This window comes from Oncorhynchus kisutch, linkage group LG8 (assembly GCF_002021735.2).
Source record: "Oncorhynchus kisutch isolate 150728-3 linkage group LG8, Okis_V2, whole genome shotgun sequence".
NCBI lineage: Eukaryota > Metazoa > Chordata > Actinopteri > Salmoniformes > Salmonidae > Oncorhynchus > Oncorhynchus kisutch.
In genome coordinates, this window is record NC_034181.2 from 19,070,612 (window position 1) to 19,213,934 (window position 143,323).

Here is a 143,323-nt window from a genome sequence, read left to right on the forward strand (position 1 = left end):
TGCATAGGCCTTTGGGTAAAGGAAATCGTGTCTTTGACTTACAAACATTGTTGTGCAAATCTCTTTACCCACTATCAACACCAGCATCTCTGCAATCCTCCAACATGCCATTGACCTTCTGATTTAGTCTCTGTATTCTAAAATCATTCTCAGCAAACAAACGAGGTAGAATTACAACGCTCCCCATGCCAAATTATTTTCCTTTGTCATTTTTTATTAGCCTACAAATTGCCAGGACAGTAGTCTAACTAGAAAACTAGAGATGGATTTCCACTCAACAATTTCATGTGAGAAAAATCATGTAGAAAATGTGGCTGATGGTTAGCCTCATATACATTATCTACTCATAGAATTTTTAATTGAGAACATATCAATATCCAAATGATTTGTGAGTTTAGATTCTCTGCTTCAGATGTACAATGACAAGGGGAACATTGATTGCACATGCCCATCAGGCAAATTATGCCATCATATTATAGGCCGATGGCTGCATTGGGGATGCATGCCATTATGATATAATGCAAAATGGGTTCATATGGCTGATAACCTGAGACAAAGTGACAATCAAATAAAATCAATTGGAGAGCCCACAACTGGAAAGAAATGCTGTTCATTTGAGAAAGCAACACAGAAATAGACAAATTAGAGACAGATCCGCTTCACACCTTTTTATTGCAGAATTGTGATATGTGATGAATGAACATTAACATTAGTTCATCTTGAATAATGTTTAAGGTAACAATTAAAATAAGTTTAAACTCTTCACTTCAATTAATCAACATTAAAATAATCAAAATATAACTTCAAAATCTACAAATAATCTAAATTGTTTGTAAATGTTGGACATCTTAGTACAGTGGGGCAAAAAAGTATTTAGTCAGCCACCAATTGTGCAAGTTCTCCCACTTAAAAAGATGAGAGGCCTGTAATTTTCATCATAGGTACAATTCAACTATGACAGACAAAATGAGAAAAAAAATTCCAGAAAAATCACATTGTAGGAATTTTAATTTATTTATTTGCAAACTATGGTGGAAAATAAGTATTTGGTCAATAACAAAAGTTTATCTCAATACTTTGTTATATACCCTTTGTTGGCAATGACTCCAAGCTTGGTATAGTGCTGCAGGGACGGGTGTCCTTCTGGAAGGTTCTTCCATCACCTCCCTGACCACGGCCCCTCATCATCTCCCTGACCAAGATTCTTCTCCCCCGATTGCTCAGTTTGGCTGGGCGGCCAGCTCCAGGAAGAGTCTTGGTGGTTCCGAACTTCTTCCATTTAAGAATGATGGAGGCCACTGTGTTATTGGTGAACTTAAACTCTGCAGAAATTTTTCGGTAGCCTTCCCCAGATTTGTGCCCTGACACAATCCTGTCTTGGAGCTCTAAGGACATTTCCTTTGACCTCATGCTTGTTTTTTTCTCTGACATGCACTGTCAACTGTTGGACGTTATAGAGACAGGTGTGTGCCTTTCCAATCAATTGAATTTACCATAGGTAGACTCCAGTCAAGATTTAGAAACATCTCAAGGATGATCAACGGAAACAGGATGCACCCGAGCTCCATTTCGAGTTTCATAGCAAAGGGTCTAAAATTTTATGTAAATAAAAAGTGTTTTTCTTTTTAATACATTTGTAAAAATGTTTATTTATTATTTATTATTTGTAATTAAGGGGTATTGTCTGTAGATTGATGAGGAAAAAAATATGTTTAATCAATTTTAGAATAAGGCTGTAACCTAAAAAAAAATGGAAAAAGTGAAGGGGTCTGAATACTTTCCAAATATACTGTATGAAAAGTTGGTTAGCTACCATAGCTAGCTAGCTAGCTAGCTAGCAAGCAGCTCATTAGCCTACAGTGGCCTGCTGTAGCTAGCTAGCTAATAATACATCGTTGTTTAACATTTTTAACACATGTATTTACTTAATTACTTGAATAGGTTCACACCTACGCCCACGAAGCAGACAATCTTTTGGAGTTTTATTTTATTTATTTTTTTATTTCACCTTTATTTAACCAGGTAGGCTAGTTGAGAACAAGTTCTCATTTGCAACTGCGACCTGGCCAAGATAAAGCATAGCAGTGTGAGCATACAACAAAGAGTTACACATGGAGTAAACAATTAACAAGTCAATAACACAGTAGAAAACAAAGGGGGGGTCTATATACAATGTGTGCAAAAGGCATGAGGAGGTAGGCAAATAATTACAATTTTGCAGATTAACACTGGAGTGATAAATGATCAGATGGTCATGTACAGGTAGAGATATTGGTGTGCAGAAGAGCAGAAAAGTAAATAAATAAAAACAGTATGGGGATGAGGTAGGTGAAAAGGGTGGGCTATTTACCAATAGACTATGTACAGCTGCAGCGATCGGTTAGCTGCTCAGATAGCTGATGTTTGAAGTTGGTGAGGGAGATAAGTCTCCAACTTCAGCGATTTTTGCAATTCGTTCCAGTTACAGGCAGCAGAGTACTGGAACGAAAGGCGGCCAAATGAGGTGTTGGCTTTAGGGATGATCAGTGAGATACACCTGCTGGAGCGCGTGCTACGGATGGGTGTTGCCATCGTGACCAGTGAGCTGAGATAAGGCGGAGCTTTACCTAGCATGGACTTGTAGATGACCTGGAGCCAGTGGGTCTGGCGACGAATATGTAGCGAGGGCCAGCCGACTAGAGCATACAAGTCGCAGTGGTGGGTGGTATAAGGTGCTTTAGTGACAAAACGGATGGCACTGTGATAGACTGCATCCAGTTTGCTGAGTAGAGTGTTGGAAGCCATTTTGTAGATGACATCGCCGAAGTCGAGGATCGGTAGGATAGTCAGTTTTACTAGGGTAAGCTTGGCGGCGTGAGTGAAGGAGGCTTTGTTGCGGAATAGAAAGCCGACTCTTGATTTGATTTTCGATTGGAGATGTTTGATATGAGTCTGGAAGGAGAGTTTGCAGTCTAGCCAGACACCTAGGTACTTATAGACGTCCACATATTCTAGGTCGGAACCATCCAGGGTGGTGATGCTAGTCGGGCATGCAGGTGCAGGCAGCGACCAGTTGAAAAGCATGCATTTGGTTTTACTAGCGTTTAAGAGCAGTTGGAGGCCACGGAAGGAGTGTTTTATGGCATTGAAGCTTGTTTGGAGGTTAGATAGCACAGTGTCCAAAGAGTAAAGAGCTGTCAAGTGGAAGCACCGCTTCTGGTCGAAACGTACCATAAGGACACATCTGCGCCCTCATTTATAACCATTGCATACATTTCTCACAACATTTCTGCATGCACTATTTGTGAAAATTCTGCTCACATACAAAAATATTGAGATGTACCCTGGTATTGCACAATCCTCACACTGCCTAATGACCCTCTCCTGTCCCAGCGGTAAGTACACTGTGGGCTACACTGGGAGCAGTGACATCCAAGCAATAAAACCTCAAACGTGTGTGGTAACCTTTTAAACAATGGCCAAAATGCTGCCAGACCCCTGGTTGAGTGGTGCGTACCCAGTCATGTAATCCCTGCCTTTTGCTGACATATGCCAGAGAAATAGCCTCCACAATACAGTGGGAGAGAATTACAGACTCCATCAGTTCAAAGGGGGCCTACACAGCCCATCCAAAACCAAAGTCAAATCCCAAGTTGGCGCAATAGGTTTTGAAACTGGTCTGAGATGACACACATTTTAGGAAGGTGGCACCATCAATTCCCACATGAAATAGCTGCCATATACACCTTCAGAGTGGAGAATGAACAGCCCAGCTTGAAAATCCCCTGTAGGAACATTCAAATGTCAACGGAGAGCTCTGAAAAGGAACAATTCCTCCATTTTGGCACCAAAGCTCGAAAGCCTGCCACTTATACCCATACGACCCTCTCATGGATGGTTCCCTTGTAGACTGTATTATAGCAATAACGTTCAGAGGTAAATCCCTTGCCATCAGATTGGACCTTTCAGGGGCCAAGCTCACAGACTCAAAATCTCCGGCCATGGGTGCCAGACCTAAAAGGCTATGAGCTCTACGAAACCAAGGTAATTTGGGCCAACGGGGAGCCACAGAAATCAACGACAAGCCCTTCCGATGCACCCTCAAGCGTGGCCTGAATCAGGTTCACAGGGGGAAACGCGTAAATGAAGATCCGAGGCCATTGGTGTGCAAGAGCAGCCGTTACCTATGTCGGCGCTTGAAAACTTCCCTCATCCTCTGAATTGAATGAAATCAGATGGAATTGAACACAACCCTGGTTTAAAATTATATCACTCAAAAGGCACAGTCTTCTAGGTACCATCTCTGTATATCCCATCATATTTGAACAGTGTACTGTGAGAAGTGTCCTTACTGCGGTGTTGTGGCTTTGTTATGGTGTGGGAAGGGTCCTTACTGAGGTGGTGTGGCTGTGCTATGGTGTGTTTTGTGCAGTGTTGCCAACTAATTTTCAGAGGAAGTTGCTAGAGGCAGATCGATTTGTTGCTAAAAGTTGCTAAATGACTTTGTGATGTCATTGCGTGATGACATCATTACGTAAAACTGTGTCATTACTTAGAATACACAATAACGTTACTCAAAATCTACTGGCCATCTCGGCGAAAAATTGGATTTTACATTTGTTCAGTGCAAAGCGAAATTCTGGAAGATGCTGATCCCACCCTGTGTACTGATCCCCCACGAATGAAGCAATCATCCCCTTCAGGGTTCGGTTTACCCTCTCAGTCAGGTTGGTCTGAGGATGGTAGGCTGTGGTCAGCTTGGCAATTTACACCCCAGTAGGTACAGAGCTCTTTGTATATTCCTGATATGAACTGCGGACCTCGGTCAGAGAGGATTTGGTCTGGAATTCCGAATCTGGTAAAGACCTCCCTTCGCAGAATTAGAGCAATTGCTGATGCAGTGGCTTTTCGGAGGGGAAACAACTCTACCCAGTGTGTAGTCCGCTACCACCAATAAAAATTCATTCCGGGTCCCCCGGCTGGGAGGAAAATTCAAATTTAATTTGGATGGTTCACCACGGTCTGCTGCATTTTTCTGGCAGGTTTGCCAATGTCTGGTTTGTATTTCTGGCAGACTTCACACTGCTGTACAAACCTCTGGGTATCAACCCACATGCCTGGCCAGTAAACCACCTCTTGTAGTCTTCAATAAGTTTTAAAACCTCCAAGATGGCCAGTCATGGGATTGGCATGATAAACTTGGATTATCTGGTCACTCAATGTAGAGGGAATGAAGACGCAGTAATGGGTGCTATGTATTCCATCTCCTCTTGGAGTTTTTCGATACACTTTATCCTGAATTATGCTGAACTTATCATTGAAGTGACTCTTCGAGTCATCTTCAGACAGACTCTTGTGGATTGCCATGATGGCAGCATCCTTCTGCTGTGCTCTCCATACACTCTCATCAACCAGAGGAAAGGAATCATCCAGACATTTAGTGGTAGTATAAGTGCTGCACAAGGGAGGACAAACATTGGCAGTCTCTGTAATCTGAGAAAGGGCATCTGGTACAACATTCAGTTTTCCTTTGCGATACTCAATGATGAAGTCAAACTTCTGCAGTCTGATAGACCAGTGAATAAGACGGCTGTTGGTCTTGCCTGATGCCAGAACCCACTGCAGAGCAGCGTGGTCTGTGACAACGGTGAAGATCTTCGCCTCCAAGTAGTAGCTCCATTTCTCCAAAGCCCAGACCACAGCGAGGCACTCCCTTTCAGTTGTTGAATAATTCCTCTCGGCTGAATTAATGGTGCGACTTGCATAAGCAAGAACTTTTTCTGTTCCAAGTCCTGTTTGCTGAGCCTAGACTGCTCCAAGTCCTGTTTGCTGAGCCTAGACTGCTCCAAGTCCTGTTTGACGTGTATCCGTGTACACAATGAAATGAGTATTCAGGTTAGGATGTCCAAGCACTGGAAGAGTAATAAGACTGTTTTTGAGTGCTTCAAATGCACTTTGGCATGCAGGGGTCTGTTGGAATTTCACACCTTTCTTCTTAAGGTGCTTGAGGGGTTCGGCGACCTTTGAAAAGTCAGGCACAAACCTTTGGTACCATCCAGCCATACCCAGAAACCGCTGAACAGCCTTGAGGGATGTGGGAATTGGGAATTCCTGCACGGCTAAAACTTTGGCTGGATCTGCATGGATACCTTCAGCATTAACCACATGACCAAGGAACTTGAGTTCTGGCAAACAGAAGCGACACTTCTTCAAGTTCAAGGTCAAACCTGCAGCCTTTAGTCTGTCGAAGACAGACTGTATGTCTTGCAGATGATCCGCGACAGAGGAGGAGTAGATTATGATGTCATCCAGATACACAAGACAATTTATACCGCTCAGATCTCCCAGGACAGTCTCCATCAACCATTGGAAGGTTAATGGAGCATTCTTCAAACCAAAAGGCATGACTTTGAAGGAGTACAAACCAGCAGGTGTGACAAAGGCAGTCTTGTCCTGACTAGCAGGATCCATTGCCACCTGCCAATAGCCACTGTTCAGATCCAGCTTACTAAAGATGGATGCTCCTGCCAGAGATTCCAGTATGTCATTTATGTTTGGTAGAGGGTAGGCATCGCTTTCTGTTATGGCATTCGGCTTCCTGTAGTCCACACAGAATCGATATCCACCAGCTTTCTTTGGAATCAGGACAGCCGGAGAAGCCCATCCAGAAAAGGAAGGTTCCATAATTCCATTCTCCAACATGCTTGAGCCGTTCATTGAGAATTGCCAGTTTGGCGGGGGGGCAGCCTGTAGGGACGCTGCTTAATGGGGGACATCATGCTGGGTAAAGATTTTGTGTTTGAAGACGGTTGTACGGCTGAGTGTAAGAGTACAGACCTTACTGTTCATGTCCAACATCTGGGAGAGCTGCCACCTTTCATCATCCGACAGACATGCCTGTTCCACTGCTTGTTTGATGTAGAAATCAGCATCAGGTTTGCTTTTGCTCTCGGATAGAAGGGGGGTACAGCAGTAATCAGGGTGATTGTTGGGTTCTCAGACTTCTGGTGGAACATGTTTTTGTCTTTGTCTCTTTATATTTTCTCTGTCTCTGACTTGACCTTGTCCGGACTCTGCATAATGTAGCAGGCTCCAGCCTGAAATCAGTGCATTACCAGGTTGAAATGGATGAGGCTGGGAATAGTCAGAGTGCAGCCGATAGGATGGTTTGGACATAGAGATGGTCAGTCCACTGAAGAACAGGAAGTCTAGGCCAAGGACTACAGCAAATGCAAGGCTTGAATCTGCAAGAATAGCCACAGGAAGGTTAATAGTCTCACCATGCAGTTTTATAATTATACTAATCCAGCCCAAGGGGGTGGGAGGTTCTCCATTGGCCAAGTACAATGGTCCCTCCTCCCATGTTCATAGCTCCTCATGAGGTAATGCCATGTTCTGCCACAGGGCCTCTTGCATCAGGGTGTAAGATGCCCCTGTGTCGATTATGGCCTTCCCTCTCCAGATGCTAACAGTCAGAGGAACCAATAGTTGTTGCGGAATAGAAATAAGACCGCTAGTTGTGCTGTATAAAGGCTTCATGGTGGGCATTAAAGCTGACCCAATTGTATGCAAGCCACCACGCCTGCCTAGTCTTTCAGTCTTCTGTCCTTTGACCTTTTCCTGAATCCTGATGCTGGACATAGAGCGGGCAGGAATCTGGAGGATGTTGGACCTCCAACACATCACTGGACTTTTGTCTTGGATCTTGGGTAAAAAAAGCCTGTGGCAGAGGTAAAACCTGAGGGAGTTGCAGAAGATTTGTCCAGAAGGGAAAAGCACTGCATTACCTCCTGGTGCAGCTCTTCCATTTGAAGGTCTGTGGCCTTCTGTGCTTTTCCCATCTCATTAACGGTGTCCTTTTGCGTGTGTTCAATCAAAAATCGTAGTTCCCCTGTGAGAGAGTTATTCATGTCCTCCATAACTTCCTTCAGATAAGAACACACTCCCTTCACAACAGAGGCTGACTCCTCTGCTCTCTGTTTTTGTTGATGATGGTTAGTTTCCATTTGTGTTTTGAACCGGTGTAGTTTTCTTTGAATATCCTGCTTCGGAGAATCTTGTAAATATTTTTGTCTCTGAACAATTTGTTGTTGGTTTTCCTCCATTTGACAGGGAAGGTAATCCAACCTGCGCTGCACATCTGTCTGATGAGCCTCCACACATTCACTGAGTTTGCTAATGGCATTCTCCTGCATTGTCAAACTATGATTGGTGTGTGTCCATTGATGTTCCAGTTGTCCAGACACCTCTCCCAGTCTCTCTGGACAGGGTAACCGGAAGGGTTTTAGGGGAGGGTAATGATGGAGATGTTATAGGTGAGCCGGAAGCCTGGGGATTAGGGTCAGTGCTATCCAACTCCATTAGTCCATCGAGTCCTTCAACAATGAAAGAATCCCGAACATGATTACCATCAGGTGTGTCCACATTGGCACAGTATGGGGTTCCAACAAAATACATGATTCAACCTTGTGTGGATGGTGTCATGGGTGTTTCTCTTCATGTCCCTGTTTGGGTGCCAATTCTGTAGCGGTATTTATTTGAGATGGGTAAAGAAAGATTTTGTTCGGGCGCCAGGCAGGTATCAACCATGCCGAAAGGAAAAGAGTAGAATAGAGAGAGTACCACTACCAGACCCACACACATCAGCAGAAGAGACTGCCTAGAGTGTAGCCTGTTTACCAGATAGCCAGAGGAGAGAAAAGAGAACACAAACCCTATAAAACCCACATCACAGCACAGGGGAAACCCCAACAAGAATACCTCATACAATAATAATAATAATAATAATAATAATAATAATGGCAGAGCAATTGAACAGAAACTTCATACAAGAAAGAACCCAGTCATTAACAGAGGATTTGCAGTCATTTGTATTATCTTCCAGTGGAGAAGTACAGAGGGTATGAATGTGGGGGGTGTTCTTAGACACAAAGGCCTTAAAAATGTCCACAATCTTCTCGGCCACATGTCATTAGTACACCCACCTCAATACAGTTCAAATAACAATACACAACTTACAAGCAACCTCACATTTCACTAAAATGTCCACCAAAATACTTCTGGCAGGGAAATAATAGTTCAGCTCTAATGAACTTCAATGGGAAGTGCATTTGAAAAAATAGAAAGGGAAGAGAGAGAGAGAGAGAGAGAACAAGAGAGATCTTAGCTGTGGTCTTCAGGCATGCCGGTGTACTGTCTGACCATCCGATGGCTTGTTGGTTTGTATGTCAAAGCTTCGCAAAGCTACTAATCTATGCAATCCATAACCAGCGCGGTCCCAAACAATAACAACTACGACCTATAACTGTCACACTGATGATTGAGTTAAATACTTTATAAACTACACACGCTGAAAATAAACCAAACTTCTGCAGCATAGCACACACAATCAACTGTCGCGCCAACCAAGAGCTCCTCTCCAAAGATCTGAAAAAGCTGTCTTTATTTCCTCCTTCCTTACTGCTGATGCGCTCTTAAAGTGGCAGCGCACGGTGAAGGCTCCGTGCAGGATTTCGCCACAAACTGGTTTTTAGGTCCAGAGTTGAATTTGAGGGCCGTTAACATGTTGTGTTTGTTAACACCTTCAGGGGAAAGTAGAGGCAAAGTTCCACCTGGTAACATCAGAGGAGGCGGAGAGAAACCCAGTTGGCCAAGCCTGCAAGGAGCCAGAACCCCTAGAGAAACCGAAGTATGATCCTAACCCTAATCTAATCTAATCTAACCTAATCTAACCACTCACCTGGGTTGTGTCCCAAATGGCACCTCATTCCCCTATATAGTGCAATAATTTTGACCAGAGTCCTAAAAAGTAGTGCACTATATAGTGAATAGGTTGCCATTTGAGGCAGCCCTGCTATGCTTCTGAGGTTATACACTCAATGGACCGTTTATTAGGTACACCACCCTGTTCACGAAAATGGATCGCTCCTACAGACAGTGGCTGTGGCTTGTTATATAAAGCAGGAAGACCTGCATCGAGGCATTCAGTTACTGTCCGATTTAATGTTAGAATGGGCAAAATTAGTGAGTGTGGTAGAATTGTCGGTGCCAATGCTAGTTAGCATTAGCTCACGAAACTCCTAACTTCTTTCATACTGGACAGTATCCCTTTAAAAAAAAGCCTGTGTGTCCATGTAAACTCATGGTTCAACCCTATACACGTCAGCAATCAAGTGAAAGGTTCTGAATACTTTACGAATGCACCGTATGTGGTAATAGACGGACCCACCAGATTCATCGTCACTTGCTCAAATGGCACCCCTATAATGGGCAGAGGAACCAAAGGGTTTCTATAATGTGCCCTGTGCAAAGCTGTCATCAATACAAAGGGTGGCTACTTAGAATCTAAAATATATTTTGATTTGTTGAACACTTTTTTTGGTTACTATTATTTAAACATTTTGTTGTATTCACTATTATTCTGCAATGTAGAAAATAGTCAAATTAAAGAAAAAACGTTGAATGAGTAAGTGTCCAAACTTGTGACTGGTAGTTTACTATATCATATAATGCTATATGCATTAAAAAAAATACAACTTACTGTTGTACTGTACTCCTTTGGCAAAGCGTCTCTGTAAACTATGATTCATGGACTGCATACCAGCGGGGATGTTCTTGTCCCTCGGCTGGCCTGGTTCAGAACCAACTAGCTTCTTCAGAGCTGAAAACATCTCGACAGGAAGCTGATTTTACTAACCCTCAGTCAGAAATGTGTGAAATACAGTAATGTTTGACAGAACCCCCAAAATGATGGAAATTGTGTAATATTGGATGATGATCTAATCAACACAAGTAGGCCTAAGCTATCAATCCAAATTGTCAAAGTAGCACTGCATTACTGTGGTACACAGAAGTAGCACTACACCCCATCTGGAAGATGTAACGTTATTGCCAGGTGGCTAGGCTTGCATATTTCAAGTTCGTTAGGACCAGATTTTTCTACTAAAACGATTCCCGCAAATCTCTCAAGGGCAGACAATAACGTTAGCTTGATCAGCCGTTTCTTCTCTCATGTTGTCTTAGGTTACCATCACCTGCCAGAAAGAAACCACAGAAACAATTTTAACTACTTATTAATGTATAATTTCCCCCAGTAGCCTACTTAGCTAGCTAGCTAACGTGAACTAGCTTATTGGGGAGAACCAGGAAAACTGCTTCTTGAAAATTATGATTTTTCAACTGAGCTAAATACTAGTTAATAAACACCAGCATATTTCTAAACGATTGTCAGTAACGTTAATATCAGCATAGCTAACAATTCTTCGTGGGCATCGTCAGCTGAGACGTTGTAACAGTTAGCTAGCTAGCCGGCAAACAGTCTGGGGATAGCTAACAAATTAGCTCGCAAGCTAGTGATGCTGATCTACAGTAACTTAGCTAGCTATCAGATATTCCCTCTGTTCATATTCGCTATTTCATCGACGTTTTTGCAATTGCACCTGATATGGTCACACTCACCTGTACATCTGCTGCCATTACTAACAGTAAATACTAGCTGGCTAGTTTATATTGACGATGTGGCTGGCTAACGCTAGTTAGCATCACGATAAGGTACCGTTAACCAATGTTACTGCTAGCTAGCAAGGTAAATTGGCAGTGCTGATGTCCTAAAAAATACCCACCGGCAATCAAAGTATTCTTCAATGTAACGTTAGCAAACGTGACATGGTTATTTCAAAATCCAGCTCTTGATAAATGTGAAAGACGCTAACGTTACACATTCCTTAGCACTGAACAGCTTGCTCCCTGAGGTGGAATCATTAGTCAAAATAATTTCGTTTTGTAACTAAAAAGAGAGTTTTCTATTGGACAAATTCGTTTACTTCTGTTTAAGAAACGTTTGGCAACAGAATCGGCCAGTGGTTGCTCAGTGGGTTGTACCAGAGAGGAAGAGGAAGAGAGGCCCAACTCGGTGGGAAATCTATCTTCCTCCAGCAGGTGGCGTTTTTCGTTGTTTCACCCACCAAGCAATGAGGTCAACGAGAGTGTTGAAATTGGTCAACAAAAAAAATGAATTACTTATTTTTACGTGAGGTTAATTTGATTGAATAGAATTTTCGTAATGCTTAAGTACGAGTCTTCTGATATAGTGAACAAAAATATAAACGCAACGTGTAAAGTGTTGGTCCAATGTTTCATGAACTGAAATAAAATAAAAGAGGCCAAACATTTTTCATATGCACAAAAAGCTTATTTATTTCAAAGCAGACCATGTGTATGCTGGTGTGCTGATGTCAACCTTGTGAACAGAGGTGGCGGTGGGGTTATGGTATGGGCAGGCATAAGCTATGGACAAAAATGGCATTTTATCGATGGCAATTTGAATGCACAGAGATACCATGACAAGATCCTGAGGCCCATTGTTGAGTCATTCATCCACCGCTATCACCTCATGTTTCAGCATGATAATGCATGGCGCAAAGATCTGTACACAATTCCTGGAAGCTGAAAATGTTCCAGTTCTTCCATGGCCTGCATACTCACCAGACATGTCACCCATAGAGCATGTTTGGCATGCACTGGATAGATGTGTACAGCAGCGTGTTCCAGTTCACACCAATATCCAGCAACGTTTCACAGCCATTGAAGAGGAGTGGGATAACATTCCACAGGCCACAATCAACAGCCTGATCAACTCTATGGAAAGGAGATGTGTTGCACTGCATGAGGCAAATGGTGGTCACATCAGATACTGATTTTTTCTGATCCACACCCTACTTTTAAGGTATCTGTGACCAACAGATGCATATCTGTATTCCCACTCATGTGAAACCCATAGATTAGGGCCAGATTAATTTAATTCAATTGACTGATTTCATATTTTTTTTATTTTACCTTTATTTAGCCTTTATTTAACTAGGCAAGTCAGTTAAGAACAAATTCTTATTTTCAATGACGGCCTAGGAACAGTGGGTTAACTGCCTGTTCAGAGGCAGAACGACAGATTTGTACCTTGTCAGCTCAGGGGTTTGAACTTGCAACCTTCCGGTTACTAGTCCAACGCTCTAACCACTAGGCTACCCTGCCGCCCCAATATATGATATATGATGTTGAGTTAGTTTTTTTCATTTTTTGGTTCAGTATGAGTAGGATACGTGACATCCCGCAACTTTGAGAAAAAACTCTTTATATCAGAGTTGTCTTGAGATGGCTATGCATTGTCATTGTCTACCAACCCAAAGAAAGGACTTTGTGGACAACTCCCATTGTTAGGGTGGAGAGACATGCATCTTGTCAGTATATCCATAATCTTTGGTTGTACCCAATGGTTTACAATATTGGTTGTACCACGGGTACTTGCTCCCTCAAGCTAGCTTGTATTTTTTTTTTACTCCCCCCAGCGCCGGGATCATCAACTAGATTTAGCCAATTTTTTTCTTGAGCAGATGGTCGGGGGCCAGAACAGAATTACAAATAATTTGTAGACCGAAAAGAGTTCCAAACAGATATAATTTCAAACCTTGCTTACATTTGTATATGATCACGTGTCTCTTTAATATGCGTGGGAATACTTGGGAACCAGTGACGGTCAGTGACGTTTATGATGAGGGAGAATTTCATTTTTTCATGAGCATGGCCTTATTTCTATTACAGCATATTTGATGACTCTCATTCCTATTCCATTCACCTAGTTCAATGTAACAGCGATAGGCTTAGGCTACAACATGATACTCAAAATGTCCCTATATGCATCATGAGGTTGCTACAACCTAGCCTATGAATGAAAGTTTACAACTTAAGTGCACACAGGTCGAGCGACAAATTTGTAATCAAGTTGACCGCCTTGCACACTCTTGCCTGCATCTAGCTGATATAGGGTGTAATCATTAGTCCAACAGTTGCGAACAAGACAAATATTGGACAAATTCAGGTAACTTTATCCACGTTTTGTTCCGTTTGCTTCCGTTTAAGAAACGTTTTTCAACAGAATCTGCAGAATGAGTACACCCCTGATCATGCGTAAACAGAGTTTCCATTTCATAGCAGCCATGTTGTATTCCTTCTCTTCCCTTCCTTTGTGGACTTCAATGCACAACACATCAGCTTTGTGTGACCAGGCTGAAAAACCTTTCCAAGCCAAACCACTACACACAGCTTATATCGTTGTCACCATATTAGCTAAAGTAACGTCATATTCAGCATAGCTAATAGAACTAACGCGTTAGGTAACCCATCATGCAGTAAGGTTAGTGTACAGTCAGTAAGCAGTTACACCAGCGGGCTCTGGTGGCAATAAATGAGCAATACCAAAAGCTTACCTTTTCTTTGAAGAGTTCCAGTGTTGTGTTGGAAAGTCATAGCCATCTAGCTAAAATAACATCCCTCTGTTTGAGCAGGGTGTTTCAGTAGGCTAAACTAGCTAGCTGCATTTGCTTGCCAAGTAAGTGAAAGTGAACAAAAATGACAATATCTTTCTCTATTTCTCTCTTGCATCTCCTTCATTTTGGAAGAAATTAATTTGTTCAAAACTGTTCAACTATTGTATTTCTCTCTCTTTGAGTCAACTACTCACCACATTTTATACACTGCGTGCTAGCTAGAAGTAGCTTATGCTTTCAGTACTAGATTCATTCTCTGAAAAAAAAGAATGGGGTGGACAACATGTCAGTTCATGCTGCAAGAGCCCTGATAGGTTGGAGGACGTCCTCCGGAAGCTGTCATAATTACTGTGTAAGTCTATGGAAGGGGGTGAGAACCATGAGCCTCCTAGGTTTTGTATTGAAGTCAACGTACCCAGAGGAGGACGGAAGCTAGCTGTCCTCCGGCTACACCATGGTGCTACCTTACAGAGTGCTGTTGAGGCTACTGTAGACCTTCATTGCAAAATAGCATGTTTTAATCAGTTATTTGATGACGTGATTATATTTAGTATACTTTTATCTAAAAAATATAACTTATATAACCACTGAGCTATATATTGTAGTGAACGGCGGGTCAGGGAAATGAATTTGGGTCTCTAGCATGAAAGGCAAAACCCTACTCATCACGCCAATAGGATTAACCCACATGGTGGGAATTGTAATGTGGCTCATATAGCGAGGATCACTACACTGCCCTCTCCGAACGGGAAGGCACATCCCCACACTTCAACTAACCTAAGCCCCCTCACACATCCGAGCCATGAGTTCCGATGGCCTCACACATGCCATCCCACTTTTGACACCAATCTAGCCCCGACCGGGACTCAAACCCGGGTCCAGAAACTTTAAAGCCAACTCATTAACCGGTACACCAAGAGGTCAAAACCTCTTGACAAGGTTGCTAGGTGTTGGGTTAATGTTGCTACAATATTAACGCTTGTGACAGGGTAGGAAGGAACCAATGTTTCAGTCAGTGTTTCCCAAGGGCCCTAATCAATGCTGTTTAAGCTTATTTCGAAGAGAGCAATGTAACTGTTTTGAGAAATATTTGTTTGGGCTGTGGCCAACTGTGTCAAGAAGATATGATGGTTTATTTATAGCAGTTTCTATTTAAGTTTGACAGTATTTAACAGTGCCATATTTTCCTAATGGAGGGTTTCGTTTTTAATTTTATTTGGATTAGAAACAACATAATATAAATCAAATTAATTCATTAAAATCAATCCCATATTCTATGTTCTTACAATTTTTTTCAGATTTAAAAAACAGATACAAATATACCTTATGGAACAACAGCAACTGTGAAGAGACACACAGGCACAGAAACACGCTTACATGCATGATAAGACCCGCACTCTCCACACATGTACAGATGGATTTTGTATTTTAGATACACTGGAAGGAATTCAGACCCCTTCCTTTTCCACATTTTGTTATGTTACAGCCTTATTCTAAAATTGATTAAATAAATACAATTCTCATCAATCTACACACTACCACATAATGACAAAGCAAAAACAGGTTTTTAGATTATATACATAAGTATTCAGACCCTTTGCTATGAGCTCAGGTGCATCTTGTTTCCAATGATCATCCTTGAGATGTTTCTACAACTTGATTGGAGTCCACCTGTGGTAAATTACATTGATTTGACATGATTTGGAAAGGCAGACACCTGTCTATATAAGGTCCCACAGTTGAGAGTGCATGTCAGAGCAAAAATCAAGGCATGAGGTTTAAGGAATTGTCCATAGAGCTCCGAGACAGGATTGTGTCAAGGCACAGATCTGGGGAACAGTACCAAAAAATGTATTCAGCTTTGAAGGTCCCCAAGAACACAGTGGCCTCCATTATTCTTAAAAATAAGAAGTTTGGAACCACCAAGACTCTTCCTGGCAAACTGAGCAAGAACCTGATGGTCACTTTGACAGAGCTCCAGAGATCCTCTGTGGAGATGGGAGAACCTTTCAGAAGGACAACCATCTCTGCAGCATTCCACCAGTCAGACCTTTATGGTGGAGTGGCCACCATAAAGGTCTGAACACCTCTGGAGAGACCTGAAAATAGCTGTGCAGCATTACTCCCCATCCAACCTGACAGAGCTTGAGAGGATCTGCAGAGAAGAATGGGAGAAACTCCCCAAATATAGGTGTTCCAAGCTTGTAGCGTCATACACAAGAAGACTTCAGGCTGTAATTGCTGCCATAGGTGCTTCAACAAATCCTGAGTAAAGGGTCCGAATACTTATGTCAATTACAAATGCTTTGTCATTATGGGGTATTGTGTGTAGATTGATGAGAAAAAAAACAATTGAATCCCTTTTAGAATAAGACTGTAATGTAACAAAATGTGGAAAAAGTGAAAGGTTCAAATATATCTCACCCCCTTCCATAGACTTACACAGTAATTATGACAGCTTCCGGAGGACGTCCTCCAACCTATCAGGGCTCTTGCAGCATGAACTGACATGTTGTCCACCCCATTCTTTTTTTTCAGAGAATGAATCTAGTACTGAAAGCATAAGCTACTTCTAGCTAGCACGCAGTGTATAAAATGTGGTGAGTAGTTGACTCAAAGAGAGAGAAATACAATAGTTGAACAGTTTTGAACAAATTAATTTCTTCCAAAATGAAGGAGATGCAAGAGAGAAATAGAGAAAGATATTGTCATTTTTGTTCACTTTCACTTACTTGGCAAGCAAATGCAGCTAGCTAGTTTAGCCTACTGAAACACCCTGCTCAAACAGAGGGATGTTATTTTAGCTAGATGGCTATGACTTTCCAACACAACACTGGAACTCTTCAAAGAAAAGGTAAGCTTTTGGTATTGCTCATTTATTGCCACCAGAGCCCGCTGGTGTAACTGCTTACTGACTGTACACTAACCTTACTGCATGATGGGTTACCTAACGCGTTAGTTCTATTAGCTATGCTGAATATGACGTTACTTTAGCTAATATGGTGACAACGATATAAGCTGTGTGTAGTGGTTTGGCTTGGAAAGGTTTTTCAGCCTGGTCACACAAAGCTGATGTGTTGTGCATTGAAGTCCACAAAGGAAGGGAAGAGAAGGAATACAACATGGCTGCTATGAAATGGAAACTCTGTTTATGCATGATCAGGGGTGTACTCATTCTGCAGATTCTGTTGAAAAACGTTTCTTAAACGGAAGCAAACGGAACATAACGTGGATAAAGTTACCTGAATTTGTCCAATATTTGTCTTGTTCGCAACTGTTGGACTAATGATTACACCCTATATCAGCTAGATGCAGGCAAGAGTGTGCAAGGCGTTCAACTTGATTACAAATTTGTCGCTCGACCTGTGTGCACTTAAGTTGTAAACTTTCATTCATAGGCTAGGTTGTAGCAACCTCATGATGCATATAGGGACATTTTGAGTATCATGTCGTAGCCTAAGCCTATCGCTGTTACATTGAACTAGGTGAATGGAATAGGAATGAGAGTCATCAAATATGCTGTAATAGAAATAAGTGGTTAGAGCGTTGGACTAGTAACCGGAAGGTTGCAAGTTCAAACCCCTGAGCTGACAAGGTACAAATCTGTCGTTCTGCCTCTGAACAGGCAGTTAACCCACTGTTCCTAGGCCGTCATTGAAAATAAGAATTTGTTCTTAACTGACTTGCCTAGTTAAATAAAGGCTAAATAAAGGTAAAATAAAAAAAATATGAAATCAGTCAATTGAATTAAATTAATCTGGCCCTAATCTATGGGTTTCACATGAGTGGGAATACAGATATGCATCTGTTGGTCACAGATACCTTAAAAGTAGGGTGTGGATCAGAAAAAATCAGTATCTGATGTGACCACCATTTGCCTCATGCAGTGCAACACATCTCCTTTCCATAGAGTTGATCAGGCTGTTGATTGTGGCCTGTGGAATGTTATCCCACTCCTCTTCAATGGCTGTGAAACGTTGCTGGATATTGGTGTGAACTGGAACACGCTGCTGTACACATCTATCCAGTGCATGCCAAACATGCTCTATGGGTGACATGTCTGGTGAGTATGCAGGCCATGGAAGAACTGGAACATTTTCAGCTTCCAGGAATTGTGTACAGATCTTTGCGCCATGCATTATCATGCTGAAACATGAGGTGATAGCGGTGGATGAATGACTCAACAATGGGCCTCAGGATCTTGTCATGGTATCTCTGTGCATTCAAATTGCCATCGATAAAATGCCATTTTTGTCCATAGCTTATGCCTGCCCATACCATAACCCCACCGCCACCTCTGTTCACAAGGTTGACATCAGCACACCAGCATACACATGGTCTGCTTTGAAATAAATAAGCTTTTTGTGCATATGAAAAATGTTTGGCCTCTTTTATTTTATTTCAGTTCATGAAACATTGGACCAACACTTTACACGTTGCGTTTATATTTTTGTTCACTATATCAGAAGACTCGTACTTAAGCATTACGAAAATTCTATTCAATCAAATTAACCTCACGTAAAAATAAGTAATTCATTTTTTTTGTTGACCAATTTCAACACTCTCGTTGACCTCATTGCTTGGTGGGTGAAACAACGAAAAACGCCACCTGCTGGAGGAAGATAGATTTCCCACCGAGTTGGGCCTCTCTTCCTCTTCCTCTCTGGTACAACCCACTGAGCAACCACTGGCCGATTCTGTTGCCAAACGTTTCTTAAACAGAAGTAAACGAATTTGTCCAATAGAAAACTCTCTTTTTAGTTACAAAACGAAATTATTTTGACTAATGATTCCACCTCAGGGAGCAAGCTGTTCAGTGCTAAGGAATGTGTAACGTTAGCGTCTTTCACATTTATCAAGAGCTGGATTTTGAAATAACCATGTCACGTTTGCTAACGTTACATTGAAGAATACTTTGATTGCCGGTGGGTATTTTTTAGGACATCAGCACTGCCAATTTACCTTGCTAGCTAGCAGTAACATTGGTTAACGGTACCTTATCGTGATGCTAACTAGCGTTAGCCAGCCACATCGTCAATATAAACTAGCCAGCTAGTATTTACTGTTAGTAATGGCAGCAGATGTACAGGTGAGTGTGACCATATCAGGTGCAATTGCAAAAACGTCGATGAAATAGCGAATATGAACAGAGGGAATATCTGATAGCTAGCTAAGTTACTGTAGATCAGCATCACTAGCTTGCGAGCTAATTTGTTAGCTATCCCCAGACTGTTTGCCGGCTAGCTAGCTAACTGTTACAACGTCTCAGCTGACGATGCCCACGAAGAATTGTTAGCAATGCTGATATTAACGTTACTGACAATCGTTTAGAAATATGCTGGTGTTTATTAACTAGTATTTAGCTCAGTTGAAAAATCATAATTTTCAAGAAGCAGTTTTCCTGGTTCTCCCCAATAAGCTAGTTCACGTTAGCTAGCTAGCTAAGTAGGCTACTGGGGGAAATTATACATTAATAAGTAGTTAAAATTGTTTCTGTGGTTTCTTTCTGGCAGGTGATGGTAACCTGAGACAACATGAGAGAAGAAACGGCTGATCAAGCTAACGTTATTGTCTGCCCTTGAGAGATTTGCGGGAATCGTTTTAGTAGAAAAATCTGGTCCTAACGAACTTGAAATATGCAAGCCTAGCCACCTGGCAATAACGTTACATCTTCCAGATGGGGTGTAGTGCTACTTCTGTGTACCACAGTAATGCAGTGCTACTTTGACAATTTGGATTGATAGCTTAGGCCTACTTGTGTTGATTAGATCATCATCCAATATTACACAATTTCCATCATTTTGGGGGTTCTGTCAAACATTACTGTATTTCACACATTTCTGACTGAGGGTTAGTAAAATCAGCTTCCTGTCGAGATGTTTTCAGCTCTGAAGAAGCTAGTTGGTTCTGAACCAGGCCAGCCGAGGGACAAGAACATCCCCGCTGGTATGCAGTCCATGAATCATAGTTTACAGAGACGCTTTGCCAAAGGAGTACAGTACAACAGTAAGTTGTATTTTTTTTTATGCATATAGCATTATATGATATAGTAAACTACCAGTCACAAGTTTGGACACCTACTCATTCAACGTTTTTTCTTTAATTTTACTATTTTCTACATTGCAGAATAATAGTGAATACAACAAAATGTTTAAATAATAGTAACCAAAAAAAGTGTTCAACAAATCAAAATATATATTTTAGATTCTAAGTAGCCACCCTTTGTCTTGATGACAGCTTTGCACATTCTTGGCAATTTCTCAACTAGCTTCATGAGGAAGGCTTTTCCAACAGTCTTGAAGGAGTTCCCACATATGCTGAGCACTTGTTCACTGCTTTTCCTTCACTCTGTGGTCCAACTCATCCCAAACTATCTCAATTAGGTTGAGGTCAGGGGATTGTGGAGACCAGGCCATCTGATGCACTTCATCACTCTCCTTGGTCAAATAGCCCTTGAGGTGTGTTTTGGGTCATTGTCTTGTTGATAAACAAATGATAGTCCCACTAAGCACAAACCAGATGGGATGGCATATCGCTGCAGAATGCTGTGGTAGCCATGCTGGTTAAGTCTGCCTTGAATTCTAAATAAATTACAGACCGTGTCACCAGCAAAGCACCATCACACCTCCATGCTTCACGGTGGGAACTACACATGCGGAGATCATCCGTTTACCTACTCTGCGTCTCACAAAGACACGGTGGTTGGGACCAAAAATCTCAAATTTGGACTCATCAGACCAAAGGACAAATTTCCACCAGTCTAATGTCCATTGCTCATGTTTCTTGGCCCAAGCAATGCTCTTCTTCGTTTGCAGAAATTCGACCATGAATGCCTGAGTCTCCTCTGAACAGTTGATGTTGAGATGTGTCTGTTACTTGAACTCTGTGAAGCATTTATTTGGGCTGCAACCAGCAGTTAACTCTAATAAACTTATCCTCTGCAGCAGCGGTAACTCTGGGTCTTCCTTTCCTGTGGCGGTCCTCATTAGAGCCAGTTTCATCATAGCGCTTGATGGTTTTTCATACTACACTTGAAGAAACTTTCAAAGTTCATGACATTTTCCAGATTGACTGACCTTCATGTCTGAAAGTAATGATGGACTGTCATTTTGCTTTGCTTATTTGACCTGTTCTTGCCATAATATGGACTTGGTCTTTTACCAAATAGGGCTATCGGCTGTATACCACTCCTACCTTGTCACAACACAACAAATTGGGTCAAACACATTAAGAAGGAAAGAAATTCCATAAATTAACTTTTGAGAAGGCACCCCTGTTAATTGAAATGCATTCTAGGTGACTACCTCAAGAAGCTGGTTGAGAGAATGCCAAGCGTGTGCAAAGCGGTCATCATGGAAAATGGTGGCTACTTTGAAGAATCTCATATAAAAATAAAAAAAATAGCACTGTTTTGGTTGTTACATGATTCCATATGTGTTATGTATTATTTCATAGTTTTGATGTCTTCGCTATTATTCTACAATGTAAAAATCAAGAAAAAACGTTGAATGAGTAGGTGTGTCAACTTTTGACTGGTACTGTAGGTTACTGTACATATATTAAGAGGTAGGCTAGTCATTCTTTGTTTTATTATTTCTCCCAAGTGAAAATAGTTATCCGTGGAGACAGAAATACTGGAAAGAGCACTCTATGGCATCGACTGCAAGGAAAGAAATTCACGGATGACTACGTCCCCACTCAAGAGATCCAGGCAACCAGCATCCATTGGAACTACAAAAGTAAGAGAACTGGGATTCTACACTTTACTTCACACCTTGATCAACGCTTTTAGTCCTATATTTTTTTTATTCACTCCAGGGTAAAACCTATCTCTAATCCTGCCAACAATATATACTTCTGAAGTTTACTTTTCCTACTTCTGCAACTGTAATTCACAGTTGAACATGGCACATATAAAGGTAAATAATATCCAGTTAAGCCTACTATGTTTGAGAAATAGTATTGCGTAGTTAGCTAGATCAGTAGCTTTGCCTACAAGTGTTTTGTGGCGTTAGTGGGGTAGTGAAAACAATCTCTAGTGTACATCCAGACCACAGTAGGCCTATTCCCTCAAACAATTTCCCTCCTCAGACCGTGTGATTAATAAAGAGGCCCATGGGTAATGATGCAATTCCACCTGTAGTACAGAAACAACTTTTTCCAGCTTGCCTTTCCCAGCTATCATATGTGCGCACAGAGCCTTGGGATACATAGTAGTTTGTGCTTTAGTATGTGAGGCTTTGTCAGTTGAGGCTTGTGATGACTGTTTCTCTGTATCTCAGCCACTGATGACGTGGTCAAGGTGGAGGTGTGGGACGTGGTGGATAAAGGTGAGTGTGATGACTTTGTTGGGTGAATGTATGTGACTCATGAGTCAATCAGTTGATAGCTACTGTTTCTACTGATGTATTAGTGTCCATGTATTATCCCATTGTCCATCCATACTTTTACTATTTTTTTGTTCAGAAATGTTTATACATAAATCTTGTTTCTGTGTAATTTTTTTCTCCTCGCAATATTAATGTTGTTTTTCTTGCTCCTCTTTTGCACTTGCCTCAGGCCAAAAATACCCTCTCCCTGAGGGTGTAGGTGAGAGTCACTGTGTGCACTGATGTAGGATCTTAATTTGATCTCCCTGTTGCAGGAGAACTTTCCTGCAATGCAAAAACATGTAGTGTGTTTAAGGATTAAAAATGCTTCTGAAGATTGTAATTTCCACTTTTTTTCCCCCTAATGTAAAATCCATCATACCCTGCAAAAATGTCCATCAATTATAATCCACATACAATTCACATTTGCTGTTGCTGCAGGATTATTTTCCTGCTGTAGCAAACTGGCTCAAATTAAGATCCTACATCTGTTGTTCCTAGAAATGAGTTGCTTATGTGCACTGGGTTTGTCCCTCTTGTGAAGGTTGGTCGTTACTTAGTTTGCAGTGTGGCTGAAATAAAAAGATTGCTCATTGCTTGCAAGAAAATGACTGTTTGACTACTTTGTATGCTATAACCTGGAGCTACTGTCTCTTTTTAAAAGAAGAGAATTGAGTATGTGTTTGCCAATAAGAACATAAGAGCTTTTCTGCTTCTGGCAATCCTGTATTTGTTGCACTTGGCAGACGGTAAAGCTAGAAATAAAGGAATTCACATTTTTGTTTTAAAATAATGCCATGTTTAATCATACTGTATGTATATGGTTCATAGAAATAGAATCACTAGAACTGGCATAGCCCCTCTGACTGTATTACAGACTCATTGATTTGAATGAGGATGCCCGTTTGAGGGATTTTATTTCTATGACATGGCTTTCTCGCGTTGTAATGCTTGACAGCATTAGTTCAATGTAATGTCCAGTTTAATGTTCTGAATTGCAGCTTCTTGACATTCTGCTTTCTCACAGGCCGAGGTAAAAAACGAGGGGACACTTTGAAAGTGGAGAATGAACCCCAAGAGGTGACTATCACGTTTAAGATTCCTCTATTTGGCTTATCTAAAGAGTCCCACTGGGGAGCTTTTTGTATAGTAGTGGTAAACAAAGGTCACATTCTCATAAGACTCATTTATTTTCAATTATCTAAATAATAACAATTGATTTGTTATAGTCTGACGAGGTGGCCTTGGATGCAGAGTTCCTTGACGTTTACAAGAACTGCAACGGTGTGATCATGATGTTTGACATCACCAAGCAATGGTCAGTCTGTGTTGTGCATTATAGAACAGTCCAGTACATTAGTTACAAGGTTTACATTAAATGGCAGATATTCAAGTAGAATTTAGGAGACCATAGGCCCCTGGTGAAAAGTAGTGCACAACATAGGCAATAGGGGGACATTTGGGATGGAGCCATGGTTCAATTAATAAATCAATGAACTCTAATGGAACATGCATGGGGGATTAAGTCTCAGTAAGCCGGTGTGTGGCCATGAACCACTTAGCCCACAGTCGCTGGCAGGCATCTGACTCAGCTTAGCTTCAAAGTCAGAACAGCGTGAAACGGATTACCATTGTATTTACTTTGAACTTGGCCAAGTATGGGGAGACACACATTTGTAATTATTCACATAGGGAGAAACAATAGCTATAAGTTTGTTTTATTATTATTTTTATGTCGTTGCAGGACGTTCAACTACATCCTGAGAGAACTACCCAAAGTACCCACTCATGTTCCTGTGTGTGTCCTAGGCAACCACAGGGACATGGGTGACCACCGTGTCATCCTACCTGATGACATCCGCCAGGTTATTGCTAATCTCAATAGGTAGTTAACTGAACTCCCTGTTTTAGTCTTATTTGGGTTGCAAATAATTTTTTGCTGGTTTTCCTGAAATCAGGAGGGAATAAGAACAAAATCCTGGATCCCCCAACCAAGATTTTTGGAACACTTGGGAAATTGGGGAATGTTGCCTACATTTTGCAACAATTACAAGTAGTCATAAGCTGTGTCTATATACTTGACTGATGGTTTCTTGCAGACCCATGGGTTCCTCCTATATTCACTACGCTGAAGCCTCTATGAAGAATGGATTTGGCTTGAAATATTTACACCGATTTTTCAACATCCCTTTCCTGCAACTGCAGGTTAGTTCTAGCATTGACTACATTGGTTATGACCATAGGTATATATTTCATAATACATCTTGTGAATTTCATGGAGGTCATGAAATCACATCAGTAATACAGCAGGCACAGACTAAGTACTACCCACTCCCTGTGAAAGGGTTTCTGAGAGTGCTTGTGAAAGGAGTATTAGTGCTCTGGTTCATGGTCAGTCATTCCAAGCCTCTGTTGATCTTTACAGAGGGAGACTCTGTTGCGGCAGCTCGAGACCAACCAGTTAGACATGGACGCCACTCTGGAGGAGCTCTGCGTGCAGCAGGAGACTGAGGATCAAAACTATGAAATGTAATATGATATTTTCACTCTGTATCAGTTTGTTTGGCGTGTTCAGTGATATTTATACTTGATCAGTTTTTGGCATGTACACTGATTATCACAATGTGTATTTGCTTTGATAGCAGTGTATTTGTGTTGTTCTTTAACACTTATAGCAAATGTTTTAATGTTTCTTTCCTTGATGCAGCACTGATTTGCCAATAATAACAACACAGCACCCATTGTTTTGCAGTTTCTTGGAGAATACGGAGACCCGCAATAAAGGCTATGGTTCACCTTGTCCAGCCAACGGTCAGAGCCCTTGCTCGGGCTCCCAATCCCCCATCGTCCCTCCAAGTGGGGCCTCCACTGGCAGCTCTAGCCCTGGGACCCCTCAGCAGCCACCCATCGCTGCCCAGGTTCCTAACCTCCAGTCTCTCTCACCTTCTCCCTCTCCTCCACCTCCTGCCTTGCCAGCCGGGATGGTTTCCCCCACCACTGAGCCTCAGTCCCCCACTCTGACGCAGGCTCGGAGTCCTGATCATCTTGGACCGTCACCATCCCCCCCTGCCCAGGCACCGCCTCCTCAGAAACGTGGCCTCATCTCACGTCTCTTTGGCTCCGCCCCTGCCCCAGAAGTCCCTGCAGTCATGCCAGGTAAGTAGTCGCTGCATCAGTATTTGACTATTTCCATAACAAACACACACTGCACTGACGAATGGACAGAAGCACTGAGTGGCCACGGAATGCTAGCGATCACCTGTATGGTGTGGGAATTTAACATGTAGAATCATCTGGAAATTAACAGAAAATGACAGACAATGTTCTGTTCAATGGCAATAGGATGGCCAAACACTGCTTTTAACTGTTTGTTGTCACAGTGTGTTTTGTCCAATATTGTATCCAAAAAGCTTAGGAAAGGACTAAGCTATGCATGTAAAACCTGTGTGTACAGACCAGGAAGTAGTCACAGGAAATCTTTGTGAATGATTGATTGGATTTTTGTGAAGTATTTGTAAGGACCATTGCACTGCTTGGCACTAGAATCTCATCTGAGGGGATTAATAAAAAACTGAATTAAGGAAAACTGCATGCTAGAACCTTCCATGTGGTAACCGCCAGATTCTTTTTGACAGTTGTATAGAACAACACTTTGTATTGAGGGAGGTAACATTGATCTTTTAGCCCAATACAGTTTAGCAGGTTTTAAGCATTCTGTTTGCTCTAGATTCTCCCCTCATTTGTGCTGGGTTGTTTTCATGTATTGCTGGTAAAAACATGGATTCTGAGGTGAGTTATCACTGTACCAATATCAGTGTAAGTCTGTGGTGTTAAAGGATAAAATTATCAATCCCTAATGGCACCCTATTCCCTATATAGGTCAAAAGTAGTGGACTAAATAGGGGATAGGATGCCATTTACGCATCAAGGCTCTTTTGATCACTGTTTTGTCTCTGTCTGCAGAGCCAGAGCCTTCCCCTGTGTGTCCTGCTAAAGTTCCGAGTGTGGATGACTTTGTGCCAGACGAGGGTCTGGATAAAAGTTTCCTGGAGGACAGCCTCCCCTCTAAAGTCAAGGTCCCCCAGCCAGCACCTGCACTGGACAGTGACAGGTAAGCAGTAGCAGAGTTCTTACTTTCACAGATGCGAATGTGTCCCTGGCCATAGAAATAATAATAAATAGAATGGGCTTGGAACTTCTAACCTTGGCAATTTGACTGGTAAACTCGTGGGTACACTCGCAACGTCCTCCTGGTATTGTGATGTAATAATTTCCATGGTAATGTAGAATGTTCATTCAAATGATGCTTCCTGATATGGCTCATGCAATGGAATGTATTTTGATGTAATGTCATTTAAGTTGATTCATCAAATCACAGCACAGATTGATCGTTACACTTCCTGCTTTTACTTCCTGCTTTTACTTCCTGCTTTTACTTCCTGCTTTGCTCCTAAGGCACACTCGCGATGGCCGCCAGGTCACCCTTATGCCAACATTGACTTGAATGGACACTACCTTTCTATTTATTCTTATTTATATGTCCCTAGATGCATCTTAAATAGGTCTCTGGCGAAAATGCGTGCACTATATAGGGAATAAGGTGCCATTTTGTATGTAGGGCCTGTCTATATTTGGATGGGACGTTAAATGGGTGTCCTGACTCTCTGAGGTCATTAAAGATCCCATGGCACTTATCGTAAGAGTAGGGGTGTTAACCCCGGTGTCATGGCTAAATTCCCAAACTGGCCCTCAAACCATCATGGCCACCTAATCATCCCCAGTTTATAGTTGGCTCATTCATCCCCCTCCTCTCCCCTGTAACTATTCCTCAGGTCGTTGCTGTAAATGACAATGTCAGTCAACTTACCTGGTAAAATAACAGTAAAATAAAAAAATTGCCACTAGTTATTTCCTTCCCTACTGGATAGAAAATGTATACTGTAAGTTAACAGTACACAGTACCATCTGGGAGAAGCCATCTGTGGTGAGAGTTTTCAGATGGCTCTATTTACTCAACGCTTCCTTTGAAGGAGGAAGATTTAAGGATTTAAGAATCACCAACAATGTTTTAGTTGGAGATGAGAGAACACTGGAATGCCTCTACCATTCTGCTCTGTCTAAAATACATATATTTAAAAAGGTGAAAATAAAAACGTTAGATGCTCTGTTGTGTGTCCCCAGTGAGGGAGAAGACAGAGGGAACCCTATGGTGGCGGGTTATCAGGATGAACTAGACCCAGATGACAAAGAGCTGCCCCAGCCCAGCACCCTGGGCCTTCTCACCAGTAAAGACTTCACCATGTCCAGCGATGAGGAGGAAGCACCACCAGCAGCACCCGCTGCCGTGCAGGATGACCACCTTGACCGTGAATCAGAGCTGAAAAAGTAAGCCCCAAATAAATGTCCAGCATATCCGTTAATGTAGTCTCCTTTCTGTTTTACGCCCCGCTTATATCGTTCATATTTGTTAATGTAGTCTCCTTTCTGTTTTACGCCCCGCTTATATCGTTCATATTTGTTAATGTAGTCTCATTTCTGTTTTACACCCCTCTTATATCGTTCATATCCGTTAATGTAGTCTCATTTCTGTTTTACGCCCCTCTTATATCGTTCATATCCATTAATGTAGTCTCATTTCTGTTTTACACCCCTCTTATATCGTTCATATTTGTTAATGTAGTCTCATTTCTGTTTTACACCCCTCTTATATCGTTCATATCCGTTAATGTAGTCTCATTTCTGTTTTACGCCCCTCTTATATCGTTCATATCCATTAATGTAGTCTCATTTCTGTTTTACACCCCTCTTATATCGTTCATATTTGTTAATGTAGTCTCATTTCTGTTTTACACCCCTCTTATATCGTTCATATTTGTTAATGTAGTCTCATTTCTGTTTTACGCCCCTCTTATATCATTCATATTTGTTAATGTAGTGTAATTTATAGTAATAATCAGTGTTTGTAAGTGGTATTTTTGTTTTCCATTTTAGACTGGGCACTGAGTCCATAATGCCCCATGCCATGGAGCCTCAAGCTCCGGAGCCTTTGACTCCTGCTTCCCAGCTCCTGGAGAACACTGTCCTCTTGGAGGCAGAGCCAATCTCCCTCACCATGATCCCTGCAGTAGCCCTGGAGCAGCCAGGCCCCCAGCCAGGCCCACCCAGAGCAAAGAAGGGGGGAAGCCCTGGGGTGGAGGGTTCAGACTCTGACCCAGAGGCCCCTGTTGCTGAACAGATGCTTTCCTTCATCATGGATGATCCTGATTTTGAGTCTGAGCAGGAGGTGGTCATCCAGAAGATAACTAAGGTAGCTATGGCAAAAGGATGTTATTTAGGGTTGTAAGTTACAATTCATCATGGTTAGATTGAGTAGTTGTCAACCTATAGAAATGACTTTCCTGGTAAAATATGTAGTGCTGCATTTGTGAAATATTGATTTTATACATTTGGGTGTAATACACATTTTCAATAAATGATTTGATTGTTATTTTATGTTAGGATACATGGTTAAAATCTATATGTGATAGTCTGAACTTGTGGGATATCATTATTTCCCTCTGCATCCATCCACAGGAGGTTTTCCCAGTCAGGGATGAAGTACTGTCTGATCTGGAGCTGTCAGATGATGACATCCTTCCAGCCGTTCTGATCCCTGAACCTCTGAAGGCCACGCCAGTTCTGAAGCCCTCCTTTAAGAGCAAGAATGAGACAGACCTGTTTGGCTTGGACTTCACTGAGGAGGCCCCCAGAGCCAAGGACAGCAGTGAGGACCTAGAAGGCAAGTCCACTGCCACAAATGTATCGAGAACAGGGTCGTATTCATCAGTGCATACTGTATTAAAATGGTTTGCAACGTAAAAAGAAAAAAAGTGTCTTATTGGACAAGAGTTAAGGTAGTTCTACCCTGTTTCAGTCCATTTTCTTCCATTTGTTATCTAATGAATATGACCCAGTACCATAGAATAATAACGTAGCACATGACCGAGAACAGTACCAAAGTGTATCACATTATGAAACAAAATTGCTTTGTATTTATTGCTCAAATTATACAAATTGCTTTTCAGAGAAGGAAAGCAAACACTCCTCAAAGGAAAAGAAGAAAAAGAAGAAGAAAAACAAAGAGGTAAGGGAGTGGATGTCTTTTCAGATGGTTATCTTGTCAAGTGAAGTGGCGAGTGTTTACTGTATACAGCATAGTAGGCATACATTTGGAGAAGGAAAAATATCTGACATTCTGTGAAATTATTCTGCCTTTTTTCTTAGGAGGAGGAGAAGAGCAGCAAGAAGAAGCATAGAAAGGACAAGAAAAAAGAGAAAGATGAGACAGGAACAGGAGATGACAAAGAGAAGAAAAAGAAGAAATCTCGGACCAAGAAAACCGGGGATGTGGATGACTTGGAGGATTTCTTGGCCGGAGGGGAGGGGTCAGAAAATCGAGAGGGTGGAGACTATGAAGAACTCTAGAACCCAAGTACTCCTTTTTTGGAACTTGACTCTGAAGAGCTGCAGAACCCAACTTGTCATTTGAAACCTTTTGGTTCCTAGAACCAGATTCATTTGTGCACAAGCAGCATCGCAAGCCATAACCATTGTCATGCTCACCCATTCCCAGGTAAAAACCTAGACTCTGGTGGCTGTGTGTTGCATTGATATTATTTCCCATGAGCACTACTGATGACATCACCCTCTTGACCTTTGGATGAGATGAGAAACAGGAAGGAGACTTACACCCACTATATGATCACTACTGGGTAAGATCAAGGAGCCACTAAGGAAAGATTTTACTTTTTTATTTTCTGAACATTTAACCTAACATTTGTATTTGCTTACGGTTTTTCCTTTTAACTTTTTAAAAGATGCCAACCTAAAGTGAACCACTCCAAAAGGGCTAGGCAGGGCTAACATGTTTTTGTCTGAATGTCCTCTATTTCCTATAAGAATTGCTTGACTGATTGGCAGTGTAGATATTACATCGTGGAGCCTTTTCAAGGTAGATGGTCATATTTCACATATTGAAGATTGCCCTCTTATTTTGATCCACTGGTTGTGTTTCTCTGACTCAGTGATGTAATGGTTGTTGGAAGTTGTGCTGCTTTAATCTAGCCTAAAGAACTGCTATCTCTGTTTATATGATAATGCACTCCCCCAAAATGGAACAGGTTCCCCAATGTACCATTTTACAGCTAAACTGACCGTAGTTTTATTTTGTCTACATCCCAAAAGACACCATGCACCCTTTTCCCTATATAGGGTGGTATTTTTCACTAGGGCCCATAGGGCTCTGATCAAAAGTAATGCACTATATAGGGAATAGGGTGCCATTTAGGATGCAGACTTCGTGCCTCAGTACACATTTTCAGTGTGTTTTCCTTATTTGCCTTAAAAGGAAGTTGCATACAAACACCAACCATGTGTTAAGTGCTCTTACTGTAAGTCAATTGAACTGCATCCGAACTGACAGGAAGTAGCATCAGACAGATGTCCGGTGCCTTCGATAGGTGAACTGTAACTGTATTCTACTCCAACGTATCATATGTGTACTTTGAATTAGAGCCAGTACCACAACCTCGGCAGCCCAACACACAATATATGGAAATGTTTGCTTTTATTCAGAGCTGCTGCTTGGACCTTGGATTGGAATCATGTTTTATATTGTAAAGACAATAACAATTTATGAATAATTGAAGTAATAAACTGCTTACACAAATAAGGCAAAACAAACAATTAATTGTTACTTCATAAATGTTCTGCATTTCAAAACTCCTATTATTTTAACTAAGCATTACTGTCTCGTTTTGAAGTTCATTTGAAATATTATTTTTTGCAATGGCTGTTTTTCTTGGAGATATTTCAAAGGCAGCCTACTAACATTGAATGCAGCTTTTTATCGCCTGAAACATGTCGACAACAGTAGTGCTTCATTAATACTACTCTCAAAGTTATTTACCTTCACCAATTTTTTATTATGAGGAAATACAAAGGGGATTGTTTCATACTAAGATTACAACCAGGTCATATGTATGTCACCTGGTTTGTCTGAAATACAAAGGGTTCTATTGGCTACTCCAAATGTGTAGATCTCCCATGTGTTAGTGTGCTACATCAGGTTGAATAGTTGCATCACAAAAAGTAACGAGTAATTCCAATCTGTTTACCTTGCGAAGACCACCATGCTATTCTGTAATGACAGACACCCATCAATTTAATTAAGAGCAGCATGCATTCATATGCATATCAGACAAGGAAATAAATGCAAGTGTTATTCAGGAATGACATACATTTTATTTCCACAATGTTACAATGTATGTTTTTTAAACTTTTAGATGTTAATTTTGTCAGTTTACAGTGCACTCTTACTGGTCTGATATCAAAATGAAATGTAAAATGTATGTTTTAAAATCTGAAACAATGCATTGATCTTGAATACTGTGTGATCTTCTTCCTTGTTTAGTTGTCATTGGGTTGTTCATAGCAAAATGCTAAAAGCACAGTTCCAATTGAAGCATGAGACTTATGTTGTGCAATAACAAAATAATGTATTGAAAGGAACAATTTGTATATTTTATTTTCATCCCATGAAATGTTTCCATATTCTCACTGGATGTGAACCTGTGTTTGGTTTGTCTAATAAATGCAAACTTATTTCTTCATCGAAATAAGTTTCATTTTTACTGCTTTGAAAATAATGAACGCTTATTGCGAACAACAACAAAACAAATATAATCAGCACTTAGCTCTTGTTACCACCAGGGAGCAGAGTAACTTTTCTTAACATTTAGTTTATCAGATGAAAGTGAAGTACAGGATAGGCTATGTGTATATTACAATTAAATACAATGGCTTTAGATTCGAATAAGTTACAAGTTTGTAACTGTAAAAAGCAGTAATGCATGTCTTGTTTTGCAGATTTTGTAGAATTTAAACGACCCCCCCCCCCCCCCCCATTCTGGGAAAAATATGATTTGTCACCCCCCCCAATATATCACTTTAAACATAACTATGTAATCACACTAATATGCAATGAAAGCACTTGTGCTGATTATAATAGCTCATAATAGCTCGTTTTTAAATTTCAAAAGATTGCGACCCTGCCCTTTGCCTCAATGGTTTCATCCACTGCCCCCCACCCCTCAGCAGTGGCACATGATGCAGGTACTGTCCATGTGTGGGAATCTGACAGTCTGTCCTTGGTGGCTGACCTCCAGTAAGTAGCTCAAACAAAGGATATGTTAAGAGATTTCTTTACTTCTACCACGCAATACAATAAAACACAACCGTCATCAGTCTTCATTTTCGCTGCATTGAATTACAGGTCACTCTTTATGTTAGCTAGCTACAGTAACATTAACCAGTCTTTTCAACTGTTTGAATTCGAGTCAATGAAGCAAGCAATGCAATGTAGTGTGCCTTAGCTGGCAAGGTGACAGAGTGTTAGTGTCTAGTTACCGTCTGAAAGGCACTCAATGCACGTAACTAACGTGAGGTTAATCCAGTCAAACACACCATAGCGATTTTGTTTTATGTTGGCAGGGTTCACACACACACAATAGCTGCATTTTCAGAGCTAGCGAGCAAACCGATGGAACAAACTAAAGCAAACATTAGCTAGCAAGCACCTATTCCATGTATGTGGCGTCGTCAAAGATGGAATCTTTGCTATCGTCAGTTTATTCCAAGATCAGCATGCAGCTGTAGTGCTTCGAAGTCCCTGTGATAAGGTTAGCGATAAACTGAACAGAACTACACTCTTCTACCATTGTCTTAAATATATTTAATGGTCTCGTTGCAAAAGCTAAATTGTCGCTAGGGGACTTCGAAGCACCTGTGTGGCGATCTTGGAGTAAACTGACGATAGCAAAGATTGTAGCAAACACCACAGAAACATAATTGGTGCTCGCTAGCTCTGCAAATTCATCTATTGTGGTAAGCCAGCCAGTATAAAAAGAAAACAAACTATATTAAAATTACAAAAGGTTGCAGTTTACGTTGTTTAAATTAACTCATACAGCTGTCAACCCTTGTCACTGCAATCCGTTTCACATTTGCCAGCTGACTAGCTAGCAACCTGGTAGATCGAAACCCATTATAGAATGATAGAAGCTCATCTCCTACTGTAAATAACCTGCACACTGTATGTATATGTGTGTGTAGTCAGCCAGGTAGAAAAATGGCAGAAAAAAGACAGACATCAAAGCATTTTTCAGTACACCAAAACACAAAGTAAGAACCACAGTAGTCTATTATCTCAAAGACTAGTTGTGTTCATAAGAAAGAAATGAAATGCTAATTGAAATGTTTCATAATGATGTCATTAGGCAGAGCTGGCAACAGATGGCACACAGACAGCAGAGCTGTTCTCTCTTTTTCTCTCGGTTCTCTCTTTTTTAGACTTGTAAAATAGGGACATCATTGGACGATGCCATGGATACCCCAACTCTCAACTTAAACTAGTGACTGAACCTATATTTGTGTTAAGGCAATCGTATTGCCGTTGTGATTGTGTAGTTTTGGGTACCGGTAGTTAGGAGTATGGCAAACACCTTATTTATTTTCTAGGAGACAGACTGCGAGTAAGTGAGGGTAGTGAAAGGGAAAGAGCAAGGGAGAGAGACTTCAGATGACAGTGTCACATCCACGGCAGGACCAGGTGTCAACCTTGTTGCCAGCAGCACCAGTATAGGGGACAGTGACACAGCATTGTCCAGTTACCTCAGTGATGGCACAAAACCATATCAGCCACACCCACAATTTATAGAACCGCAAACTCTTGCCAACAGTGTGTTGACGTTTCAAGAGAGATGGTTTTGCCATTTCCTCTGGCCACATCATAATCCATCAATAAAAGGAGTGTTGTGTTTTCACTGTAGCCAAGGGTTTTCAAGCCAGCCATCTTTTGGCCAAAGAGCGGATGCTGCCTTCATTAGTGCAGGATTTAGGAACTGGAGAAGAGCCAGAAGAGCCAAATTCACAGCACATCAAAACCTCCAAACCCACCACCACTTTGTAACTGTAACAGTACACCAGATAAATCCAGTGCCCAGTTATCCAGCGCGTGGGGTAAACAGCAGGAAGACACAAGGCATTGCTTGATGAAAATTATTAGTTTGGTGCGGCATGTAGCAAGACGGGGACAAGCCTTTAGAGGCCACACGGATGACGGTTGGAATTTATACCAGATTTTGAAACTTCGGGCAGAAGAGGATGATCCCATTTTACTGAAGTGGTTAACAGCGTACCACAATGTACACAGGTCCCAAAGCACAGAATGAAATTCTGAACATCATGGCCAATATAGTCATTCGAGGCATTGCAACTGAGATTAGGTCTCTTCCGATTGTACAATTTTCAGTAATTGTTGATGGTACTCAAGATGTCTGGTGCTAAACAGGAGAGTGTCTGCCTGCATTATGTTTACCATGACCGTGTCCCTCACAATTAGTTTATTGGGCTATACAGGGTGTCGGAGACAACAGGCGAGGGCAATGCGAAATTGCAACTGATGTGTTGTTGAGGCTCAATTTGCCCATGTCTGGCTTACGTGGGCAGAGTTATGATGGTGCCTCAAACATGGCAGGCAAATAGACAAGTGCACAGGCAATTGTGAAGAGGCGGCAGCCATTAGCCCTCTATGTGCATTGTGGAGCACACTGTGTAAATCTGATTACACAAGCTGGCTGCTCAGCCTCCCCACTGATCCGGGATTCCCTTTCTTGTGTCCATCAGTTAGGTGTCCTCTATCAATCAAATGTATTCATAAAGCCGTTTTTACATCAGCCGATGTCACAGTCATGAAAGTTTAAGAGCATGTTTGAATCAATTGCCACGTCCAAAGATACACATCTGACTACCCTGAAACCCCTATGTCCAACAAGGTGGACTGTGCGGAATGCTGCTATTAGAGCTGTGCTAGGGCAGTATGAGCGGGTACTAAGCAGCCTAGAGGAGATGGCAAAAACTGCATCCAAGACAGCTTCAACTGCCAGTGGCTTATTTGAGAACTTCAGCAAAGGCAAGACTGTTGGGCCTCACACTTGCCTCTGCTGTTCTTGGAGAGCTTGAATGCCTAAACATTTCACTGCAGAAGGAAACTCCGACTGTCTCTGGTATGCAGGCTGCAGTCGACTGTGTGTGGTCACCTCTTAGGGGCAAGAGAAAAGACGAAAGCTTCCTTGCACTGTATGAGAAAGCAACAACATTGATTGACTCCATTGAATTCATTGAGACACACTCAAGACGATTTGCTGGCAAAGCAGTGGATCAATTTGGGCAGAAGTGTTGGATTGCGTGAAGGTTCAGTTTGGCGACCGTTTTGACCAGGACAGTCTAAACGTCCTGCAAAAGTTGGAAAGAGCGCTTCTCACGGGGGAGTTGGATGAGCCTCTATATCAGTACCCTGAGCTAAACATAGATTATCTTTCAGTGCAGTTGCTTCTCTTTTGCAACAAATACCCCTGTAGCAGCAGTGGAGAGGCAGCAGAGGATCTCAGGAGGTTTCCAGTGGAGGTGCGGGGGTTGTTTGACCAAGTTGAGGTGCTGATCAGAATTTTGTTTGTAGTGCCAGTGTTTTCATGTGAGGCTGAGAGGAGTTTCAGTGCACTCCGCAGGTTGGAGACTTGGCTATGGGCTAGCATGGGCCAAGAGAGACTGAACAGCGTAGTTGTCTGTAATGTACATAAAGACAGGCTGGACAGTCTCAAGAGGGAAAATATCTGCAAGCAATTTGTTGGATCCATTGAAACCCGCAAACATATGTTTGGTTCTTTTGTTCAGTAGTGGGTATAGCAGTGGATCTCAACCTTTTTTGGGTACAGGAACGCCTTCATATTTTGAGGCAAGGTTTTGAGTGGTCCTCAGGGACCCCTGCCCCTTCTATATTATATGTAAAGTTACTGGAAACGTTCATAACACTTTTTATTTCACGGACCCCTTGCAAATACACCAGGGACCCGTAGGGGTCCACGGACCCCTGTTTGAGAACCCCTGGTGTATAGTAAGATAAACTCAGCAAAAAAAGAAACTTTTTCAGGACCCTGTCTTTCAAAGATAATTCGAAAAAATCCAATTAACTTCAGATCTTCATTGTGAAGGGTTTAAACACTGTTTCCCATGCTTGTTCAATGAACCATAAACAATTAATGAACATGCACCTGTGGAACACTCTTTAAGACACTAACAGCTTACAGACGGTAGGCAATTAAGGTCACAGTTATGAAAATTTAGGACACTAAAGAGGCCTATCTACTGACTCTGAAAAACACTCAAACACTAAAAAAAAAGATGTCCTGGGTCCCTAGTCATCTGCGTGAGGACTACAAGGTTATCAGGATGAACTAGACCACGCTGATATATATATATATATACAGTGCCTTGCGAAAGTATTCGGCCCCCTTGAACTTTGCAAACTTTTGCCACATTTCAGGCTTCAAACATAAAGATATAAAACTGTATTTTTTTGTGAAGAATCAACAACAAGTGGGACACAATCATGAAGTGGAACGACATTTATTGGATTTTTCAAACTTTTTTAACAAATCAAAAACTGAAAAATTGGGCGTGCAAAATTATTCAGCCCCCTTGAGTTAATACTTTGTAGCGCCACCTTTTGCTGCGATTACAGCTGTAAGTCGCTTGGGGTATGTCTCTATCAGTTTTGCACATCGAGAGACTGAGGGCAACTACTACTTCAAGGTCTCAGAGCAAGTGACGTCACCGATTGAAACGCTATTTAGCGCGCACCACCGCTAACTAAGCTAGCCGTTTCACATCCGTTACACTCACCCCCCTTTTGACCTCCTCCTTTTTCCGCAGCAACCAGTGATCCGGGTCAACAGCATCAATGTAACAGTATAACTTTAGACCGTCCCCTCGCCCATTCCTGGGCGCGAACCAGGGACCCTCTGCACACATCAACAACTGACACCCACGAAGCATCGTTACCCATCGCTCCACAAAAGCCGTGGCCCTTGCAGAGCAAGGGGAACTACTACTTCAAGGTCTCAGAGCAAGTGACGTCACCGATTGAAACGCTATTTAGCGCGCACCACCTAAGCTAGCCGTTTCACATCCGTTACATATATATATATATATATCTGAAGGGGTCCGTAGCCATGAAGTGCTTTGAAAGGTTAGTAATGGCTCACATTAACACCATTATCCCAGAAACCATAGACCCACTCCAATTTGCATACCACCCAAACAGATCCACAGATGATGCAATCTCTATTGCACACCACACTAACCTTTCCCACCTGGACAAAAGGAACACTTATGGGAGAATGCTATTCGTTGACTACAGCTCAGCATTCAACACCATAGTACCCTCAAAGCTCATCACTAAGCTAAGGATCCTGGGACTAAACACCTCTGCAACTAGATCCTGGACTTCCTGACGGGCCGCCCTCGGGTGGTGAGGGTAGGTAGCAACACATCTTCCACGCTGATCCTCAACACTCGAGCTCCACAGGGGGGCGTGCTCAGTCCCCTCCTGTCCTACCTGTTCACCCATGACTGCATGGCCAGGCACAACTCCAAAACCATCATTAAGTTTGCAGACGACACAACAGTGGTAGGCCTGATCACAGACAACGATGAGACAGCCTATAGGGAGGAGGTCAAAGACCTGGCCGTGTGGTGCCAGAATAACAACCTATCCCTCAATTTAGCCAAGGCTAAGGAGATGATTGTGGACTACAGGAAAAGGAGGACTGAGCACGCCCCCATTCTCATCGACGGGGCTGTAGTGGAGCAGGTTGAGAGCTTCAAGTTCTTCAGTGTCTACATCAACAACAAACTAACATGATCCAAACACACCAAGACAGTCGTGAAGAGGGCACGACAAAGCCTATTCCCCCTCAGGAAAAAGATTTGGCATGGGTCCTGAGATCCTCAAAAGGTTCTACAGCTGCAACATCGAGAGCCTGGTATGGCAATTGCTCGGCCTCTGACCGCAAGGCACTACAGAGGGTAGTGCATACGACCCAGTACATCACTGGGGCTAAGCTGCCTGCCATCCAGGACCTCCATCCAGGACCTCTCTTGGCCCATTTGAGTGATCTTATTTTGATGAATTGTATTTCTGAAGAACATAGGAAGATTGCAGTGAGCCTCAATAGAATCCGAACAACAGAAGTTTTGTGTTTTGAACTTCGGAGTAGATCAACCGTCAAAGGAGTCATCTCAAAGGTGACAACTGATGTTCAGGTTGAATACCTGAAGAGAATTTCTGGTGTGGTTGGTGCACAGCGTCTGACCCGATGGGTGAATGGAGAAAAATAAATACAAGTCTGTCGGTCCTGTTGTTTTTTGATAAAGGGCAAATACCTATGCATGTGAAGCTTGGTTATATAAGATAGGCTGTAAGAGCTTTTGCCCCCAAAGCATTGCAGTGTAAGAATTGTAAAGGATTTGGCCATGTTTCATGTGTGTGCAGACAGACCAACTATACTGAAGAATGGTGTGTAGAAGGACGCCGGTGTTGCAATTGTGATGAGAGTCATGATCCCGAGTTCCTGGAGTGCCCTGTAAAGGTGAAGGAGGTTGAGGTGGCAAAATTTAGAGCGTTCAATTGAATATCCTATGCGGAGGCAATTAAAATATTTGAGAAAACAAAAGATGCTAGGGAAGATATGGTAGTGGACGCACCTTAGCCAGTAATAAATGTTTGCTGCCAGTCAAAAGATACCCTGCTTGTTGAAAAGGTGGATTATGTGTCGTTCATTGCCACAGTTATAAACTGTACGACACAAGTCTCAAAGAAGTCTACGAAACTGGACATTATTGTGGCTGCAGCAGAAACGTTTTTGGGTCTTAAAGATTTTGCAATGGGTACTGGCACCACAAGAACCGCCCTCCCAGGTTCCCCTTAGTTTATATTTTATGTATTTTTTTTAGTAGTTTGGTAGTATTTGTATTTATTTTGTTGTTTTTTTGTTGCATTTTGGGGAATCCTGTTTCCATTCCGCACAGTAGGTGGCAGGATGCCCCATTAACTTGTGCGATCGCCAATATACTGAAGAAGAAGAAAGGTCTGCTATTAAGCTTTTTCTTGTGCTTTTATTTTGAGATTTGCTATGTGCAGTTATGTCAATGTGCATTTCTGAGGAGCGTCTGTGCGAGCTGGTGAGAATAGGAGAACATTTAAAACCCTTCCATACGGTTGTATTGATTGGGGCAAGTATGCAAAAACAACAGATGGAGGGAGATAGCACGAAATTTGAACACCGATATTAATATCAAAGAAACATGGAGAAGGATTCCGGACCCGATATTAATATCAAAGAAACATGGAGAAGGATTCCGGACCCATTATTAATATCAAAGAAACATGGAGAAGGATTCCGGACCCATTATTAATATCAAAGAAACATGGAGAAGGATTCCGGACCCATTATTAATATCAAAGAAACATGGAGAAGGATTCCGGACCCATTATTAATATCAAAGAAACATGGAGAAGGATTCCGGACCCGATATTAATATCAAAGAGACATGAAGAAGGATTCCGGACCCGTTCGCAATCTGAAAAGGGTGAAGGAGACGAGGAGTGGGGCTGCCGCTCGTGTGTGTCCCGCCGATTGTCTGACAACTGGATTAGCTTCGTGTTCACGTAAAAACATCGTCAGACATCAATATGCCAGACGGTATATTCTCGTCATGATATCTTATGTTTAGCCAACCTAGTTAGAACATGAGGAATCAGCTCTTTTCTGGATGGAAGAAATTGTTATAGAGCCTGTGTTGTCAAATCATAATGAATAGCAGGGTTAGTTCAAACATCTGAAAACAGACAGTGTGATAATTAGATTGAGATGTTTATTAAATCAGTTATTTTGGGTAAACATTTTATCTCATAGGAGCCCATGGAGATGTTTTAAGATTGTGTGAATTGTATTCTAATGTATTCACAATCTGCTTGTAGGTTTGGGAGGGGCTGGTGTTTTGGACAAAGCAGAGCCCTGAGGGCCTATCTACAAGTGGTTCATCGCCTCTTGATTCTTCACCTCCCGGCCCCTTTCCCCAATGCCCTTCTCACCAACACCCAACGTACTGTCCAGGCGCACCCTTGCTCTCTGCCCTGCAACTCATCAACCTCCGCTCCATCTTCCTGACCCAGCTCCAATGGCCAACTGAGGAAGACAGCCGAGGTTCCTTTGGACACTGACATTATGTAGCAGGTGGATGACTTAAAGAAACGGCAACAGGAGTTACAGAAACGGCAGCAGTGTCCAGCAATGGCCATCTTCGATGTCATGGTACCATGGATGGTATTTATTCCAGCTGATCAATGTCTCCCGTTTGTCAGGGACGTGATGATGTACTTTCACAGGGCCATCAATCAGTACAGTGTCCGCCCCATCCGCTCTCGAGTGATACAGAGCCCTCCGTCTCACTCCAAAAACGTGTGCTGTGTGCTTTTTTTCTTATTCACACGTAAGGGTGGTGGGTAATTTACAGTTTTTTTTGCATGATTTTTTATATTGACTGAGGAAATAATTATTGTTACTGGTGTTTACTTTGTTCTCTTATTTCCCCTTTCACCACACTTTTACCCTGTGTTTTACTTATCACTCTTTTCCTCTTGAGATAGTAAATAAATATCTAAAAGGTCTGCAACTGTATTTGCACTTGTGGCAGAAAATATTACTGTTTTGAATCAATCACTCAGTAAACTTGTACCACTTTGTAGATTAGGTTAATGTCTTGGGGGGGTCTGTCCTTATTGTCTACAGTTGGACACTCAATCTCACCCATGTACTATAGCAGCAAGGTCTCCACTGAAAGGCCAGATTTGTAAAGTGTGAATAAGAAGAACAGAAAAACCATTTTGTGTAGCTCAACATGACAGACATCAACCAGAATAAGAGAATGTATGTAAACATGTTTTCCAATCCACACTCCCAACATTTACATGTTTTTTGGTCCAGGAAGCTGTCTTCACTCTCCTGGACACAGGTCCATGGAGGTTATGGAGTGGTCAACAAACATGGGGTGGATGTACTGTGTTGATGACTGTGTTGTCAATGTCTAGTGTCTGTGGTGCAGGTAATTGTGGAGGGCCATGCAGGCCTTCACAATGGTCTCAGCTTTCTATAGGATCCTTGCGTCTTGTAGCAAGGATCCCAAAGCAGTTCTCTGAAATTCTTCTGGTTCTTCAGTGGCAGTAGCTGTAGATCTTAGTGTCATCAAGGCCAGAAGACCCTTTGAATAAAATAAGCATTTCCATTAGTATTGAACAGGAATATGAAGGCTATCAATGTACTGTAACAACTGTGTAGCATATGCTTTGGACATAGGCCCTTATTCTCTTACTAAGATGCTTGATAACTTTTATGCATATCATTACAATGTTTATATTGGTATAATTTTCAGAAATGTATATAGTCACATGTATTTAATGTTTATTACCTGGATATGGTTGCATCAGGTTTACCCTCAGAGGGAATGCCTTGCATCCCACAAAGACATAAGGGCTTGGTGTTTGGGTCCCCAGCCATCACTCTGGAATTGGTAGCAGCAGCTGGCCTGCAATGAGTGGGGAGCCAAAATTGCTAGACTGACATGTAACTAGCTAGCTACTAGTATTTGTAAACAGACATGTTGTCTTTAGCTACAGTAAAAAGGAGTGCCTCTGCCCCTCTAGCTAGTTAAACCTTTCTGGCTCCCCAAGCCCCCAGTGGATATACACTACACAAGGCGGACTTCCTCTCTGCGTGAAAAGAGTCCGTTGCCCCCAAAAATCCCACTCCACCCATGTGCACGCACGTAGATCAACGGAGTGGAGCTTCGAGCAGCCTTATATATATGCGGATTGAGACGCAGCCCATGCAAAAAAACATCGCTAGCTTACACTAACAGATTTTGATGAGGATTATTGTATTATGTTACTTAGATTGACACACAGGTGCGTCAACAGACTCTAGGCATAGACCTATCAAGACATCAGTTCAAGAAAAGTTATTTTGAATTTCCCGTCTTAAATATCAAAACCAAATCAAATGTGTCACATGTGCCAAATACAACAGGTGTAGGAAGACCTTACCATGAAATGCTTACTTACAAGCCCTTAACCCTTAACCAACGATGCAGTTCAAGAAATAGAGTTAAGAAAATATTTACAAAATAAACTAAAGTAAAAAATGTAAGAAAAAGTAACACAATAAAATAACAATAACGAGGCTATATAAAGGCGGTACCGGTACCGAGTCAATGTGCGGTGGTACAGGTTAGTCGGGGTAAATTTGTACATGTAGGTAGGGGTAAAGTGACTATGCATAGATAATAAACAGGGAGTAGCAGCAGTGTAAATACAAAGGGAGGGGGGGGGGGGGGGGGATGTCAATGTAAATTGTCCTGTTGGCTATTTGATTAAATGTTCAGCAGTCTTGTGGGTTGGGTGTAGAATCTGTTAGCATGTGAATGGCAGTAGAATTAAACTTGTTACGCATCCCAAATTGTTTCATAAAGTATATTTAATTGTTTATTTGAGTCATCTTTAACTTTTCTATTTTGAAAACAGCTGACGGTGTTTTGTAACATTGTAACAAACACTTAAATAAAGTTTTGAATATCAGTTCAGTCAAAACAATATTCACTCTGTAAAACAATTTTTTTGTTGCTATGCCTTCATTTACCTTTGGTTATTGAAATATATCCTTGGTCAGATCAAAAACAGCAAATGTTCAAAACAAATACACAAAAAAGTCTCAAGCACTTTTTTAAAGCTTATCTGGACCTTACCTCCAAGCCAGAACAACACTGTAGTCAGTAGAATCATTTATGTTGTTGAATGTTGAATGTTCAAAATATGAGGTAAAACTGAGCAGAAGGTGGTTTTGTCAGAGTATGTCAGTGTCTGAGAGGGGCATGTCAGAAAATGGCCAACCAAATATATCGAGCCTAATAGAGAGAGAGCTTGTTTTCTTCTTCTTGTTTTTGTATAGTTGGGTTGATTTAATCACATTGAATCATATAATTAAAAGTTGTGAATGTTTAATAGGCAAATATAGGATAGCTTAGTACACATTTAGAAATGTGAATGGGGAAGCTGTGTTGATATCTGTGAAAATAAAAAACAGCTAATGACTCAAATATGCGAACGATAAATGCTAATGAATTTCCAATATTTGGTTTAATCAATGTTTCTTATGGCTTGTACCTGGGCCTTTTATTTTTCGATGGCGCGAACGTGTCATCTAGCTAGACAGTTTTGCTCACTGCCATTGGCTGTTGGCGTATCCAATGAAAAAGAGTGTTGGTGTCTTCCTTATAGCCTCCCATGCGTGTGAGTGTTAGCAAAGCAACACAATGGTAAATTTACTGAACATTTGTTTAGCTTTTAATAATCTCATATTTGCTTAAAACATCAGAATATTTCTGACTCCAGTGTAGAAATGAAACAAATATTTTGATGTCGGACTCTGTTTAAACGTTGCTGATCCAGGTTACCATGCTGGCTAGCTTCTTAGCGTTGGCTAGCTTCTTAGCGTTAGCTAGCTAGCTAGTTTGCTAGCCAAACACAGCCAAGTGGACATTTTGGACTATTGTGTATTTAAGATTTTATTAGACTGATCTTGGTTGGTTTTATTTATTTTACATGAGTTTAATGGATAGCCACTATGTTGATTTATGCCTGGTGTTTTAATTTAATTTGTTTAACTTTAATCCATGATACTGTTTTATGCATGAATGATATAGCCAGCGTTCAACTGTACATGGTGTGTTTTTGTCTGATTGTAGCTTCGCCGAGAGACGAGACTGAGACGGGAGTATCTGTATAGGAAGGCCCAGGAGGACAGAGTGCGGACGATTGAGGAGAAGAAGCAGAAGCTGAAATCTGCTCTTGATGGTGAGGATTGCATGTAATTCAGAAGATTGGGTGAATGATGAACAATCTGAAATGTTTTGATACATTTTAGGATGGCAATAGGCATGGCCTTGAAAACAAGTGACATTTTGGGTAACGTTAGTTAGTTCCGAGACTTTGACCCTTCTTTTTTTTCGCAGACAATCGTCTCATCCCTACGGAGGTTCGCAGAGAAGCAGTACAGTTACAGAAATTGCTGGAGTATGACGATGAGGGAGCGGAAGGTTTGTTCCATAGAAATAGAATGACATTCTCCATATAATTCTGTTTTTTCCACACATCAGGTTCTGCATCTGCACATGCACTGTAAATATTATATCGCTCATGACAACAAGCAAACCAGTATCTGACTGGGACCTTCTCTGTGTGTGCAGGTGTCAGCTCTCACATGGATGATGAGTATAAATGGGCTGGAGTGGAGGATCCAAAGGTCATGGTCACAACGTCAAGAGACCCCAGCTCTCGACTCAAGATGTTTGTCAAAGTCTGTACCCATTATGTCTCAAGATATTGGCCCTATCTCAATTTGTCTTTCCTTGCATCCTCTTTACTCGCCTCCTTCTAAAAAGGCTTTGGAGAAGATAGGAGGCAAGGAGATAGGATTAAGGAATCGTAGAAAGGTTAATTGAGAGATGCCTTCTTGTTAAATATCTGTCCTCTGCCAAATCTCTAACACAAAGTATGTTTACAGTAATGACATCTCCTCAATTGTGCCTGATGTAACTTTTGCTGTTGACAGGAGGTGAAGTTGATCTTTCCAGGGGCTCAGCGTATGAACAGGGGAGGTCATGAGATCAATGCTCTGGTACAAGCCTGTAAAGCCAACAATGTTACAGACCTGGTCATTGTTCATGAAACCAGAGGACAGCCAGGTAAGCCCATCCATAACCAACACCAAATCCTCTCAATGAAGTATCATAGCCCTGCACTATTATTTCTCTTGGTTTAATAATATTAGGTGTTTGTTTAATGAGAACAGAGGTTGTAATTATCCAGTCTGTTTGTGCTATATCGTGCTATTTTCTTGTCACTCCTTGACATGTTTGGCTTCACAAGAACAGCAATAGTGTAGGCAAGAGTGCACAAATGGATCTGGGTAGACTATAATGACTATTTCCAAGTATAAAAACACTGCATTGAGGTAACCTTAAAATAACTACTTTTATATTGCCTGTGGTATTAATAGATGGCCTGGTGGTGTGCCACCTACCTTTTGGACCAACTGCATACTTCACCCTTTACAATGTGGTAATGAGACATGATGTGCCGGACATTGAAACCATGTCTGAGGCCTACCCCCACCTCATCTTTCACAACTTCTCCTCACGACTTGGCCAGAGGGTGAGGCTTGACACGTAACAATTCCTAATAAATGTTTAGACTTATTATTTGAGTAATGTATGCAAATGTTTGACACTGACTAAGTAAATCTCAATCAGGTTTCCAATATCCTCAAGTATTTGTTCCCAGTGCCTAAAGAGGACAGTAGACGAGTTATCACATTTGCCAACCAGGAGGATTTTATATCTTTCAGGTGAGTAGAGGGATGCTTTGGATGAGCTATTTGGGAAAATGTACTCAGACTTATTCACTTAAAGTAAGGACCTGTTTTCATTGCAGACATCACACTTATAAGAAAACAGACCACAAGAACGTTGAGTTGTCAGAAGTTGGGCCCAGATTTGAAATGAAATGTAAGTGCAATGTTTTCCCTTTCTCATCATTAGCAACATCAAAGGAGTATTTGTTTTTTTACAAGGTGGAATTTTGTATTAATTGTGTTACCCTTTCTTGCACTGCAGCCCATAAACCATTTGTGTATCTTCCTCTTGTGTGTGTTGATGATGTACACACATCATTATAATTGTTATATTAAACACTAGTGCTTTAACAACTGGTTTTCCGTCTGTAGTGTACATGATCAAGCTTGGTACCCTGGAGAATGAGGCTACCGCGGACGTTGAATGGCGCCACCACTCGTACACACACACTGCCAAAAAGAGGAAGTTTCTCAGCGTGGAGTAGCCTCAACCAGTATGCCCCTTTCATGGACCGCTCATGGCAAAAGCAGCCCAACCACATAGTTGCATAATGCTGTGTTAAGTTTTACACATCATTCCTCGGATATGTATTTCATGTTAATATGGTGTTAAACTGCATGTTTCTTTGTCATGCCTAGTAGGCATGTCTGTTTTCTTTAGTCAACTTTTCTTAAATGTATAATAGCCATGGTAAACCTTCCAGAGAATGAAAAAGATAACAGCATTTCAATATTTTTTAAATAGTTGATATTTAATACAATGAGTTCTGTCAACAAAATGATTGACAATAATAACCACAAGAAATGTTCACTGGTACACAAGTTTATAGAAAGACACACATTTGGGCTCCTGAGTGGCGCAGCGGTCTAAGACACTGCATCTCAGTGCAAAAGGGGTCACTGCAGTCTCTGGTTCAAATCCAGGCTGCATCACATCCAGCTGTGATTGGGAGTCCCATTGGGTGGTGCACAATTGGCGCAGCATGGTAAATAAGCATTTGTTCTTAACTGACTTACCTAGTTAAATAAAAAATAAATATGTACTGTATCTGAGCTAGTGACTTGCGAAGAGATGATCAACATGTGAAAATAAAAGCAGTCCCAGTTTTTAATCTTGTTTTTACTTGCTCATATGATACAAACCACTTTACTGCAAAACAAATCAGGATCATACATGCTGTACATTTGCTTTATCACAGAATGAGGCCCAACCACCATTTATTGCATGTAGCTATTTAAAATTAATAGTTATGGATGTGCCATTTAATATGGTAGATTCAGATGTAACAATGTTCCGCCCGGATATTTAATAGGTCAACTGAATCATATCCACGTCGTTTGTCTGTAGTTTACTGTAACATAAGTTTGTAGAATGTTAACTTTTTTTTATCATGTTTACTTGTAACACCCGCCCCATTGTTATATTATGTTATCCAATGAGCGAGTGTACATGTGAGAATTGACCAATAGGGAGCGCGCATCACGGAGGTGTTCCGCTTTCCAAGAGATTCTACTTCTGATGAAGAGCATTCAAGATGGCTCCTTCAGGTAAGACTATTCCAAAACCAAATTTGCGGTTAGTTGTTTATGAATGACTCGTTTTGCAATGGTACTGAATTGCCGATTATGAATTAAGCAGTTGCTTATGTTATTACGTAAATTAGAGTGAAAGAAGCTTTTCGCTACTTGATAGTATCAGACAGCAAAAGTAGCAACCTAACGCGCTAGCTAGCTAATCCCTTTCCGCCTCATGAAAGCACTCGAACGTGAAAAAAACACCTGACAGGAATTAAGAAACTATTTATAACAGCCTCGTCGACGCGGTATTGTCATTCCGTCAAAATAATATAAACGAATTGCAAGCCTCAGTGGTAGTTATGCTGCGAGAAATATGGCTTCCAAAATGTGGAAATGTCATATTGCTAAACAGTCATATCATTACTATATGCTAAGCTAGGATAGCTACGTAATTACCTTGCCAACGACTTTAGTTATAACATTTGTAGCTTTACAAAGCCAACAAGGCTCCTACGGTACTTGACAGCAATAATGCAATTTCGCGTGCACATTAACGTTAAATGTCTAGCTGTGAGTCAAAGTGCAGCGAGACATGCTGTAGTAATGAACGTTAACTAGCAATGTCTAGGCTACGTAAAGTTGCCTATGAAGTTAGCTAGCTGGTTAGTAAGTTTAACTAGTTAGTGTCAAAGTAGTAGTCATCCATGATAAATAACATTTGTTCGAGCCATTGACAACCTACACCAACTCAGCTGTTTGGTACAAGCAACCCTTTTTAGACTGTTTTTACTGTGATAAGCTATTTTTGGAGTTGTAAAAATGAGGCCTCTTCTGTTTTATTTAGCAGTTCTTTACCTAGTTTACACAATGTTGTATAATCCTTGCAGGTTGCAACATACTTAGTCAATCTATGTTCATAATTGTGGGCACATTTGTCTCACTCGTTTGATTGAATTCAGGTGGATCGTAGCTAATTCGTAGCACTGTCTGTTCCAGGTAAGGGCTCACTCCCCCGGATCCCCAGTGCATGAAGTTCGCCTGCGGTTGAAGCATCTCAGTGCTGCCTCCCCTGCTCCTCCTGCCTTTCATCATGTCCTCCAACTCCTCCTCTTGCTCCTCCTCTGGTGAGACCAGTCCAGAGGATGTGCCCCGAGGTGGCGGCACCATCCGTGTCTACCTCCCCAATAAACAGAGGACTGTGGTAAGACTTTCACAATAATCTTTTGGGCATTTATATTACACGAAAAATTGAATTATTTTCAACACTAATGATTCACGACTGCAACAATGACTAACTCCTAGCAGACAGTTGGTGTTGTCCCAGCTGGTGCCTAAGGCCCAGTTCCAATCTATTTCTTATCATGTTTCTCAAACATGAGAAAACGCATGATTTACCATAGAGATCCAAATAATTCACTGTGAATATGTAACTCACACAATTTCATAACTGTAAATGAAGTTGGTGCTGTATTTTATTATGTGAAAGTAGTTCTCTTTCTCTGACACTTGCACACCCTACTTGAAATTGCTAAACTACATGAAACTCCCTACTGTTTGTGTCTGCAGGTGAATGTTCGCCCTGGCCAGACTGTTTATGACAGTTTGGATAAAGCCCTTAAAGTGAGGGGCCTGAGCCAGGACTGTTGCGCAGTGTTTAGACTCCTAGAGGGGTACGTGTCTGCCCTAGCCCATTTTAATATCTTGTTTTGCACCATCTCCATTTTTAAGCATCTTTCTTGTCTGATCTGGCAAGGTGTGTGTACAGTTCAATAAGTAAAAGGTTCATAGCAGTGTCTGTTTACGAAATAATCTGTAAGTGGTTCATTGTTGATGCGTCTTAACCCCAAGATACATTTCTGGCTACATTTCTTTCATGGTAATACAGTTTTCTAATTTAGATTTTTTCTTCTTTGATATCATTGGTCTTTTTTTAATCTGACCCCCCTCCCGCTCTCCCCCACAGTCGCAAGAGACTAACTGATTGGAACACTGACATCACCCCGCTGGTAGGAGAAGAGCTGCTTGTAGATGTGTTGGATGATGTCCCTCTCGCCATGCATAACTTTGTAAGTAGCTCTTGTAAATGTTTCACCTTTGCATTTGTGTATTGTAAGGCAACACTTATTTTTCCAGAAGTGGTTAACACCACCACCTTCTGCACACATGTACAGACTGTGTGGGTTAGTATAGCAGACTTACCACTACTTTGTCACAACTCTCACCTCTCTCTTCAACTGAAATGTCTGACAAATATACTTTCACATTATTTTTATTGCAGGTACGGAAAACCTTCTTCAAGTTGGCCTATTGTGACTTCTGCCACAAGTTTCTGTTCAACGGCTTCAGATGTCAGACATGTGGCTACAAGTTTCACCAGCACTGCAGCAGCAAAGTTCCCACTGTGTGTGTGGACATGGACACTATGACAAAACGGTGAGTCTGTCGAGGACAGGGTTCTAAATTAGCATTTTTCATTGGTAGCACTAGTTTTCCCACAACAAATCTAGGAGTGCCAGAAGATATTTTTTTATATTAGCTTTCTATATCATGTAAAAGCACAACCTAGTGAGATACATTACATAGACAATTCTACCCTGTCTCTTTAAGCACATCAAGTTTGTGAGTGACGACATGCAAGAGATAACTCATTCATTCATTGCTATGATCAGTAGTGGTCTAAAGAAGCTGACCTTTTTCCTTTATTTTTGTGCCCCCAAATGTTTTGATGTACTGGTAAAGTAACCAGTTTGTTAGCTAATGGGGTAACCTGACTGAACAAGGTGTAAACAAATGCCCATGAGTGGTTTGGGAACGACTCGTGATAGTTTTTAGGCCCTGTTCATAAACCAACTTTTTGGTCCACCAACCACTGTGGCAGTTATATGAAAATAACTACCAGTCAATACATTTATTCGCCATAACAACACTAGAAACAAACGTTGTGGATTTCCCCTTTTTTTCCCCCTTCTGGTTTTCATGCTTAAAAATCTCACTCTTTTATATCAAACAACATTTGGATAACAATGATTAAACCACATCAGCAGACCACAATAAAATATTTTGGCAGGTATAGTTGCCCTTTAATTTCAATTACGCACCTCAAGAGACTGGTGTTTGGCTGGCGGTATTTCTGTACTGCATGTACAAAAGACCACCCGATTCATACAAATCATGATATAATATCATTCCCCAAGTTTTTTGGGGAAGCCTTGAAAAATAAGTTTTGCCCGACACAGTGGTAGATGCAGGCATTCACATGCCATGACTTCTTCAGAAAGTTGCAAGAATTATAAATCACTGAAGCGGTCTTTATTATTCTTTACATGTAGGCTTTGGATTAAACAAATTAATCTGTGCTTGCTTTTTTCTCTAGGGGACTTGGAAACATCTGCACAGTGAACCCGATCATTACAGCAATTCTCTGGATGTTTACTTTTATTACATGTTTTGTCTCACTGGTGCTCCCAAAATAATATGTAATGTCACACAGCAAAATATCTAGGAGCATATCATCATTTAGGCTTAGCCATTTTTTTTTTTAACCTTTATTTAAAACTAGGCAAGTCAGTTAAGAACAAATTCTTATTTTCAATGACGGTCCTAGCGGCAGGACGACAGATTTGTACCTTGTCAGCCCGGGGATTTGAACTTGCAACCTTTCGGTTACTAGTCCAACGCTCTACCCACTAGGCTACCCTGCCGCCCCATATGCATCCAAAGGGTTGTACTTTAGAGCCCTGGTCGAAGACATGGAGACGGAACGGGGATACTGTTCTAGATTGTATGAGTCAATAGTGTGGTAACATTTACACGGGTTGCTTCCTTGTGGGGCTATAGAGCATTTCATCCCTTTGGGCTAAACTGTTTAGGATAGATGGCTGTCCCCCTCTGTTTACGCTGCTGAATTTATCTCCCAGGGACGACTTGGCCTACAGGTCATGATTAATTATTGTGAAGATCTAGATTAGACTACATTTCTTGCACAGACACCCCCCCCCCCCTGCCTTTTTAAAACATTTTATTTTTACATAGAGCACATACATGCTTAATACAAATTGAGGGTACATTATGTTTAGGGGTAATTTAGAGTGGTTCACATGCGGGGGTACCAATGCGGGGGTACACTAAAGATAAAAGGCAATGCTAGCTATTTTGTCTTGGCATTTGAAAGGCCCAAACTGTCCTTTAATAAACGTTCCAGATTTCTTGATATCCTAATAAGAAACCATGTTGATATAGCGATGACCCAAGAAACACACCTGCTCCAAAAGCACTCGCATAAAATAGAGCACCATTTGTACAAAAGGCTGCTTTTTCATTAGCCAAATCAAAATGAGTATATTGTCACGGCTGAATTTCTGTAGTCCCACCCACCCCGCCCTTCAAAAAGACCGAACAAAATAAAAAGTTGGTCACAAACTAAAAGAATCAAATCCCATAATGTTCTCCATGCATTTTGTTGTGCAATGTCACCAATATCACTTCATATTTGTTTTACTGTTAGCATTGTGTGACTGGAACAGCTCTTTACCCTCTGCTTACCCTCTGTGTGTGTACTGTACCTTATTTCCAGGTTCACACCTAATCCCTGCACAGATGAGTACCCTCAGATATCCATACTGTTGCCAGACAACTCCATATCCCAGAGCGACATAGCCTTAACCCCAGATTCTTCTGGGTAAGTGGATCTGAACCATAGTCACATGCGTCCCAAAGGACACCCTATTCCCTATATCAGGGATGGGCAACTTTGATGGGGTTGGGGGCCACAAAAAAATCTGAACTCATGAGAGGCCGCAGTAACTCGTGGCTCTGCATACCCATACCCACACATGCAGTCAGAGCTGGCCCTAGCCTTTTGGGGGCCCTAAGTGACATTCTGTTGGGAGGGTCCCCCGCACCTTACAAGCAAAACATGTTTTGCGGCCCCCCTCTTGACAGCAGATAATTATTTTTAGAGTTAATTTCCTGCAATTCATGGGACGGAGTGAAGATTTAGACATTTTATAACACATTTCATGCATTCTACTCATTTTGCCCTAGGGTGTAGAGAAATGTTTGCAGTTTTGAATATGTCTGAGTGAGGGGGACTAACAAAATGAAATAATTTGACCATAGTTACTAAAAATTTAGATGGCTGGTTAAATTACATAGCCTAATTGAGTGACTGACATAACAAGAGAAACTGATGATGAAATGCCACATTTTGAAATTGTACCTTAGGTTTCTGGTCAGAAGTAGTGCACTACTTATCCCATAGGACTCTGGTCAGAAGTAGTGCACTTTAAAGGGAATAGTGTGCCATTTAGGATGCAGTCACAGAAACCATATGGTATTGGTGCCCCCTCAAATGGATAACCGTAACTCTTCAGAAATGAACCAAACCTGTTCTGTTGTGCCCCTTTGTCTTGTAGGCATGGACTTCTGTCCCCGACCTCTGCCTTCCTGTTTCCCCAGCCAGTTGGAGATGGACCATCCCTACAGAGGCATCGGTCCACCTCCACCCCCAACGTCCACATGGTCAGCACTGTGGGCCCTGCCGGAGTCAGCATCATAGAGGTGAGACAGTCACTCCTACAACACAGGGTTTACAAAACAAATTCATTAGTCTATTTGTTACAGTGAACCATGGAAATGTGTCTTCTGCTTATTTCTCAACCCCTACAATAGCATACATCACACACAGTGGCCATCAATGTGTCTGTGAATGTTTCATTAATATTAGACAATGTGTTTGTCCTTTTTAGGAGGCGTTAAAAATACAAAACAATACAATGGGTGAGATTTCAAATCTGATTTCTTTATCCTTACTCATGTCTTTGAGATTATTTTGCACTTGCTCATTTGTTTCATAATCTGCTCATTTGAATACTGTTATTTACAGGTCCTGAACCCTCATCCAAACCCTCCACCAGCCCCCCCTCCCTGGACTCCCCTGGCAGGAGACCCCCTAAATCCCCCTCAGAGCACAAAGAGCGCAAGCCCTCTTCATCTGACGACAAAAAGAAAGTGGTAAGTAAAGTTTAGATTTGCCAGCGCTACTATAACCCTTCTATGGAATCAGGATCTCATCTGGGTGAAAAAAGGTTCTGGCATCATTTGTTGCAGTCTTTTTGGGAGATGCCGTCATTATCTTTTCTTTTTTTAGAAAGTGGTATTTTTCCGAGACTGAACCCTTGGTGCTCCTTGTTAATTAGTGATGGGGATGTTGTTGAAAATGGTGTTAAGTAAAAGTGTGTTTCAGCACCGTGGCGGTTATAGAGACTCAAGTTACTACTGGGAGGTCCACTCTCGAGAAGTCACCATGCAGAAAAGGATAGGTGCAGGGTCCTTTGGGACTGTTTTCAAGGGAAAGTGGCATGGAGATGTGGCCATCAAGATCCTCAAAGTGACAGAGCCAACACCTGAGCAGCTGCAGGCTTTTAAAAATGAAATGCAAGTCCTAAGGTGAGTATTGTACCTCACATTGACAAATGAATTAATGTTTTTTTTTGGGGGGGGGTCTTGATATAATGTACATTACTTGATGATGGTGCTGTATTGCAATTTATGTAGCTGTTTTTACTGAAACTGACCTACCATGAGTTAACATGAGTATTGTTGTTAAAACTGTGGAACATGCAGTTTGGGTGAGATATTGATAGCAGTGTGTGTTGTGACTGATATTGGTGTGTCGCCCCCCCCCCCCCCCCCCCCCCGCAGAAAGACACGCCACGTCAACATTCTGCTGTTTATGGGCTTTATGACTAAGCCTAACTTTGCCATCATCACACAGTGGTGTGAGGGCAGCAGCCTGTACCGTCATCTGCATGTCTCCGAGACCAAGTTTGAAACCATGCGCCGCATCGACGTTGCCAGGCAGACAGCACAGGGCATGGAGTAAGCTATTTCACTTTAAACACTGTTATTAAAGTGGCAATCCATTTTTATTTTAAATTCATGATATACAGTTGAAGTTGGAAGTTTACATACACCTTAGCCAAATACATTTCAACTCAGTTTTTCACAATTCCTGATATTTAATCCTAGTACAAATTCCCTGTCTTAGGTCAGTTAGGATCACCAGTTTATTTTAAGAATGTGAAATGTCAGAATAATAGTAGAGAATGATTTCTTTCTTTCATCACATTCCCAGTGGGTCAGTAGTTTACATACAATCTGTATTTGGTAGCTTTGCCTTAAACAATTTAAACTTGGGTCAAACGTTTCGGGTAGCCTTCCACAAGCTTCCCACAATAAGTTGGGTACATTTTGGCCCATTCCTCCTGACAGAGCTGGTGTAACTGAGTCAGGCTTGTAGGCCTCCTTGCTCACACGCTTTTTCAGTTCTGTCACGAATCTTCTACAGGATTGTGGTCAGGGCTTTGTGATGGACACTCCAATACCTTGACTTTGCCCTCCTTAAGCCATTTTTGCCACAACTTTGGAAGTATGCTTGGGGTCATTTTCCATTTGGAAGACCCATTTGCGACCAAGCTTTAACTTCCTGACTGATGTCATGAGATGTTGCTTCAATATATCCACATCATTTTCCTTCCTCATGATGCAATCTATTTTGTGAAGTGCACCACTCCCTCCTGCAGCAAAGCACCCTCACAACATGATGCTGCCACCCACGTGCTTCACGGTTGGGATGGTGTTCTTCGGCTTGCAAGCCTCCCCCTTTTCCCTGCATAAGTAACTGGTTATTATGGCCAAACAGTTCTATTCTTGTTTCATCAGACCAGAGGACATTTCTCCAAAAAGTATGATCTTTGTCCCCATGTGCAGTTGCAAACCGTAGTCTGGCATTTTTATGGCGGTTTTGGAGCAGTGGCTTTTTCCTTGCTGAGCGTCCTTTCAGGTTATGCTGATATTGGACTCATTTTACTGTGGCTATAGATACATTTGTACCTGTTTCCTCCAGCATCTTCACAAGGTCCTTTGCTGTTGTTCTGGGATTGATTTTCACTTTTCGCACCAAAATACGGTCATCTCTAGGAGACAGAACGCATCTCCTTCCTGAGCGGTATGACGGCTGTGTGGTCCCATGGTGTTTATACTTGCGTACTATTGTTTGTACAGATGAACATGGTACCTTCAGGCATTTGGAAATTGCTCCCAAGGATGAACCAGACTTGTGGAGGTCTACAATTTTTTTCTTCTGAGGTCTTTGCTGATTTCTTTTGATTTTTCTCATGATGTCAAGCAAAGAGGCACTGAGTTTGAAGGTAGGCCTTGAAATACATCCGCAGATACACCTCCAATTGACTCAAATTTTCCAAGCTGTTTAAAGGCACAGTCAACTTAGTGTTTGTAAACTTCTGACCCACTGGAATTGTGATAAAGTGAATAATAAGTTAAATAATCTGTAAACAATTGTTGGAAAATGTACTTTTGTATTTACTTTATGTATACATTTAGAAATAACACAGGCTTTTTATTTTTTTCAGTTATCTTCATGCCAAGAATATAATTCATCGAGACCTGAAATCAAACAGTATCCTTTCTTGAGCTGGGCTTTTACTTCTGAAGATTAATTTGCACTGAACAAAAATATAAATGCAACATGTAAAGGGTCCCATGTTTCATGAGCTGAAATAAGAGCCCAGAAATGTCCCATACGCACAAAAAGCTTATTTCTCTCAAATTTTGTACATAAATTTGTTTACATCCCTGTTAGTGAGCATTTTTACTTTGCCAAGATAATCCATCCACCTAACAGGTGTGGCATATCAAGCTGATTATACAGGTGCACCATGTGCTGGGGACAATTAAAAGGACACTGTAACACTTGTCACACTTCACAATGACAGAGGTCTCATATTTTGAGGGAGCGTGCAATTGGCATGCTGACTGCAGTAATGTCCACCACAGCTGTTGCCAGAGAATTTACTTTTAATTTCTCTACCACAACATCGTTTTAGAGAATTTGCCGGGACGTCCAACCCACAACTGCAGACCATGTGTGGGCGAACGGTTTGCTGTTGTGAACAGAGTGCCCCATGGTGGGGTTAGGGTTACGAACACAATTGTATTTTATCGATGGAAATTTGAATGCACAGAGATACCGTGACACGATCCTGACACCTATTGTCATGCCATTCATCCACCGCCATCACCTCATGTTTCAGCATGATAATGCACAGCCCCATGTCACATGGAAGCTGAAAATGTCCCAGTTCTTCCATGGCATACTTGCCTGACATGTCACACATTGAGCATGTTTGGGATGCTCTGGATCTGTGTGACAGCGTGTTCCAGTTCCTGCAAATATCCAGGAACTTTGCACAGCCATTGAATGGGACAACATTCCAAAGGCCGCAATCAACAGCCTGATCAACTCTATGCAAAGGAGATGTTGCATTAGTCAAATGGTGGTCACACCAGATACTGACTGGTTTTCTGATCCACGCCCCTATTTTAAAAACTTTTTTTTTTAAGGTATTTGTGACCAACAGATGCATATCTGTATTCCCAGTCATGTGAAAACCATAGATTAGGGACTAATGAATTTATTTGATTTTACTGATTTCCTTATTTGATCTGTAACTCATAACAATTTAAAAGATTTTACTATGTTGCGTTTTATAATTTGAATCAGTGTAGATTATATGGATAGGGAGGACCTGATCTTAGATCAGCAGTCCTACTCTAAGACTCTTTATGAATACAGTCCATGAGTTTGGATTTGTGGTGTGCTTAACACTGTCTGGTGAGGATCTGTCAGTTCTAGTGTAGGCCTATGTGGTTGGTTAGAAGCCAATGATCAATGACGACAGGCATTTTTGAGCACCCTGTTTATTTGTGTTTTTTGTCTATGTTCAGTGCTGTGTTCACCACTGATATTAATATTTTTATGGACTGTCAATATGTGTTCAGTTGTGAAATCTTTGCATCATGAGTTTAGTGCTTATATTGCTTGGTGTGAGACTTTTTTTTATTTTTTTACTTCAAACTCTGTCAGTATCTTGTCTTCCTCTTTTTAAATACGAAGTAGCCTTTCAAAACACATTATTTCTGGCAAGTCAAACATTCATGGAGATTAATTAGAACAAATGTATCAACTTATCAAATGTTTGTCAGAGAAAGATGCCCACCACCAGTATCACTTGAGGCCAAAGCTTGTGTCCAAATCTAGATCACTTTTGTAGAATGCTATCAATTTCAAGTCTATTTAGTCATTTTGAAGGTTGTATTAAAATCATCAGTGTGATTTTTCTTTTCCAAATGTATATACCTACCTACCTGCTGCCATGTTCCTGAGCTCTGTTGTCTCAGACATCTTCCTCCATGAGGGCTGGACTGTGAAGATCGGGGACTTTGGGCTGGCCACAGTGAAGTCTCGATGGAGTGGCTCCGAGCAGGTAGAACAGCCTAGCGGTTCCATTCTGTGGATGGTAAGTTCCTTGCACCCCTGGGTTGCATTAATTTACAGCACAGTGTCTCATTGAACAAGTTCAGGCAGTCAGTTTCAGGCCTTTTTTCTTCCATTTGGTGTCTAGGAACACATCCTAGATATGACTGGCTGATAGTGGGGGTAGCTGTCAAACTACATTTAGCAATGTGATTTGTAATGTCTGAGTTTTCCTAGAGAGTTTAGAGGGGTTGTATTTTTCATGCGTGATTAATCTTTCAGTATAAGACCGCAGTTGTAACATCTTAAACAGGGTGTCTGCGGGTCCTTAAAGTATTTGTCTTAAGGCCTTTAAATCAGATTAATTTAATTAAGTCTTACAATGTCTTCAATTCAGTTTTCAAAGGTCTTAAAAAATACAATGCCGATAAGCACACAGTTTCTGTTATATTGTGCAGCTGCTTAATTGTTGCCACCACGGTTATATTTATTTATATATATATATTTTTTTTTTTACAAATAATCATTCTTGAGGCACACTTTCAAGATGTTACAGAGCTTATCTATCTGCATGTGCATGTGCAAGTCGAGCTGTTGCAGAGAGAGAAAAGTGGTCTTCACAATTTAAGACAACAGTAACTAGAGCTGGGACAATTAACTGAGAATTAGACACCGACATTGCCCTCTTACCGAAGCAATTTTGATTATGTCTATAATTTCGGTGATTAGGCTGAACATCGTTCCTGCAGATTTTTTGGGGTTCTAAAACAAATTTTTGTTCAACCGTAATGTGCATTAACCAGGGTTCCTACGGTCATGAAAATCCTAGAAAAGTAATGACATCTTGAAATTGTGTTTTCCAGGCCTGAAAAAGGTTTGGAAAATTATAACATCCTAAAAGTTTTGGAAAGGTAATGGAAATTAATTTTAATATATTTAGGCACAATTTAAAGATTTTGTCAGTCAAATAAAAAAAATCTACATATCCACCAGGATCGGAATGACACTTCAGCTCGTTTGTTTGCTCGCATCACCTGCATGTGTGCAAGATGAGTGGGCAGTTGCTCAAGGAGTCAGTCAGACGTTTCAGCAGCAGGTGGGCCTAGCCTATAAAATATGATGGAGAACAAACTAGTAACCAAAACATGTCTTTTACCTTCTAGTTAACTGTTTAGATATTATTAGCATGTATTAATATTTTTGTCGTGACCCCAAAAACGTACCAATGACACTCGCGAACAAGGCCATACAAAGTGGATTTACCTTTTTTAACAATTCATTTAACAAGTATTATTATGAATGGGGGAGTGCCTTGCACAACAGCAGGAGATGGTACATGGGATCAAAGAGCAGCCTCCCAGTGTCAATACCATATTATGCATACTTTTTGGGAAATTTGGTTAGAAGTAATGGAAAAGCAATTCCATTCCATCTGTGAATGTGTATGAATCTGGATGAACCTGCTTCCTGCAATGAAAGTCACTGTCCTGTCTCTTTCGCTGCCTCTCCCTCTCCCCTTTGCACATGAAGTGAAGGGAGAGATGCTTTCTGATAAGTACAAGCATACTGACAGTTGGGCAACATTTTCAAAATGTATTTGTGGGAAAGACTGTTTTTAAAACTACTCTTAAGAGGACAGTCTCAGCTTTATGTTAGTATAACAGTTAGGGTTGTTGCTATAATCGGAGGTATTGTGGCAAGTACACACAACATGACACGAACTGAATTTCCAGGACTTGTGAATACAATTTGTATTTCTCTGTGTGCAGTTTGAGGAAAGTTGCTAACTAGCGTTGGCGCAATTACTATAAGTCTATGGGTATCTAATCGTCTCAAACCAATCAGAGTATCAAAGCCAATGCGAATTTTCAAACTGCCGCTTTACCCACGTGTGTTCCGGCTCTGGCCCAACCCATCGGTTCCTGGTCCAGTCAGACAGCCCGAATGTGTTCGCATTCGGTGAAGAGTCAGGGATGTACTCCAATCCAGAATCATTGCAGAGGAGAAACTGGGTAGCCAGGCAAATGGAAAAAGTCTTAGTCTTAAATTAATCTTCATGGAACAGATCAAATAAAATGTTTGCTTGAATCAGCTGTCGAATGATATGTGTGCATTTTCTGTTTTTAGGCTCCTGAGGTGATCCGGATGCAGGACACCAACCCTTATACGTTTCAGTCAGACGTGTATGGCTACGGGGTGGTTCTGTTTGAGCTGATGTCAGGGACTCTGCCTTATTCCCAGATCAACAACAGAGACCAGGTGAAATGATTATAATGGCAATGAAATTGTTATAATTTTATAATAAAACATAAATATAAAATGAGACTACCGAGAGGAGGATGGGAACGGTTTACCTCTTAATACAGATCTGAAGGGTGCAGCTGACATGTATGCTATTTAAGATAATTCGCATTCAAACTTCTCGTACATAAGAACTGATACTGTTGTATATTCTATTCCCAACAAGAGACATACATTTACCAACCTGTCTTTCCTCTCAGATACTCTTTATGGTTGGGCGAGGCTATTTGTCTCCAGACCTCAGTTTGCTGTCCAGTAGCTCACCCAAATCATTGAAGAGGCTCATCATTGACTGCCTGAAGTTCAAACGTGATGAGAGGCCCCTCTTTCCACAGGTGAGAGAGCACTGCCAAAGCATTTAAAGTCATCAACAGGGTTTTTTCCTCTTTACATACAGTTCTCTTTTTTGTTTTATCCATCTCCGCCTCCTTGGTTCGAATGTGAGTATCTTTCCAATTCTACAATGTTTACTTTGTTTCTCCTCAGATCATGTTAGGCATTGAGCAGGTCCAGGACCTGTTACCAAAAATCGAGCGGAGTGCCTCAGAGCCCTCCCTCCACAGGGCTGTGCATGCAGAGGAACTGAACCCACTCCTGTTCAACACCACTCGGCTGATGCCCATTTGAGCCCTGACCTGCCAGGCCCCCAGTCCCAGAAGCCGTCTGTCTGTCCCTCTGTCTGAGCGAGTAAGAAGAAAAGAGACCATCACTGATGCAACAGATGGCTGCATTATTCCCATAAGAGAGAGTGCACTGACAGCTGCCCATCCCAACACCCCAGAGGCTACGTACCAAATGGCACCCTATTCCCTACATGGTGCACTACTTTTTACCCGATCCCTATGGGACACTATAAGACTGCCATTTGGGACACAACCCAGCGTTCCCCTTCCTCTGGCACTGGTTGGGGCTCCTCCCACAGACACCACCACCAACACATATAACCCCTCGTCATGCAGACACTCCCCATCACAACTCCCTGAGCCCTCACTCTCCCTACTCCACTTCAAAACACACAGCTTCCCTCCTTTCCTCCTGCTCACAGGCCTACACAAACTGGAACTGCAGAACACACGCTAGCCTGGCCATGTCAGACCCCCTACATTCCTATACTGTAACTGTACATGTGTGGCTATGGATTTCTCAAGGCTGCTTTTTATTGGGGGGGGGGGGGGGGGGGGGGAGAGACACCGAACTTTTTTTGTTTGTTGTATCATCTTGAAGTCGGCGTTCTGAGATTAAGTGCAAGCGATGGAAGAAGTGCTTGCAAAACAACAGCAAACTGAGAAGTGAATTTCACTTGGGTTTTATGACCATATTTTAAGTTATTGGTCCTTCCGGTCCGGTAACGGTTTTGGTAAATTAGTGTTGTCAATGCGTTGTTAGAATATGAAGATTAATAAGTTGTATTGCTGCTATACAACATGGATCGATATGCCACTAAGACCAGCAGTTTGGAAGCCGTGAACTGCAGTGTCATATGGGTACAGCAACATTTTGGAATGCACAGAAGGGTCGTATTCATTAGTGCACACCATGACATAGTGCTTTGCCATCGGGAAAAAAAAACAAAAAAAGTCATTCTTATTGGACAAGGTAAGGTAGTCCCTCCATCTTTCAGTCTGTTTTCTTCTGTTTGGTGCCTAATGAATACGAACCAGACATGTTCAATCCTGTGCATTTTTTTCATTAAATACATGTAGGTTAGTTCAGCCCAGAGAGCTTCTGTATGACCATGAAACCTGTAGTCTTAACAGATGAGTAAAGAGTATTCTCAATGATTTACATGCTTACCGTCTGCTTGACTCTCCAATGCACCATGGGGCAGCACTTGTGCTAGCTTTGACTAATCTAGTTAAAACAAGCTGCCTTACTTGTACAGATTTCTTGCTCATTGTAACACTACGGTTATGGCTGTGGTTGAAGTGAAAAGTAGTCTCTTCCGTGGATGTTTTTGGTTTAGTTTAAAATGTGCTAGTCATTATCAATCATGTGACCTCTAGTTTGACGTCTGATTCCTACTTTGAATTTAACTTTTGTTTTTGGAACAGTTAAAAACAAATACAAGCCATATTTTTGAGTAGCTTAAACACTTTGGAAAATAGTTGCTGTTAAATCAATAATTTATCCTGTTCCTCCTTCCTATTGCTGTTGATTGCGGGCTGCTACTTCAATTGAGCGTTGTAACTAGTGAAAGGTGGTTGGTTGCTTACTTGGTTTGCATTAGCAGTGGTTAGCCTATTAGTTTCCAGCTTCTTTCAGTGAATGTGCATTGATTGTTATTTTGAGAGGCTTTTTCAATTGATGCTAAGTAGATGGCTCCATGGTGCAATGGGGTGGGGATGGCAGTTATTTTCAGTTATTTGGCTGAATACTGGTTACAAAAGAGGCAGATTTGAATCATCATTGTAAACTTTTTTTATTTTAACTAACCGTAACTGTGATCTTAACCCATAAAGGGGTCTGTTGTTTTTGGTGTTATGTATGCTCGCAATGGACAGTACAGGGGCGTGATTTCTTGATGCTGTATTTGACGTGATCAATTTAAACAAGTGCAGATTCTATCATGGGTCGATGGTTACTCAACAAACATAACTGACAGCTTTTATAAAAAACAGATGATATACAGGTTTTTAACCTAGATTCTTTAGAGGGGCTGGGCACCCTATTTTGTTTCCTCATTCCATTGAGGTTGGTGGTTATGATTGGGTTGTATGAATAGGTTTGGCTTGGGGATTTTGGTAGAAAAGGGTTGGAAAAGATTTCTCATCTTATTTATTGATGTTATTGTCATTACATAAAGCAGTGTAATGGATCTGCTGTCATGGACCTTTTGGTGGATTCAATATTTACTGAGTGATAAGATCACTCTTTACAGCATTTAAATCATGGATGGTTTGGGTTCTCTCTAACTTAACGAAATGTCCTTTCTAGTCATGGTACTGTCTCAAACTATTCTAATTGAGCTTCAGATTTCTGATACTCTGTGTCATGCAGGTGTATTTATTTGGCTTTTGATTACAACATTTTCTTTTGCAACTGTTACTTGGCCGCAGTGAGGAATTTACTGGGGTGGAATAATGTTGTATACACCCACTATACTGCATATACAGTGTCCTCTTGGGCCACTGGGCTACATTGTCATACCCAGAAATCCCGGTTGGCATATTCCCAGAATGAGCAGGAAATCCGGAATCCTCTAACTAGGATTTCTGGAAAACTCAAAAACTTTTGGTAAATTAGAATTTTGCAACCATACCCTCTGATTAGACCAGTAAACATGGAATGTGTCATTAAAATGGCATGTACTGTTATTATTGCAATATGCAGCAATAGAAAGAAAAAAACACGGAACACAGTTTAAGGCGTTGTACATCAAACATTACTTTTGTCTTATGATATGTAGGTCATAAGTAATTGAATAGCCCAAAGGCTGAATGAAACATATCTTTCCAAATGAAATCCCTTTTTATAGACATTTATTTCTTATTTTCCTGTGTGTTTAGAGATGTCCATAATGCAGGAATAGTCTAGCATCTTACGTTTGGTGGCATTGCTTTACCATAATGTAAGTCGGTCGGTTTCTGCTGAATTAATTAGTAAACATGTTTGTCACTGAGGGACTCTGGCGAGCTCTTTTATTTTTTTATTTTTTTTCCTGACTTCCCCATTAGTTTATTCTGTTTTATGTTTGCAGAAAGGAGGACAAAAGTGCCACATTTACTGGAATCTTGTACAAACGAAATAAAGAAATTGACCTCCCCTGAAATGGACTGTTCTAAAGGCATGACATCACATTGAAGATACCATTTACTGTGCTTCAGACACATGGTAATTACAGGGGCGCATGGCAGAGAAACCGGACTGTCATATTTGACCAGAAAATATCATTAACGCACTCGGTAGTTTTTCATATCTCTAGGTGAATTTAAATAATTGTGTGTGTATAGTTTGAGGTATCAGGGGTGTTCAGTTTGCAATAAATGGTATATTCTGCTGTGTACAGTAAAACATTTTAAATGACAAAATTGTACTTGTTTCTTTTTTGTGATGGTTTCAAAAAAGAACAATTATTTTAAAATTTAAAGGAGATCTTAGGTTTGTCTTAAAATATTGATGCAGGATTTTATTCTTTAAATAAAACTGTGGAATACTTATTGAATTCTTAAATGTCTGTTTTTATTCTTTACTTAAAAGGCCCAGTGCTTGCCAAACATCTCATTCCAAAATTATAGGCATTAATATGGAGTTGGTCCCCCTTTGCTGCAAAAACACCCTCCTCTCTTCTGGAAAGGCTTTTCACTAGATGTTGGAACATTGCTGCGGGGACTTACTCCCATTCAGCCAAAGATTTCCCTAAGGGGCCTAGCCAGAACCATGAAAAACAGTCTCAGACCATTTTTCCTTCTCCACCAAACTTTACAGTTGGCACTATGCATTGGGGCAGGTGGCGTTCTCCTGGCATTCGCCAAAACTAGATTTGTCCGTCGGACTGCCAAATGAAGTGTGATTCATCACTCCAGAGTCCAATGTTGGCGAGCTTTACACCACTCCAGCTGACGCTTCGCAGTGCGCATGATGAGCTTAGGCTTGTGTCTGGCTGCTATGCCATGGAAACCTATTTTATGATGCTCCCGACTAACATTTATTATGCTGATGTTGCTTCCAGAGGCAGTTTGGAACTCTTAATGAGTGTCTACACCCATTCTGTACACCCATTCTGTACACAATGGCTTCGTGGCCATTGTTGCTCTTAAATGTTTCCACATTAACAGCACTTACAGTTGACCGAGGCAGCTCGAGTAGGGCAGACATTTGACGAACTGACTTGTTGGAAGGGTGGCATCCTATGACAGTGCCACGTTGAAAGTCACAGCTCTTCAGTAAGGCCATTCTACTGCCAGTGTTTGGCTACATAGATTGCATGGCTGTGTGCTTGATTTTATACACCTGCCAGCAATGGGTGTGGCTGAAATGGCCAAATCCACAAATTTAGGGGTGTCAACATTTTCTATAAACAGTTTATTCGGGAAGTATTCAGACCCTTTCACTTCTTCCAAATTTTGTTTACGTTACAGCCTTATTCTAAAATTAAGTACATGTTTTTCCTCGTCAATCTACACACAATATCCCATAATGACAAGGCAAAAACAGTTTTTTAGAATGTTTGCAAATGTATTAAAATAAAAAATAGACAATACACAAGTATTCAGACCCATTGCTATGAGACTCAAAATTGAGCTCAGGTGCGTCCTGTTTCCATTGATCATCCTTGATGTTTCTAGAAGTTGGAGTCCACGTGGTAATTTCAATTGATTGGACATGATTTGGAAAGGCACACACCTGTCTATATAAGGTCCCACAGTTGACAGTGAATGTCAGAGCAAAAAAAGTAAACCATGAGGTAGGAGTTGTCTGTAGAGCGCCGTGACAGAATTGGGTCAAGGCACAGGTCTGGGGAAGGGTACCAAAACATTTCTGCAGCATTGAAGGTCCCCCAAGAACACAGTGGCCTCCATCATTCTTAAATGGAAGAAGTTTGGAACCACAAAGACTCTTGCTTTGGCCGCCCGGCCAAACTGAGAAATCGGGGGAGAAAGATCTAGGTCAGGGAGGTGACCAAGAACCCAATGGTTACTCTGACAGAGCTCCAGAGTTGCTCTGTGGAGATGGGAGAATCTTCCAGAAGGACAACCATCTCTTCAGCACTCCACCAATCAAATCAGGCTTTTATGGTAGAGTGGCCAGATGGAAGCCACTCCTTTGTAAAACGCACATGACAGCCCTCTTGGAGTTTGCCAAAAGGCACCTAAAGGATTCTCCGACCATTTGAAACAAGGTTTTCTGTTCTGATGAAACCAAGATTGAACTCTTTGGTCTGAATGCCAAGCATCACGTCTGGAGGACACCTGGCACCATCCTTATGGTGAAGCATGTTGGTGGCAGCAGCATGCTGTGGGGATGTTTTTCAGCAGCATGGACTGGCAGACGAGTCAGGATCGTGGGATGATGAACGGTGCAAAGTACATAGAGATCCTTGATGATAACCTGCTCCAGAGCGCTCAGGACCTCCGACTGGGGCGAAGGTTCACCTTCCAACAGGACAACGACTCTAAGTACACAGCAAAGACAATGCAGGAGTGGCTTCGGGACAAGTCTCTGAATGTCCTTGAGTGGCCCAGCCAGAGAGCCTGCTCCCCATCTAACCTGACAGAGCTTGAGAGGATCTGCAGAGAATAATGGGAGAAACTCCCCAAATACAGGTGTGCCAAGATTGTAGCGTCATACCCAAGAAGACTCAAAGCGGTACTTTTTTGCCAAAGGTGCTTGAACTAAGTACTGAGTAAAGGGTCTGAATACCTATGTAAATGGTTTATTTCAGTTTTTTTATTTTGCTATTTTATCATTCTAGAATAAGTCTGTGGAAAAAGTCAAGGGGTCTGAATACTTTCTGAATATAGTGAATTTCTGTATCGTGTATTTCCACAATGGGTTTGGAATAATATTGTGAAAATTATGATACTGCCCTTTTAGTGTAAGAACTGTTTGAAAATAATGCCTGATATTTCCGCATGTTGGTGGGATGGAGTTTTATGCCTGCCTGTTGACCGGTCTCTTAATTAATTACATTAGTTAATAAACCAATAAGAAAGAGTTCCAAACCTCTCTGCCAATAACAGGTAGTTTTCATTTTTTTTCTCCAAAATTCTTGATTGAGATATTGCTATGTGCTAAGAAGCTTGTTTCTTATGAAAAAAATATCACAGTAAGGTTGTGATATATTACACAAATTATTTGATATTGAGATAAAAACATCTGCATTGGACCTTTAATGCATAGGCTACCTTCAAGTTTATTTGCAAATTTACCTGCAAGATGTTGCATATGGTTCTCTCACCTCAAGTTAAATATATCCCACCCCAGGATTGAGAAAAAATGTAAAGTGTTGGTCCCATGTTAATGTGATGAAATAAAAAATCCCTGAAATGTTCCATACGCACTAAAGCTTATTTTGCTAAAATGTGCACAAATTTGTTTACATTCTTGTTAGAGTATTTGTCCTTAGCCAAGATAATCCATCCACCTAACAGGTGTGGCATATCAAGAAGCTGATAAAACAGCACGATCATTACACAGGTACACCTTGTGCTCGGGACAATAAAAGGCCACTCTGAAATGTGCAGTTTTGTCACACAACACAATGCCACAGATGTCTCAAGTTTTGAGGGAGCATGTAACTGTCATGCTGACTGCAGGAATGTCCACCAGAGTTGTTGCCTGATAATTGAATGTTCATTTCTGTACCATAAGCTGCATCCACAGAAGAGTATTTCTGTATGTAATAAGGCCCTTTTGAGTGGAAAAAATAATTCTGATTGGCTGGGCCTGGCTCCCCAGTGGGTGGGCCTATGCTCTCCAAGGCCCACCCATGGCTGCACCCCTGCCCGTCATGTGAAATCCATAGATTAGAGACTAATGAATTTCTTTCAATTGACTTATTTCCTAATATAAACTGTAACTCAGTAAAAACTTAATTGTTACATTTATATTTTTGTTCCGTATATTAAGGTGGTGTGAAAAACTTTACCATCCTTTATTTCCTTGTTACAAACACAAACAACCCAGCCCAAAAAATGTGGTTGCGTTTTCACTCAGAGAGGACTTTTAACAAAGGCTCCTTTTATCCGACTTCACCGCCCTCGTTGTTATATTGTGAAACCACCAGCTACATCAGATAAGCTAAAAATAGTGGTTATATGAACACTCACAAAGCAGGTTGAAAGTTAGTGACAGGAAACCATGTGATGTTGAGAAGCAGCTGTCACAAATAACATAAGTAACTACACAGTCAGTCACTGCGTAGTTACAAAGATCGAAAAGTAATTTCAGTCAGGTTCATTGTGGGGTTAAAATTAAATAACAGCTCAATGTTTATTGAATTATTTGGGTTGTTTACAAAATGTGTCAGTACAGTCACAGTATCAATAGTATTATATAGCATTCAAAAGTGCAGGTAGGTAGCCTAGCTGTTAAGAAGACAAAAAGGACACTGGTTCGAACCCACAAACTGACTAGGTGAAAACTCTGTCGATGTGCTCTTGAGCAAATTGCTCCTGTAAGTCACTCTGGATAAGAGTGTCTGCTAAATGACTAAAATGTCAAAAGTGCCTGCCTTTTAGCATGTAATGAAATGAAACATCATAGAGAGCATGAACCGAGAGGGGATTATTTTACAAAAAACAAACATAAAAATAAACACTGTTTTTATCATTTGTAGCTGAGTCCAGACTGGCTTATGTGGCAAAACAGAGTCACGGAAAAACACATGCCCAGGACCTACCAACATAGAAACAAATGGATGTGTTAGCCTACATGGTGTTCTGGTGGAGTTTTCATTTCCATCTAATACATGTTTAAAAACTCATGCAACAGCCTCCCAAATGGCCATACATAGTGCATGGGCTTATCTGGTCAAAATGAGTGCACACTGCATTATATAGGGAATCGGGTGCCATTTGGGACACAATACATGTATCTTAGAAGCTATACATGATGATTGATACATATAGTTGACAGGTTATCGTGGTCAGGAATAAGACATGTTTGTCATGTGAATGTGGATAAACCCATCACTGACCCCCTGTATTAACAAGTATGGGAAGATGACCATACCTCAATAATGCAGAGCACAATCACAGCAACTCCAGTGGCTAGGAAGTTCCCCTCAAACCAGGCCTTCAATTTATTGTAACAACCCTGAGATGAAGAAGAGAAAACATTGCTGAGTGACAGCTATATTTTTTTTACGTACAGTACCAGTCAAAAGTTTGGACACACCTACTCATTACAGGGTTTTTCTTTATTTTTACTATTTTCTACATTGTAGAATAATAGTGAAGACATCAGAACTATTAAATAACACATATGGAATCATGTAGCCACCCTTTGCCTTGAGGACAGCTTTGCACACGCTTGGCATTCCCTCAACTAGCTTCATGAGTTAGTCACCTGGAATGCTTTTCCAACAGGAGTTCCCACATATGCTAAGCATTTGTTGGGTGCTTTTCCTTCACTCTGCGGTCCAATTCATCCCAAACCACCTCAATTGGGTTGAGGTCATCTGATGCAGCACTCCATCACTCTCCTTCTGACAGCTGATGCTTAAAGTTAGAGAGGCAGATATAAGACTCCACCTTCAGAGATTTTTGCAATTCGTTCCAGTCATTGGCAGCAGAGAACTGGAAGGAAAGGTGGCCAAAGGAAGTGTTGGCTTTGGGGATGACCAGTGAGATATACCTGCTGGAGCGCGTGCTACGGGTGGGTGTTGCTATGGTGACCAGTGAGCTGAGATAAGGTGGGGCTTTACCTAGCAAAGTCTTATAGATGACCTGGAGCCAGTGGGATTTGCGACGGATATGTAGTGAGGGACAGCCAATGAGAGCATAGAGGTCGCAGTGGTGGGTAGTATATGGGGCTTTGGTGATAAAATGAATGACACTGTGATAGACTCATCCAATTTTCTGAGTAGAGTGTTGGGGGCTATTTTGTAAATGACATTGCCGAAGTCAAGGATCTGTTGGATAGTCCGTTTTACAAGGGTATGTTTGGCAGCATGAGTGAAGGAGGCTTGGTTGCGAAATAGGAAGCCGATTCTAGATTTCATTTTGGATTGGAGATGCTTAATGTGAGTCTGGAAGGAGGGTTTACAGTCTAACCTGACACCTAGGTATTTGTAGTTGTCTACATATTCTAGGTCAGAACCATCCAGAGTAGTGATGCTAGTCGGGCGGGAGCGTGTGGGCAGCAATCAGTTGAAGAGCATGCATTTAGTTTTACTAGCATTTAAAAGCAGGAACGGAAGGAGTGTTGTATAGCATTGAAGCTCGTTTGGAGGTTTGTTAGCACAGTGTCCAAAGAAGGGCCAGATGTATACAGAATGGTGTCGTCTGTGTAGAGGTGGATCAGAGAATCACCAGCAGCAAGAGCAACATCATTGAAATATACAGAGAAAATAGTCAGCCCGAGAATTGAGCTCTGTGACACCCCCATAGAGACTGCCAGAGGTCCGGACAACAGGCCCTCTGATTTGACACACTGAACTCTATCTGAGAAGTAGTTGGTGAACCAGGCGAGGCAGTCATTTGAGAAGCTAAGGCTATTGAGTATGCCGATAAGAATGCAGTGATTGACAGAGTCGAAAGCCTTGGCCAGGTCAATGAAGACGGCTGCACAGTACTGTCTTTTATCGATGGCGGTTATGATATCGTTTAGGACCTTGAGCATGACTGAGGTGCACCCGTGACCAGCTCGGAAACCATATTGCATAGTGGAGAAGGTACGGTGGGATTCGAAATGGTCGTTAATTAACTTGGCTTTCAAAGATTTTAGAAAGTCAGGGTAGGATGGACATAGGTCTATAACAGTTTAGGTCTAAGGTGTCTCCCCCTTTGAAGAGGGGAAGACCATTATGTGGTACCATTCCATTTCAATTCCAGTCAACTCAGAAAGTAAACCAAATTCTAATTCCAATTCAAAATGTTCACCATTGAAAAGCATTGAAGAGAATTGTAAATGGAATTTCAGTGTACTTCCTGAATTGACCCCAAGCCTGGCAGCATATCACTTTCCAGTATACCGGCTGATTGATGTGACATTGGGTCTTGGAGCAGCAGGACGCAGGCACTTTATCCTTCCAGTCACTTGAGTTATGGACCCCACAGCAATGGAACTACATGTATGTAATAGAATAAACATGACAAAGCAGTGTTATCCACACATGAAACAACATCACATTTCCACTCACTTTTGTTCACATGCCTGGGAGGGCTAAAGAGGGAGTATACATGTTTCATTGTAAAGTCTCAGTGTCTCCGTATAAGACCTGGTCATATAGTACATAGGGTACCATTTGGGACGCACACTAAATGTTTCTTAAATATTTCACAGCACATGCTCACCATGGTCTGAATGATGTCCCAGTCGCCCTTGCTCATTGTTGAATTCCCACCTTTAGCTGATTCCCTGGACTTCTCCAGACTGTCTGTGAGATCCCTCTGTAGGAAGCTGTCAATCTAAGCACACACATTAATTACTTGGCAGTATAAACATCTCATAAAACACTACCTGATTATCTCCTGTCATCTTTGAGCTTTCCTCACAACAATGGCCCTCTATCAATCCCTGACGTTCCTCATGTAAATTAGTAATGTATTAAAGTTCTCTTCTTCACTTCAATTTCTGTCACCCCTCTCAAACCTCCTCCCAACATCCCAGTGCCCACATCCCAGTGCCCACATCCCAGTGCCCACATCCCAGTGCCCTTCTGCTATATCTTACCTTGCTCTCATATAAAAGCAGTAGAAAGGCTGCAGTCAGCTCCACCAACATCAGAATGAACAGCAGGATGAAAAACTGAAAATCAGGAAAGTACAAGTGTTTGTAAGTTATTTTAATTTAAGCAAAGACAGTGAATGATCCCCACCTGGGCAAAAACAGGTTGAATCAATGTTATTTCCACTTCATTTCAACCCAAAAATTCAATGTGATGACATTGAATCAATGTGGAAAACTGATTGGATTTGAAAAAATTAATCAACATCAGGGAATTTTGTCTTTTTTTCACCCAACTTTGAACTTAAATCCAACGACAGGGTGACATGGTTGGATGATTTCATGTTGAATTCATGTTAGACAACTCAACCAAATGTAAATCAAAATGTCATTTTTCAGTTGTACATTTTTCATTCCCCGTGTTTGGGGCCGTTATTATTGTGAGCACCCTGTGGTGCGTTGGTGCAATTAAAGAGCACAGCATTGCACTCTCTGTCTCCTGCGTTTGACTCCACACCCACGACACCCGGAGCATTACACAAAACTAGATGTTGAACTGATGTCTGCCCAGTGGGATGAGACCAATGTCTCTAAAAAATATGAAATTATGTCAAATGTGAGACCTACAGTGACAAGGAGGCAGCGGTTCTCTTTCAGGGCCCCCAGGAACCCCAGGAAGGACACACAGGTCATGATGATGCCGGTGATGAAGAGCATGTTGGCAATGTTCAAGGAGGACAGGGATGGGATGAGAGATGACACCTTCGAGTTCATCATCATGAACACTCCAAAACCAAACCCTGCAGTTCCACAGATCTGACAAGAACCAAACACAACATCATGTGTTCAACATACAGTACCAGTCAAAAGTTTGGACAAACCTACTCATTCAAGGGTTTTCCTTTACTTTATGATTTTCTACATTTTAGAATAGTAGTGAAGACATCAAAACTATCCAAACTATGAAATAACACATATGGAATCATGTAGTAACAAAAAACTGTTAAACAAATCCAAATATATTTTATATTTGAGATTCCTCAAAGTAGCCACCCTTTGCCTTGATGTCAGCTTTGCACACTCTTGGCATTCTCTCAACCAGCTTCATGAGGTAGTCACCTGGAATGCATTTCAATTAACAGGTGTATCTTCTTTTCTTCTCAAAGCGTTTGAGCCAATCAGTTGTGTTGTGACAAGGTAGGGGTGGTGTACAGAAGACAGGCCTATTTGGTAAAAGACCAAGTCCATATTATGGCAAGAACAGCTCAAATAAGCAAAGAGAAACAACAGTCCATCATTGCTTAAGACATGAAGGTCAGTCAATACGGAACATTTCAAGAACTTTGAAAGTTTCTTCAAGTGCAGTCACAAAAACCATCAAGCGCTATGATGAAACTGCCTCTCATGAGGATCACCACAGGAAAGGAAGACCCAGAGTTACCTCTGATGCAGAGGATAAGTTCATTAAGAGTTACCAGCCTTAGAAATTGCAGCCCAAATAAATGCTTCACAAGAGGTCAAGTAACAGACACATCTCAAGATCAGCTGTTCAGAGGAGACTGCGTGAATCAGGCTTTCATGGTCGAATTGCTGAAAAGAAACCACTATTAAAGGACACCAATAAGAAGAGACTTGCATGGGCCAAGAAACACGAGCAATGAACATTAGACCGGTGGAAATCTGTCCTTTGGTTTGATGAGTCCAAATGTCTGATTTTTGTTTTCAACTGCCATGTCTTTGTGAGATGCAGAGTAGGTGAACGGATAATCTCTGGATGTGTGGTTCCCACTGTGCAGCATGGAGGAGGTGTGATGGTGGTGTGGGTGTGCTATTTAGAATTCAAGGCACACTTAAACAGTATGGCTACCACAGCATTCTTCCAGCGATACACCATCCCATCTGATTTGCACTTAGTGGGAATATCATTTGTTTTTCAACAGGACAATGACCCAACAGACCTTCAGCTTGTGTAAAGGCTATTGACCAAGAAGGAGAGTGATGGAGCACTGTATCAGATGACCTGGCCTCCACAATCAACCGACCTCAACCCAATTGAAATGGTTTCGGATGGGTTGGACCACAGAGTGAAGGAAAAGCAGCCAACAATGGCTCAGCATATGTGGGAACTCCTTCAAGACCGTTGCAAAAGCATTCCAGATGAAGCTGGTTGAGAAAATGTCAAGAGTGTGCAAAGCTCAAGGCAAAGGGGGGCTAATTGAAGAATCTCAAATATAAAATACATTTTGATTTGTTTAACAATTTTTTGGTTACTGCATGATTCCATGTGTTATTTCATAGTTTTGATGTCTTAATTGTTATTCTACAATGTAGAATCATCTGTGCAAATATATCCTCCAAACACTGGCTTTGAGGACATAATCACTTTAATACAACGGGTTACCAACATATTTTCATTAAAAAATTTATTTAGATGAATTTATTCATACTATTTCATCCTTACACAAGATATAGTCCTGACACAAATCTAGGGTTGCTACCCAATTTATTTACCTAGGCAAGTCAGTTAAGAACAAATTCTTATTTTCAATGACGGCCTAGGAACAGTGGGTTAACTGCCTGTTCAGGGGCAGAACGACAGATTTGTACCTTGTCAGCTCGGGGGTTTGAACTTGCAACCTTCCGGTTACTAGTCCAACGCTCTAACCACTAGGCTATCCTGCCGCCCAAGCCGGCTGGTCGTTTGTTCTATCGTTTCGGGTGGCTAGAGACGCGACCCAGCCATCCAGTCATTTTGTTTTGTATCTATGGACGCAACCCAGTCGTTCAGTCTTTTTGTTCTGTATCTATGGACGCGACCCAGTCGTTCAGTCTTTTTGTTCTGTATCTATGGACGCAACCCAGTCGTTCGTTCCCTTGCTTACTAGCTAGCCAACTACAGCTAACAATCACATCAAAAAGTGCATCCAGAATAACAGCAAAGAAACCGTATTTGCATTTGTTTAAGCTGTTTTCTAGTGACATTTATTTAAATACACAATAACAATGATCTAATGAGGCGCCATTTCACCTGGCATAGAAAATGTGCTCTCTAGTCAGGGCACTATTGTTCAAAGGAGCTGGCCAACAACACAGCTAACATAATCACTTCAAACAGAAGCTGGAAAGACTGCAAGCTAGCTGCATTTCATTTCGTTTGACCTTTTTTCAATTGACGTTTCTGTGTATATATCCATTGAATAAATACCGGCTGATTCATGATTTCAACTGGTTGAGAAACGCTGTCCGCCTGCCTGTCTCGTCACGACACGTTCATTACTATGGGACAGCTGGAGATCGAATTTGAATATTGAAGCAACGTTGCAAATGTCGGAGAGACAGACAGCAAGTTGTATGCAAATCTCCGCTTTTGAAAACCAAATGTTAGTCTAAAAAAAGTGGAACAGAGTAAATAGGCATTTTAAAGTCATAGATTTAGCCGGTGGTAAAGTGTGGAATAGACACCAGCTGGAATGCGGTTTTAACCAATCAGCATTCAGGATTAGACCCACTCGTTGTACAAATTGTGATAAATGGACACTGAAATATTGAACATGTTTTTTTTTTTATCTCATTGAGGGAAGGAAGGGTAGAAGGTAACAGATGGATGTTTGGGATACGTACAAAGCACAAGAAGTTAACCACACACATGGTGTATTTCAAGCACTTGAGGCAATTTTGAGCCATTTCCCAGAAGTGCGTTCAGACCTGAAAAAAACAAACAAGAGACAGATAAACACACAGTGTGCCAACAGATCAATGAAAAGCGTGTCTTTAACACAGAAACCATCAGTGAAAACAGCAACATACAATTCCACACAAATGCTCAGCAAAGATTGTTTAAAAACTGTGAGGACACCTCTGAGTCAGATTTGTATTTTGATCATCCAAAGAAATTAGAAGGAGCATGGTACCATTGTCTGAGACTGAGTAGTGAGGCCATCAAGTGTCACACAGTATGAGGAAATGAGCCTGCTTTATCTGGTTTCCTGTGTATAATAATTCCTTTAAATTTACCCAGGGGACCAGGCTGGTTTTCATCATAGTTTTTTACACTGATGTTAATTAAGACCAAGACAGCTTGATATCGATTTAGTCTTTGAGGAAATATCTGTGTAAGTAAACCAACATCATAACAATATTTCATTCATCTGCGGGATGAATGTGGGTAGATTTGTACACCTTCTTCAGGTTAATATACTGAACAAAAAAATAAATGCAACATGGAACAATTTCAACGATTTTACTGAGTTCCAGTCCACATGCGGAAATCAGTCAACTGAAATAAATTCATTTGGCCCTAATCTATGGATTTCACATGACTTGAAGGGGCACAGCCATGGCTGGTCATAGGCCCACCCACTAGAGAGCCAGGCCCAGCCAATCAGAATATGTTTTTCCCCACTTAAGGGCTTTATTACAGACAGAAATACTTCTCAGTTTCATCAGTTGCCTGGGTGGCTGGTCTCAGATGAACCCGCAGGTGAAGAAGCCGGATGTGGAGGTCCTGGGCTGGCGTGGATACACGTGGTTGGCGGTTGTGACGCCGGTTGAAAGTACTGTCAAATTGTCTAAAATGACGTTGGAGGTGGCTTATGTAAGAGAAATTAACATTCAATTCTCTGGCAACAGCTCTGGTGCACATTCATGTAGTCAGCATGCCAGTTGCACGCTCCCTCAAAACTTGAGACATATGTGGCAAGGTTTTGTGTGACAAAACAACACATTTTAGATTGGCCTTTTTTTTGTGCCCCCAGCACAAGGTGCACCTGTGTGTAACGATCATGCTGTTTAATCAGCTTCTTGATATGCCATACCTGTCCGGTGGATGTATTATCTTGGCGAAGGAGAAATGCTCACTAACAGGGATATAAACAAATTTGTGCACAAATCTTGAGAAAAATAAGCTTTTTGTGCGTATGGAACATTTCTGGGATCTTTTATTTAATCTAATGAAACATGGGACCAACACTACATGTTGCGTTGATATTTTTGTTCAGTAATGTATCCAACCCAATATCACCCTCATCCTCTGAAACCATGCTGTGTCTGTAATTGATAAACATATTGAAATGAAACTGTTTCAATGTCAAATTTAAAATGTACTTCATTTCCTCCTTGACATTCAAGCTAATTTCAGTTACTGCCAAATTACCTCTAAGAGCCTAAGAAACCCCAAACTACCCTACCTTTCTTGTTATACCACATTTATAAAATGTCTTCAAATAGATGTTTTCAATCATACTGACAACATTACATTTTAGATTGTTCTCAGACAAGGTTTAATAATTTATAGTTACTCTCTCTTTATAAACCCATGAGCAATGTTTCTTATCCCTTGGTTAGCTATGTCTATTAGATCAATAGACTCATGCAGTAAGTCACTCATAACAATCAAAATACAATCAAATGTCCTCCCTGTTTTATAACCAACAAAATATAACTTTCAATTAAAGATGATGACATTGAGACGTCATTAAATTCCTGTGAGAATGGTATCGATTGAGCTTTAGTGAATTAAGAAGATGTCAACCTTGTGCTTACCTTGTCAGTTGAAATAGTGATACAAGCGTGTAACTCAAGCACAATACCCCCTACAATACATTGTTTAGAGGATGTTCCTTTCACTTTCCCGTACTGGTACTTTCCATTCTTATTAGACTCTGAAGGCAAGGGGTTTGTCAGTTCATTCTACTTCCTTATTCTGGGGCACACTGGGACAAATCTATACTGAGAACTTGTGCCGTGCATTTTAAACTAGCAAAAGGGACACACAAGGTCAAAAGCTGTGGTAACCATTTTCTACCAGTGGAGGGGAATTTGGCACCTATGTTTTCAACTATAAATAACCAATGATCAAAAAAAAAAATCTGAAGTAAAAACTGACTCATTGTTGTTTCAGTCATGCCTACTCTGTAAGACTGAAAATGTGCTATGCACATCCACATTTTGAGAGGTAATCAATGGTTTAATACACAGGTAGGAGCAGTCAAAAATGTAGATTATTATTGTTTACATACATTTTTTTTCTGTAAGTTTGAAACAACCCCTATAACATACAAATATATTAGTCTCTCAGGTGAGATTCATCCAGAATGAAATCAAAACATGAAAATACAGAATGATACCTGAAAATGGCTCAGTCTCAATGGCAACTGTTCTTGTCAGATGCTTGGTCATTATGTTAATTACTCATAACATAACTTCTCTCAAAAAAGTTACTCGATTGCTTTGTGTTCTATTTACAGACAGTGAATGAGATCCTGTATTGCGTAATAAGCCAGTTGAAAGTCATGGGTTCTTCTTTTACTTGTAACCATATCCATTACGACTGAAGTGTCAGAAGATGGGGACGGTGAACCACAGGCAAAACAACAGCAAACAATAACAGAAACATGTTTTGGATGCATAGTCAGGACATTTGAACTAAGACCACAGTCTTATAGACTAAGGAAGAGGAAACAGGCTAAGTAGAATGAAGAAGATGGTGAGAATCACATTGGCATCCGATTCCCTATATATAGTGCACTACTTTTGACCAGGGTCAATAGGGCTTTAGTCAAAAGTAGTGTACTATATTGGGAATAGGGTGCCGTTTGGGACACACACATTGATCCAAATAAGTAAAAGTGTAGAAAGTATACTGTACCTGCAGCAGAATGAACAGGGGGACGACACCTGCTCCAGTGCTGAGAAAGTTCCTCCCCAGTTCCTGAGCTTCATATGACAGCCCAGAAAGAGACAGAGGTTACGTTGTTGTGACTGTTGAACTATGTCACCTCCTGTTGGGCACACTACGAATCAACTGCACCCAAAGATACGAGCCGGCCGAAGGAGAGAGCGGCGACGACCCATCGCCGTGTACGACAACCAGGGAGACGGAAACCCCAACAGATATACCATGTGAACCTGTTGAAGAAGTGGCACAAGAGGACAGCCTTGTCCGTGTTATGGTCGGGACCCAGGACGCCAACTGTACCAGTGGTGGTCCCGAGCAATGAGGCCCTCGACCCGGCCCAGAAGCAAGAGCTCAGGGAGCTCGTCGATCGGAACACGGTGGTGTTCTCCGAGAAGGGGAAACGGTACGAAAGAGGCCATATTGGATTCCGAAGGCCCGAAGGTAGGCAGTGAAACAAGATGTGGAGGCTATGCTGAGGATGGGGGTCATTGATGAGTCCATGGTGCAGCCCCATCGTGTTGGTTCCCCATACCGGACGGTAGCCTCTGCTTCTGTAATGATTTCCGAGGTGTGAACGACATAAGCTTATTCGACGCCAACCCCATGCCGAGGGTGGACGAGCTCATCGACCGTTTGGGAAAGGCCCGGGTACATCAGCACTCTTGACCTGAACAAAGGATATTGGCAGGTACCGTTGGCAGCCTCCTCCTGGGAGTAGACAGTGTTCTTGACACCAGGCGGTTTGTATCAGTACCAGGTGCTCCCGTTCGGTCTCCACGGAGCCCGCCCACATTCCAGCGACTGATGAACAGAGTGCTTCGACCCCACCAGCAGTACGCAGCAGCCTATCTGGATAATATCATCATCCACAGCCAAGGTTGGGAAGAGCACCTGACGGGCCTCCAGGCGGTGCTGGATGTGCTCAGACAAGCCGTATTGACCGCAAACCCCAAGAAATGCAAATTAGGGTTCGAGGAGGTGGAGTACCTGGGGTATTTGATCGGACGGGGGAACGTCAAGCCCCAGGAGAGGAAGGTTCAGGCTGTACGTGACTGGCCCGTTCCACGCACCAAGACACAGGTCAATGCCTTCCTGGGACTGGCAGGATACTATAGCCGGTTTATCCCCAACTTTGCAGCTATAGCTTCCCCCCTCACCGATCTAACCAGGGCCCACCTCCCGAAAACTGTGAATTGGACAGACGAGACAGGAGCGCCGTTCAGCCGTCTGAAGGTAGCGCTGTGCTCCCATCCGATTCTTGTAACACCCGATTTCCAGATGCCGATGGTGGTCCAGACGGATGCATGTGATATGGGACTATGGGCCGTTCTGTCCCAGATACGCAAAGGGTAGGAGCACCCCATCATGTACATCAGCCGAAAGCTGATACCTAGAGGAAAAAAGTACTCTATTGTTGAGAAAGAGTGTCTAGCGATGAAGTGGGCGCTAGACACTCTCAAGTATTACCTGTTAGGTACCCACTTCACCCTGGTCACAGACCATACTCCTCTGGTCTGGATGGCCAGGGGAAAGGACACAAACTATCGGGTCACCAGGTAGTTCTTGTCCCTTCTCTTTTTCTGTTGTGCACAGGTCAGGGGCGAAGCATGGAAACGCGGATGCCCTTTTGAGAAGGGAGACATGCGTAGCACTGAAGACAGTCCCCTCTCTGACAGAGCTAAGGGGGGAGGGGTGGCCTACAGCAGGTCAGCCACCAGGAGGAGACTTGTAGAGGCCTGGTGTCAGGCTGAGTATACATCATGAGGCGATGGCTCCATCTGCTGGACGTGCCAGCTCTCAACGGGCTTTCCGGCCAGAACTAATTGGGGCTGATTGGGAGTTTGTGAGTAATCAAGGGCTGATTGCTTACCAGTTGTGCAAGTCCCATAAAGCTGCCAGAAGGGCAGCAAACAGGGGAGAGAGTGTGGGAAGAAAGGACTCCTGTATAGTTGGGGACGGTTGCAGAGGTAACAGGAGTGAGTTCAGTTTTTGATCCCCACAGGATACAGCAAGACCCGGAGCCAAGAAGACGGTATCCCGGAGAGGGTCTCATGGGGGAGACCTATTCTTTTCTTTTTGAACTATAATTTTTATAAACCCCTTTGAAACTGAGCTAAACCTACTCTGTCTGTGTCTGAACTGTGTAAACATTTTGACCCAACTCCCTGGTCTGACACACTATGCATAGTCACTTTACCCATACCTACATGAACAGTGCCTTCGGAAAGTATTCAGACACCTTGACTTTTTCTACATTTTGTGATGTTACAGCCTTATTCTAAAATGTATTAAATACATAAATAATCCCCAGCAATCTACACACAATACTTCATAATGACAAAGTGAAAACAGGTTTTTAGATCTTTTTGCTGATTTATTAAAAACTAAAAACAGAAATACCTTATTTACTTAAGTATTCAAACCCTTTGCTATGAGACTCAAAATGCATTTGATATTATAGATTTATGTCACCAATCATTTGACATTTTAGAGATGATAAAGACTTCATAATAATGTCTAATCCAGCTTTACAGTAGGAAAGCAGCTGCTTCAAGTTACCATGACTACTCCTTAGGTATAATGGTTGAAGTGTTGACAAGACAGCACTGTTCCGTATGGCAACCCAGCATGGTGCCTGACCCAAGCATATTTTTCATTTCATACACAATTTAAACTGAATCCAATTTATTGCATGATTTACCATTACAGAGCCATGACTGACAGTATGCCACTAATTGTCAGAGCCTGTTGCAGTTTACTTTTTAAGTCTAGATTTACTTTACATAATCAGATCTTTTGTATTTCACTGAAACTTAAATGGTTGTGGTGATTTTAAGTGATATAACTTTCAAACATCTCATCAGCAATCTATAATGACAAAGGTCAATTGTCCTCATTATTTATTGTACAGTCGTGGCCAAAAGTTTTGAGAATGCCAAAAATATTAATTTCCACAAAGTTTGCTGCTTCAGTGACTTTAGATATTTTTGTCAGATGTTACTATGGAATACTGAAGTATAATTACAAACATTTCATAAGTGTCAAAGGCATTTATTGACAATTACATGAAGAGAGTCAATATTTGCAGTGTTAACCCTTCTTTTTCAAGACCTCATCCTGACTGATGGCAGCCCATTCTTGAATAATCAATGCTTTGAGTTTGTCAGAATTGTTTGGTTTTTGTTTGTCCACCTGCCTCTTGAGGATTGACCACAAGTTCTCAATGGGATTAAGGTCTGGGGAGTTTCCTGGCCATGGACCCAAAATATCGATGTTTTGTTCCCCGAGCCACTCAGTTATCACTTTTGCCTTATGGCAAGGTGCTCCATTATGCTGGAAAAGGCATTGTTCATCACCAAACTGTTCCTGGATGGCTGAGAGAAGTTGCTCTTGGAGGATGTGTCGGTACCATTCTTTATTCATGGCTGTGCTCTTAGGCAAAATTGTGAGTGAGCCCACTCCCTTGGCTGAGTATCAACCCCACACATGAATGGTCTCAGGATGCTTTACTGTTGGCATGACACAGGACTGATGGTAGAGCTCACCTTGTCTTCTCCGGACAAGCTTTTTTCCGGATGCCCCAAACAATCGGAAAGGGGATTCATCAGAGAAAATGACTTTACCCCAATCCTCAGCAGTCCAATCCCTGTACCTTTTGCAGAATATCAGTCTGACCCTGATGTTTTTCCTGGAGAGAAGTGGCTTCTTTGGTGCCCTTCTTGACACCAGGCCATCCTCCAAAAGTCTTTGCCTCACTGTGCGTGCAGATGCACTCGCACCTGCCTGCTGCCATTCCTGAGCAAGCTCTGTACTGGTGGTGCCCCAATCCCACAACTGAATCAACTTTAGGAGACAGTCCTGGCGCTTGCTGGACTTTCTTGGGCGCCCAGAAGCCTTCTTTACAACAATTTAACCGCTCTTCTTGAAGTTCTTGATGATCTGATAAATGGTTGATTTAGTTGCAATCTTACTGGCAAATCTTACTGGTAAAGCCCTTTTTGTGCAAAGCAATGATGATGGCGCGTGTTTCCTTGCAGGTAACCATGGTTGACAGAGGAAGAACAATGATTCCAAGCACCACCCTCCTTTTGAAGCTTCCAGTCTGTTATTTGAACTCAATCAGCATGACAGAGTGATCTCCAGCCTTGTCCTCATCAACACTCACACCTGTGTTCATGAGAGAATCACTGACATGATGTCAGCTGGTGGAAAAGTTTATGGGGGATTCAGTTCATTTGCATGGCAAAGAGGGACTTTGCAATTAATTGCAATTCATCTGATCACTCTTCATAACATTCTGGAGTAAATGCAAATTGCCATCATACAAACTGAGGCAGCAGCCTTTGTGAAAATTAATATTTTTGTCATTCTCAAAACTTTTGGCCACGACTGTACTACTGTTGTTTCAGCTGTGTCTGAAACAAAACAAAAATCTAATAAAAATAATAATATAAATTATAATATCTCAGTAAAATCTACTGTAAAAACTAAAAATCACTGAAGAGGACACGGTACCGTACAAACAAATCGATACAAATTAGTCCACAATGTTCCCTCAGTTAAAACAGCAGATATAATACCTGGGTACCACTATAATTTTGGGTGTTGACTGTTGACAGGTAAGGGCTGGAGGTGACATAAGACAGAAAGAAGAGAGAAAGAAGAATCAAAGGGAACTCTGCAGGACAACATTTGTTGTCAGACACCTAAGTGAAATATATAATTCACAGTATAGTCGCCCCTCTATACACAGAATCACAATGTTTGAAGTTACAAGTAAATGCCAGAGCAATGAATAGAGTGCCAAGCCAATCATATGCAAGGACCTTTTCATACATTCACAGAGTGGGTGGAGTCCCTTTCACCTGATCCTCTACTATAAACATTTTAGTTTCTTAGCATACACTCTAATACAGAGGAATCCTAATCCTAATTCCTCTGTATTAGAGTGGGAGGACCAAATCAAATCTTATTGGTCACATACGCATGGTTAGTAGATGTTAATGTGAGTGTAGCGAAATGCTTGTGCTTCTAGTTCCGACAGTGCAGTAATATATACCAAGTAATCTAGCAAATTCACAACAACTACCTTATACACACAATGTAAGGGGATGGAATAAGAATATGTACATATCAATATATGGATGAGATATGGCCATGCGGCATAGGCAAGGTGGTTTAAACTACAGTATATACATATGAGATGAGTAATATAGGATAAGTAAACATTATTAAAGTGGCTTTATTTAAAGTGACTAGTGATACCTTTATTAAATCCATTTATTAAAAAGTGGCCAGTGATTTGAGTCTGTATGTTGGCAGCAGCCTCTCTATGTTAGTGATGTCTGTTTAACAGTCTGATGGCTTTGAGATAGAAGCTGTTTTTTAGTCTCTCGGTCCCAGCTTTGATGCAGCTGTACTTACCTCGCCTTCTGGATGATAGCCGGGTGAACAGGCAGTGGCTCGGGTGGTTCTTGTCCTTGATGATCTTTTTGACTTCCTGTGACATCGGGGGCTGTAGGTGTCCTGGAGGGCAGGTAGTTTGCCCCCGGTGATGCGTTGTGCAGACCACACTACCTTCTGGAGAGCCTTGTGGTTGAGGGCGGTGCAGTTGCCGTACCAGGTGGTGATACAGCCCAACAGGATGCTCTCGATTGCGCATCTTTAACATTTTGTGAGAGTTTTCGGTAACAAGCCAAATTTCTTCAGTCTGTTGCGCCTTCTTCACCACTCTGTCTGTGTGGGTGGACCATTTCAGTTTATCCGTGATGTGTACGCTGATGAACATAAAACTTTCCACCTTCTCCACTACTGTCCCATTGATGTGGATGGGGGGGTGCTCCCTCTGCTGTTTCCTGAAGTTCACGATCATCTCCTTTGTTTTGTTGACGTTGAGAGGTTATTTTCCTGACACCACACTCTGAGGGCCCTCACCTCCTCCCTGTAGGCTGTCTCGTTGTTGTTGGTAATCAAGCCCACCACTGTAGTGTCGTCTGCAAACTTGATGATTGAGTTGGAGGCGTGCATGGCCAGCCACGCAGTCATGGGTGAACAGGGAGAACAGGAGAGGGCTGAGAAAGCACCCTTGTGGGGCCCCAGTGTTAAGGATCAGCGGGGTGGAGATGTTATTTCCTACCTTCACCACCTGGGGGCGGCCTGTCAGAAAGTCCAGGAACCAGTTGCACAGGGCGGGGTTGAGACGCAGGGTCTCAAGCTTAATGATGAGTTTGGAGGGTACTTTGGTGTTGAATGCTGAGCTGTAGTCAATGAACAGCATTCTTACATAGGTATTCCTCTTGTCAAGATGGGATAGGGTCCTCACCTGGACCATACCTGGAACATATCCCAGTTCACGTGATCGAAGAAATCTTGAAGCATAGAATCCGAATGGTCAAACAGCGTTGGATAGAGATAAGCCTGGGCGCTTCCTGTTTTAGTTTCTGCCTATAGGAGAGGAGCAACAAGATGGAGTCATGGTCAGATTTGCCGAAGGGAGGGTGGGGGAGGGCCTTGTATGCATCGTGGAAATTAGAGAAGCAGTGGTCCAGTGTTTTGCTCGAGCAGGTACATCAATCAATGTGCTGGTAGAATTTAGGCAGCCGTGTTATCAAATTAGCTTTGTTAAAATCCCCAGATACAACAAATGCAGCCTCGGGATATATGGTTTCCAGTTTACATAGAGTCCTGTGAAATTCTTTCAGGTCCGTCTTTCAGGGCCACTAGGAGCGCCGCTACTAGGTGAGCATTTTCTTGTTTGCGTATGGCCTTATACAGCTGGTTCAGTGCGGTCTTCCTTCCAGCATCGGTTTGTGGTGGTAAATAGACGGCTACGAATAATATATCTTGTTAGATAGTGTGGTCTACAGCTTATCATAAGATACTCTACCTCAGGCAAGCAATATCTCGAGACTTCTTTAATATTAGACATCGCACACCAGCTGTTATTGACAAATTGACACACACCCCCACCCCTCGTCATACCAGACATAGCTTCTCTGTCCTGCCGATGCATGGAAATTCACGCCAGTTCTATATCATCTGTCGTCATTCAGCCACGACTTGGTGAAACATAAGATATTAGTTTTTAATGCCCCGTTGGTAGGATAGTCTTGATTGTATATTATACATATTGTTTTCCAACGATTGCATGTTGGTGTAACGGATGTGAAACAGCTAGCTTAGTTAGCGGTGGTGTGCGCTAAATAGCGTTTCAATCGGTTACGTCACTTGCTCTGAGACCTTGAAGTAGTAGTTCCCCTTGCTCTGTGGAGCGATGGAGCGAAGGGTAACGATGCTTCGTGGGTGACTGTTGTTGATGTGTGCAGAGGGTCCCTGGTTCGCGCCCGGGTATGGGCGAGGGGACGGTCTAAAGTTATACTGTTACATTGGCCAATAGAATGGATGGTAGTGGAGGTTTACTCACTCGCCTACGAATTCTCAGAAGGCAGCCTGACCTCGGCCCCCCTTTCTCCATCTTTTCTTCACGCAAATGACGGGGATTTGGGCTCATTCCCGAGAATGCAGTATATCCTTCACGTCGGACGCGTTAAAGATAACATCTTTGTCCAGTTCGAGGTGAGTAATCGCTGTTCTGATGTCCAGAAGTTATTTTTGGTCATAAGAGACCGTAGCAGCAACATTATGTACAAAATTAGTTATAAACAATGTGAAAAAACAAACAAATTAGCAAAGTTGGTTTGGAGCTCGTAAAACGGCAGCCTTCCCCTCCAGTGTCATTCTTAATAGCCAAAAAGCACATGGAATAGGATATTTAAAGCCACATTTCAAACCACCTTCATAGGTGGTTTAAAGTCGGATACAATCCTGATTCCTGGCCATGCAACTCCTGTCTGAATGGTCAAATCTGATTTATTTGCCCTAAAGTTGTTTTAAGACTGTAATTTGGCATATCTTGTTGCTTGCTAACTTCTCTGATGACAGTTGACAAGAACATGTGGTAGCTAACTAGCTTGTTAATTGTTTACAAACAAATTAGTGAATGTGCTAGAAAACTAAACAGCCACCTAGCTAGCTAGTTGACTCTGTGGCTAGACAAAAATGACTTGTTTTGAAAGTTGGATCATCTTATCCTTTGAGGTTTTAAAAGTGTTCTTACACTATGATTTTGAACATTCAAAACAACTGTGAAACATCCATTGTTGTCACCTTAGCTTGCTTACATAACTTCTGAGTGTTAGGAAGCACCACCACCAAATCGGCCTACAACACTGCGCACACACCCGTCATTACTATGACAACTATTGTAGCCATGTCAGCAAATTACTGCTGTCTGAACACACACAAATCCGATTTGGTCATTTGTAACTTGCTGTTTGGACTGTCAGTATTCCAAAACAGATTTGAAAAACAAAACTGATTGAGCATTAAGCCCTGCAATGTGAACAAGGAAAAATATGTTTCCAAATGGGCAAGATTAGAAATGTTTTAGATTAGAAACGTTTATTCAAAAGGATTTGACACAAGAGCACTACAGTGCACATTCTCTTCATGTACACAAACAAGATAATATTTTAGTGGTAATTTTCAAAACTTCACATTTTCATTCCACTGAAATAATTATTTAAATAGTAAAGTTTGAGTGTGTCGCTTCAATATATCTTATGATGAATTACTGTCATATCACACACCCCCAAAGATAATTAACTAGAGACGTCAACATTTAATTAAGTAAACATTTTGTGTGAAAACAGCACATCGAGCCCCATCCATTCGGGCTTCATTATGAACAAACAGAAATACACCGCTGGAGGGTCTCACATACGACTTTTGACCTCCTAGAACCTGACATATCCTGGGTCGTATTCATTAGTGAAAACCATAGCAAAACTTTTTGCAATGTTAACAGTTTACCTAAACCGTTTTACTCAGTGGCATAGTGCAGTTCCTCAAGGTCCAAATTAGCAGTATTATAGCTAATCTCATGCTATTTTACACATTTCGCCATGAGGCCGAGATAAAATGTGCTACACCAGTGGTTTTACTACAGTTTGCACTAATGAATAGAATACAACCGCAGTGGAGGCTGCTGAGAGGAGGACGGCTCACAATATTGTCTGGAATGGAATGGCATCAAACACCTGGAAACCATGCGTTTGATGTATTTGATACCATTACACTCCAGCAATTACTACTAGCCCGCCCTCCCCAATTAAGGTGCCACCAACATCCTGCGAACCCAGGTAAGGCACCAGGAAATAAGTGGCTGGAGAGGATCGGTAATGTAGCTTTGTAAATTGGATTACAAACTAAGGCTACTTATTTAGGGGTTACAGCCATACCCAACAGAACCACCATTCCTACACAACCACTTCAGGTAACTCAGTTCACATTTGAGGCTCAATGTGGATGGTCAATGTGTAGTTTTTCATTACAGGGTAAAAACATGTCAACATAGAAAACAACAAAAACTCTCACAGGTCAACAACACAATTGATCAATCATAAAGGTCAAATAAAAGGTTGACATTTGTTGGTGTACTAGACAAACAGTGACTTCAAATCGGGTTAACACAAACACTTAATTCATTACAATAAATATATTCGCCACAGGTGAGATGATCTGTTTCAATGAAGTGCTTGAGATAGTTGTGTGCTTGACACGATGGCTGGTAAACAACGGTTAGTTAACTTAAAACCTACAAAGGAGGGTCGAGAGTCTCAGAGAAAACGGAGTGTGTAACTTTGATCAAACAAAAGGGAGTAGCATCCAATGACCTGCACAGTACGATATATCGATGGTAGTTACAGCACAGCAATACAGAATTGTCAAGGGCTAGAGGCTAGAATTGTCAACTAGAGGTTGTGTGTGTACATAGTGATACATGGGCCTGTATTCAAAAAGTTACTGCATTGATCTAGGATCAGCTCCCCCCGTCCATATAATCTTATTCATTACCATCTAGAAGGCCACACCTACTCGGAGATGTTTGTGGATATGGGCCCTGATCTTAAACTGGCCCTAGCTAGGCACTTAAGTTCAGAACAATTATATCTCTCATTACACAATTATTGTGGCAGCTCAATATAATACTTCTTGTGTGCGTTTCATGTCAGTGCAAACAATTCTGTGTCTCAACGGCAGAACATGACAGCAAGGCTATAGTGCAATACCAACTACAGAGCACTATTCTCACAGCCATCATGCACATCACACATAGGTGAGTGCAGTGTGCTGATGACAGTGTCAGCGATTCACAGGTCATGGTCTCCTTTCCTACGATAGCTAGCTTCGGCATGTGTTCAACACGGAGGTGAAATAAAGGGCAACAAAGACGAATCTCACAGTATTAAAAATGAAAAGCGTCACATTTGATTTATTTTGGCTGAGATAGGTTCATTTCTCTCAGTTGAGGTATTATTGAAATAAAGGGATTGTTATGTAGTAAAGCTATGTATGGCAGACAGCATGTTGGTTGTATGTTGTTTAAAAATCTATGTGCTCCTTCACAGGCTCTTGCGCTCCTTCACAGATTAGCCCCCTCTCTCAGACAGCATCCCAAATGCCACCCTATTCCTTATGGAGTGCACTACTTTTGACTATAGGCCCTGGTCAAAAGTAGTGCACTATATAGGGAGCCATTTGGGATGCTGACGGACTATCCCTCTCTCCTCTCAGTAGAAACGTTTGCGGCTGTTTTCCTTCCAGCGCCCGTACATTACCACCGCCACCACCCCCAGTACGAAGATACCGATGATGGAGAAGACTATGGTGAAGAAGAGCTGGACTCCACTCATCCCCTCCTCTTGCACCTCCACTGTTATGAAAGACAGACACAATCATGAAATGAAGACATTAAAATCAAATGCATTAATTTAAATAGACAGGCAAAAACAATTATCACACATTTTCTGAAACAAACAATTTCTGCAAAAACGATTAAATGATGCATGCAAGATGTGAAAACCTTGCCATTGTATAATCTTACCTTTATTCAATTGCTCAAAGTTATCAACACTGGGGACAGTGAGCTCTTCCTCCTCCTCTTCCTCCTGAGGACGCTCCACGGTCAGCTGGTACAGCTTCATAGAGATCAGATCATGGTTGTCTTGGAAACGACAGGAAGGGAGAAATGAATACAATTCAACATTCAGAATATTTCCTAATACATTTTTTACATTTCACACTTTATTCAGACAACTGGAAAAGAGAGGGAGACAGGAACAGAGATCACATTAGGAAGGGTGGAGGTGGGGATCGAACCCAGGACTTCAGCATTACTGCTACACCACGGGCTTTCCACCATTCTCCATTCAGAATTGACATAGATCTGATTAGTATGAACTTTTCAGATTCTAAAAATATTTGAGAATAATGCAGATAGTGAAACACAAAGACAGTAAGTATTGTTCTGAGATGTTCAGACAGAAGACCAGACCAGTCCCTGACAGGTCTCCAGTAACAGAGACAGTGCTGTTCTGAGATGTTCAGACAGAAGACCAGACCAGTCCCTGACAGGTCTCCAGTAACAGAGACAGTGCTGTTCTGAGATGTTCAGACCAGTCCCTGACAGGTCTCCAGTAACAGAGACAGTGCTGTTCTGAGATGTTCAGACCAGTCCCTGACAGGTCTCCAGTAACAGAGACAGTGCTGTTCTGAGATTTTGGACTCCAGAGTGCCGCAGCGGTCTAAGGCACTGCATCTCAGTGCTTGAAACATCAATACAGACACACTGGTTCAAATCCAGGCTGTATCACAACTGGCCATGATTGGTAGTCCCATAGGGCGGCGCACAATTGGCTCAGCATTGTCCGGGTTTGGCCAGTGTAGGCCATCATTGTAAATAAGAATTTGTTCTTAACTGACTTGCCTAGTTAAATAATGGTTAAATAAAAAATAGAACAAATAAAAAGATGTTCAGACAGTGGACCAGATCAGTACCTGACAGGTCTCCAGTGACAGAGGAGGCTCCAAAGAAGTAGCCCTGAGGCAGACGCACCCCTGGTAGGTCCAGACAGTCCCGCCACTGCTGTTTGCCATCAACATCAATCTGTATCTGTAGGACATGAGGTCAAACATAGGTCAATATGTTACTAAATGCTAACAGCCACCTTTTAGTTTATTAAATGTGGTGCTGTGTGTTTCTCTCACAGTCAGTCTATTTTTGGTGTATCTGATGAGGAGGAAGGTGTCATGGGGAATGTTGCGCATTAGGGCCGTGCACCCGCCAAGCTCCGTAGACTGGCCATCACGATCGTGCTCATATGCCAGAGTCCCGTTTCCCACCATACCTGACACGTATGGAAACACCCTCTGCAGAGACAAACAGAAGTAGTTGTGATATGCCAGGTGTTTGTCATTCAGTGACCTGAGACACACTTGTTACATCTAAAAAGGCACCCTATCCCCTAATAGGGCTCTGGTCAAAAGTAGTGCACTATATAGGGAATAGGGTGCCATTTCAGACAACCATTGACTAAATGCATGAAGTTCTGCCAGAGTTATATTCTCAGGGAAACAGGAACAACTTCTGACACTCGTCTTTCGACGTACCACATATTGCACAAAATGGATGAGAGTTGAGACATGTCACCCATCAAACAAGTCAGAGACACGTAAATGATGTGATGAGGTTATAAATAAACAAAACATGCAATTCAATTCAGGGGAAAATGACTGGGCTTGGCTGATAGTTTACTGTAGCTACCTGAGTTGAAGGGCTGTACTTCTTCTGTGTGTCCAAGAGGGAAGCAAGGAAACAGGTCGTAGCATAAACACAACACTGTACACCCAAATCAATCACACACAATCAGTGTTTGGGAATAGACAGATCCCCATAATAAATACATGTTGGGCTGTCCACCTGAGTGAGTGAGTGAGTGAGTGAGTGAGTGAGTGAGTGAGTGTAGGCTATTTGATCTAAGTAGGGGGATTGGGCAGAGGGGGGGATTGGAGTACCTCATGGTTATTATTTTCATTGGGGTAGGTGTCCAAAAATACTCCAAGGCCGGTGAAGAGGTTCATGTTTCCAAACACAGGACCTGCAAGTGTTAAACACCAGCAGTCAACACTTTAGGGAGGCAATTCTGACAGCGTTGTAATGTTAACAACACTAGAGACTTGAAGCTTTTAACCTTGGTGTGCGTCCAAAATGGCACCCTATATTACCTATATGGGGCACTACTTTTGAACAGTAGAGCACTATATAGGGGACAGGGTGTCCTTTGGGAAACCCTGGTTTGTGTGTTAGACAGTGCAAGCGCAGTACCTGTCTGCATGCGTTCTTTGGTATACCACAGAGCCATTCCATCTCCATTCAGGTTCTTCTTCCCCTGGCCATGGATCTTAAAGTGCACCTGCAGCTCCCAGTCCCTCAGGTAACAAGGCTGTGGTAGGAGACCATACAGGCAGACATAGACAGTACAGTGAATGAGGAAAAGCAGGTTGTGGCACGGCATGTTACCTGAGTGCTCTCTGTCATAATATGTTCAAATGCTATGTCCTATTTAGAGTAGTACATGTAGTCAGAAAGAATAGGCCTAATTTATGCTTGTGTTACTACAAATGAGGGGAAGTGATTGCCGTAATTTGTGGCGTGTCTGCTAAGCCTATAGGTTGCACAGACTACAGACTATGATGTTAGAGTTCTTAACAATACAGCGATGTAAGAGTCTTGGGTTGTTCAAGGATAAGCAGTAGTGTGCTGGTGGGTGCTTGTATCTACTTGGGGATGGAGAGAGCTTAACTCACAATGCGGCTCCAAACTGCTCCTTGTCTGCTCTGCAAGTCAGGGGTCAGTCGCACATGCTCAGTGGTGATTATGGCATTGCCCATCAGGTCCCAATGGGAGGAACTGGAGGAGCCCACCCCTACCCAAACAAACACAATCAATCCCTATGCATAACTTGATATAGGCATCTTTGTCCAGTGGTCTCACCATTGTATCACAGCAATGTGAGAATATTGTAGCTCACCTTTGAGAACAAATCACAATCTTTGTCCTTTATATATACAGTACCAGTCAAAAGTTTGGACACACCTACTCATTCAAGGGTTTTTCTTTATTTTTTTACTATTTTCTACATTGTGGAATAATAGTGAATACATCAAAACTATAAAAGAACACATATGGAATATAGTAGTAACCTAAAAAAGTGTTAAATCAAAATATATTTTATATATATTTGAGATTCTTCAAAGTAGCCACCCTTTGCCTTGATGACAGCTTTGCACATATTTTTTCAATATATTTGTCTTTATTATTTTCCCTTAACCCTACCCACCCCTCTTAATTGGAGTAAACTAATGGACAACAACACTTAGGTTCCTACTTCAAGCTTATACATACTATTTACATTTTACGGACCCAATGCACTTTACAACAGTTAACTTTCGTTTGTTTTTAATTCAGCTACCATCAAGCTACCATCAACCCCTCCCATCCAGCTTGATTTCTACATTGCCATATATTTTTAACTGTGCGGTTTCACAAAAATTCCAAATATACATTTCTCAGACACAGCATATTTTACATTTGTCATCTTGTTGTTTTAAATCTCACCCTTCAGAGCCACTCAAACCTTCTCATCTATCCCCCAACACCATCAATTTATTTATATTTGCCATATATTTTTCAACACTGCTGTGATGTTTCACAAAAGTTCTGAACCTTTCTATTCTAAATGTTTCTACAGATTATATTCCTCTTTAATTTACAATAATACTTTTAGCAAAAATGTTTTTGATCGACTGAGTGACTTTTTAAATCACAGTGTAGTGCTATCTGCAAAGTTAGCTCCAGGTAAATGTTGCACTTCAACGGAACTTTGTCCTTTTTAGAGGGATCAATGCAGAAGCTACATTGGTAAAATACCTAGTTTGCTACCCATAATGTCATCAGTAAATGGTTGTTTATTGTGGGGATACACCTTGGAGAACACAATTCTCTACACATTTACATAACTACACCGTATTATTTTACTATCAATAATCTACCACCTTCCCGTATTGGGAATCACTGCACAATAAATTGCAATCCAATGAAGGTGGCACTTGTTAGCTAGGTGGGTTAACACTATACTGCCAATACCCATATCGCAACATTAGAGACAATAGAGAATGCTAGCTATACAGTAAGTACTTTCTGATTAACTCAATACTGGTTTCGTAGAAGACAAATGTCAATATTTGTATACGTTGTCTGGAAATCAAAAGATAAAATCATTCTGAAACCAAAACAGGTCGCAGCAATGAAGAACGCGAAGGGGGAGAGATTTTCGACACAACACCGGCAAAAGACAGCCCAACGTTACCTTGGTATGGTTTGGTAAGCGAGTGCTCCCTTTTTAAAAAGTCATCCATTTCGTAGCCATCGTCTGCCAGACACTGACACGTTAAAATAAGGACAATGGTAAACAGACATGTTAATTTATGATTGTTTCGCTGATTAAACATTAAATCAAATATCTGAAAACTGCTCAACCGAAACCAATTAGACTTGCTCATGGTGGCGGCGTCCATTCTTCTTCTTCGGTGGTGTTTATCTGCGGTTGCCATCCAATGTTATGGTGCATTACCGCCACATACTGTACTGGAGTGTGGGCCAGAGACATGAAGAAACGAAATCCGACCTATTTTTTATTTAACCTTTATTTAACTAGGCAAGTCAGTTAAGAACAAATTCCTATTTACAATGATGGCCAAACCCGGGCGACGCTGGGCCAATTGTGTGCCACCCAATCACAGCCGGTGATGCAGCCTGGATCCTGCCAGCGGTTTCTCTTTAAAAAATATATTTGAGACTGTATCTAATGACGTTTTACTCAGCATGCTCTTTAAACTAATTTCCTGTATCCCCTTCTCCCTCATACAGGATCTCAGCCTCTCTCTTTCCCTCTCATACTGCCCACACGGTATCAGTACATGCTCTACTGTCTTTATTTCCTGGCAATAACCACATTTTCCTGTTGGATGCTTTCCAATCACATTTAAAGTCTTATTCATCCGGCTGTGTCCCACCCTTAGTCTTGTGAAAATAGCCTCCTCTCTTCTGTCTCTTCCTGCCGCCCCCTCCTACCCAACTTGACGTACCAGCAACTAGAACCATTCATCGCTGGTTTGACCAATTGAAATGTAAGCTTTAAGATTGTTTTTATCACACGGATTGGGATATGTTCCGGTCAGCCTCAGAGTATAACATTGACCTATACACTGACTCGGTGAGTGAATTTATAAGGAAGTGCACTGGAGAAGTCGTACCCACTGTGACTATTAAAACCTACCCTAACCAGAAACCGCGGATGGATCGTGGCATTCGCGCAAAACTGAAAGCGCGAAACACCGCATTTAACCATGGAAAGAGGTCTGGGAATATGTCTGAAGGCAACCAAACAAGGCAAGGCAATCAAACAAGCGAAATGCCTGTACAGGGACAAAGTGGAGTGGCAGGGTCTACAGGAAATCACGGACTACAAACAGAAAACAAACCACGTCACCAACAACGACGTCACGCTTCCAGACTAACTAAATTGAGGATAATAAAGTGCCACCATTGCGGCCCTCTAACAAGAACGGCGCCCTCCCTCCTTCTCCGTGGCCGACATGAGTAAAACATTTAAACTTGTTAACCCTCGCAAGGCTGCTGTCCCAGACGGCATCTCTAGCCGCGTTCTCAGAGCATGCGCAGACCAGCTGACTGGTGTGTTTACGGACATATTCAATCGCTCCCTATCCCAGTCTGCTGTCCCCACATGCTTCAAGATGACCACCATTGTTCCTGTACCCAAGAAAGCAAAAATAACTGATCTAAATGACTACCGCCCCATAGCACTCACTTCTGTCATCATGAAGTGCTTTGACAGATTAGTCAAAGATCATAGCACCTCCACCTTACCGACCACCCTAGACCCACTTCAGTTTGCGTACCGCCCTAACAGGTCCACAGACAATGCAATTGTCATCACGCTGCACACTGCCCTATCCCATCTGGGCAAGAGGAATACCTATGTGAGAATGCTGTTCATTGTCTACAGCTCAGCATTCAAAACCATAGTACCCTCCAAGCTCATCATCAGCTGGAGGCCATGGGCCTCAACCCCGCCCTGTGTAATTGGGTCCTGGACTTTCTGACGGGCCACCCACAAGGGTGGATGTTCAGCCCTATCCTGGCTCTCCAGAAGGTGGTGCGGTCTGCACAACGAATCACCGGAGGCAAACTACCTTCCCTCCATGACACCTATAGCACCCGATGTCACAGGAAGGCAAAAAATATCATCAAAGACAACAACCACCTGAGCCACTGCCAGTTCACACCGCTATCATCCAGAAGGCGAGGTCAGTACAGGTGCATCAAAGCTGAGACCGACCGACAGACAGAAGAACAGCGGCACCACCACTTTTTACCTCTGCCTTGCTCATTGAAACATCCCCATCCCCACTACTAAGTGCTTGTTTAGTCAGTACATCAGCTGCCTCGTTCCCCTATCTGTGTAAATGGCCACAAAATCCTGATATACAATATCCAGATGTCTATTAAATGAATCAGATGGATCAACCCCCTCCCTATCTTTCCGTAGTCTCTCCAACACTTCGAGATCTTCTACTGGAGGAGGGGGTAGCCATGGTGGGTTCACAGGAATAACTACCGTGGGGCTAAACTCCCTTCCGTAGCGTCCCATCTCCCTCGCCTGGGTATTACCCACCCACCCAAAGCTCATGTTCTGTCCTCTCTCATGTTCCCAGCATATGTGTAGAATCCCTTTCGCAGGATGAGACACCCATGTCCCTGTAGGTTGACCCAACCAAGCCACCCACTTCTTCCCTGTCAAACAGAGCATAACATTTAGCACCTTCTTACACTTTCCCACCACTCTCTAAATGTGTTCTGCCCAGGTCAGCCTAGAGTCAAAGTACACCCCAAGGAACCTGAAGGCCCCCACTGGTGGCAGCCATCTTGCTCCTCCTACTTCAAAAACAAGCCTGTGCACATTTGCCATTGGATTTTTTGTTTTAAGCCCTTCAACCATTGGTTAAATCAACTGCCCAGTATTGTTTTTAAATATGTTTTTATATAATCTGTATGAATCCCAAAAGTCTACTGTAGAGGGCACAAATTGAACATTCAATATAGTCAATTGAGGACAACAGTATAGCTCAGGTGGCAATACTTGATATAAATTTTTTGCATGTAAGTAGCCTACGATTCTTCATAAATTATGCCCATCTCTGGGAATTTCATATAACTATTTTATGAATGCATCATTGATTATCTGTTTCAGGGATAGCAGTCAGGGCATCAGGTTTGAACATTGTAATTTACAGAAAGCAGCTCATGTCTTGGCCTAGCACAGCAGGGAGTCTGAACTTTTGAGTGTGGCATTGAAGTTTATCACAGGCTCCTAAGGGCTCTGATGTCTGACCTCCTTGCTGTCACCCTCTCACTTGCACTATCAGTGCATTTGATTCACAGAAAGCACCATTATTTATATAATCTAGGTTACTATACCAAAGTAAAGTTGTAGAGATGCATTTTATCACAAAATTACTTACATTTGACCATTATTGTTGAAAAAAGTACTGGATTTATTAGGAATGATGGACGGAGTAAGGAATGTATAGGTAAAGTTCCCCAAATGCAGGTCAACCACTATGAGTTAGCACATTCTGATCCATGCGTACAGTACATCTACTCATCCACGTCTCATCTCACAAAGGGTGATAGTGGGTGTGATTAATGACCTTGACTATTGACAACTAATTGGCGCCAGACGTCTTTTTTTGGCAACATCCTAGGAGGAATTAAACTAATGCAATTTACTGTGGGAGATGTTATTGCTCCCCAGAGAGAGGCTGGTCATTGAGTAACAAATTGAGTCGGAAATGAGAACGCCAATATGTAGGTGTTAAGACTTCCACAGATCATAAGGATGCAGCAAGTGACTTTAAATCATCAGTATTTCCCCTATATGTCCCTAGGGAAGATATTGCTTACATTGGAAAAGCTGCTGCTGAACGTCAGTTTATAGCTGAAACCTGAAACACCCCAGTCAGCCAGTCAGTCTGCCACATCCACTTTCCGACACCCACACAACACCATTTGTGCTTTCCATAATCCTAATTCCATAGAAATACATTCGGTATAGGTCTGAGTGTCATAAACCACTGATATACTGTATCGTGTGTGTCCTTTACTCAGCTTTGTGAGTGTGGAGGGAATTCAGAGCACCAGACCATGTTATTTACTGTCTTCTCCTGCTGTGTTGGTCTACTGCTTTATTCATACCAGGTTGCAACTGTTCCCATGGCCGTGGAGGGAGATGGGGGGGATATCGTCATGTGTTGCTGCCTATGAGATAGGAAGGTATTATTTTTAGAAGATCAAGCTTTTATCATGTCATGTTTTTCAGAGTCCCCTGTCACCAGGTTATCTGGTATAGCATACCTTCAGTGGCAGAAATGACCAATATATAGCCTACCACCGTAGGTCTAACAAATCCAGGTTGCGAGTATACGTAGACAAGCTATAATGACATACAATACATTTATTTGGTACAGATTGTCTATTTCTTGTTGTCCCTACAGACTGAATGTAAGTGGTTGGACTAGGCGTAATCAAACGTTCTTGGCCCGTGACAACAGTGATGGATGGACCAGCCTGGAGACATGGGAAACAGTACAGGTCCATGCACACCATTAGCACCTCGTATTACTGCGTCTGATCATTCTTAGTGCATTGCGTTTCCTTTTGACTTCAACCAGCCCATAGAATGGATGCACAGAATCAGTGAATGTAAATGTTCTGAAGAATTTTAAAAACCTGTTCCATCTGTCTGTCTGTCCCATCCATCCTCCATATCTTTACCAGTTGTTCACATATTCTACCATTACTGCCATGTCTCATTGTTGCATGTAGTTAGCTGTAAAGCAGTATATTTTAGTGTAAAGGATGAATTCTATACACAGTTGGAACTCTTTCACTTCAAATCATGCATTGATTTGCGTAACAATTAGAATTTGGCATGTATTGACTTACACGATAGATGATAGGTTCACAGGTGGTTGGTGGCACCTTAATTGGGGCTCGTGGTAATGACTGGAGGGAATCAGTGGAATGGTATCAAATACATCAAACATGGTTTCCAGGTGTTTGATGCCATTCCTTTTGTGCCGCTCTGGCCATTATTATGAGCCGTTCTCCCCTCAGCAACCTCCAATGATAGGTAAAGCTATTTAGATAATCGCAATGTAATTATTTGGTATCAGTTCAGTGTTTTCATTGAAAATATATATTTTCTATGTAAATGTTTTATTTTTTAATCTGATAAAGTGTATTTACAATGATGTTGGATTACTCTGATTATATTTTTTACAAAGGTGTTAACCAGGACAGAGTTAATCCGGAGCATATTCATTGTGCCTTTTCTTCTTCACATCCATTGTGTACCTGATAATGATGAGATAATGAAGAGCCCTTAATGCTTCCTTTGGCAGGACAAGCTTCCTATAATCAATAGCCATTTATCCTGGCAATAACTGTCTTCTTTATCTTCCTGCAGACTGCACACATTAGGAACAGCCAAACACCTATTGAACATAAATATTCTCACTATTCAAATCAAAGGGCCTGAGGGAATATTGTCAAGCCCGTTGCTAGGACAACAGATAGTGTGCATCCCAAATGGCTCCGAAGTCTCTAAAGTGCACTACTTAGTCAAAAGTACGGCTCTATATAAGGAAAATGGTGCCATTTTGGATGCACCCATAGTGTCGGATGGTCTTTCATGTGTTTCTTCTTCCTTAGCTGTTTGTGTTGACAATAAGGAAAGCACATCGTGCTTCACATCATTATTGAAACTATAATTTCCAAACTATTAGGGATTTGTTATCCAGGCACATAAAGTCAATGTTTCCCAGTCACCTCATAAACTGTTGGGAAACACTAAGTCCGTCATAGTATACTCATTGGTCTGCATGGCGTTTACCGGTAACAACTTAGTATACAATATAGTATATTGAAACAACCATAGGCAATCATCTGCCACGAGAGACAGCTGGAATGAGATGTTTTCCTTATTTACAAAGAAAGAATACACACAGTGTTACATGTTCTGATTTATCTCTTTATAAAAATGTTACAGTTGTATACAGTTCCTCAAATTTCTGAAATCAATTCAAATTAGATGCCCTTCATTCAGTTAGCTATTCAACAAAGCAGACATGCTGAACCAAACCATGATGCTGCCACCACCATGTTTGACAGTGGGGATGGTGTGGTCAGGGTGATGAGCTGTGTTGCTTTTACGCCAAACATAACGTTTTGCATTGTTGCCAAAAAGTTCAATTTTGGTTTCATCTGACCAGAGCACCTTCTTCCACATGTTTGGTGTGTCTCCCAGGTGGCTTGTGGCAAACTTTAAATGACACTTTTTATGGATTCTTTAAGAAATGGCTTTCTTGCCACTCTTCCATAAAGGCCAGATTTGTGCAATATACGACTGATTGTTGTCCTATGGACAGAGTCTCCCACCTCAGCTGTAGATCTCTGCAGTTCATCCAGAGTGATCATGGGCCTCTTGCCTGCATCTCTGATCAGTCTTCTCCTTGTATGAGCTGAAAGTTTAGAGGGACGGCCAGGTCTTGGTAGATTTGCAGTGGTCTGATACTCCTTCCATTTCAATATTATCGCTTGCACAGTGCTCCTTGGGATGTTTAAAGCTTGGGAAATCTTTTTGTATCCAAATCCGGCTTTAAACTTCTTCACAACAGTATCTCGGACCTGCCTGGTGTGTTCCTTGTTCTTCATGATGCTCTCTGCGCTTTTAACGGACCTCTGAGACTATCACAGTGCAGGTGCATTTATACAGAGACTTGATTACACACAGGTGGATTGTATTTATAATCATTAGTCATTTAGGTCAACATTGGATCATTCAGAGATCCTCACTGAACTTCTGGAGAGAGTTTGCTGCACTGAAAGTAAAGGGGCTGAATAATTTTGCACGCCCAATTTTTCAGTTTTTGATTTGTTAAAAAAGTTTGAAATATCCAATAAATGTCGTTCCACTTCATGATTGTGTCCCACTTGTTGTTGATTCTTCACAAAAAAATCAGTTTTATATCTTTATGTTTGAAGCCTGAAATGTGGCAAAAGGTCGCAAAGTTCAAGGGGGCGGAATACTTTCGCAAGGCACTGTATATATATATATATATATATATATATATATATATATAATTTTTTGCCTTTGTCCATTTCATATTTTAAAATATTTGCATCCACCCCCCCCACACAGGAAGGAAAAGGGTCATCAATAAACCGACTAAGCCTCATTGTACAGTTTTCCTTTTGTGCTAAAGGATAAGGTAACAAATTACTGGCTGAGTTTTGGGTTAAATCCACAGGGGTTGTCAACAGCAACCACTTACATCTTGTCATAGCTGCTCATTCCTCTGTTATTCATTAAGTAGATCAAGTGGTTTCCATTTACCGGGAGTTCATTATCCAACAAAATCTTATTTTTGCTTTATAGCACAACAGAATTTACTCGGGATATGATGGCTGCCAGTGTGCAGTACTCTTAAGACTCTTTGGCTGATGACCAAAGCAGTGTTAATTAAGGCTAAGCTTAAATTCTTAAGACAAATGATGAGCCTCTTGTGCTGAGAGTAACCCTGTCTACTGAACTCAAAGGCTGCACAGTATATCTTTATATCCACCTTTCACATCTAAAATGTATGCGCCAAGGCTTGTGAATGAAAATCACTATTCAGCAAATACACTTGGACCACAAACTTTACACAAACCAAAGGTTTTATTATTGGGAAGAATCCATGTCTGCTTATCAATAACAACAAGGCTATAAATCCATTGAAGCTGAGTGAAAGAGGAAAGTGAATGAACAAGGGTTGAAGAAGGAGGAGGTAGCAGGTCGGGGGGGGGGGGGGGTTGTCCTGTCCCAGACAGGACAGGACAGGACAGGACAGGACAGGACAACACCATACTCTTCGTGGTAACAGCTCCAGCTAAACACAACGCCATATTGACGTAGATAATTCATAGGGGGAAAAACATCAAACTATGATTTGATGAAGTTATTTCAAACTGTTAAAACTTTGCTAATGCTGTACGTTGAGAGAGTTGGAGTCTTAAATAAATGAAAGTGTTTACTTCAGATGTTTCAGTCTTATGTGCAATGTGCCAACACCTCTCTGTCACTGACATCATTTATTACAGCAGATACCTCCATATCATCTCCAAGGTACAGACCTGTGGCAGCGCCATCCGTTACAAAAGGCCTGAGGGATACAGAGCAAAGGAAGATAGATGCATAACGTAGCCTATACTTCATTTTATTCTTCTTCATTTACCTTTCTCTACATTCATTATCTGGATTGATGTTCAATTCTATAAAAGGTGCTGAAACTGCAGGACTTCCAATCACAGTTTACTGAGTCTGGCAGTCCTTTGCTAATCTTGAAGAGTAGCCCCATTTTCTGCACAGAAATGTCAATACATTACTTTGAATGTGCTGTTGTGTGTGTTACTTTTACAATATACCCAATCCCAGGAGGCCAGCTATCCAACTCAGAAGGCAGGACAGTATGACAGAAACTCATATGCCCCAAAATGGGTCAGGATAGTCTAATGATACTAAACAAAAAAATAAACATGTAAAGTATTGGTCCCATGTTTCATGAGCTGAAATAAAAGATCCAAGAAACGTTCCATTCACACAAAAAGCAAATTTCTCTCAAATTGTTTGCACAAATTTGTTTACATCATTGTTAGTGAGCATTTCTCCTTTGCCAAGATAATCCATCCACCTGACACGTGTGGCATATAAAGAAGCAGATTAAACAGTATGATCATTACACAGTTGCACCTTGTGCTGGGGACAATAAAAGGCCACTCTAAAATGTGCAGTTTTGTCACACAACACAATGCCACAGATGTCTCAAATTTTGAAGGAGCGGCAGGAATGTCTACCAGAGCTGTTGCCAGAGAATTGAATGTTTATTTCTCTACCATAAGCTGCCTCCAGGCCACACAGGCCATACAACCCACAGACCACGTGTAACCACTCCAGTCAGGACCTCTACATCCGGCTTCTTCACCTGTTTGATTGTCTGAGACCAGCCACCAGTACAGCTGATGAAAATGAGGATTATTTCTGTCTGTAATAAAGCCCTTTTGTGGAGAAAAACTCAGTATGATTGGCTGGGCCTGGCTCCCAGTGGGTGGGACTATGCCCTCCCAGGCCCACCCAGGGCTGTGCACCTTCCCAGTCATGTGAAATCCATTGACAAATGTATTTCAATTGACTGATTTCCTTATATGAACTGTAACTCAGTAAAATCATTGAAATTGTTGCATGTTGCTTCTAATAGGAGTCTAATAGGAGGCTCAATGAGTCTCAGAACTATGATGACATATTAATTTAAGTGTATCAGGGAACCAGTAAGATCCTATATCAGCTCTGAATTTCAAACTACATCTTCAGACGAATAAACATGAACAAATAACCAAATGGTCAAGCCCTATAAATAACCAGAAGCGGGACTCAAGCCCTATAGAGGTTTGCCTTAATGTTTATGAGACCTATTGATCCTAGAGAAACTGTGAACATCAACAGTCCAAATAGGGTGTGACTAGGACCCTATGGGGCCTAGTCAAAAGTAGTGCACTACATAGGGAATAGGGTGCCATTTGGGACACCACCCCAGTCTATCTGTGCCAGTCGTCCACAGGGAATGGTGACAGGCAGCCACGCTAAAAGTTCAATTTCCAATGCTTCGTTGAAACATAATGTTTCACTTTAGTTAGTAATGTTTTAGTGATAATAGCTTTTTAGCTTTTGATGTTGATTTTTGTCAAAAACAGATAATAGTGGTATCTCCTGTTCAAGGCCATAGCTACTTACAGTGAGCTCCAAAGGTATTGGGACAGTGACAATTTTGTTGTTGCTTTGGCTCTATACTCCAGCACGTTGTATTTGAAATAATACATGAACTATGTATTGCAACTTTGTGCTAGTTAGGAGTCAAGGAGAGCAGAGGTGTCAAATTAGCGTCTTTAATAGGCATGTCCAAAAACGGTTCAGGTACAATATCAATAAACGCTCAAAACATAGGAACACACAGTCACTCACGGAAGGAGAAAAACAACACTCCTTACTTATCCTATAACACGACACACACGTGCATAAACAACCTCAACGAGCAACATGAAAATAATCCCACACAAACCTAAGCGGGAAACAGGTGTAAATATACACACAGAAATTAAAGCAAATGAAAACCAGGTGTGAATGAACCAAAGACAAAACAAATGGAAAAGGAAACATGGATTGGTGATGGCTAGTAGGCCGGCGACGCCGACCACCGAGCACCACCCGAACAAGGAGAGGAACCACCTTCGGTGCAAGTCGTGACACTATGAGGTTAAAGTGCAGACTATCTGCTATAATTTGAGGGTATTTTTATTCATGTGAACCGTTTAGAAATTACAGAACTTTTTGTACTTAGTCCCCCATTTAAGGGGAACAAAAGTATTGGCACAAATTAAAGTGTATTAAAGTAGTCAAACATTTAGTATTTGGTCCAATACTTCTAGCACGCAATGACTACATCAAGCTTGTGACTCTGCAAACTTGTTGGATGCATTTGCTGTTTGTTTTGGTTGTGTTTCAGATGATTTTGTTTCCAATAAAAATGTATGGTCAATAATGTATTGTTTCATTTTGGAGTCCCTTTTATTGTAAATAAGAATATAATATGTTTCTAAACACTTCTACTTTTATGTGGATGCTACCATGGTTATAGATATGCCTGAATGAATCGTGATTAATGATGAGTGAGAAAGTTACAGGCATACAAATATCATAACCCCAAGACATGCTAACTTCACACCATTACAATGACATGGGAGGTTAGCATTTTGAGGGGGTATGATATTTGTGCGTCCCACGCCAGATTGTCTCTGTGTAGGCACACACACAAAGCACTCGAAGCAAAACAGTTTAAGCACCACCTTAGTCCCAAACCTGATACATCCAAATAACCAGTGACAAAAAAAAATCTAGAATTGAACTAATGCTGCTCAGACCTCACGCATCCCTTCAGTCCTGGCAGATTCTCTCGGTTTACACGCAGAATCTGCCCATGAGATTATCTGACCGTGAGGCCATGAATAATGTACAAAATAAGAAAGGTCTGATCACCAGACAGTCTCCCCATCACCTCGCCACTCGGCTGCTGTGCATTTGATACCTATGTACCCCAGGGCATCATCCCAAATGGCACCCTATTCTCTACATAATAATAACATTTCAGTTGATGCACTACTTTTGACCAGGGCCCATAGGGAATAGGGTGCCATTTGGTACGTAACTCAGGACTCTCTCCTTTAGCACCTCTTCTCCTCTGTTTAACTACATTTCTTATACCTCCAAAGTCCAAATATGTTCAGTCACACTGACCTGCTGCTGTTAGACCATTCATCAACATTGAACTGTCCAAACATCAGAGGTGTTAGGGAGACAGGATGGCCACAGTGGTTTGGAGAGCTTCCAATGACCCTGGCCCTGGCTATGACCTGTAATTCCATGGCCGGGTTAGGCTAGAGGACATGATATATTAGTGCTACAGAAGACATTGATCAGAGTTGTTTATAATTATAAATTGTTAAAGGCCCAGTGCAGTCGAAAATAGCATTTTCACTCATGGGCAGTTTATTAGGTACACCCATCTAGTACCAGGTCGGACCCCCCTTTGCCTCCAGAACAGCCTGAATTATTTGGGGCATGGAAACATTGTTCAATTGGTATCAAGGGACTTAACATGTGGCAGAAAAACATTCCCCACACCATTACACAGGCTGAAAGGATGTAGTTTTGGCCAGCCTGGTAACATCACCAGGTGGTAAATTAGTTATTAGACCAATAAGAAAGAAATTTCCAAACCGCTCTGTCAATAACAGCTAGTTTTCAGTTTTGCCCTCCACACTCAGACAACTCTCTGACAGTCCTATCAACAATTTTACTTGAGAAGTTGCTCTTTACTAGAAGTGATTTTTGTTTATTTTTGACAATTTTTATTATTTTTTAATCACAGTAATGTGATTGTAACTTAATTGTTACCCAGAAATTATTTGAGAAAAACGGCTGCATTGGACCTTTAATATTTGCCAAGGAAATGTATTCCTGCCTGAACAATAAGTTAATAAAATAATTTGGCAAGATGATTGATTTGCATTGTACAGAATGTAATTCTGAATCCGCAGATCATCAATTCCAGTGTAGACTGTGGTACTACTTGTTCAGACTTTGAGTGTGCTGTGGTGTGTCACCTAATAACCAACCCACTCCTCTGACAAGCTCACTCTATAAGATTAAGATATCAGATTAATGTTGAAGTCACTTTGGTGCATAGGAGAGGGACGATGCCTGTCACCATAACATCTTTGCTTCCTGTTATTTGAACAGCGATAAGGATGCTCTTCATGCTCCCAGTGCCCAAGAGGTCAGGGGACCTCCAGTAGAGGGTGGTACATTGGGCCCTTATCTCAGTTAATCCACAACTAAAGTATCATGTAATTGGTCAGATGCTGGATTCAATTATTGTGCCCATACATGAGAAGAGATAAAGAGATGATAGAACTAGTAGTGGAACCAGAATGAGGAGCTCCATCCTATCTCTTTGAAAGTTACGGGCCGAATGGGCCGAAATTTGGAAAGGGAGGGGACATTTGACACCTGTGAAATCATGATTTGTCCAAATAACCAGTGACGAGAAACCCAAACACCGGAACTACTGCTGCTCGTTATCCCACTGTAAGTCGTTCTGGATAAGAGCATCTGCTAAATGACTCAAGAGTAAATCACACGCATCCCATTCCTTCCCGACAGATTCTACAATACCAGTTATATTTACGTAGATCTGTCCATGAGAGATGAATTGGGCCCTGACGACAAAAAACTGGCACGGTTTGAACCAGGGGTGGTGGTGTCTCCATTTTGGATACTCCCTGAGACTGTACAGCATGTGTACACTGTTTCCACTAAACAGTGATACCAGTGCAGTCTGTGTTGATGATAGTTAATGTTGGGTGACAACAAGGCTAAAATCTACTTCTGGGCAAGTGCTTCCCCAAGCACCCCTCAGCAAGTGGTGTCCCAGAGTCTGGACCCCTTATGTCCCTCATGTCCTAACAGGGGCATAATGTAGACATTTTGCAGGGAGAGGATGTCGCTGGGCAGTGACCCAATAGAACTCTGCGGTTTATCCAGTGACAGGTTTCAGCTTGTGGCCAAGCCTACAAATAACAGCCAGGCGTCTTGTTTGCTCTCATTCTCTGTGGCCTGTTTCAGATTACTCACTGAGCCTTTGAAGTTTGCTGATGGACAGGCAGGGTTTTCCCCTTGCTCTCCTGCCAGAAAAAGATTGGGTCATCATCAGTTCCGGCGCTGCTACATATCTAGTGTAACCCCAGAATTAGACGCATGTCTAGCTCAGGATTTTATCATAGGTCACATGTTGTTGTATCTCCTGAATTCACAGCAAGTCCCTGGGTATCAGAAGGGTCAAACATCAGTTGGTTTGTCATAGTGATCCCTTAGTTTTGTTCACTGGATCACTGTGTCAGCTCTACAGCACTGTGCTGTATACAGTGTCTGCCTTACTTGCATTTTAAAGATGAAAGAAATCTATAGTGTAGTAGCATAAGTAGTAGCATAAACCTTGTATCAATTCACACAAAATTGCAGAAAGGAAATTGACATAGCCAGCCTTGGTGAAAGCAAACTAATGACACTGGAGGTTTAACGTGTGTCTGAGACTTTGTGTCACGAACCTGCCGCTCTCACTCACTGAAGGCTTTCACTGGTACGTTCCTAGCCTGCCATGGACCATTGAGCAATAAAAAGGTCTGTAACTAAATCCAGAGACTAATCCAGCCTGGACAATCGCTGGCAGACCTTCTAGCTGTGCAGAGCAGAGGCCCTGGCTGCAGACTGTCCCCATGCAGCATAGTTCTCATGTCACAAGGCTGTCACAGTGTGGGTCCAGGAAACCATGGGGCACAGGAATGGTGTGGGAAGATTGAAGCACAAGGGAATGTGTTTTAATAGGAATGCCAGCATATAGGATGGTCACTGGTATTTTCTTGATTGTGCAGCAGTTAAATGTGGTCTTGGTCTATAAAATGAAAAATGTCTATTGAAACACTTTAAAAAAGTGACAGCAGAGGACAAGGTAGACAGAGTTATTGACTTTGAAATAAGAGTTGTCTGGCAGTCAGACATATTTGTTAAAATGATCACTGTCTGAACATTTGATTTGAGAAATAGGCTACTTGATGATGAGACTGGTTTTGAATTGTAGCCAAGCATTTTGATTGCCAATTGTGTAAAATTAATTCTTAAAAATTAGCCTATAGTGGATAATAGTTGTCAAGTATGCCCTAAACTGTCATAATGAAATATCTTTATGATTCTAATCATTCAAAACGAAAGTCATGCTTATAGTTAATGAATTAGCCTAAATACCTAAACACGTTAATAATCAGATATTCTCCAGCATTTTAGCTGATAATCTGGATAACCACACTGATTTAGGATACATTTGTATTTATTGATTGTGATGTGAAACATACTGTATGCTACTGTCTACTATGTTTGCATACCACATTTACCTATTATTATAATAATGTTTATTTATTTAGCAGACGCACCTAACCAGAGTGATTACAGGAGAAATTCGTGTTAGGTGCCTTGCTCAACTCAAGGGCACATCGACAGATGTTTCCCCTAGTCGGCTCGTGGAATCAATCCAGCGACATATCGGTTATTTGGCCCAACGCTCTTAACCACCTAGCTTCCTGCCGCCCCAATCACTGATTTTCTTAGATGTAGCCTATGTTGTTTTTCATCTCAGCAAGGCAATGTGGATCAGACCATAAGCCTACTCAGTCAAATGATTGTTGAGATGTGGATTTCAGCACCACACACACGTGGACAGCTCCTTGCTGCAATTATACGCACTAAATCCTTGATTGCTCACTAACACTCCGTCCGACTATATGGCTCTTGAAAGTTGTCTTTTGATCACCTGTGAGGTGGCAGAGACAGGATCGCCTGTCGACCCAACACCCCAGGTTACAATATTGCTTACTGAACTCGCCACCTGACCCGTAAAAACACACCCATAATGGAATATACGACTGGTCCAAGGTGTCAAAGAGCCAATCAACTCTTGCTCGGACGGTGCAACATATTAGCATAGTTCGGAAGGAAGACCATGAGCCAGGCGCACGCGGGTCTTTGATGGGATATTGCCTCTATCACAGTTTTTTTCTGGAACTCGTGAATAAGAATAGAAGAGAATTGATTGCAATGAAAGATTATGGAATGCAATCAACCGGTAACATTTCTCTGGATTTAATTTCTACACAAACGTGACAAATAAAATTGGCTGCACTGAAATTCGAAATAGTTGGCTATAGAGCTAGACCCATGCTACTTTTTTGTTCTGATAATAGTCACTTTTAAATTTCATTACGATGAAATGGCAACGAAATACCAGCTTGAAATAAACTTGAGAACATTTTCACAGACTAGATATAGCCTCGCCCAAATATCAAACGTGTGTATTTAAGAAACGAAGGGAGACATCGGTTGTCCTATACCTTGAAACAACTTGAAATAAAGAGGCTGAATTATTTTTGAATGAGAGATCCAGTTGTATGGCATTCCAACCGTTTTTACCAAACACTGCTTCGGATATCACCATCGACACAATGCTGGCCCGACAACCTCCGTTTTTCCCTGTCATTGCACTAACTTCCCACAGGTCTCTTCCCTTGCCTGTTGCGCAAAGGCACCCCACGCTGGATCTAGGCAATGCCGAAACGATCCTCCGCTTATCCTCGCTGGAACACCATGCTGCCACCCAGTCTGCCAAACTCAGGCCTCCTAAAACGGGGGGGACAGAGGATGCCACCGAGGATGATCCAAAGGTTAACTTGGAGGCGAGGGAACTTTGGACACAATTCCACAAATTCGGCACTGAAATGGTCATAACAAAATCAGGAAGGTAAATGTTATGACATATCATCAATAACCATGTAGACAATAACGTTGATCGTTTTTAATTTAGAGGACTGTAGGATGATTTGAAATCGATGTGTGTTCCCTTTACTCCAGGCGCATGTTTCCAGCGTTCAAAGCCAGATGTACTGGCTTGAACAAAATGGCAAAATATATTTTGCTGATGGATATTGTGGCGGCCGACGAGTGCAGGTACAAGTTTCACAACTCAGATTGGATGGTAGCAGGAAAGGCAGATCCTGAAATGCCAAAGAGGATGTACATACACCCAGACAGTCCCGCTTCTGGCGAGCAATGGATGTCAAAAGTGGTCAATTTTCACAAACTAAAATTGACAAACAACATCTTGGACAAGCATGGGTTTGTACGTTCCAAATACGCGTTATGTGTTAATAATGTAGTATTTGCATGTGTAGTTTGACTCATTTAATGTATTGTTACATTAGCTACAATATAACTGAAATATACTATTTTGTATTGAACTGCGTAAAGTTCCAGTTGATGACTAGGCCTAATGTATTCTTTAAAATGTATTTTGTCTCCAATTGCAGACGATTCTTAACTCAATGCACAAATACCAGGTTAGGTTTCACGTTGTGAGGGCCAACGATATTCTACAACTGCCATATAGCACGTTCATGACCTATGTCTTTTCTGAGACAGAATTCATCGCTGTAACTGCATATCAAAACGATAAGGTAGGCCCTTCGTCATTTTATAAAGCAACTTTCAGAATATCATTATATTTTTCGTATTGGTAGACCTCTGGAAAATGGGAATTAAACGCATGACATAAATTACCCATAAAGAGTTTGTAAAGAGTTTATGTTGTGGCCTAAATTAATTACTGACTTATTGCTAAATAGCCTACTCTATTGCAGATTAGTTACCCAAGGCTCAATATCTGGCAAGCAATGAAATGTAGATTTTATGTTGTCAAATGTATCGTTCTAAATGTGCAATATTTTAACAAGGTTAACTAACTGCTTATAAAACCTTTACGAACTTCTTGTGGAAAAAATATTTTGTTTGAAACTATTCCTGAGCTATCCCTGTAATTAGCCTAAGAGACTCTGATTATTAGTATTAAAATGTGATAAATTACTGGTCTAATGTTTATAAACATTACAGTCATTACAGTGTTTTCTATATTTTCAGATTACACAACTGAAAATTGATAACAATCCTTTCGCCAAAGGATTCCGTGACACTGGCAATGGGAGAAGAGAAAAAAGGTGAGACAAAAAAAACGACAAACGTAAATTAATATAATAAATCATTTTAGAAACTCTTAATTGTCAAAACTGAAATATGTTATTTTTTGAGTAGGAAACAACTGAGGATTAATTCACAAAAATCCAATGAGACGCGAATGCAAGAAGACAATGAAATCTCCTGTGACTCTTTGGATGAGGCTCCACTGAAAAGCGCAGGAAACTCAAAATCATCCGGTTTGTATGATAACGAAATGATAACGAAATGAATAGCTAAAAATGTTGCTTTAATTCTTACTATAAGAATTGTTTAGCCTCAACTTGTTCTCAGTTTACAAACAACAGTGGCTTTTTATAATCATGTTAGATGTCTGTGAAAGTGCAGGCGAAAGCAGTCAAGAAAGCAAGGATGGGCATTACGTTGGACAAGACTTGCGAAAAATCTCAACTGCCACAGAGAAACTGAAACCTGGTCCAAATATTATCACAGGGCACTGCAAAACGGACAGGGCTTTAGTGGACTCATTCGGCTCCGAAACAGACACAGATCATCCAAAACAGGACCATATAAATGCCATAACTGGCGGTAGGACACGTTGCTTTAGAGCAGAGGAGCCGAATGCAACGGAGTCATTCCAGCCTCTAACGGTGGAAACGGACCAAAGAGCTCACATCACAGGCCTAGAATGCAGTAATTTTCTTCCCTGCTATTCTTATCCACCGGATTTAACAAGATATATCATCAACCCCTTGGGTGTCGCACACCGTCTCCTACACCCCGCTGCCCAAGTCAACATGCAGGGGAGAACTTTCTCCAGTGTAGCAGCCATGGGTCACAGGCTTGCAGCTGTGTCATCTGGCGGAGTGTGCGCCATGGGCACGGCTGGTATCCTGGCATCTTCTTTACAAAGAGTGTCAGGAACGTCAGGATTACCCGTGAACTTTCAGCAGCATGCTATGGCATCACAGGTATGCCAGTCATTTATTAATTTAGTAACGATACTCAATAGGCTGCCTTGATATGTGTGCCCATGACGCACGTAAATTAAGTAGGCTAATTTAAGTCTTTATTATGAAAATAACAGTAAACTTTGCTAGCTCTAACCGCTCTTTCTTTATTTCCCATGCAGGGCCTCACCGTTTCTCCAATTGGTGGTATTTTTCCCTACCCCTACTCCTATTTGGCAGCAGCGGCTCCTCAGTCCACCACAGCATCGACCCCAGTGCGCCCTCGAACCCGGTTCAGACCCTACTCCATTCCCAATAGCGTACCAGACAACTGTTCGACACCACTGAAATCTATTCATTTTATGACTGATAGAGACGTGAATTGTTACATTTTTGGAAATAGTCCGATTGCTGCCAGATTGGACTGTAGGCCTACATCAGAGGTCAACATCAATTCCTTGCCACTTGGTTATTGTGCGCCACCGGCAAAAAGCGTATCCAGCAAGGGTGGCATGGATCAGCTTCAATGTATGTAACAGCTGGTCAGCGGCATAGACTCCTAGACAGAGATTTATCTTCCTAGGAAATACATCTAACAAACTGATCAAAATTATGAGATTTTTCTTTATTGCATATGAATGAAGATTGAAGTGTTTGATATCAAACCAAAAGGCATTTAAAACAGTATGATAATGCAGAATGTATAACATTGTTTACGTCTCTGGAATATGGTTGCGCTTGTGTGTTGTTACTGTAATGTGTTTGTTGGTGGCACTGAAGTTTATCTGCTATAAATCTCCAATGTTTTCACTCAGCCAATTACTTCTATAGAAACAGTTTTGAACCTCTATATTTTCCAACCAAAGAACGAGTGTAGATTCAAATGTAAATATGATTTATTTCGGTTTAGAAGTCTTTGAGAAATTGGAGAAATTCGTTTTCTATTCATTCACATTTTTATGGAGGAATGTTTTTGCTGACTTGTTAAACATTGAAAAGCCAATGGTGTGTCAATTACCAATATAATTTGCAGTTTCAATATTTTATGAAGACAATATTGTCAAAATAGATCCAAAACAATTGATCCAAAACAATTGTCACAATATTTCTGGGGAGAATCTTGTATACCTATAAATTATTACAACCAATTATTGGTTTAACAGACATAGGCCTATAGCTCTTTGCATGATTGTTCATTTGAATAACTGCACTTAAATGTGTTTTATGAACTCCACAAAATAATGTTCAACGAAATAAAAGTATTCTGTTTAATGGTCTATTTATGTTTTGATAATTGAGGAAGTTTTTGAATGGATGTTCATATCTATGCACTTTATGTTTTAAAAGTTTCATATTATTTCAAACGAAAAAAGTTAGACATTAATTGGCTACATCCGTACTTTGTACGATTTGAACACTTCAAAATGATACCTACTTTGCTAAATTATTTAATTTGTTTATCCCAATGTTGGCTACTTTCATTTGAATACCTATAAAACATATTGTTCCAAAGATATGTATTTTTAAGTTATTGTTCTTCATTAGATGATAAATGATATTGTTGGATATATCGTTCCGTTATCTCTTTAAACAAATGGTCATATATAGTGCCAAATAAGGGTCATTTAGCCTGTAACCATAGCGGAACCCTTTTGCTGCTATATGGGACCTAAAGATCTATATACTACCAACAAAAGGTTACAACCCGTTTTGGGACTATGACACTTTTTAATGGGTCTTTATAGAACATTTATGGAAAATGGCTTCATAAATAACCTTTCTCAATCTCAAAAGGTTTAAAGAACCATACAGGATTTTTTAAAATTCTGGTTTAATAGCTACATTGTATTGTTAATATCCCCCCCTGGGTGCCAGTGGTGTAAAGTACTTAAGTAAGAATACTTGAAAGTACTACTTATGTCGTTTTTTAGAGTATCTGTATTTTACTTTACTATTTATATTTTTGACAACGTTTACTTTTACTTCACTACATTCTTAAAGAAAATATTGTATTTTTACTCCATACATTTTCCCTGACAATCTAAAGTACTCCTTGCAGTTTGAACGCTGAGCAGAACAGGATAATTAGAAAATTCACGCACTTATCAAGAGAACACGTGGTCATCCCTACAGCCTATGGTCTGGCGGACTCACTAAACACAAATGCATATTTTGTAAATAATGTCTGAGTTTCGGGGTGTGCTCCTGGCTATGCGTACATTTTAAAATAAGAACATGGTGCCGCTTAATATAAGGAATTTGAAATGATTTATACTTTTACTTTTGATACTTAAGTATATTTGAGCAATTAAATGTATTGTTGATACTTAAGTATATTTAAAACCAAATACTTTTAGACTTTTACTCAAATAGTATTTTACTATGTGACTTTTACATGAGTAACTTGTTATTAACGAATCTATACTTTTACTCTATGACAATTGGGTACCTTTTCCACCACTGCTGGGTGCACGTTTTGGTTTTTACCCTAGCACTATAAACAGCTGATTTAAATGTGGGCAGGATCGAGTTTGGGAAACTCTGCTATAAAAAACCCTTTCCTAAAGATCTATATACTACCAACAAAAGGTTACAACCCTTTTTGGGACTATGACACTTTTTTTATGGTTCTTTATAGAACCTGGAGAATGGCTCTCTAAATAACTTTTAATTAAAGAGCAGCAGTAAAATAACAATAGAAAGGCTATATACAGGGGGTACCGATACAGAGTCAATGTGGAGACTATATACAGGGGGTACCGATACAGAGTCAATGTGGAGACTATATACAGGGGGTACCGATACAGAGTCAATGTGGAGACTATATACAGGGGGTACCGATACAGAGTCAATGTGGAGACTATATACAGGGGGTACCGATACAGAGTCAATGTGGAGACTATATACAGGGGGTACCGATACAGAGTCAATGTCGGAGACCCGATACAGGGGGTACCGATACAGAGTCAATGTGCGGGGGCACCGGAGAGTCGAGGTAATTGAGGTAATATGTACATGTAGGCAAAGTTATTAAAGTGACTATGCATAGATAATAACAGAGAGTAGCAGCAGCATAGCAGGGGGGAGCGGGCAATGTGAATAGTCTGGGTAGCCATTTGATTAGGTGTTCAGGAGTCTTGGGGGTAGAAGCTGTTTAGAAGCCTCTTGGACCTAGACTTGGCGCTCCAGTACCGTTTGCCATGCAGTAGCAGAGAGAACAGTCTATGACTAGGGTGGCTGGAGTCTTTGACAATTTTAAGGGCCTTCCTCTGACCGTCTGGTATGGAGGTCCTGGATGGCAGGAAGCTTGGCCCCGGTGATGCACTGGGCCGTACAAACTATCCTCTGTAGTGCCTTGTGGTTGGAGCTCGAGCAGTTGCCATACCAGGCAGTGATGCAACCAGTCAGGATGCTCTCGATGGTGCAGCTGTAGAACCTTTTGAGGATCTGAGGACCCATGCCAAATCTTTTCAGTCTCCTGAGGGGGAATAGGTTTTATCTTGCCCTCTTCACGACTGTCTTGGTGTGCTTGGACCATGTTAGTTTGTTGGTGATGTGGACGCCAAGGAACTTGAAGCTCTCAACCTGCTCCACTAGAGCCCCGTCAATGAGAATGGGGGCTTGCTCGGTCCTCCTTTTCCTGTCGTCCACAATCATCTCCTTTGTCTTGATCACGTTGAGGGAGAGGTTGTTGTCCTTGTATCACACGGTCAGGTTTCTAACCTCCTCCCTATAGGCTGTCTCATTGTTGTCAGTGATCAGGCCTACCACTGTTGTGTCATTGGCAAACTGAATGATGGTGTTGGAGTCGTGCCTGGCCGTGCAGTCATGAGTGAACAGGGAGCAGAGGGGGGGGGGGGGGGGACTGAAAACGCACCCCTGAGGGGCCCCCGTGTTGAGGATCAGCGTGGTGGATGTGTTGTTACCTACCCTTACCACCTGGGGGCAGCCCGTCAGGATGTCCAGGATCCAGTTGCAGAGGGAGGTGTTTAGCCCCAGGGTCCTTAGCTTAGTGATGAGCTTTGAGGGCACTATGGTGTTGAACGCTGAGCTGTGGTCAATGAATAGCATTCTCACATAGGTGTTCCTTTTGTCCGGGTGTGAAAGGGCAGTGTGGAGTGCAATCGAGATTGCATGATCTGTGGATCTGTTGGGTCGGTATGCAAATTGGAGTGGGTCTAGAGATTCTGGGATAATGGTGTTGATGGAGCTATGACCAGCCTTTCAAAGCATTTCATGGCTTCAGACGTGAGTGATACGGGTCAGTAGTCATTTAGGCAGGTTACCTTAGTGTTCTTGGGCACAGGGACTATGGTGGGCTGCTTGAAACATGTTGGTATTACAGACTCAGACAGGGAGAGGTTTAAAATGTCAGTGAAGACACTTGCCAGTTGGTCAGCGCATACTTGGAGTACACGTCCTGGTAATCCGTCTGGCCCTGCGGCCTTGTGAATGTTGACCTGTTTAAAGGTCATCGGCTGCAAGAGCGGGTGATCACACAGTAATAGCTACATTGTATTGTTAAAATCCCATAGGTTTCATTATTATGTTTATTAATAAGTTGAATCAGATGGCTATCTCTGGAACAGCTGGGGATCCGTGAGGAGAGAATTGAGAACTACTGATTTAGTCAACCATCCTCAACAAGGCCATACATAAGTCTTTCACAAAACACCATCACTGGCCATAATCATATGTAACATGAAAAAGCATAACACAACAGATTAGAGAAACAGGAATGCCACTCACTGATGGCTGCACAAAAAGAGCTGTGCACAAACCACACTCCAAAATATTATAATGAGCCACTGCTCCTACATTTGAATTATCACTAAGTTAGGAAATAACCCTTTTTTGAACTGTGAATAACCATTAAAGGGCTCAAAGGGACAGTATGGTTCCACATAGAACCACCACCCTTCCCAAAGAACCCTTGAGGAACCCACATGTTTTAGTGTGTAGAGGTTGTTCTGATATAGGCATATACACATATAGATATATTTGATTTCTAAAATGTTTATTTGTCTAATTTGGAACGTCTTACTACAGGAAATATTTTAAAGGTACAAAGGTAGGCTTCTTGCATTTTGGAGCGCACACGCTCATGCATGTCTCACTCCACCACAATAGATGGCGGCATTGGCATTGAGTTGCGTTAGAGTTCACTGCCGTAAAAAAAGTAGAAAAATTATAAGATTCGGGTCACATCCTGTTTCACCCCAGCTGGAGGAAATAACAAAACAACGAGACTTTTCATTGTTCTCATCTTTGAAATACGCTACTCATATATCGGTATGATGTGAAACACTAATAAATTGAATCTGTATTAGCCAACCTATTCGACAGGAAACTGTTAGATTGCGATCAGATATTATATTCGTTCTGTTAGCTTGTTAGCTAGCCAGCAAGCTAGTCATTGCTTTCTAACGGACGATTTTTCCAATCTAATGTAGCCAACAATCTAGCACGCTAGCTAGCTATAACATAGCCGCAGTTCAACCAAAGTTGAGAAGATGGCTAGGATTTCACTTAATTACATACTGATGTGCGGGCAAGTTCTCTTGCTACTGTCAGTGTTGCTTTTGCAATGTTTGGAAGGAATATACTCCCAGAATTCATCAGACTCACCCGGACAGAGGGCAACAACAGCTGCATTCAGTGCCAGTGAGCAGCCACAAGATAACGTGACTACGTATCACATCATACCAGTTGAACGCGTGAATTATACTGAACTGTATGAATACAGACCTCCGTCACCAGTTGTCCTCTGCAGCTATCTGTAAGTATTTGATTTGTGTTTCAATAACAACAGTGCAACATCAATTTGCTTTCAGAGACTGCCCTCTCAAAATTGATGTGTGTCACCCCCTTGCTTTTATTTTTCGGAGGGGCTCAGGGCCCTGTCCATCCTGCCTGTTTTCTAAACGCCCATATACAGTTCTTCACGTGCTACACAAAATACACTGAATAAATACGTAATTTCAACTTTTTCTGTGCATGTGAAGACCAGAGGAGTTCATCCACTGTCAAGATCCAGTGGACCATGCACAGAACTCCACTGCCATTCTGGAAATGGGACACGGTTGTTGGAAGGTATGTCAAACCATAGTGGATAGGCCCCCCACCCTGCTCTGTGGCCTTACATTATCATAATTTGATAGATTACGGGCGTAGTTGAACATTCATGTCAGATTCTTGCTATTTCATGTGTAGACTTTTTATTGTGTCATCTCATCTGTCGTTTTACTAAATCACCACCTTTATTTAGTTTGGGGGGCAGGTACACAAAGATGTGAATCACACACCAGTCATCTGCACGGCACTGGATGACATTGAATGTGCTGGACCCAGGGAGTTCCTGAGAGGGAATGAGCCCTGCATCAAGTAAGGGAGAATCTAGCTACTGTACTTGACTCTGCAGTTTCTGACAAGCTCATGCATCATTGATTGTTGTTATATGATGATAATAGTCATTCCCGGTTTACGGTACAGATAGACACCATGCCTGACTTCACTAGCATTCAACAGGTTTGAAATACCTGCTTGGAGGTCAATACTATATATATATACTTACCTGTCCTTGGACTTGGAAATTTAAATGGTTTTGGAAGCTAACATGGATTTACCACTAGAGAGCAGTATTTACAAACCAATAGGACACATTCCTTTACATCATGTTACGTTACTTTTAATGGCCCATGGCTGGATGGGATACCGCTTATGTGAAATTGACAGTTGTTTTTTGGGGGGCATTTTAGCTAACCCTAACCCCTTTCCTAACCTTATTAAATTATCATAACCCACTATATTAATTATCCTTACCTGCTGCGTACTTTTTCCTAACCTGATACGTAAAGTCAATTTTGGTCAATTCTGACATAAGCTGTATCCCATCTAATCAGAATTATTTTAATTGGCTCCCCTGGTCTTTTCTTCCAGTTATTGACACCTCTCCTCTCTGCCTTGTTGTAATTTCAGGTACACTGGCCACTATTTCATCACCACCCTGCTGTACTCGTTCTTCCTGGGTTGCTTTGGAGTGGATAGGTTCTGCCTGGGGCATACAGGCACAGCCGTGGGCAAGCTACTGACCCTAGGAGGCCTTGGCATCTGGTGGTTCGTGGACCTCATCCTCCTCATCACCGGAGGCCTCATGCCCAGTGACAACAGCAACTGGTGTACCTTCTACTGAGACCAGAGAGCATGGGTTGAAGACCTTTCAAAGGCATACTTCGAGATTTTGGCAATGAGGCCCTTTATCCACTTCCTCAGAGTCAGATGAACTCGAGGATACCATTTTTATGTCTCTGTGTCCAGTATGGAGGAAGTCAGAGGTAGTTCTTCGAGCCAGTGCTAACTAGCATTAGCGCAATGACTGGAAGTCTATGGTTATCTACTAGCATGTTAGCATTGGCTCGCGAAACTACCTCTGACTTCCTCCATACTGGACACAGACATAAAAATGGTATCCACAAGTATATCTGACTCTGCGGAAGTAGATAAAGGGCCTTATTGCAAAATCACAAAGTATCCCTTTAAGGTGGGTTTGCGTTGCGGAGATGCGGGACAACTAAGTATCATCGCTTATATGTGAATTACAGGTCAGAGCAGTCTGACCACGTGTCAGAGGCCTTTATCTCCGATTCTCCTAGAGAATCATGTCACCTGACGGGGTATCACTTCATGCTTGCGCACGCCATAGATGGCAATTATTCGCTTGTCTGCTGTTTCCGCAATTTAAATCCAGCTTTAGTCTTTCATCAGTCTTTCGTCTCTCATCGTGGGATAACTAGAGGAGTAGTTGTGAAAGATGTGTGATGTGGACCAGGGGTGTGGTTGGCATGTGGCTGGTGTACATTTTATTTGGTTGTACAGGTTAGAGCACTGAGCTGTTGAAGCAAAGGAAATGGGTTGTTGCTATGTTATCTATATGAAAGCTTAAATCTAGGCTATAAGTTTCATTATGCGATTTATACGTGCACAAACTGCACAACATCTGAGGCATTACCATGTCTGACCATCTGATGAGGAGTCTACAAATATTTGTGTTCTATCCAATCACTGAAGCTTTGTAATGGCGTATAAGTCAACCATTTGAGCTATTCAGTATTTGTCACATACGTTTTCATACTGTGGTCTTTTCCAAGTCTCATCAAACCATTGTTGTGTTATAGGTTTGAATTTCACTCTTGATTCCTAATAATTTACCCCACTTAACTAAAGCCCAAATTTCACATTTGACATTATATGTACATAGTACCTGTATACATATTGTTATTTTGGCCTCAACTTTTAGCTTTTGTACCCGTACTGGTTGTTATAGAGATTACTCCAAATTGAGTTCTGATTTAGTGTTCCAAATGAAAACAATTAGATTAAAATGCATTTAGACGGAGTAATGCTGTATGTACCCTCAATTCTGGGATAGTTTTTTATTATTTTGTTATGCATTGAAATGTTTAACTCTATTTCCCCTATGTCCTTTCAATATAGGAAAAATGTGAAATGACAGTCTTCTGTAAATATGGTCAAATCTACCGGTGAATTTTATGGTATGTGTCTTGTAAAATGACAGGTTGAGAAAAACAGAAGGAATGCAAACTGTGTGTGTGCTATCAAGTATTTGTGGTTCAATCAAATGTTTCTCAAGGTTGGTTAAATGTATTTCTACTTGAATCTGATTTGTTGCATCTGACATGCTAAGTGGAAAGATGGAAGCGTGCACAGAAAAAAAAGAACCATGTTTTTCCAGATTGATTGTGTTTTTTTCTGTACACTTGATAAGAGTGCTACCATTAAAAATTCCAGTACACAGAAAATAAAAAAGGTTTCAAAGCAAAACACTATAAAGATTTTAGTGTAAGTGCCCACAAATGTCATTCACCACTTCGAGGTAAGGATGTTATTGTACATGAATAAAAACACAATTGGTACTTGCCTCTAACTGCCTATACAAACTGTAGAGCTGAATATATTCTCTAAACACATTGAATTCAATAGTTTTGGTAGAAAAATAGGGGCAGCACAGTTTAATTTGTATTTTTTTAAAAAACTTAATTTAGCAGACGCTTGTATCCAGAGTGACTTACAGTAGTGATTGCATACATGTTAGTACTTGCTCTACCAACTGAGCCACAACTATGGACTCCCATTACAATGTTGCATATTGTAACTATATTTTTAGGGCAGTACATCATTGCTAACATACAGTGCATTTGGAATGTATTCCGAACCCCGGACTTTCTCCACATTGTTACGTTACAGCCTTCTAAAATTGATGAAATAGTCCCCCTGGATCCAAGGTGTCCCCCTGGATAAATAAGTATCCAGACCCTTTATTCAGTACTTTGTTGAAGCACCTTTGGCAGCGATTACAGCCTCAAGTCTTCTTGGGTATGACGCTACAAGCTTGGCACACCTGTAATTGGGGAGTTTCTCCCATTCTTCTCTGCAGATCCTCTCAAGCTGTCAGGATGGATGGGGAGCGTCGCTGCACAGCTATTTTCAAGTCTCTCCAGAGATGTTCGATCTGGTTCTAGTACGGGCTCTGGCTGGGCCACTCAAGGACATTCAGAGACTTGTCCCAAAGCCAGTCCTGCGTTGTCTTGGCTGTGTGCTTAGGATCGTTGTCCTGTTGGAAGGTGAACCTTCGCTCCAGTCTGAGGTCCTGAGCACTCTGGAGCAGGTTTTCATCAAGGATCTCTGTACTTTGCTCCGTTCATCTTTCCCTCGATCCTGAATATCCTCAGCGTGATGCTGTCACCAGCATGCTTCACCATAGGGATGGTGTCAGGTTTCCACCAGACGTGACGCTTGGCATTCAGGCAAAAGAGTTCAATCTTGGTTTCATCAGATTATAGAATCTTGTTTCTCATGGCCTGAGAGTCTTTAGGTGCCTTTTGACAAACTCCAAGTGGGCTGTTGTGCCTTTTACTGAGGAGTGGCTTCCGTCTGGCCACTCTACCATAAAGGCCTGATTGGTGGAGTGCTGCAGAGATGGTTGTCTTGCTGGAAGGTTCTCCCATCTTCACAGAGGATCTCTGGAGCTTTGTCAGTGACCATCAGGTTCTTGGTCACCTCCCTGACCAAGGTCCTTCTCCCCTGATTACTCAGTTTGGCTGGGCTTTCAGCTCTTGGAAGAGTCTTGGTGGTTCCAAACTTCTTCCATTTAAGAATGATGGAGGCCACTGTATTCTTTGGGACCTTCAATGCTGCAGTCATTTTTTGGTAGCCTTCCCCAGATCTGTGCCTCAATACAATCCTGTCTCGGAGCTCTACGGACAATTCCTTTGACCTCATGGCTTGGTTTATGCTCTGACATACACCATCAACTGTGGGACCTTATATAGACAGGTGTGTGTATTTCCACATCATGTCCAATCAAATTAATTTATCACAGGTGGACTCCAATCAAGTTGTAGGAACATCTGAAGGATGATCAATGGAAACATGATGCACCTGAGCTCAATTTAGAATCTCATAGCTAAGGGTCTCAAATACTTATGTAAATAAGGACTTTAATTTTTTAATTTTTTATAAATGAGCTAATAAATCATTTATTTAAAACATTTAAAGCCTGTTTTCACTTTGTCATTATTGGGTATTGTGTGTAGATTGATGAGGGAAAAAATTATTTAATCAATTTTAGAATAACGCTGTAATGTAACAAAATGTGGAAAAAGTCAAGGGGTCTGAATACTTTCCTTATGCACTATATGTGCATTTATGGCATGAAAAACATTGATTTGCGTTCACCAGCAACATACAGAGTGTAGAGGCACAGCTACTTAGGGCCGGCTCTAGAGGGGTGCAGGGTAGGGCATTGCTAACCCAAAAGTGATGTGAGTCAATGTTAAACTAAGATTGCAGGATATTACCTTAGAAACAACCAAAAGTGTTCTGTCTGCCCATTCATAAATATCATCCTAGAATCGGCCCTGCAGCCACTCAGTACATTTTCTCAGGGACGACCGTTAGCATGACGTCTTCGTTAGCTTGCCGCACCACCATGAACAGCGGACTGCCTGACTGGACAACATCAATCACCTCCTCTGTGGTCTGGATGTGCTGCCCGCTGATGCTCATTATAACATCATGGTTAATCATGCCAGCACTGTATGTAAAACATACAATGGCGACAACAATTAACACACTACACACCACCTAACCTGGTCCCAGACCTGTTTGTGCTCTTGCCAACTCCATGAATAGCTGTCATTAAGAAGTTGGCATGATTGCACAAACAGACTGGTACCCAGGCTAGCACTCATTAACTCTATTATACAAAACTCAACCTCAAAACCATTCTCTTGACTTCTCATCTCATGCCCTGGAGAAACAAGCATTGACCTTTAGACTAAGCTGTACATGCTGTGCCATTTTCAAGAGAAAGAGCGACAAAGAGAGAAAGAGTGAGAGAAGTTGGTGGCTTCAAAACCAACAGATCATAGTTAAATCAGCACCATTCTCTAGTTTTGTAGCGTTAGCCAGGCTGGCTTATTATTGGACCACTGAAACAAAATCTATTAGCCTTTGTTTGAAAGGGCTGCAGCATGCAGGTTTCTGTTCCATAGCTGTGGGGGCTACTTAATGTTATTACCAACAACAACAACACAGCACACAGCCATTGAGACAGATGTAAGCTCCTGGCTGGCCTTGTTGCATGGGGTAAGAGGGGCTGCATCCCAAATGGCACTCTATTCCCTATATAGTGGCAGGTTAACATTTACTGTGAGCAATTTTTGCTAGGAAGAACAGCTGCAAAGTCAAAATTGACTTTATTGTAACAATTCATGAATTCTTTTCTTAGCTTTTTGGTCTTAATTTAAGGTTAGGGTTAGGCATTAGGGTTAGCATTGTGGTTAAGGTTAGAGTCAAGGTTAGGTTTAAAATTAGATGTAATGCCTTTGTAGCAGTGCCAGCTAGTGACCACTCTGCAGAGCTGCCTCCAGGGCAAAAAACGCGAACCTGCGCCATTTTGGAAGAAGCCAGAAAGAGGAATTAATCAGGAACCTGCTTGTGGGTGGCTGCTGGCTGGAGTGTAGAAGAGATCTGGACCAGAGTTTAGAAGAATAGCCTTGATATTTTCCTTTGAAAATATCCTGATGCCTCCAAACCCCTTTGTGCACAGCACAGCTGATAATTAATTTGACCAAGACTCAATGGGTCAACAGACAAGTATCCAACTGCGCAGCAGATATCATACAGATTTGTTTCAGGTTTAGTCTAAAACCTTTTAATAGTGAGTATTACTACTGTATTCTTATTATGCTAATACTTACTATTTACCCCATTTAAATTGCTTTGTTAATCTGAATTTAATAACTTTACAATTTCAAAAAGGGCAATGTAACCGGTAACTGTCAGATTCAGGTCAGTAGGCCACTCAAATTGGCTATTTATTAACATAATACACACAACTATTATCATCTGTGAATAACATAGTTATGATGATATAATCCTTTAATTAGGCCTACTAGGGATATGGGTCTTCGCACTATATGCCAATAATGAGAAATTGTCTAAACTTGACTCAGCTTGTGTCCTAAATAGCACCCTATTCCCTAAACAGTGCACACGTTTTGACCAGGGTCCCTAGAGATCTGGTCAAAAGTAGTGCCCTTTATAAGGAAGGGGGTGCCATTTGCTACACAACGTCAGTATTGCCTGGAGGTAGCTGTTCCTGGGATCACTTCATAAAACGTACACTCCTGAGCTCACGTCTGAGAAGTCACTCTGCCGCTCCCTCAGATCTCGGATCAAACTGGGAGGAGGACAGAGAGGATATTACATTCACACAGTACGACAAGACTTGGAAATGGTCACACAGAATATTTTTCTTTAGCCAGCAGAATTCAGAGAAAGGCAACAGTAATCTTAATATAGATTGTGGTTTAATCTGACTCAGTATTTATAGAGTATAGTAGACATGCCAGTAATGATGACAAGGCCACACCAATGGCACCCTATTCCCTATATAGTCCACTACTTTGCCCAGGGCCCATTGGGTTCTGTTCAAATTAGTGCACTATATTGTGGAATATGGTGCCAATTGGGACTCACCCCTGGAAAGCTGATACCTTCTGACCAAAAGCAGGTGTTTACTCACAGAGCTGAGAGTTAAAGCATCCAATCAATACATTTTTTATAGAATACCAAATTATTGTGTAGAAATGTTCCAAATCATCAGAAATCTGAACGAGAAAAGCTATCACTAAATGCACATTAGGTGGTATATTAGTGAAATAGGTAGTGAAGAATTAAGTCATACAAACCCTTGATTGTTCTGTCGTATGAATCGGTAAGGAACTGACGTACTCTGTCTGCAGGAATTGCAAAGGATATTCCTGCTCTGACCTTCAGAGTATTTATTCCGATGACATCCCCATCCTTGAAACACAAGTACAAATTGAAAATAACAAGGTTTGAATATAAACAGAACTGTAGCATTAAAATATTTCGTTTTCATTAAAAAATTACTTTTAAAATGACAAACATTTTCTGTTGTTCTGTTCTGTCATTTCCTGCTGTTCCAATAATTTGATGTTTTCATGTGTGATGCTAAGCATAGTAATTCTTATTGAGTGAATAAACCGAATGGGACATTTGTATCCTTTGGTGAATTTGAAAGGAAAGCAGTATTTTTACAACATAAAGCTTGAGCCCACCACCTTAATATAGCCTATGTAAGTATTTGTGAACAATTGTGTTTTATATAAATGCACTGCACCATTGCAATGTTGTGCATTAGTCTTCTTTTTATATTCCACAAGGACTGGAAACATAATAATAAAGGGGGCAAAAAAGCCCTTAAGCTTCGTCAAGGGCGACTGTAGGAGTATTTTTCTGCTTTGAGATCAATAGTCAGACATAAGTCTGCAAAAATCTAAGAATGATTTCCGTGGCAGATTTGAAAACAACAGAGATGTCGCAGCAAAACATAGAATAATGACCTTGAGCATAAGCCCTATATAGAAAACAGAATTATGACCTTGCAAATCTCTTTCCTAAATGAAAACAGAAAAATGCACAGCATATGCTGATTGCATTTTACATACCTCTCAAATGCAATCTAAAGCAGTAAATCCCCCAACAAGTGGTCACCCTGAGTTGCCATAGTGTAAAAGAACAGAGCAATAAACAAAAGTTAATGGCCATTGTATTGCACTGCAATGTTGAATTCAAAACAGAGACAAGAAGAGACAATGGAGACATACACTCTTAGAAAAAAAGGTTCCAAAAGGGCTCTTCGGCTGTCCCCATAGGAGCACCCTTTTAGGGGCACCCTTTTTCTACCAGGAACCAAAAGGTGCTTCAAAGGGTTCTCCTATGGGGACAGCCGAAGAACCCTTTTAGGTTCAGTATGTATAGTATGTACAGTATGTAATGATATGTAAAGAGATGCACATGTGGTAATGCTCCAAATACTGCTGCTTGACTGCCATATTTCACATGTGCATCGTAAATTGCACCTTATTTCCTATATAATGCACTACTTTTGAACAAGGTAGTAGGGTGCCATTTGAGTCGCAAGCCTACGACCTACATTGATGATGACGTCCGTCTGGATGTACTCCATGTGAGTCTTTGAATCCCAGTTCCAGGCCGTTCCAATGGGCCCTGCTGATGCCTGTCGTGACAGTGTTTTGCAGGGAGAATAACATTTAAACAAAGCTTCAATTTCAACTTATATCCACTGCTGGCCTCTTTCATGTTTTTGTGATGTATTTGTGGTTCCAATCATTATTTTATTTGTTCACGCAAGAGGATAAGATTTGAGCATGTTCTCTCCCTTTACCTTTAGACGAGTGGCCCAGCAGGACTGGCAGCGTACTCTACAGAACAAGATAAACATAGAGATCATTTAACTTCTAGAATGAATGTTTTTACTGACCAAGATGGCTGAGTTTTTACTCATGCTAGGATATACATTCTAGTGTTCTTTTTAATTCTGTGAAGATTCACACAATGGGAAAGGCTTTTAGACCGCTCTGTTAATACATTGGCCCTTTAACAGAAGACAGTTCCTTCAGCACTGAATCATCAGTAAGGCCAACAAGGCACTCTCAATTTAACCTTCACTCCCAGACTAATCCGGTCTCTGCCTACCTTCTCTTGTCATGGGTTGAAGTATTTTTATTGCTGGAATATGACACGTAGTGTTTATTGCCATTGCCAGCCCTTCTAGGGTGTAAAGCCTTGTTCCATCACAGCCTCGCTTTGAAGGGAACTTTTAGGCTCTGCTACTCCCTATAAAGGCTTAACGTCTACCATCACAAGTCCATTCTATCTAATCCTCTGTGTTTGTATTCCACACACACGTTTATAGTCTTCTATAGTATAGTGTGCAGAGTGATGGGCTGAATCAAAATGGTTGTCTTCCCTGCATGTTTTGGACCTGTCCTGGAGTGGGTTTTAGTTGACTGTGTTTTGGCCAGGGATCCCATAATGCCACACAGAGGAGCTGTTTACACAATCGGCTGTCATCGCGGTGACAAATGTTTTAGTTACAGCAACATTTGCGAATAATGGAAGAAGAAAAAAGGCTGAAGCTTTGAATTTATAAGACCAGAACCAATAGCCCCTACAGGAAAACCTGACGACAAATTGATAATGTCAAGGAGTGGAATCTGATTTTAGTCAGGCGAAAGGCCTTCGCTCGCTGACTTTCCCCCTGTAGAACATCTGCCAGACTGTTTCTGTAGGATTAATTAACTCTCTGCCTTTTCGATGTTACTCACTGATTTCAAGCCAGCAGGCCAATGGAAAATACCAGGCAGAATTTAGCATGAGGACCTGTGGGATGAGAGAGAGGGCCATTGGAACAACCTCATTTTAGGAATGAGGAGGAGGAGAGAGAGGAGGACTCACATTCGACTCAATTTTGATTCCATTTCCTTGTTGGAGGCATCTTATTGAACACAGCTCTTCAGCTCCACTTTGATTCTCTGCTTGTAGGATAGGACATGGGCTTTGGTGACTATCCAGCAGTCCTCTGACACAATGAACTCTGAACCACTTGACACAGGGACCTCCTGGTATGAAAATGTGAACCTGAGTGATAAAGACACCAATCATGTTGCTGTCTAAAGTTACAACAACCATGTGTCATCATATTTTGCTCTCATGATTCCAAAACACAGAGGAATCAGTTCCAACGAAGGGTTTAAGAAAATTTTAAAAATCCATTATTGACCATAACTGTGTTAAAAGAGTCACTTCAATATGTTGCTGCCGAACGCATTGAAGATTACATGAATGACAGAAACAGCTGGGGCTATCTTATCCACCCCATCAGCAATCAAGTTGAATTTGTTCAGGGCACCTGAGGGGGAAAAATACAGAAAGACAGAAAGATTTATTCATGTGAAACAAAATTCCGGCGTAGACATTCACCTTGGAGGTAGAAATGACATACATTTCATACATGAGTATGTTAAAGCTGTAAACATTTCATATTTTTGGGGATAATACTACTATATGGCATTTTTAAAATACAAAAACGCATCAAATCTGTCTGACTTTTTCAAGTTATAACGTAATGTCCGGGCAGGGATTGACATATGGGTATGCACATTCTGAGCTAAAGTTTTGATTACAGCTTCTTAAACACTTAAATCTTTGGTAAAATAAATGGCGTGTTCACCCCAAAAGTGCATAGCGTAAACTTACATGCCAGGGTAAGTCACTATTCTTCTACCTGTTTTCTGGTATGGCTTGTCAGGTTGGTTATCAGGCTCCAAATCAGCAAGCTTGGCTGGCGGCAGACCACATGTGGAGCTCCCTTTACAGACCACCTAGCCTTCCTCTTCTACTTAAAGGTTCATTATGACTCTCTGTTACATCAGGGGAATTGTAAATCCTTGCCCCCCATTGCTATTCCCATGCAGTATCTTCTCCTCCTGTTATAGGGCATGTGTTCTCACATGAAGGCTACAACACACTGCTCTCACACGCACATTCACATGTAGGCTACTTTTCCTAAAGCTTCTGTGCACTCCACAGTTTTCTTTAATACATTCAGACACATGATTTTGAGATTGATATTTGCATTGCAGAACAATGAAATAATCTCTGTGGAAATGCTCATTTGGACAGGTAACGTTACACCTTTTGACGTAGAACTGGATTAGCAGGACATCGAAAAAATGTCACTCCACAAAACAACATCATCAAAGTTGATACTATACACTCTCTAATCTCTATGCCATTTTACTACCAGACCAAAATGTTGAACACGTTCTCCATAATATGACGATCAAAAGTTGGAGAACCTGTCCCTTCCACTGGTGCTGTCAGAGACCTAGGCCCGTTGGGTACTGAGGCTGCGTCCAAAATGGTGCCCTATTCCATGCCCCTCCTGCTTGAGGATCTATCTATTTCAGCCATCTATTTTCCACTTATAGAGGGGGCTGGTGGGAGGAGCTATAGGAGGACAGGCTCATTGTAATGGCTGGAATGGAATAAATAGAACGGTGTCAAACATGTGGTTTCCATATGTTGGATACCATTCCATTAATACCATTCCAGCCATTACAATGAACCTGTCCTCCTATAGCTCCTCCCACCAGCCTCCACTGACCACTTGTCACTTAAATCTCGTTGGATTGATTGCTTTCATTTTACTCCTGCTACTCTTTCATACTCTTGTTTTTGCCTGTTGTTTTTCCTCGTTAACATTCAATGAACTGTCAAACACCTCGGGAATGGCTGAAATGGGCTCAATGGAATACATTGTCTTTCTGTTGCATCTATAAGAACACTTCAGCTTTGTCGGGGATTAAACACATCCTCTCGACGCTTACATCACAAGAAATAGAAGAAAGATAATTTTATTTTGATAGGTGTTCATTTTTTGTGGAATTGAAAAAGTAATCATTTTATAGAGTGACTTCGGACAACATCTATAAAACATATTAGCCTAACACTCAATACATTTCTGAAATCCTCAAAATGTTACCTTATCACACAAAAAAACAAATGTTGATATCGTATTCACAGGAGACATTGTAGACACATTTGTCTACAATGAGTCAAAACTATATTTTCAGTTTGCATTTGGAGACTGGGACAACATTATTATAGTCCTAATGGTAGCCCATTGACAATTAATTTAGGTTTTGTGTGACTAGGAAACATCGGAGGGTTTCAGAAATGTATCATGTGTTGGGCTAATTTGTTGCATAGATGTCTGAAGAGGTTACAGAAGACGGAAATGCAAAAGGTGTCCCATGTTTTCTGAATTCACTCAAACAGTACTAATAACAGTACTACAAGAAAACAACTATATAATATATAATACAACAAGAACCAGAGCCCTGCCTAACCTAACTACCCGGGGTCCCCAATATAAACTGTATCTCTATCCTCTGTTGGAAAAGCCTATAAGACTGTTCCACTTTAGTTACTCCATGCTGTCCTACTTTAGCTGGCTATGGTTGGTAAAGCAGGACACCTAAAAACTGACTGGATTACAAAATGTAAACATAAAATTGGCAACTTTTTTATAACAGTTGTATAACCTTAACATCAAAACAGAAAATAAACTTTGTCACTGATCTTACATTGTGCTTCGCAGGGTCACACCAATGAAGTGATTTGATTTTGATCATGTTGGTTCTCTACAAGGGGTTAGTAACAATAGTTTTGGTTTTCTCTTGTCACACCAATAAATAAACGTGTCAGAATTACAATGTCCCCCCCCCAAAAAAATATATAATAAAAAATAAAAAAGTTGACATTGTCCCAGTTGATATGATGTCCCACCAGGGGTGAAAGTAGATTTGATTTCTTACCGGTCCGCCAGCGTCTAAGACACTCATCTCTGCCTTGACAAAATGTAAGTGTTCTCCTCAAACCACAATGCAATTTGGACCGTATACCACCCGGTTTCCAGTCAATTCACAAATGGTTTTTGTGGCTGACATGCAGTAATGTTTAATAATGGTGTAGTAGCCTACAGTTTTTTGGCAAGTTGTAATAATTGTGATAGACTCACGTTTTACTGGTCCCGGGGGAACCCCCACTATTTATTTTACCGGGACGCTTTACCGGACCGTACCGTCTTACTTTCACCCCTGTGTCCTACTCCTTCCGAATTCACCCAACAGTTGAAATGTTTACAAATGAGACGCTCTGATTTGAAAGCAACTTCTGAAAATAAACACTGATTATAGTGATATTATGTATGATCTTGCAAACAATGTAAAATATGTATAGATATGTGTAATCTAGAGCGAAACTTTTAGATTTTTAATCCGAGGGTATCCTGCTATTGCCACACTTGTTGAATTATGCAGCAGAACATGACAACAACAGTAATTAATGAGGCAGTCTAGACATCACAGGTGAGTTAGGCCTAGACAGAGCACGTTTTTGTTGGTTACAGCCCTGTCCCACCCCTAAATTATTCATATATGCAAATACATGCATACTGTCTCCCTAGGGTCCACTGCCAAACCCTGATAGATGGCCCGAGCTTGGAATGCCTTGTAAAATACAAAATGCTGGGTCCACTGCACACATCACAAACAGAGCATTTCAGATGACATGCACTTTGAATGGATTCCTCTAGATATTATTTGGAAAAGGTTCTCAGCTAGTTTATTTGCCCATTTTGAAATATAATTATATTCAAAGTTGTTATTTAACTCTGGTGAATGTGCCATCCATTACTGTGATATGTCAGGCCATATTAAATAGTTATACTCCTGTTTGTTAGGCTAATACTAAACTATAGCCTCTGTAACAACCCACAGAGACATAAGCGTAACAAAAACAGCTTTTGTACAATGAGCACAAAACAGCACAAAAACAGTCAATAGATTCAGTGTGGCTACTTTTTTATGCTGGCGCTATTACTTACAAATGCTCAGGAAAGGTGATGAAATAATGTGTTAACACATCCTTGCCTGTAGTGTACATCTGAGGCTGTGTGTACTGTATCAAGCATCTTAGAGTAGGTATGTTGATCTAGGATCAGGTCCCACCTGTCCATTCTTATTCTTTGTGATGTAAAAGGAACATCTGATCCTAGATCAGCATTCATACTCTAAGACACTATGAATACAGGCTCTGTTTTTTGAACTGAGTAAAGTGTTGAATGTTGCTGCAAAGGTACACAGCTCTGTTTTGTATGCAACTCTGGCTCTCATGTGGAGGAATCCTGTCATGCAGTGAAGTCTTTATCTTAACCCCTCCACAAAAAAGTACAATAACGCAACCATCTGCAATAGGATTGTGAGTTTGCTCAACAACATTTTCACACACAAACCTTTTTGTTTTACAGTGTATAGGCTGCTTCTCATTTTGGTGATTACTCAGTCCAATCACCTCATTGTTGTCCCAGTCCGTTAAACATGATCTGATACCCTTCAAAGCGTACAGTAATTGGAAGCCATGTGGTTTGCACACCTGCTTTTCTCAGAAGCCATGTGGTTTGCACACCTGCTTTTCTCAGAAACCAGGAGGGGATCTAATGCATGATGCATTTCTTTATTTCTCCATCCACATTCCACTGTGGCTATAGCAACTTGTTATTCCACTTGTTATTAGTAACAGGCATAGATTGTGTTGCAATGGAGACATTTCCATATAGGCTTTCTTTCTTCCAATAGGCATAACAACAGTTTTGTTGAAAATAATGAAACCATCACAATGTTTACCACTTTTGTTACTTGGCTGGCACAGAATGGAACAGCAAACTTTCATTTGGTATCCTCTCAGATGCATTAAGTTAACTTTCATTTGGTATCCTCTCAGATGCAATAAGATATCAAAAGCTTGATCACTGGAAAAGGACTGATGCTCCAATCCATACCAGATCATTCACTTCTGCTCTCTTTGACGACTATGACTGTGTCCAATTCACCCCAAACAGTGCTAGTAAGTAATAGTGTTCACCCCAAAATACCACCCTATTCCCTATCTAGTGCACTACTTTGACCATGGCCCATGTAGGCCTGTAATAATGACCAAATATCAATTTAATATGCTCTGGATTCATGCTAGATGAGGAAAGAAAGAAACAGGGATTGTCTGATCATATTGTAAGGAAGACGCTAATCTGCCCCTACACGCTTTGTATTTCCTTATCATACGGTATGTTAACACAATCAACCTTAATCAAATATAGTTAAGACCTCCGTTATTCAATGAAATAACATTTTATTGGTTCCCACTTGGCACAGGACGTCAGTTCAATGTCTATTCCACGTCGGTATAAAAGAGCTGATTCAGTCCGTGTGTGCCCAGTGGGTGGGCTTGGTTGTCAGTTATGTAATGTTGTAAAGTTCTGCCAAGGGTCTGGCAGAGGTGTTTTTTCTCCATTGGAGAATAAAAAACGGAATCAAGTTTTTCCTCACAAAATTGGATCACAGAGCGAATGAAATGTGAAGTATTCCTCAGTAGACAGTAAGATAAGATGATGGCTTGACCTTAGAGAGAAGCAGCAGCAGTTTAGCCTTCATACTTTAGTCTGAAATAGGCTAATTACAATCTCTGACAGACAGGGCATAGGCTACATGCAGCATGGATTACACATGGCAGCAGAGCATAAATACCCATGTTGGGCCATCTTGACAGGCAATTAGGGCTGTAAAATCCAGTTATTCAACAAGATATTAAGCAGCGTAGCAACTAAATGTCTGTATATAATTTGACATACTTCAAGAGTATTATTCAGGAATAATATTTTATTTTTCTCCCTCATCCTATCAGTGCAAGGTGTAAATCTGAAAAAGGAACACTATCTGTCTCCTATAAACAACTAAAGGAGTTGTGCACCCATTTAGATAGCAGTTGGTTGTTAGGCCTATAACGAAATAACAAAACCATTCCAATAGCCTAATAATTCAAATGATTTGAAGTGGTTTATAATTTAAGTTGCGCTAAGCAGAAATCGCTCTGCCATTTCCTAGTTGCAAAAATTGAAATAGTTTTCCTAATTTCAGTTTATGTGACAAAATAAGATTGTATAGTGCAGAGAATCATTGAACCATCTAAACCGCTGTGAAATATATTTTATGTAAACAAAAATATTGTATTTTAAACTGTTGGAAGCTGGTGTACAAAACCGAAAGTAGAAGATGCAAAAATGAAATTTAAGAACGGGAAGCATGGTGTCACGCCCTAACCTTAGAGCTTTTCATGTCTCTATTTTGGTTTGGTCAGGGTGTGGGCATTCTATGTTCCTTTTTCTATGTTTTTGTATTTCTTTGTTTTGGCCGGGTATGGTTCTCAATCAGGGACAGCTGTCTATCGTTGTCTCTGATTGGGAACCATACTTAGGTAGCTTTTCCCACAGGGTTTTTGTGGGTAGTTCATTTCTGTTTAGTGTTTTGCACCTTACAGGACTGTTTCGGTTTAATTTACTCTCTTGTTATTTTGTTTAGTGTTCAGTGTAAATAAAGTAAGCATGAACACTTACCACGCTGCGCTTTGGTCCAATGATTCCTCATCTTCCGACGACAAATACCGTTACACATAGAAATAGCGCACATAGAACAGATCTACAGCTTCAATGAGAATGACAGATGTATAACTCACATTTCTATGTGAAGATGGTCAACAAAAAGATACATATTGCCACTGAAACACACATGAGAAAATACAGAAACACATAAACAAATGTTTTTAGGCTACTTTGTATGATTGACTGGAAAATAAGAAATGTAGCCCTGGGCTATGAAACATTTCTTCCTTTGGCCCTAACCCACCACTAGGCTATTTACCCACATCACTGTGACCTTTCTGAATCAATATGACTGAGGGCTTTTTACTGAGTTCTGCTAGTTTGTTTTTAGTTCTCAAGCAGCACATACTGGGGTAAGTCCTTCCATCACTCCCGCACACAGGCTCTGCAAGGGTGCAAACACATGAACCGCGAACTCTGCGTTTTCCCTCTGGATATTCGCATGTCAATGTAAATTCCACGCTCCCCGCCCATATTTGTTAATAAAAAACAATATGCAAAAACATATCATACAAAATAGTATACCAAATAACACATACAAACTTTATACACGGGGGTACATACATTTAAACAAAATCCAAAAGGCTTCACAGGCATTTAGGGGAGAGGTCGACCGATTATGATTTTTCAACGCTGATACCGATTACTGGAGGACCAAAAAAAGCCAACACCAATTAATCTGACGATTTTTATATATATATTTGTAATAATGACAATTACAACCATACTGAATGAACAATGAACACTTTTATTTTAACTTAATATAATACATCAATGAAATCTATTTAGTCTCAAATAAATAATGAAACATGTTCAATTTGGTTTAAATAATGCAAAAACACAGTGTTAGAGAAGAAAGTAGAAGTGCAATATGTGCCATGTAAAAAAGCTAACGTTGAAGTTCCTTGCTCAGAACATGAGAACATATGGAAGCTGGTCGTTCAATATTCCCAGGTAGAAGTTTTAGGTTGTAGTTATTATAGGAATTATGACGCGTCAACTATTTCTCTCTATACCATTTGTATTTCATATACCTTTAACTATTGGATGTTCTTATAGGCACTTTAGTATTGCCAGCCTAATCTCGGGTGTTGACCGGCTTGAAGTCATAAACAGCGCTGTGCTTCAAGCATTGCTAAGAGCTGCTGGCAAATGCAGTAAAGTGCTGTATGAATGAATGCTTACAAGCCTGCTGCTGCCTACCACCCGCTCAGTCAGACTGCTCTATCAAATATCAAGTCATAGACTTAATTACAATATAATAAACACAGAAATACGAGCCTTTGGTCATTAATATGGTCAAATCCGGAAAACTATAATTTCGAAAACAAAATGTTTATTCTTTCAGTGGAATACAGAACCGTTCAGTATTTTATCGAACAGGTGGCAACCTTAAGTCTAAATATTGCTGTTACATTGCACAACCTTCAATGTTATGTCATAATTATGTAACATTCTGGCAAATTAGTTCACAGTTCTCAATGAGCCAGGCGGCCCAAACTGTTGCATATACCCTGACTTTGCTTGCACTGAACGCAAGAGAAGTGACACAATTTCCCTAGTTAATATTGCCTGCTAACATGAATTTCTAAATATGCAGGTTTAAAAAAATATATATCTATGTATTGATTTTAACAAAAGCATTGATATTTATGGTTAGGTACATTTGTGCAAAGATTGCGCTTTTTTCGGCAATGCACTTTTACTAAATCATCATTGGCGAAGTTGAAGTAGGCTGTGATTCGATGATAAATTAACAGGCACTGCATTGATTATATGCAACGCAGGACAAACTAGTTAACCTAGTAATATCGTCAACTATGCGTAGTTAACTAGTGATTATGTGAAGATTGATTGTTTTTTATAAGATAAGTTTAATGCTAGCTAGCAACTTAACTTGGCTCCCTGCAGCCACAAGGTCCTTTTGACGCTGCACTCGCGTAACATGTGGTGAGCCTGCCATGCAGTTTCCTTGCGGATTGCAATGTAATTGGCCATAAACTGCGTCCAAAAAGGCAGATTACCAATTGTTATGAAAACTTGAAATCGGCCCTAATTAATCGGCCATGCTGATTAATCGGTCTGCCTCTAATTTAGGATTTGCTTTGCTTTACCGTTTTTCAGACTATGCAGGACAAGGAGGTTGTCTCTTTCGAAGTAAACGCGCATTAAGTGCAGAGGCTAAGAGAATCCAAACCGCAAACTTTGTCATGGTCCAAAAAAGTTGATAGCCCCTGTACATTCGTAACAATTAATGAAAATGTTCAAGCAGTCCTTCTGTTCTTGTTTCTATATCACCTATGTCCTGTCTTATTTAAGTTGAACAATTCTGCCTTCTTTGGAAAGAACTCACTAGACACAGACGTCAATTCAACATCTATTCCACTGTGGTCCATGGAAACATTGTTGATTCAACCAGTGTGCGCCGTTGGGAAAATGTCAAGGTGCCTTAAAAATCTCCAGCTTCCAGTTGGTCTATTTTGCAGTTTAAGTGTCATTGTAATTATGTTTCCAGTGGCAGCTTGGTGACGTTGTTCTGTCCTCTGGTCGGTCCCCTCAGGTAAGCTCCCTAGAATGCAACTGCGTGAGTATATGTAGAGCATTTGGAGAAGAGATCCACAAGAAAGAACCCTCTTTCACCACAGCAGTACTGTAACTCACGTGATGATATATGACAACCTAGGCCAACTTTATTTGGATTGATGATTGATGATTTCAGTGGGTTTACTTAAACCTTTCTGCATGAGTTATTGACCTGCATATCAGTATTAGATTATGTTTGATTGATCAGGACAAGGTATGAGCTGCATGATATCTGGACTTAAAAAAAAGCTTAAATAAAGTAAATGAATAATGCCAGTAACTTTACGTCATAATTTTCCACATAAAGCTCTCACTTTACCACTTTACCACTAATGGCTTAGCCATCTATCAAATGTCACCAACCAACCAACATCATCAAGCCATCATACACATCCACATGCATATTCTACATTGAGCAAGGACGATGTATTTATCCTAGCCTGAGGTACCTGCAGTGTCATTCAGCACAGGGATGGGTTTTATCTACTAGGCAGCTGAAGATGGGTGTGGGTAGTCTTCATCCTGTGTATGGTAGGAGACCCTTTACTCTGCAATACAAATACACAGTCCTGGGTTTGATGAAAAGGAGCGAAGCCCACCTGGTGTATTCCAAGCATGTAATCCTTGGAGCAGATGCATAATTAGGAGACAAAACAATGCTGTTTAGAGAGATCAGCTCAGTCTATGATTTTTACAAATATAGCCTGTCTCAGTTGTCATTGACAAATGGACAACACATTTGACATTTTTAGTGTTAATATTTTTCACATGATTACATTTTAAAGAGGAAGTGTATAATGGCGAAAGAAGTGCCTCTGCGCATCATACTCGAGCTCAAGTTCAAGCCTTGCTCTACCTTGCAAACTCTTGAGTAGCCTAAATTGTAATTGCAATATGCCTACTTGTGTAGGCCTATAGCACATGTCAAACTCATTCTGCGGGTTTTGCTCCCCCGTACTTGATTGATGAATTAAGGTCACTGATTGGTAAGGAACTCCCCTCACCTGGTCGTCTAGGTCTTAATTGAAAGGTAAAACCAAAAACCAAAAACCAGCAGACACTAGGCCCTCCATGGAATGAGTTTGACACCTTTGGCCTATAGAATACAAGGTCCCATGTTGCTCAGTAGGTAACCTAGCTTACCCGTAGCCTGTTTCCTTAGACCAAATACTGATTTCCTGATGCCTAGTCATCTTACCCCTACACATATTTACCTCCATCACTTGTGTCCCTGCACATTGTAAATATGCTATTGGAACTGACCCTGTATATACAGTAGTATGCTTACTTACTTATTGTGTTCTTCATATTTCTTCTAATTTCTCTTTTTTATAGAATTACATTTATTGATTATTGCATTGTTGGGTTTTGAGTTTACAAGAAATGCATTTCACTGTATTTGTGCATGTGACTTTAAAACTTGAAACTTGATTAAGTTCAGTTTGATTAAATTCATCTTTCTATTTTTTAAAGTCTTTTGACGACATCGTCAGAGAAAGGGGTGATGTGAGTCGTCTGATGTGTTTGCTGTGCCTGACTTCATCATACTAATACAGATCTGCGATTTGCTGGAAATCCTGCTGACCCAAATGGCACCGCAGGGAAACTGCCAGCTTGGTCCAGGATGTTTACCAGAGATATTATGCTTTTTCCATGTACATAAACCCATGAAGACAGATTTAGGATTAAGACAAGTCAGAGCTGACCTAGATTCATGGCCCCCAAATACACACACCATGTAGGTTACTGTACTTTTCTGCACCTACAACTAAATGTATACATTTTTATTGAAAATGTATACATGAATGTTGGATTATCTTGGTGATCTACAACATAACATTCTCTATAAAATGTGTGTGTGCACTGACAGATAATGTGTAATTTTGACAGAGTGAAGCTTACTTTTGTCACGCCCTGGTCGAAGTATTTTGTGTTTATCTTCATTTATTTGGTCAGGCCAGGGTGTGGCATGGGTTTTTGTATGTGGTGTGTATGTATTGGGATTGTAGCTTAGTGGGGTGTTCTAGTTAAGTCTATGGCTGTCTGAAGTGGTTCTCAATCAGAGGCAGGTGTTTATCGTTGTCTCTGATTGGGAACCATATTTAGGCAGCCATATTCTTTGAGTGTGTTGTGGGTGATTGTCCTTAGTGTCCTTGGTCCTGTGTTAGTTTACACAAGTATAGGCTGTTTTGGTTTTGGTTACGTTCTTTGTTGTGTTTGTAATTGATTTGTGTTTTACGTTTATTAAACATGTATGCAATCTACACGCCACATTTTGGTCCGACTCTCCTTCACCACAAGAGAACCGTTACAACTTTGCATAGAAACACATCACAGAATTTTTCGTCTTTACAATTTGGCTTATAGATGAGCAGATGTTGCACTTGTATTTTCACATGGTAACCAATGGCCGTATAGTTGTGTGTGTGTGTGTGTGTGATATGAGGCCCCAGACAAAGGTGAATTTGGCTCCTATTACTGTCGACAGTGACTGGAGATAATTGGCTTAGTCATGGCACTGGCATGGTGGGTCATGTTCAAGGCTGAGTGCTCACATCGGGGACAGTTGAATTCAATTGTTTCAGTGTCAAAATACAGTACCGTGACAAAACAAATCGCAATTTATACTTTCTGAAGGCACTGTACTGTAGCAGGGCCTGCTTTGTCAACAGATGAAGTCAAAACAGACAGTTAACACCAGCCAGTGATCTAGTCAAGTCACTAAACCTCAATACCGAGTCGTGTCCAGTCTGAGTCCTTTATGCTTGAGCCACGAGTCGAGTCACAAGTCCCTTGGTAGTGCTAAAAGCTGTGGTCCAACAATTGTTGAAGCTACATTTCGTTACATTCGTGTTGAACATTTGTAAAGCATGACTCAGGCACATACTCTACACAGACCGGTGGGTATAACCAATCAGAGCTGCAGTAGGCCTATAATAGACTATTGCCATATATGGATTTGTGCCATTCACTTTGAACTGGACTCTTTACAGTATGAGCGGTTGTGAGTAGATGGGCTTGTTTTGAGATCAAAGCAAGAGCTGCATCTAGCCAAGTGTGCAAATTGGTTCATATTCTTTGCTAGTTAGTGAGTTATTAGCCCAGTGTCAACAATGGGGAGTGATTGCTTCCTACAAGAGCACAAAACGTGTACATTTCTATCTTTGAAGTAAAAATAGCTTCTTTTTTTATCTTAAAGGGGAAGTGTTGTATTTTGAGACAAGCTTGAATAAGCTAAGTAGCCAATAGGCAGAGGGTAGCATCACTTGTCTGATTCGCTGTAATAATGGTATAGGAATGATAATGAATTTTATTTTGTAAAGGTCTTGCATCAAACAACACAACATCATTTTAATCACCTTGTCTGAAGGACAAGTGGACAAACAGGTTATGTCAAGCCCTGCATGTTTAAAAAAAAATGGAATGTAAGCCTACATTGAACACCACACATTGTCCAGTTACTGTAGGCTGAATGGTAGAACAGCTATTTCCATGTTAAAATGTTATGGGATGCATTTTCTCCATTGTTTTTGATGGTGGGCTACTCTGGTAGGCCTACATTATGATCAAATAGCCACAGTAGCCCACTTGGCCACTTAAAACCCACTTGGCCTCTTAAAACTGTAACTTAAAGTGGGTAAAGACTCAGAATCTTCACTTCTTCAAGTTAGCGCTCAGCAGACCTGAAAATATGCTCAGTGCCGAAAACAATTAGAGGGAATATTGCTAGTATGTCAAATTGTTCAACAAAGAGAGATTTCCTGACAATAAAGTCACTACCAGTCGAGTCCAAGCCCGAGTCCCCACTGGTCGAGTCCGAGTCGAGTCACGAGTCATGAAAATCCTCCTGGATTTGTGTGCTGCCATCCTGTTAGAAGGTAACAGATTATTTTATTACAATGGTTAAATTGGATTTTCATTGTGTTCAATGGTGTTATTTGCCCCCTAGTGGCGCTTTCTGGTACTTAGAAAGACGACGCAAACAGGAAGTACAGAATTTGTTTTGCACGCATAGAGCAGCTACAAACAACGCTACGTTGCAGGTCTTTCAATGTAGTTATTTCTTGTCACGCTTCAGCCTTGGAAAAATATTTGTTTGTAAGTTCGATTCAAGCATTTAGCTAATGATGATAATCTTGTTATTGATAGAGTTGCTTACATATCAATGTTGGTTGCATTTACTCACAAATTGCAATGCCTTTAATGTATGTCGTTAGCTGTATTACTTTGCTCATGCGTCATGCAAACGAATTGTAAAATATACAATACTGTAGTTTTGTTACTGTTCCTAGTGTAATATGCTTTGTTATTCTACATAAATGGTTGTATATTATTAGAGTAATGAAAGGAGCCAATTGCCATATGAGTAACAATTAGCTATATGGTTTGGCATCATGCCAGATGCATGGTACCGTAGTACTAAGTACCTTAGTACCTTTAATGTACAGCTACAGTATGTCGGTGTGAATTGAATACTAAAGTATATTCTTTTCTGTATTTTGCAGTTTCACAACATAAACGTTTTCAATATATTAATTCAAGAAAAGTCACGCCTTGGGAGTTTTATTGAAGACTTAGTTGTTAGCTATCTGTCTAGTTTTGCATGGGAACGCAACTCAAGGGCAGAATAACTTGAGTACTATAACACTGACATCAGCTATGTATAGCTGAAAAAGTGATGTTGTACATAAAATACTGTAGGCTTGCTAACTTAGTTCATTCCATCAGCAATAATTTCCCCTGATTCGTCTTATACCGAGGCTCGAACTCAGGACCTCTGTCTCGCAAACACACGTGACCGCCCTCCTGAAGCATCTCTACCCGTCGCACAAAAAGGCCTTTTTCATTTGCACAAGGTGCAACTCTTCAGGCTGAGGAACTTGAGTTTTACAGATCCCATTCTTCTACACTATTGGTTAGTCTCTTGCTGCATCATCATATGGTCAGACACAATATTATCCACACAACTGTCTGGTTGTGTTGGAATTAGGAGAATTACCCAATTTAGATTGGTCAGACGACATTATGTCGTTGCTTATTACTTTTATTATTCCGTGTTATTACTTTCCTATTATATCTACATTTTCTTTCTCTGCATTGTTGGGAAGTCAGCATTTCACTGTTAGTCTACACCTGTTGTTTTACGAAGCATGGGACGAATACAATTTGATTTGATTTTTTTTTCATCGTTTGATGTAATTGAATCTTTTTTGAAGTAAGTAAACACTAATATAGACAGACACATGAACTTCGAGGAGCTCCACTTTAAAGGCCCATACTCAATCGAATGACTTTGATCATGTCCAGACATGGTTAAAAGGGGGAGACATGAAAAGCTAGATACTTGAAAAGGTTCTATTGAGACATGGGGGGGCAACAAAACCTGTCCCAATGCCCTTCAATTTCACTTTGCCACAACGATAGTTTAGAAGTTCCTCTAACTTGTGTCTACAACACTAAGCAGGGGATGAATTATGTAAGAAATACATTACAATGGGGTGTAGAGTTCTGTACAGTAGTTATTCTTTGTTTATCATGTTTATTGTGTGAATTTCTCAATTCGCCATACAATTGCGTGCGTTGAGTCTTATTAAATTCATAACTATTTGAACTTGATTTGAACTTCTCTGGCTAGCAAGATGTCCAACATAATCAATATGATCTTCAAACCTTAGATAAATCAATGACAACTAGGATCAAATAAGTCCTTTTAACATGAATGATTCAGTATGCGCTGAGAAACATCTTTGATATTGTGGACAATCATTATGACACGCTGTACTTCAGCTGTACACCTTTGAAGTACAGAAACTTTCAACACTTTAATTTCCCCTAAACTTTTTAAGTAGGGCTAAGCATATGATATGTGTGATGGCAGGCTTGTAATTTAACAATAGAAACCGATCACGCAACAGCGAAACTGAGCAATCGGGGGAGAAGGGCCTTGTTCAGGGAGGTGACCAAGAACGATGGTCACTCTGACAGAGCTCTAAAGTTCCTCTGTGGAGATGGAAGAACCTTCCAGAAGGACAACCATCTCTGCAGCACTCCACCAATTAGGCGTTTATGGTAGAGTGGCCAGACAGAAGCCACTCCTCAGTAAAAGGCACCCCTTGGAGTTTGCCAAAAGGCACCTAACAACTCTCAGACCATAAGAAACAAGATTCACTGGTCTGGTGAAACCAACTGTACTCTTTGGCCTGAATGCCGAGTGTATTGTCTGGAGGAAACCTGGCACCATCCCTACAGTGAAGCATGGTGGTGGCAGCATCATGCTGTGGGAATCTTTTCAGCGGCAGGGACTGGGAGACTAGTCAGGATCGAGGGAAAGATGAACAGAGCAAAGGACAAAGAAGTTCTTGATGAAAACCTGCTCCAGAGTGCTCAGGACCTCAGATTGGCGTGAAGGTTAACCTTAGCGGGACAACGACCCTAAGCACACAGCCAAGACAACGTAGGTGTAGCTCCGGGACAAGTCTCTGAATGTCCTTGAGTGGCCCAGCCAGAGCCCGGACTTGACCCCGATCGAACATCACTGGATAGACCTGAAAATAGCTGTGCAGCAACGTTCCCCATCCAACCTGACAGAACTTGAGAGGATCTGCAGAAAATAATGAGAGAAACTCTCCAAATACAGGTGTGCCAAGCTTTAAGCGACATACCCAAGAAGTCTCAATGCTGGAATTTGCTGCCAAAGATGCTTTAACAAAGTACTGAGTAAAGGGTCTGAATACTGATGTAAATGTGATATTTCCTTTATATATACAGTTGAAGTTGGAAGTTTATATACACCTTAGCCAAATACATTTAAACTCAGTTTTT

The 143,323-nt window shown here is 41.3% G+C and overlaps 7 protein-coding genes and 3 long non-coding RNA genes across 19 annotated transcripts; 6 read left to right on the plus strand and 4 right to left on the minus strand.

Annotated features, from left to right (window-relative positions):
• Positions 1-8,825: 8,825 nt before the first annotated feature.
• LOC116374816 (uncharacterized) lies at positions 8,826-11,895 on the minus strand. Its single transcript, XR_004210749.1, has 2 exons — positions 11,601-11,895; positions 8,826-11,012 (listed from the first exon to the last, which is right to left on the minus strand). It is a non-coding gene; the product is annotated as an uncharacterized LOC116374816 (long non-coding RNA).
• Positions 11,896-18,904: 7,009 nt separating this feature from the next.
• On the plus strand, positions 18,905-32,349 carry rabl6b (RAB, member RAS oncogene family-like 6b). Of its 2 annotated transcripts, XM_031829754.1 has the most exons (17): positions 18,905-19,222; positions 19,811-20,303; positions 21,902-22,036; positions 22,580-22,627; positions 22,857-22,886; positions 23,694-23,746; positions 23,896-23,984; positions 24,411-24,551; positions 24,766-24,871; positions 25,092-25,195; positions 25,419-25,822; positions 26,630-26,777; positions 27,848-28,051; positions 28,658-28,973; positions 29,240-29,444; positions 29,731-29,789; positions 29,930-32,349. In XM_031829754.1, exons 2-17 carry the CDS (start codon positions 20,174-20,176, stop codon positions 30,128-30,130), a joined length of 2,373 nt encoding a protein of 790 aa, XP_031685614.1. In that variant the 5' UTR covers positions 18,905-19,222; positions 19,811-20,173; the 3' UTR covers positions 30,131-32,349. The 2 variants fall into 2 exon arrangements, with proteins under 2 accessions (XP_031685614.1, XP_031685615.1); XM_031829755.1 differs by lacking the exon at positions 22,857-22,886 and having other exon boundaries at positions 18,944-19,222.
• Positions 32,350-43,836: 11,487 nt separating this feature from the next.
• Positions 43,837-47,177, plus strand: LOC109896113 (U3 small nucleolar ribonucleoprotein protein IMP4). 2 transcript variants are annotated; one of them, XM_020490368.2, is made up of 9 exons: positions 43,837-43,972; positions 44,402-44,510; positions 44,669-44,752; positions 44,903-45,012; positions 45,268-45,400; positions 45,715-45,869; positions 45,968-46,062; positions 46,149-46,222; positions 46,441-47,177. In XM_020490368.2, exons 1-9 carry the CDS (start codon positions 43,970-43,972, stop codon positions 46,551-46,553), a joined length of 876 nt encoding a protein of 291 aa, XP_020345957.1. In that variant the 5' UTR covers positions 43,837-43,969; the 3' UTR covers positions 46,554-47,177. The 2 variants fall into 2 exon arrangements, with proteins under 2 accessions (XP_020345957.1, XP_031685618.1); XM_031829758.1 differs by having other exon boundaries at positions 43,926-43,946; positions 46,441-46,659.
• LOC109896114 (uncharacterized) lies at positions 47,171-60,055 on the minus strand. 3 transcript variants are annotated; one of them, XR_004210751.1, is made up of 4 exons: positions 59,812-60,055; positions 57,814-59,029; positions 52,972-53,160; positions 47,171-48,759 (listed from the first exon to the last, which is right to left on the minus strand). It is a non-coding gene; the product is annotated as an uncharacterized LOC109896114 (long non-coding RNA). The 3 variants fall into 3 exon arrangements; XR_002256066.2 differs by having other exon boundaries at positions 57,810-59,029; XR_004210750.1 differs by having other exon boundaries at positions 57,810-59,029; positions 59,808-60,055.
• Positions 47,508-64,380, plus strand: LOC109896112 (serine/threonine-protein kinase A-Raf). 3 transcript variants are annotated; one of them, XM_020490367.2, is made up of 16 exons: positions 47,508-47,616; positions 48,583-48,787; positions 49,153-49,256; positions 49,550-49,652; positions 49,865-50,019; positions 52,160-52,264; positions 53,001-53,145; positions 53,334-53,364; positions 53,471-53,598; positions 53,831-54,033; positions 54,289-54,465; positions 56,019-56,065; positions 57,847-57,965; positions 60,050-60,181; positions 60,424-60,558; positions 60,710-64,246. In XM_020490367.2, the coding sequence occupies exons 2-16, from the start codon at positions 48,677-48,679 to the stop codon at positions 60,848-60,850; spliced, it is 1,836 nt and encodes a 611-aa protein (XP_020345956.2). In that variant the 5' UTR covers positions 47,508-47,616; positions 48,583-48,676; the 3' UTR covers positions 60,851-64,246. The 3 variants fall into 3 exon arrangements, with proteins under 3 accessions (XP_020345956.2, XP_031685616.1, XP_031685617.1); XM_031829756.1 differs by lacking the exon at positions 47,508-47,616 and adding an exon at positions 47,623-47,644 and having other exon boundaries at positions 60,710-64,380; XM_031829757.1 differs by lacking the exons at positions 47,508-47,616; positions 52,160-52,264 and having other exon boundaries at positions 48,651-48,787; positions 60,710-63,992.
• Positions 64,381-68,122: 3,742 nt separating this feature from the next.
• On the minus strand, positions 68,123-77,280 carry LOC109896111 (leukocyte surface antigen CD53-like). 3 transcript variants are annotated; one of them, XR_004210752.1, is made up of 8 exons: positions 77,096-77,231; positions 75,176-75,259; positions 72,182-72,370; positions 71,561-71,635; positions 71,182-71,295; positions 70,813-70,952; positions 68,897-68,980; positions 68,123-68,560 (listed from the first exon to the last, which is right to left on the minus strand). XR_004210752.1 is itself a non-coding variant. In XM_020490366.2 (8 exons), the coding sequence occupies exons 2-8, from the start codon at positions 75,236-75,238 to the stop codon at positions 68,492-68,494; spliced, it is 687 nt and encodes a 228-aa protein (XP_020345955.2). In that variant the 5' UTR covers positions 75,239-75,259; positions 77,096-77,280; the 3' UTR covers positions 68,123-68,491. The 3 variants fall into 3 exon arrangements, 2 of the variants coding, with proteins under 2 accessions (XP_020345955.2, XP_031685619.1); XM_020490366.2 differs by having other exon boundaries at positions 70,860-70,952; positions 77,096-77,280; XM_031829759.1 differs by having other exon boundaries at positions 68,131-68,560; positions 70,860-70,952; positions 77,085-77,144.
• A 9,388-nt stretch (positions 77,281-86,668) lies between these two features.
• Positions 86,669-93,806, minus strand: LOC109896108 (VIP36-like protein). Of its 2 annotated transcripts, XM_020490364.2 has the most exons (9): positions 93,500-93,806; positions 91,938-92,056; positions 91,456-91,573; positions 91,146-91,228; positions 90,895-90,918; positions 90,339-90,500; positions 90,129-90,243; positions 89,176-89,295; positions 86,669-89,004 (listed from the first exon to the last, which is right to left on the minus strand). In XM_020490364.2, exons 1-9 carry the CDS (start codon positions 93,741-93,743, stop codon positions 88,862-88,864), a joined length of 1,128 nt encoding a protein of 375 aa, XP_020345953.2. In that variant the 5' UTR covers positions 93,744-93,806; the 3' UTR covers positions 86,669-88,861. The 2 variants fall into 2 exon arrangements, with proteins under 2 accessions (XP_020345953.2, XP_020345954.2); XM_020490365.2 differs by lacking the exon at positions 90,895-90,918 and having other exon boundaries at positions 86,672-89,004; positions 93,500-93,801.
• On the plus strand, positions 93,205-99,496 carry LOC109896109 (uncharacterized). The gene is made up of 4 exons (XR_002256065.2): positions 93,205-93,319; positions 93,428-93,513; positions 97,471-97,545; positions 97,767-99,496. It is a non-coding gene; the product is annotated as an uncharacterized LOC109896109 (long non-coding RNA).
• Positions 99,497-108,975: 9,479 nt separating this feature from the next.
• Positions 108,976-116,072, plus strand: LOC109894933 (T-box transcription factor TBX3-like). The gene is made up of 8 exons (XM_020488592.1): positions 108,976-109,271; positions 109,382-109,649; positions 109,837-109,983; positions 110,444-110,520; positions 110,615-110,736; positions 111,290-111,468; positions 111,630-111,767; positions 116,037-116,072. Exons 1-8 carry the CDS (start codon positions 108,976-108,978, stop codon positions 116,070-116,072), a joined length of 1,263 nt encoding a protein of 420 aa, XP_020344181.1.
• Positions 116,073-116,640: 568 nt separating this feature from the next.
• Positions 116,641-120,400, plus strand: tm2d2 (TM2 domain containing 2). Its single transcript, XM_020488804.2, has 4 exons — positions 116,641-117,226; positions 117,453-117,540; positions 117,716-117,831; positions 118,426-120,400. The coding sequence occupies exons 1-4, from the start codon at positions 116,961-116,963 to the stop codon at positions 118,637-118,639; spliced, it is 684 nt and encodes a 227-aa protein (XP_020344393.1). The 5' UTR covers positions 116,641-116,960; the 3' UTR covers positions 118,640-120,400.
• The last annotated feature ends 22,923 nt before the right edge of the window (positions 120,401-143,323 follow it).

Bases quoted from the DNA above. Each gene is read 5' to 3' on its own strand.
- rabl6b (XM_031829754.1), top strand. From the start codon at position 20,174: ATGTTTTCAGCTCTGAAGAAGCTAGTTGGTTCTGAACCAGGCCAGCCG. The intron at 20,304-21,901 runs GTAAGTTGTATT...ATTTCTCCCAAG, and splicing joins CAAAGGAGTACAGTACAACA to TGAAAATAGTTATCCGTGGA. The intron at 23,985-24,410 runs GTCAGTCTGTGT...ATGTCGTTGCAG, and splicing joins TTTGACATCACCAAGCAATG to GACGTTCAACTACATCCTGA.
- LOC109896113 (XM_031829758.1), top strand. The intron at 45,013-45,267 runs GTCTGTACCCAT...TGCTGTTGACAG, and splicing joins GACTCAAGATGTTTGTCAAA to GAGGTGAAGTTGATCTTTCC. The intron at 46,223-46,440 runs GTAAGTGCAATG...TTCCGTCTGTAG, and splicing joins GCCCAGATTTGAAATGAAAT to TGTACATGATCAAGCTTGGT.
- LOC109896112 (XM_020490367.2), top strand. From the start codon at position 48,677: ATGTCCTCCAACTCCTCCTCTTGCTCCTCCTCTGGTGAGACCAGTCCA. The intron at 49,653-49,864 runs GTAAGTAGCTCT...TTTTTATTGCAG, and splicing joins CTCTCGCCATGCATAACTTT to GTACGGAAAACCTTCTTCAA. The intron at 52,265-53,000 runs GTAAGTGGATCT...TTTGTCTTGTAG, and splicing joins TTAACCCCAGATTCTTCTGG to GCATGGACTTCTGTCCCCGA.
- LOC109896111 (XM_020490366.2), bottom strand. From the start codon at position 75,238: ATGGCTCAAAATTGCCTCAAGTGCTTGAAATACACCATGTGTGTGGTT. The intron at 70,953-71,181 runs GTGAGCATGTGC...ACATACATGTAG, and splicing joins GGGACATCATTCAGACCATG to TTCCATTGCTGTGGGGTCCA. The intron at 68,561-68,896 runs GTATGGTCATCT...CTATGTTGGTAG, and splicing joins TTGTGCTCTGCATTATTGAG to GTCCTGGGCATGTGTTTTTC.
- LOC109896108 (XM_020490364.2), bottom strand. From the start codon at position 93,743: ATGGCAACCGCAGATAAACACCACCGAAGAAGAAGAATGGACGCCGCC. The intron at 91,574-91,937 runs GTGAGTTAAGCT...CTCCTACCACAG, and splicing joins GAGCAGTTTGGAGCCGCATT to CCTTGTTACCTGAGGGACTG. The intron at 90,244-90,338 runs GTGAGAGAAACA...CATGTCCTACAG, and splicing joins ACACCAAAAATAGACTGACT to ATACAGATTGATGTTGATGG.
- LOC109894933 (XM_020488592.1), top strand. From the start codon at position 108,976: ATGCTGGCCCGACAACCTCCGTTTTTCCCTGTCATTGCACTAACTTCC. The intron at 109,984-110,443 runs GTAGGCCCTTCG...CTATATTTTCAG, and splicing joins CTGCATATCAAAACGATAAG to ATTACACAACTGAAAATTGA. The intron at 110,521-110,614 runs GTGAGACAAAAA...TTTTTTGAGTAG, and splicing joins AATGGGAGAAGAGAAAAAAG to GAAACAACTGAGGATTAATT.
- tm2d2 (XM_020488804.2), top strand. From the start codon at position 116,961: ATGGCTAGGATTTCACTTAATTACATACTGATGTGCGGGCAAGTTCTC. The intron at 117,541-117,715 runs GTATGTCAAACC...ACCTTTATTTAG, and splicing joins TGGGACACGGTTGTTGGAAG to TTTGGGGGGCAGGTACACAA. The intron at 117,832-118,425 runs GTAAGGGAGAAT...TTGTAATTTCAG, and splicing joins GGGAATGAGCCCTGCATCAA to GTACACTGGCCACTATTTCA.